This window comes from Gigantopelta aegis, chromosome 4 (assembly GCF_016097555.1).
Source record: "Gigantopelta aegis isolate Gae_Host chromosome 4, Gae_host_genome, whole genome shotgun sequence".
Taxonomy (NCBI): Eukaryota; Metazoa; Mollusca; class Gastropoda; order Neomphalida; family Peltospiridae; genus Gigantopelta; species Gigantopelta aegis.
The window spans coordinates 97,242,325-97,356,011 of NC_054702.1; the positions used below are offsets into that span (position 1 = coordinate 97,242,325).

Consider the following 113,687-nt stretch of genomic DNA (forward strand, 5'->3'; position numbering starts at 1 on the left):
AGAGAGAGAGAGAGAGAGAGAGAGAGAGGAGAGAGAGAGAGAGAGAGAGAGAGAGAGAGAGAGAGAGAGACGAGACAAACACAGTGACAGGTGACAGAGAGAGGATTGAACAGGAGAGGCGGGACGGAGTGAGAGAAACGGAGAGAGGGACACACTGAGACGGAGACAGTGACAGAGGATTGAAGGAGAGTAAGAGGCTGGGCGGAATGAGAGAAACGGAAACAGGGACACACACACAGGGAGAGAGAGAGACACACACACACACAGAGAGAGAGAGAGAGAGAGAGAGAGAGAGAGAGAGAGAGAGAGACCGAGGGAGCGAGGGAGAGAGCAAGGGGCCACTGCTGCCATATATGCTACTCCTATTGAAAACCAGCTAGCAACGGACATGTGTTCCATGGAGAGATAACTATATACCACGGCCTTTGATTTTAGTCATGGAGCGCTGGTTAGAATGAGTAAAATACAAATTCATTGACGGCTACCGAACCTACGATTCATCTTATTTCAGGCAGGCGCTCTATCACTGAGCTACCCCCTCCCTCTCCTCCTCCTCCAATAGTTCAAGTGGTAGCACATAATAGTAGATAAGTGGTCATTACCCACGAAAGCCCACACATACTCTAGAAAGGCTGCTGGAAGATTTCAGTGGCTAGAGGGAATATTTTTTTTTTTGTAACTACGCCACGAGAGCACATTGATTTATTAATCATCGCCTATTGGATGTCAAAGACTTGGCATATAGTCTTAGAGAGGAAATCTGCTACATTTTTTATTTAGTAGCAAATGATCCTGTATATGCACCATCCCAAAGACAGGATAGCACATACCAGGCATTTGATAAACCAGTCGTGGTGCAACGGCTAGAACGAGAAATAGCACCGACGGTGATTGATACTAGACTGACCGCGAATCAGCCGAGTGCTTTATTACTGGGCTACGTTCCGCCTCCAGTAAAAACCCAACCTCCCATGAAGTGAATTAAGAGCTTAGGATTAATGAGCTGACACGTTTCACTGTCAATCATCAAGTTAGCCTACCCATGTAAAACACACTAGCCACTGAAGAGAAAAGGTTTGTTTTATTTAACGACGCCACTAGAGCACATTGATTTTTTATCTTATCATCGGCTATTGGACGTCAACCATATGGTCATTATGACACTGTTTTTAGAGGAAACCCGCTGTCGCCACATAGGCTACTCTTTTACGACAGGCAGCAAGGGATCTTTTATTTGCGCTTCCCACAGGCGGGATAGCACAAACCATGGCCTTTGTTGAACCAGTTATGGATCTCTGGTCGGTGCAAATGGTTTACACCCACCCACTGAGCCTTGCGGAGCACTCACTCAGGGTTTGGAGTCGGTATCTGGATTAAAAGTCCCATGCCTCGACTGGGATCCGAACCCAGTACCTACCAGCCTGTAGACCGATGGCCTAACCACTGAAGAGAATGCTATACAGTTAAGAACAAACCATTTTTAAAAAAATGTATTTAATCACAGCAATCTAAAAAGTCAACAAATATAAAAAAAACTGACAAGCGTTAACATACAGCGTCATTTTCTAAGAGGTGTAAATTTAACCTATATGAATGAATTTTCCCCCACAAGAAAATTAACTTTAGGACAGTAAAAATAAATATTCGCAACAGAAAACATTCGGCTCCAAAACGTCTGCACTATGAGATTAAATTTCTTGGCGTATGGAATTGTGGGATGTATTTTTCTGGCGATTTGGTTAGAGGTTATTGACGCTGCAGTAATATAACCAATAAGGAAACGGCGCGATTCGTCACGTGCGAGAGAGTAGCGTGAGTTTATTGCACTGATCGAGTTATACGATTCAAAGCACAATATACGAATCAGAAGGAATTTATATTTATTTATGGTCACTCAAAAGGTTAGACAACCATTCAAATGATGTTTACTGGAATAGTTATCAAGAAATGTATATTTAATGGAAAACCCAAACCACACTTTTTAACTCTTGACATCCGTTAGTCAACTATCAGTTGTTTGTTGTTGTTTGTTTATACTTCTTTTCGTGCTTATATCCAATTAAGGTTCAAGCACGCTGTCCTGGACACACACCTCAGCTATCTGGGCCGTCTGTTAGTGAGTTGGTGGTTAGTTAGATGGTGAGAGAGAAGTTGGTGACTGTGAGAGAGTTATCTCTGATTGAGAGAGAGAGAGAGAGAGAGAGAGAGAGAGAGAGAGAGAGAGAGAGAGAGAGAGAGAGAGAGTTATCTCTGATTGTGAGATTGTTATCACTGACTGAGAGAGAGTTATCTCTGACTGTTAAGAGTTATCTCTGACTGTGAGAGAGTTCTCTCTTACCGAGAGAGAGTTATCTCTGACTGTGAGAGATTTATCTCTGACTGTGAGAGTGTTATCTCTGACTGTGAGAGTTATCACTGACTGTGAGAGAGTTATATCTGACTGAGAGAGAGTTATATCTGACTGTGAGATAGTTATCACTGACTGAGAGAGAGTTATCTCTGACTGTGAAGTTACCTCTGACTGTTAAGAGTTATCTGACTGTGAGAGAGTTATCTCTGACTGAGAGAGAGTTATCTCTTACTGAGAGATAGTTATCTCTGACTGAGACAGTTATCTCTGACTGAGAGCGTTATCTCTGAATGAGAGAGAGTTATCTCTGAATGAGAGAGAGTTATCTCTGACTGTTAGAGAGATATCTCTAACTGTGAGAGAGTTATATCTGACTGAGAGAGTTATCTCTGACTGTGAGATAGTTATCACTGACTGAGAGAGAGTTATCTCTGACTGTGAAGTTACCTCTGACTGGTAAGAGTTATCTCTGACTGTGAGAGAGTTATTTCTTACTGAGAGAGAGAGTTATCTCTTACCGAGAGAGCGTTATCTCTGACTGAGAGATAGTTATCTCTGATTGAGAGAGTTATCTCTGAATGAGAGAAAGTTATCTCTGAATGAGAGAGAGTTATCTCTGACTGTTAGAGAGTTATCTCTGACTGTTAGAGAGTTATCTCTGACTGTTAGAGAGTTATTTCTGATTGAGAGAGAGAGAGAGAGAGAGAGAGAGAGAGAGAGAGAGAGAGAGAGAGAGAGAGAGAGAGAGAGAGAGAGAGAGTTATCTCTGACTGTGAGAGAGAAATATAGACTGAGTTATCTCTGACTGTGATATTATATAGTTGGGTTTTTTTTTTTTTTTTTTTTTTTTTTTTTTTTTTAAACGCCACAAACATTTAACACAGAGACAAAGACATTTTTTTGTATTTTTTGGACATTACAAACATGGATGATGATGAGATGAATGGTGAAGCCGCATTCCATTTCGGTATGGGACTACTTGACAGGTCCGTGCTCCACGCTTGCTGTCAGTTGAGCTATCTCGATATCACCCGAGCCCGGGGTACGCGGAACCTGCAGTGCATGGGTAATCATCCCCTATATGGGGTCATACACTCGGGAGACACACCCATAATCATACGCGTGAAGTGGGTGAAACTCGGTGTATGTGGTCTTACACCTACCCATTGAGCCTAGCGGTGCACTCACTCTGGGTTGGAGCCGATACTGGCATGAAAAATCCCCCATTGCGTCAGGTGAGATACGAACCCAGTACCTACCAACCAGAAGTCCGATGGCATAACCACTACACAACCGAGGCCAATGATATTATATAGTTATCTCTGATTGTGAGAGAATTATCTTTGAGAGAGTTATCTCTGGCGGTGAAAGAGTTATCTCTGACTGTGAGAGAGTTATCTCTGACTGTGAGAGAGTTACCTCTGACTGTGAGAGAGTTATCTCTGACTGAGAGAGAGTTACCTCTGACTGTGAGAGAGTTATCTCTGACTGAGAGAGAGTTACCTCTGACTGAGAGAGAGTTACCTCTGACTGTGAGAGAGTTATCTCTGACTGTGAGAGAGTTACCTCTGACTGAGAAAGAGTTATCTCTGACTGTGAGAGAGTTACCTCTGACTGAGAGAGAGTTATCCTTGACTGTGAGAGAGTTACCTCTGACTGAGAGAGAGTTATCTCTGACAGAGAGAGTTATCTTTGACTGTGAGAGAGTTATCTCTGACAGAGAGAGTTACCTCTGACTGAGAGAGAGTTATCTCTGACTGTGAGAGAGTTACCTCTGACTGAGAGATAGTTATCTCTGACAGAGAGAGGGGCGAGACGTATTCCAGTGGTGCGAGGTCGGTTTGGGATCAATCCCCGTCGGTGGACCCATTTAACTATGTTTCGTTCCAGCCAGTGCACCACGACTGATATAAGGCCGTGGTATGTGATATCCTGTCTGTTGGATGGTGCATATAAAAGATCCCTTGCTACTACTGAAAAAAATGTAGCGGGTTTTCTCTATAAGACTATATATATATATATATATATATATATATATATATATATATATATATATATATATATATATATATACATATATATATATATATATATATATATATATATATATATATATACATATATATATATATATATATATATATATATGTCAAAATTACCAAATGTTTCACATCCAATAGCCGATGATTAATAAATCAATGTGCTCTAGTGATGTCATTAAACAAAACAAACTTTAACTGACTGAGAGAGCGATTATTAGGCATTCAAATGTCCGTCTAGCTCTCGAAAGGCAGAATATTCGGGCTAGGGAAGGGTGAGTCCACTACCAAAAATTCCTACTTGTGGTTAAATACTTCAGCGTACTGGATCTCTGTCCCAGAGAATTACGTCACGATAATGCAGCATGTTACTTCCAAGAACACAAAAAAAGTGTATTCACCTCGCACATGAGCAAATCAATACTCATATTGGACTAAACTGATTTGTTTTTCTTGCTATTTTCCAGGTGTCTTTTTCATGTGTGTCCAACAAAGAATTGCCATTTTAAACTTGTGAACCAATTTATGAAATTATTTAAGACCTGTTAGCTTTCCGGGTTTTTTTGTTGTTTCTGTTTTTGTTTTTTAGAGTGTTTTGTTTTTTAACCCATTTATGTGTCCAACAATCTACATAGCTAGCTAGCTATCTCCGCGTGTCTATATCCTTGTAGCAGTTTGCATGCATCTATGTCTCTGTCTCTATTTGTCTTTCTACTGGCTCTCTATATATCTGTCTCTTTGTACCTCTGTTTTCCTATGCCTCTTTTTCTCTGACTGTCTTTATCTCTGCCCTTTTGTCTCTATTTTTATGTGTGTCTCTGTTTGTTTCTTTTCACTCCCGTGCTCTCTCTCTCTCTCTCTCTCTCTCTCTCTCTCTCTCTCTCTCTCTCTCTCTCTGTCTCTCTCTCTCTCTCTCTCTCTCTCCCTCCCTCCCTCCCTCCCTCCCTCTCTCTCTCTCTCTCTCTCTCCTCTCTCTCTCTCTCTCTCTCTCTCTCTCTCTCTCTCTCTCTCTCTCTCTCTCTCTCTCTCTCTCTCTCTCTCTCTGATGGCGTATTTGGACAGAAACACAAAAACAGACTGAAAAATGCACGCCGTGTGTTTTTGAGTATGTTTCAAACATACTTGACATGATTAAGGGAATTTGGAATTACTCTAGGGGAACCCGGTTTTCGTTTCGAATTATATTATTGGCCTTGTTTCATTTTGTAATGACAAGATGACCGTAGTTACAACCGAACGTAGCTAAAGTGAAACCTATAGAGGCCACCATTTTAATACTATATTCCCAAGTAACCTAACATTGTATAAACTCAATAGAACTGCAGAAACCCACGGTTATTTTTCAAACAAAATATCAATATTTACAAGAAATTATTTCGACAAATTAATACATAGAGTTTGTTTTGTTTAACGACACCAATAGAGAATACTGACTCATTTATTATCGGCTATTTGATGTCAAACATTTGGTAATTCTGACATATAGTCTTAGAGAGGAAATCCGCTACATTTTGCCCATTTCTAGCAAGGTTTTACGTGCATCATCCCACAGACAGGACAGCACATACCACAGCCTTTGATATACAAGTTGAGGTGCAGTGGCTAGATCGATAAATAGCCCGACGGGGATCAATGCTAAACCAACGGCACATCCGGCGAGCGCTTAACGACTGAGCTACATATTATACATAGTGTGTGTGTGTGTGTGTGTGTGTGTGTGTGTGTGTGTGTGTGTGTGTGTGTGTGTGTGTGTGTGTGTGTGTGTGAACAAAGCATATTTTAGATATTCGCAAATTGCGAATTTTGCGAATGACAGAGCCCTAATTAAGGAGTCAAATATCAATGCATTATTTCTAAAATGTACATAGATGTCTGATTAAGACAGGTTATACTGTATGTTTCAAACATCGATTCCTGCATCTCTCCACAACACTAGCCCTAAAACGCATTTTATTTCATGTGAACCAAATAAAGGTTTTGATGGCTAGTAGTAATGTGTTCCTCCCCAGAGGAAGATCGCGAATATAAATAAGAGGGTAAAAGAGTTACCAGTTATAAAATTTACTACCAGAGTAATATTTATTTTATTTGTCCTCAGTTTTAGGCCCTGTATAATCAGTCATTTTCTTCCTTTATGATCTGGTATCAGTTACAGTCAACCCTGTTTGTAAATACCATACATAATGGTGACATTTGGATGTCATTTACGTGTCACAAGTTATCTTGACGTAAATCCATGGAATCGACACGGTTTTCTCCTTTAAAATTCCACAATGGCGACTTCCAGACAAAACGTCAGAATTGACCCTTTCGTATACAGGATGTATACCACCAAATCAAATCCCAAAGGTGACAATAGTAACATATGTGTTTAAAACTCCTACTTGCAACGTATCAATCGACAGATACACCACGGATATAAATAAAGAAAGAAAGAAATGTTTTATTTAACGACGCACTCAACACATTTTATTTACGGTTATATGGCATCAGACATATGGTTAAGGACCACACATATTTTGAGAGGAAACCCGCTGTCGCCACTTCATGGGCTACTCTTTCCGATTGGCAGCAAGGGATTTTTTATTTGCGCTTCCCACAGGCAGGATAGCACAAACCATGGCCTTTGTTGAACCAGTTATGGATCACTGGTCGGTGCAAGTGATTTACACCTACCCATTGAGCCTTGCGGAGCACTCACTCAGGGTTTGGAGTCGGTATCTGGATTAAAAATCCCATGCCTCGACTGGGATCCGAACCCAGACCTACCAGCCTGTAGACCGATGGCCTAACCACGACGCCACCGAGGCCGGTCCGGATATAAATACTACCACCCCTTAAATTAAATCAGAACAAAATGAGGGTTAAGCTGATCATTTCAGAGATAACGGGTAGCGTCTGTGACTACCCTAGTTCCGCACAACATTTGAGTACTTTTTTTGAACAGACATCCCATACATGTTTTAAGTACAAGACTACTTGGCACAATGGTACTAGATTAAATAAAATTGCATAAAAAAATTTGACCAGATAAAACTTTCTTTTTTTACAACAAACTCACTCACATTTATCACCAATGACTGGACTTGTGGTTATAACTGCTCTATCAAAAGTTATTTGGTTTAGTACTACCTATATCTGCATATATAGTCCATGAGCTGAGATTCAAAATTTGACCAATTGGTACCATACGAGGGCTTTTTTGATAGTTGTATGTATCTGGACCTCAAAATAACATGACGGACTTTTCTGCAGAGTAGCTTTACATCAGAAAATTACTTTTAGTAGAGAGGTAGTTTTTTATTATTAAGTTGATAGCGTATTCTAATTTAATATAAAGGCCATTTGTTCACAACAGTCACCTACAGCGGGTAGATTCAGTGGTCTGTTTAGCCAGGTTCCATTATCCGTCATTTGACGCCTTGTGGGTGACATACTTGTAATTAGGAGAACAGTATTGACAAATGTCGATCCTCTGAGCGATGCAAGAGCGCGTGTTGTAGGATCCGTGGCGACACCTTCCGGCCAATATTAGCTTTCTTTCAATCTTCACGCCTTCACTCGAATCGAATTATTACTCAATCTAATTTAATTTTCATGGCTTAATTTCAACCATTATTATAACGGGCAGAGACATTCAACACGAGAGTAACAAGGAAGCATTAGACTGCATGACTGTGTGTTAATAGAAATACTTGCAGAAATATAACAGATACATGCAATATCCACTACCAGAACAATATCAATACCAACATTTTCATTTCAGCTTAGTTTCGTGCTTATATCCAATTAGCGTTCAAGCACGCTGCCATGGGCACACACCTCAGCTATCTGGGTGTCTGTCCAGGACAGTGGGTTAGTTGTTAATTGTTAGTGGTTAATGAGAGAAAAGAGGATGTAGTGGACCCATTGAGTCGTTAAAACTCGCTCTAGGTGGGAGCTGGTACTGGGCTGCGAACCCTGTACCTACCAGCCTTATGTCCGATGGAATAACCACGACGTCACCGAGACCGATCAATACCAACAAAATATATTTGAATGAATGAATGAATGTTTAACGACACCTCAGCACGACAAATACATCGGCTATTGGGTGTCAAACTATGGTAAATGCAAAAATAATGTAATGATAACCATCAATATAAAAATTCAACAGTGAAATTAAAACATAGTGTAAAGAACTGTGCAAAAAATACAAATATCAGAGATAGGTAATATTAAATATATATGAATGTTTCTTTCGCCATATATGCAAGAATATCCACTCACAAAGCCATCACACGGGCGTGATCCTTTATGCATAAAATATTAATACACCCATATATCAGAAACATATGTCCTGAATATAAACTAAATTTTAGACAACTGTTATATATATATAAAAAACCCGGTGTAGTGGTGTAGTGGTGGTGTTGTGGTTAAGCCACCGGACTTAAGGCTGGTAGGTACTGGGTTCGCATATCAGTACCGGCTCCCACCCAGAGCAAGTTTAACAATTTTGTTGGTAGGTGTAAGGGCATTACACCGACTGACCTCTCACTAACCACAGACAGAGTGTGTGTGTGTGTGTGTGTGTGTGTGTGTGTGTGTGTGTGTGTGTGTGTTTGAACCTTAATTGGATATAAGCACAAACATAAGTATAAATGAATTACTGAATATGTTATACTTTTATGAACAAATCTAATTTACATGAAATACTTATAAATAAGAAAGGTTTTAGAATTGCTTTGGTGGGTAATATTCGATCAGAGTTGCTGAAAGATGATAGCAGAAACAGACACTGAAGTCAGTATACGATGATTGTGGCTTTTTGAGACCACATACGAACACGGTAAGCACTTACAGTATACGCATATACACATAATATATGCATGTAAATACATCAAAGGCCTTTCCCAGGATGTTTTTAAGGCGCAAGAGGTAGTCGACTGCCACGCTCGTACTTGTGATAATTGTTTTTCTAAAGTACTTCAAATCAAGGCATAGCGGCAATTGATTTAAGGCGCTTCCACGCCGTCAAAGCGCTTACTTTACGGACTAAGGCGTGTCGGGCCGCTACGCCTAACGGCCCTGGGGAAACCCCTGCATCACACACACAATCACATACACGTTAAAGGTCACTTGAAGGGTTATTTGCCATTGGTCAGATGTTGCCGACTAACAGATACATTTTAATGACTATAATTGCATATTAAATATATTTTTCTTATACACCTTTTGGTGAGAACATCATTTGATATTTTTAATAACATATACTAGTAACATACATGCGTGTGATAACAATTTAATGACATACGACTGGTTTCTGCTAGGTTATAACTAAGTCACCACTGCCATACCATCTAATGAAAAAAAATCACAATCGAAATCGATGTTCTGTGCCGTGTAAGTTAATCTGAAACTGATTTCTTTGTGACGCATAAGTTAACTACAAGTACTAAGGCAGCAAATATGTTTTAGTGTGTAATTTTAGTTGTTATACGTTTTTCATTAGTCGAAAACAACTTATAAAAGACAGCAAACTCAGGACAGTCTATGTAAGGGCATTTGTCATATTTTAAGAGTATCTGAGATCATTCTACTGTACCAAACCGCATGTTGTATAATAGACTAAAAGTGTATCTAGAAACGAATGATATATTATCTGAAGTTCAAGCAGGATTCAGGAAAGATTATTCAACAAATGATCATGTCTTTACACTATATAGATTAATAGAACTGATGAAAGTACGAAAGAAAACACTTTTTTTGTACTTAGCTTTTGATTCAGTTTGGAGAATTGGACTTTGGGATAAATTACTACAAAATGGTATAAATGGTAAATGTTTTCAAGTAATTTATAATATGTACCAGAATATCAAATCTTGTGTCAGCGCACATAATTCTATGACAGATTATTTTCCCTGCTGTGTGGGTGTAAGACAAGGTGAAAATTAATCCCCTTTGTTATTTTCTTTGTTTCTTAATGATATTGAAGATACATTTAAAATTAATGACTGCCATGGTATAGGCATAGGCGAATTATTCAGTGATTCTTTAATCCATACGTCAATTGTTCTTTTTGTTTTACTCTATGCTGATGACACTGTACTCCTTGCAGATAATTACCAAGATATGCAAAACTCTCTGAATATATTTGATTCGTATTGCACGAAATGAAAACTAACAGTAAATTGTAACAAGACAAAGGTCTTAATCTTTAGTGGGAACAAGAAAGATTACAAAAAGGTGTTTTACCTTGGAAAATCAAAGCTTTATAACGTAGAAAGTTATAAATATCTTGTTATTATATTTCACAAATCGAATAGATTTACTAAGGCAAGAAACATGTTATATACACAAGCACAAAGGGCTATGTTTTTTTATTCTACGACAAGGCAGATGTCATAATATTTCTATCCAGTGCCAACTAAAATTATTTGACTGCATGGTTTTACCAGTCCTATTATATGGCAGCGAAATATGGGGTTTTGAAAATTTGTCATTAACTGAAAAATTATGTAACCAGTTTATAAAATTGTTATTACCTGTAAGAAAATCTACACCATTGTATATATTATATGGAGAACTTGGACGTTACCCGGTATATATTACCGTAAAAATAAGAATGATCATTTTCTGGTATCGACTAATTACTGGAAAACAGTCTAAGTTGTCATTATTGGTGTACTCATTATTACTGAATGATGTATAATAATAACTTTTATAATCACAAATGGATTATGTATGTTAAATCTGTTTTAGATATTGGTTGTACATATATATGGTTATCACAATGCAATGCTATTACTAGTGCTTCCATGTTGAAAACGTATATTATTACGGATCATTATTTACAATCATGGTATACTTATATTGATAACTCATCCAAAGATTCAAATTATAAATTATTTTAAAATACTGTTGAATTTGAGACATACATCACAATTATAGAGAGAAAACATTGGTGTCCATTATTACGCTTCAGATTATCAAACCATAATCTTCCAATTGAAACGGGCAGATGGAAAAATGTACCACTACAAAATAGAATATGTCCATTGTGTAATAATTACGATATCGGAGATGAATTTCATTATATATTTACATGTTTGTTTTTTAAGAATGAAAGAAAGCGTTACTTACCATCTTTCTGTCAGTCTAAACCAAATATATATAAATTTTATAAATTATTCAATTCTAAGAAAGCTGGTGTCCTTAGAAAACTTTCTATATTTTGTAATCTAATTATGAATACTTTCAAATCCTCTGGCTGATATTCTGTGTATTTTTTGTATTTATTAATATGTATTTATTGTATTTATGTACATTTATGTACACCCACCATCTTGTTACAATTATATTGACTGCTGTATGTATATATTCTCATATGCCGTAGACTACGGCCTGAGTGTAAATAAAGTTTAGTTCAGTTCAGTAATGAGCTTGTCGTATTTTAAGAGTATCAGAGAGAATTATAATGTCCAAAAACGCATGTTGTCATCAGCGTGTTGTATTTTAAGAGTATCTGAGATAATTATATTGTTCGAAAAACCCGATGTTGTCATCAGCTTGTCGTATTTTAAGAGTATCAGAGAGAATTATATTGTCCAAAACCGCATGTTGTCATCAGCTTGTTGTATTTTAAGAGTATCTGAGAGTTCTATTGTCCAAAGCCGCATTTTGTCATTAGCTTGTCGTATTTTAAGAGTATCTGAGAGCATTCTATTGTTCCAAACCGTATGTTGTCATCAGCTTGTCGTATTTTAAGAGTACCCGAGAGTTGTATTGTCCCTAACCGCATGTTGTCATCAGCTTGTCGTATTTTAAGAGTATCTAAGAGAATTCTATTGTCCCTAACCGCATGTTGTCATCAGCTTGTCGTATTTTAAGAGTATCTAAGAGAATTCTATTGTCCCTAATCGCATGTTGTCATCAGCGTGTCGTATTTTAAGAGTATCTAAGAGAATTCTATTGTCCCTAACCGCATGTTGTCATCAGCTTGTCGTATTTTAAGAGTATCTAAGAGAATTCTATTGTCCCTAACCGTATGTTGTCATCAGCTTGTCGTATTTTAAGAGTATCCGAGAGTTCTATTGTCCCTAACCGCATGTTGTCATCAGCTTGTCGTATTTTAAGAGTATCTAAGAGAATTCTATTGTCCCTAACCGCATGTTGTCATCAGCTTGTCGTATTTTAAGAGTATCTAAGAGAATTCTATTGTCCCTAATCGCATGTTGTCATCAGTTTGTCGTATTTTAAGAGTATCTGAGAGTTCTATTGTCCCTAACCGCATGTTGTCATCAGCTTGTCGTATTTTAAGAGTATCTAAGAGAATTCTATTGTCCCTAACCGCATGTTGTCATCAGCTTGTCGTATTTTAAGAGTATCTGAGAGTTCTATTGTCCCTAACCGCATGTTGTCATCAGCTTGTCGTATTTTAAGAGTATCTAAGAGAATTCTATTGTCCCTAACCGCATGTTGTCATCAGCTTGTCGTACTTTAAGAGTATCTAAGAGAATTCTATTGTCCCTAATCGCATGTTGTCATCAGCTTGTCCTTCTTGGACTATTTATTCTTTTGTACTCCCTAACCCACTCCTCCGGTGCCAGTAACCTCTCGTATCTCACTTCCGGGACTTCTGCAATTAATTGCACAATCAACATTTATTTTGTTAACTTTGTTTTTCAATTAAATATTTCATTGCGCTGTATGTATCGTGTTACTTCTAAGCGTAGTTTCATTTCGTCTATGTGTGGTTGATTAATGCCCGCAGGGCGTGTGGCTGTAAACAGTTCTGTTTACTTGGTAATATAACGGAAATAGTCCCGTCGTCATCGGAATGAATGTGATTTCCGCATGAGAAAATGAGCCTTTTGCGCATGCTTAAAAACAAGTAGCAGTAGACCCGATATTCAGTTAATACAAATTATTTAAATACGACGTAATTACATGTTCGGGTCTCCTTTCAAAAGCAATTTATTGAAAATTGTACCATAGCGTTTTCCCACTTGATTAACAACTACATAACTTAATATGTTTTGAAACATCCGCAAAACAGAATAGTGATTTATATACTAAATCAGATTACAGTTTATTAAAGAAAATCTATCAACGCACACCCATAGATAAGAGACTAACACGTGTATGCATGCACACATGCACGGATGACAGTGTAACAGTGTAACAAATAATATTAAAATTTGATGCAATTACTAAATCCAGTACATAGGAAAACGTTGATTTTAAAAAATAATTGCAATCGGTATCAATGGATTAATTGGTAAGCCATCAGCCTTAATAGTAATAGGTGTTGGGCTTTCATCCTGGTGGGTGAGCTTTAATGGCTCGATGGGTAGGTGTAAAGCCACTGCACCGACTTCTCTCTCACTGACCACTTTGAACTAGCCCCTCTACTTGTCTGACAACTCATACAACTGAGCTGTGTGTCCAGGGCAGCGTGCTTGAACCTAACTGTCTGGGTCGTCTAGCAGACAGTATTTCAGAGATTATTTTGTATTTATTTGTCTATCTTGTCAAATTAAATCATCCTGTTCATCCTGTCTCTGCTGAGGAATATTCTATTTCCTATGGCGATTATAAACGATTTGCCCGTGCCAATTCATCTGTCGGGGTGGGGTTTTTGTGAATTATTTGTATTCGTTCACATTCACGTAGAATTATACAATAGTACCTGATTTCTTTGACATTCTTTTTTATTTTCTTTCTTATTTATTTTTTTCTTTCTTTTTGTTTGTTTCTTTATTTTGTTTCGTTTTGGGAAACTAAAATTACTATTTAGATACCTTCCTCATTTCAAAATAAAAAAAAGGAACCCCCAAGGAGATATATGTGACACATACACTTAAAATAATAATAGTCTCTACGTAATAGGGGGTAATTTGGTTACTAGAATCTCAGTAAGGGAGAGACAGACAGACACACACACACACACACACACACACACACACACACACAGAGAGAGAGAGAGAGAGAGAGAGAGAGAGAGAGAGAGAGAGAGAGAGGGTAGACTGACAGACACGGAGACGGCGGACGGACGGACGGATGGACAGGTGAAAGGAAGAAATGATGAAGATAGGGAGGTGGCGGGATGGAGAGAAACTTAGAGAAAGAGAAAGAATAGAGAGAAAGAAGGAAAGTAATTTTGATATCAAGTGTTGTCTATACGTTTATAGTTGCACAGTCCTATTGAAAAATACCCAAACAAATTTTAAATATGAAATCCTGAAACAGTTCTATAGAAAGCTAACAAAAACCTCTAAAATCAATGAATAAAATACTAAACTGGATCAGAGGTTTCAAACTGCAATTATGTTTTGGGCACACAAAAAAGAACTGGATAAATTTTCGCAAGTATCCAAGAAGTGAAAAAACAGTTCAGTTATATGAGTATTGATCTGCTCCTGTGCGAGGTGAAGAGACATTTTTTGTGTTCTTGGAAGTAACATCCTGCATTATTGTTACGTAATTCTCTTGCACGGAAATCCAATAAGCTGGAATCATTAAGCCGCACGTAAGAACTGGGTTTCTGTCTGTCTTTTTCCTTTCCCCAACCCATTGCATATCACGGCGAATAAATGAATTTACTATATAACCATCTACTTTGATAAACGCGTTACGTTCGTTACGATATATTGCATTTCGATGGATTTCTATACGCGTTCTCGTAATTTAATCATGTGTGGGGAAACTGTCTGATGTTCTTGTTTGGAATTTGTCATGATATAATCATTTTACGGCAACTGGTAAGTGAACAATGGCAGCCACTTCTTCGTACCGAAGGATTCTAATTCCACAAAAAAAAATCCTGAGGAATTTTGTTGTAATAAAAGCACGTAAATCACATATGAAAAAAAAAACAAGAAAGAAAGAAATGGATTATTTAACGACGCACTCACTCAGTAGATTTTACCTACGGTAATATGCCGTAAAACATATGGTTGAGGACCACACAGATAAGAGGGAGGAAAGCCGTTGTCGCCATCCCATGGATTACTGTTTTAAATTAGTAGTAAGGGATCATCCCACAAACAATGGTAAAGCGCTCGTTTGATGCGCGATCGGGGCCCATTGGGATATTTCTCGTTCCAGTCAGTGCACCACGACTGGTATATAAAAGGCCGTGGTATGTGCTATCCTGTCTGTGGGATGGTGCATATAAAAGAACCCTTGCTGCTAATCGAAAAGAGTAGCCCATGAAGTGGCGACAGCGGGTTTCCTCTCTCAATATCTGTGTAGTCCTTAATCATATGTCCGATGCCATATAACCGTAAATAAAATAAAACATTTCCTTCCCGCAGACAGGATTGTACATATCAGAGCCTTTGTTTCACCAGCTGTGGTGTACTGGCTGGAACAAGAAATAGCCCAGTTATATAAGCCCACCAACGGGAATCACACATGTCACGCGGTCAGTGTCCACCACGGAGGATCGATCATGTGAACCTCCGTACACATGCGAAAACCCGCCCAACGTAGTTATTGAAGACGTATGTTAAAATTGATACTTAATTTGTAACCAAGATGTACGAACTCGAACTTTTTATGCAAACATTTTAAAGAAAAACGTCATTATAGCTCTAAGTGATGATCAAAGAAAAACCTCATTATAGCTCTAAGTGATTATCAAAGAAACTGAATACCAGAAGCATATCTAACGACAAATGTATTGAAGTAAAACTTTTTATTGGGGGAGGGGAAAAGAACTGATATGTTCGAAACAAATACTGTTAACTTTATAATAAATAAAGAAAATGTGTATAGAAAACTAACAACAATCAAACCACAACAAAAACATGCAGATAAGAGAACACTAAAAATAAATAAATTAGAACACCAAAATACATGTAAAACTGCATACAACTATGAATAATATACATATACAATATATACAATACTATATACAATATAGACGATTAATGCAAACGCGCAAGACAGTTGATTTGTGTCTCCTTGAACGTAGTTTGACATGAACACTTGGATGATCACATTGCAGTAGCTTTGTTCTGACGAATTAAAGGTTGTACTTGAAGATGATACTTTCCTTTCTGGCAGCAGTAACTATAGAAATTGTTGAGACTAATTAGGTTCCGGGCACACGGCCAGTCGTCAACCGAATGCCCAGAGGTGGCGCAAGTACCTAGTGGCACTACTAGTGGGGCAGTAATTAACTGACTACAGAATGGCATTTTGTGCTTGCTATTATATTGTTCCTTAAGAATGCCACTTTTATTTGTGCCTTTTATCTTTTTCTTCCCGGTTTTAGGCCCGCAGCTGAATTTAGGTTTGCGTTCTGACATACATTTAACGTTAAGCGAAAACAAAAATCTGGCGAGCGTTTTGTAACGTCAAAGAACGTGCGCGTATGTTGAATGCAGGATTACTTCCATACCCAGTATTAGTAAAGTAAAGTTTGTTTTATTTAACGACGCCACTAGAGCACATTGATTTTTTTATCTTATCATCGGCTATTGTACGTCAAACATATGGTCATTCTGACACAGTTTTTTTAGAGGAAACCCGCTGTCGCCACATAGGCTACTCTTTTACGACAGGCAGCAAGGGATCTTTTATTTGCGCTTCCCACAGGCAGGATAGCACAAACCATGGCCTTTGTTGAACCAGTTATGGATCACTGGTCGGTGCAAGTGGTTTACACCTACCCATTGAACCTTGCGGAGCACTCACTCAGGGTTTGGAGTCGGTATCTGGATTAAAAATCCAATGCCTCGACTGGGATTCGAACTCAGTACCTACCAGCCTGTAGACCGATGGCCTAACCACGACGCCACCGAGGCAGGTACCCAGTATAAGGTGCTTATGTTAATTAATACCATACAACATCTGTTTTTATTTCAATTTTAACAGCTAATATATAAAATTTGATGTTAAATGTTTTGATACAGAAAAGGATCATCGAGAGAGAGAGAGAGAGAGAGAGAGAGAGAGAGAGAGAGAGAGAGAGAGAGGGGGGGGGGGGAGGGAGGGAAACCCACTGCAGTCATTAGTCGTGGCGTACTGGTCGACACAGTAAACATCCAACGCATCCACTGACAGCGATCAATCCTATAAGCAAGTACATCAGCCGAGCGCTCTACCACCGGGCTACACCCAGTCCCTTGATTTTCTTTAGTCCATAGCCATTTGTGATTTTTTTTTTTTTTTTTTTTTAAAGGTTAGCTTGAAGAAAAGCCAAACAGCAATCGATTTAATTTCTCCATACACGATGTCGATTTACAACAGGTTATTACAGCTGCCATGTCATGTTTAGGGTTGCATGCGTTATGTCAGTCAGTTACAGAAAAAAAAAGAGAACCTGTAATTTCATTTGATGTTTTGTTAAAGTCACGTGTCTCAAGCCATGGTTTGTGTTAAATAAAGTAAGTTTGTCTTTCTGTTTAATTTCACCAACTGATAGGGGTTCTTGTCAAAAGCGACTAATCGTAGTTGAGAAGCGACTTTAATACCATACACCCCGCGCGTGCTGTAACCTCACCGTGGTGCAGGGGTGTAACATTCTCTTTGAGAATGGCCAATACAGCACAAATCCCTTTGTTTTCTTCGAGATACAATTAAAATGTTGAGTAAAAGTCAGTATCTATCTGTGATATTTGTACTTTTGAACAGTTCTTACACTGTTTTTATTTAAATCTTGAATTTTTATATTGATGTTCATCATTACTTTATTTGTTTGCATTACCATAGTTTGACACCCAATAGCCGATGTATTTTTCGTGCTGGGGTGTTGTTAAACATTCATTCATTAATACCATACCATTATTATATGTACGTGTATACCATTATTATATGTACGTGTATACCATTATTATATGACGTTATATTAATTATTTGCTAACTAGTGTCACATTATAGCATGTTTTGATACAGATAAGTCACTTCTAAACATCATTGCGCACGGTGGGTTTTTTTTTGCTGGGGGGGGGGGGGGGGTGGTTATGAAAATTGTCGAAATGTGTATTCGGTACACGGTGGTTCATAACGAAACATAACAGAATACATCCAGTTAAACAAAACCAGTCTAATGTGTCAACTACAAATCGGACAGGTGCGTTCTCAGTAGAGCTCCGTACATGTTTAAAATCGTATCCGTGTACAAGACAGTACTGTTATTGTTACTGTTATTTTATTAACGTGCCTATATCCAAAAGAGGTTCAGATACGTACAAGACAGTAAAAAAAAAGTCTATGTCATCATGATTCTTGCGATTAACGTTTCTGGTTTGACTCATGTTAAAAGGAAACCGGCCTCGGTGGCGCAGTGGTTAAGCCATCGGATACAGACTGGTAGGTATAGGGTTCGCAGCCCGGTACCGGCTCCAACCCAGAGCGAGTTCTTAAGGGCTCAATTGGTAGGTATAAGGCCACTACACCCTCTCTCACTAACCACTAACCAACTAACAACTAACCAACTAACAACTAACCCACTGTCCTGGTCAGACAGCCCAGATGCTGCCGTGTGTATGTGCCCAGGACAACGTGATTGAACCTTAATTGGATATAAGCACAAAAATAAACTGAAATGAAATGAAATGTTAAAAGGGGACATGATTTAGCTCAGCTTGCAGAAAGCTCGCTTAAGGTGCTTGAGTCGCAATGTACAACCCATTGGCAGACCCCGTGTATATCCAACAGCCGACGATTAATTAATTAATCAAAGTCCTTAAGTCTTGTTTATAAAACATAACAAACTTATTTATTAATAATAAAACAAATAATAATACCAAACTTGTTTCCTTTAAAATTCCACACAGATCTTTAATACGTGAAACCATGAAAAATTTAACGTCTACGGTGTGTTGGATATTCGACGAATATCAGAAAGAAAGAAAGAAGTGTTTTATTTAACGACGCACTCAACACATTTTATTTACGGTTATATGGCGTCAGACATATGGTTAAGGACCACACAGATTTTTAGAGGAAACCCGCTGTCGCCACATAGGCTACTCTTTTACGACAGGCAACAAGGGATCTTTTATTTGCGCTTCCCACAGGCAGGATAGCACAAACCATAGCCTTTGTTGAACCAGTTATGAATCACTGGTCGGTGCAAGTGGTTTACACCTACCCACTGAGCCTTGCGGAGCACTCACTCAGGGTTTGGAGTCGGTATCTGGATTAAAAATCCCATGCCTCGACTGGGATCCGAACCCAGTACCTACCAGCCTGTAGACCGATGGCCTAACCACGACGCCACCGAGGCAGGTACCCAGTATAAGGTGCTTATGTTAATTAATACCATACAACATCTGTTTTTATTTCAATTTTAACAGCTAATATATAAAATTTGATGTTAAATGTTTTGATACAGAAAAGGATCATCGAGAGAGAGAGAGAGAGAGAGAGAGAGAGAGAGAGAGAGAGAGAGAGAGAGGGGGGGGGAGGGAGGGAAACCCACTGCAGTCATTAGTCGTGGCGTACTGGTCGACACAGTAAACATCCAACGCATCCACTGACAGCGATCAATCCTATAAGCAAGTACATCAGCCGAGCGCTCTACCACCGGGCTACACCCAGTCCCTTGATTTTTTTAGTCCATAGCCATTTGTGATTTTTTTTTTTTTTTTTTTTTTAAAGGTTAGCTTGAAGAAAAGCCAAACAGCAATCGATTTAATTTCTCCATACACGATGTCGATTTACAACAGGTTATTACAGCTGCCATGTCATGTTTAGGGTTGCATGCGTTATGTCAGTCAGTTACAGAAAAAAAAGAGAACCTGTAATTTCATTTGATGTTTTGTTAAAGTCACGTGTCTCAAGCCATGGTTTGTGTTAAATAAAGTAAGTTTGTCTTTCTGTTTAATTTCACCAACTGATAGGGGTTCTTGTCAAAAGCGACTAATCGTAGTTGAGAAGCGACTTTAATACCATACACCCCGCGCGTGCTGTAACCTCACCGTGGTGCAGGGGTGTAACATTCTCTTTGAGAATGGCCAATACAGCACAAATCCCTTTGTTTTCTTCGAGATACAATTAAAATGTTGAGTAAAAGTCAGTATCTATCTGTGATATTTGTACTTTTGAACAGTTCTTTACACTGTTTTTATTTAAATCTTGAATTTTTATATTGATGTTCATCATTACTTTATTTGTTTGCATTACCATAGTTTGACACCCAATAGCCGATGTATTTTTCGTGCTGGGGTGTTGTTAAACATTCATTCATTAATACCATACCATTATTATATGTACGTGTATACCATTATTATATGTACGTGTATACCATTATTATATGACGTTATATTAATTATTTGCTAACTAGTGTCACATTATAGCATGTTTTGATACAGATAAGTCACTTCTAAACATCATTGCGCACGGTGGGTTTTTTTTTGGGGGGGGGGGGGGTGGTTATGAAAATTGTCGAAATGTGTATTCGGTACACGGTGGTTCATAACGAAACATAACAGAATACATCCAGTTAAACAAAACCAGTCTAATGTGTCAACTACAAATCGGACAGGTGCGTTCTCAGTAGAGCTCCGTACATGTTTAAAATCGTATCCGTGTACAAGACAGTACTGTTATTGTTACTGTTATTTTATTAACGTGCCTATATCCAAAAGAGGTTCAGATACGTACAAGACAGTAAAAAAAAAGTCTATGTCATCATGATTCTTGCGATTAACGTTTCTGGTTTGACTCATGTTAAAAGGAAACCGGCCTCGGTGGCGCAGTGGTTAAGCCATCGGATACAGACTGGTAGGTATAGGGTTCGCAGCCCGGTACCGGCTCCAACCCAGAGCGAGTTCTTAAGGGCTCAATTGGTAGGTATAAGGCCACTACACCCTCTCTCACTAACCACTAACCAACTAACAACTAACCAACTAACAACTAACCCACTGTCCTGGTCAGACAGCCCAGATGCTGCCGTGTGTATGTGCCCAGGACAACGTGATTGAACCTTAATTGGATATAAGCACAAAAATAAACTGAAATGAAATGAAATGTTAAAAGGGGACATGATTTAGCTCAGCTTGCAGAAAGCTCGCTTAAGGTGCTTGAGTCGCAATGTACAACCCATTGGCAGACCCCGTGTATATCCAACAGCCGACGATTAATTAATTAATCAAAGTCCTTAAGTCTTGTTTATAAAACATAACAAACTTATTTATTAATAATAAAACAAATAATAATACCAAACTTGTTTCCTTTAAAATTCCACACAGATCTTTAATACGTGAAACCATGAAAAATTTAACGTCTACGGTGTGTTGGATATTCGACGAATATCAGAAAGAAAGAAAGAAGTGTTTTATTTAACGACGCACTCAACACATTTTATTTACGGTTATATGGCGTCAGACATATGGTTAAGGACCACACAGATTTTTAGAGGAAACCCGCTGTCGCCACATAGGCTACTCTTTTACGACAGGCAACAAGGGATCTTTTATTTGCGCTTCCCACAGGCAGGATAGCACAAACCATAGCCTTTGTTGAACCAGTTATGAATCACTGGTCGGTGCAAGTGGTTTACACCTACCCACTGAGCCTTGCGGAGCACTCACTCAGGGTTTGGAGTCGGTATCTGGATTAAAAATCCCATGCCTCGACTGGGATCCGAACCCAGTACCTACCAGCCTGTAGACCGATGGCCTAACCACTACGCCACCGAGGCCGGTACGAATATCAGAGGCAATCATTGCCGTAATCAGATTAGCCAGAACGTGGTCGGTCTAACACTGCTCGTCCATTTTACGTCTGGTAAGGCAAACCGGAAGAAATAACTAATAGTCGACTGAGGTTTCTCCTCAACATGGCGCTGATTAAAAAACATGTAATTGGTTATGGTCGTCTGCCTCTTGTACTTCTGCTATCGCCCACTCTAGACTTCCACATGTTGCCACTCATCCCAATATTGAATCTTTGGGCGTGTCTATACATGGCCTTAATTATAATTTTAATATATTTAATTTTTATGAACATCCGAGAGCCAGTAATGCTAAAATAAATGTTAATGATTATTCAAAAATTATTGGTAACAGTAATTTGGATGTAATAATTACAGGTGATTTTAATAGTCATAATTCTGTTTGGGGCTCGAAAGTTACCAATGCTTCAGGCCAAATACTTGAAAATTTAATGGATAGTAATGATTTGGTCTGTTTAAATGATGGCACCCCGACTTTTCTCTCAGATGCTTATCACACTTGGTCATGTCTAGACGTCACCCTTATTTCAAGGGGCATGGCAGCTAAGTGTGAGTGGGAGGTGCTCAATGAATTTGGTAGTGACCACCTCCCTGTTAAAACCGTTTTTAATAAAAACTGTCTTTGGGAAGAACCCAATAAACAAAAACATAATTGGAATTTTAGTAAAGCTGATTGGCCACGTTTTGAGAGCATGTGTGCCGATATTAATCCTGAGCAGATTATAAATACTAATATTGATATTTTTAATGATAAATTAATTAAAACTATAATTAATATTGCTTTAAAAACTATACCGGTAAGAGGGAAAAAAGGTAGAATAAACTCGGTCCCTTGGTGGACCGATGAGTTGAATTTACTTAAAAAAGATATAAATAAATTAAGAAATAAACTTAAAAAAGATAAAAATGAGGAAAATATAAATAAATTTAAGAATGCTAAATATAAATTTGTCCATACAATAGCTAAGGAAAAAAAGGCCTCATGGGAGAAATTTGTCAGCTCTATTGGCGAAGGCACGACTGGTGGGGAGGTCTGGTCTAGGATCAAAATAATTATGGGGAAACTGGGCAGTTTTTCTAATATTTTAAAAAATAGTAAAATATATACAACAAATCAGGATAAAGTAAATATTCTGGGAGCAATTTTTCTAAAAAATTCTGCAACTGCTAATTTTTCTAAAATATTTAAAAAACGTAAAATATTTATGGAACAATATAATAAAATTCCCCTGAATTCCAAGTTCCGTGAAAGCGGGAACGATTATGACACTCCATTTACACTCCAAGAATTGCTCAAAGCTTTTCAGCATCGTAAAGGCTCAGCCCCAGGGCCAGATAAATTTATTTATTTATTTTTTAAACATATGCCCACCAATATACTTGAACTTTTCTTGGAGTTGTTTAATTTAATTTGGAAACAAGGGTACCTCCCCCTCAATTGGAAGCACGCAGAAGTGTTTGCTCTCCCAAAGAGGGGAAAGGACCATACGGATCCAAAAAATTACCGTCCGATTTCATTGACATCCAGTGTCTGCAAGACCATGGAGTATATGGTTAATATTCGCCTTACCCACTTCCTGGAGCTCAATAAATTATTTACTGAGTTTCAAAGTGGGTTTAGAAAAAAAACACTCTACCACTGACCATCTTGTTCGTTTACAGACCGAGGTAAAAACCGCCTTTAGGAGGAAACACAAGGTGGCCGGTGTCTTCGTGGACATTGAAAAGGCATACGACATGGTCTGGAGGCACGGATTGTTACAAAAAATATATAAAATGGGTGTAAGAGGATCTATGTTTAATTTTATTGATCGATTTATAAATAATAGAAGTTTTACGGTAATATTTAAAGGTTACTCTTCACCCTGTTTGGAACTGGAAAATGGCATCCCCCAGGGGTCAGTGATAGCTCCAACGTTATTCGGCATCTTTATTAATGATTTGGCAAAATCACTCACTGACAATGTATCTAAAAATTCTCAATTAAGTATCGGTCTGTTCGCGGACGATACAGCCTTCTGGTGGGTAGGGAATACTTTTGAATTGGTTAAAACAGACCTCCAGTCGGATTTAAATGTTTTACAAAATTGGTCTGAGGACTGGGGGGTTACCATTTCCCAATCTAAAACTTGTTCTATTTCTTTTCTGGGCAGAATCGGTCAGCCCATGCCAAAACTAGATTTAATGTATGATAGTAAAGAAATTACTCAAGTCAAATCGGTCCGCTTTTTGGGAGTGACCTTTGACCAGCGTCTCTCTTTTGTCGAGCATATAGCCAATGTAGTTGGCATTTGTAAATATTATATAAATTTATTAAAAGTATTATCAGCTGTCCCATGGGGCAATGATAGGAAAACTCTGCTCATGATTTTTGAGGCATTCATAGTCTCAAGACTTCAATATGGTGCGCAGGGTGTGCCAGTGACACCCAGCTTAAGAGGCTTGAGAGCGTGTATAACAGGGCACTATGTACTATTACTAGAGCTTCTGTTTGCACGCCCCATGATAGTGTCCTAGCTGAACTTGGAGTGCTACCACTTACCCTTAGAAGAATAAAGCAGGGACTAAAACATTTATATAAAACTAAAAACTTGGTTAGAGATAACCCAATAAATAAACTTACTTCCCTATATACTCAGTCAGTCAGGGACTCCAATATATCCATTTATTCTTATCTATTACGTTTTGCTAATGATTTTGGGGTGGCGAATCTACCTATAAGTGATTGTAGTGCTAGATTCAAAGCCCCATGGGTTCTTATACCCCCTAAGGTAAATCTTTTTATTAAAAATGAATTAGCACAAATAGACCTACCAGTTTTAAAAAATACTCTTTTTATAATTATTATGGGGGAAAGATACAAAAATTATTTACAAATTTATACAGACGGCTCCAAGAACCCCATAAATGGAAGAACTGGTATGGCCTTTGCCGTCAAGAAATTAAATGGATATAGTTATTATAGAGCCAGACTGACTGATAATGTTTCGGTCTACACCACGGAGCTGTTGGCTATACAATATCCCCCTGGTGTAGGGTATGCGTTTTTAAATAACCATAATAAACTGGACGAATTAAAAAATAAATTGATATTAAAATTATCTGACAGCTTGAGTGCCCTTAATGCCATAGATGGTTTCTACACAGTGTCAGGCCCGAAATTGTTAAAAATATTATCAGCTTTTACAATAAATTGTTCAGGCAGGGGTGGAGGTCGTCTTTGAGTGGGTACCCGCTCATGTGGGTATCCATGGCAATGTAAATGGCTGATCAGTGTGCTAAAAGAGCAAATTTTTTGGATGAGGCAAGACTTGGTTTAAATTCTTTTATAATTATAGTGAAATGTTTCAAATAATTGTGCCATGCGTTGACCGTCTATGGCAAACAGAGTGGAACCATAGGACGAGAGCATGTAACGCTAATATTGAACACCTGTTGTCTCCTCACAGGGTACTATATCACGAACTATTAAATCTACTAAAATAATTACTAGATTACGTATGGGTGATTTCTGTCGCTTTAAACCAAACTAAATTTAAAATGATAAAAAAAGTGGTATACCAACGTCTGCACCCATTGTAATGTGGCAGAAGATGATTAAATCATGTTGCTCAACGTTTCTTCTGCAAAAATATACAAATAACAGAACTAAGAAAAAAAATTTTTTATTACAAAAACGAGGATTGTTTTTAATCCAAAAAACATTTCAGGTCCATGGAAACAGTATAAATTAACTATAGATAGGTTAGTAAATGGCCTATGTGATTTGGAGACAAAGGTTTAATATCTAAATATTTGATGTACCATGTATCATTTATTTGTAATAGGGTTTGTCCCTTTAATTTTGTTTCTATTAAATTACATCTGGGCGCCGGAATCATAATAATGGTAAACAGCACCGAGCGGCGGTACTGGAATCGCATTTGGAAAGTTCCCGGGGGTCGGGGGCAATACTTGGTTGTTGCTTTTCCGGCCCCGACTGGGATTCCCCTTATTATATGCTCGTAATGTCTTTTAGGGTATGCGTATTGGGAGTGCTATCTCGCTTAGTCCGGTATCTGGAGTGTTAAAACTATTGTGCACTAAAATAAAATCAAAGGTAATATTTATTTTTCCTTTCTACCCCCCAGTCGCTCTCCCCGGAATTTAATCGATGATTGCGGCGCTCTGTTAATTTCGCTGCTTTGTTTATATGCTATTTTTAAACTCTTAAGCTAGGGGTAATTCTCACCTTGTTATTGTACAATTCTAGGCTTATACTTGGGATAACACTGGGTATCTATAGGCTAATCTTTTTGGCTACTTGTTTATTGTAGTTTTTAATATATAATAAATTTTAACTGTATATATTACTTTGTTTGATTTGCATGCCCGTTGCCCCCCCCCCCCCCCCACACACACACATTTTAGTGGTGGGGTGGGGTGGGGTGGGGGGGTGCAGTTAAAAAATTTTTTTTTTTTAAATAAATTATATTTAGATTGGTTGGGGTTTCTCCGCCTTGCCCCCCGTTTTATTTGGGGGGCCGGGCGGGGTTTTATCTTTAGCCGATTACTTTTAATTTTTGTTGTCTTGTTTTGTTGTGTAATGTATATATACTCTTCAAAAGAAGAAACGCAAAACCACATTGTCGTAACATTTGGAGAATTGATTTAATTATTGAATGGTGAGTCCGATAATTACCAAATGTTGCAGGATTGTTCACAATTCACTCTAGTCCATTGTGAGTAAGTGATAGGACACACCACCAAGGTCAAGGTCATCTGGAGTCAATACCGGGTGTGGCCTCCGCGTGTGTTGACAACTGCCTGGCACCGCCTGCCCATTGAAGCAACCAGAGTACGGATGACGTCCCGGGGGATGATGGCCCACTCGGCCTGCAAGGCTGCTGCCAGCTCGGGCAGGGTCTGGGGCTGTGGTTGTCGCTGTCGGAGGCGTCGGTCCAACTCGTCCCATAGATGCTCAATTGGGTTCAAATCCGGTGATATCGATAGCCAAGGAAGGACATTAATGTTGTGGTTCTGTAGGAAAGCCGTTGATGAACACGTGCTGTGTGAGGCCTGGCGTTGTCATGTTGGAACACTGCGTTGGCGTTGGCCATAACTGGAACGATGTGTGGCCGGAGGATCTGGTCAATGTAGCCCTGTGCATTCAGGTTGCCCTGCACGTGGACCAGGTCAGTTCTGCCAGTGTGTGAGATGGCTGCCCACACCATGACACTACCCCCGCCGAATCTGTCCACTTCCTGCACGCAGTTTGCCGCATAACGTTCACCACGACGCCTATACACGCGACATCTTCCATCATGACGTCGCAGCAGAAATCGGGACTCGTCACTGAACCACACCTGTCTCCATCGCAGTTGAGGCCATTGTCGATGAATCTGGCACCACTGCAGTCGGCGGGTCGACGGTGTTGTGGTGTTAAGATGACACCTCGAACTGGACGTCTGACACGAATTCCTACCTCACGTAGGCGGTTCCGTACGGTCTGTTCGGATATCCTGCGCAAACCTGGTATTGCTGCGGCTGTGGAGGTGGCAGTAGTCAATCGTTCCCGAAGGTGGCGTACCCGGATGTAGCGGTCCTGCCCGGGGGTAGTGACCCGTGGTCGACCGGATCTAGGGAGGTCACGTGTTGATCCATGTTGCTGGTAACGGTCCCACAGTCTGGAGATGGTGCTTGGGGACACATGGAATGCCCTGGCAACGGTCGTTCTGGATTCGCCTGCGTCTAGTCGGCCGATGGCATTGTTTCTCTGCGGTTCACTGAGACGTGGCATGTCCTCCATTGTCAACTGTCGGCCAGATACAGAGGCCTAGGCAAGCGAACACACTGCACTTTTATACTGTCGGTGTTCATGTTGCACGTGCAGACAACGCACGTGCAGTGGTGACATGGTTTGCACGTGGCTGCGTTTTTGCGAATATTCACATTTTGGAACTGATTTATTGCTCGGAGTATGGGGGGCGCTTATCTGGCAGAATGTCCCCGTCCGGAAAATGTGTTTGGGACATGCATATGACCTTTTATAATTTCACAATAGCTATGAAAATAAAGGAAACATAAAATCGTAGGTTATAACCCATTTGTAATCTTTTGCGTTTCTTTTTTTGAAGAGTATATGTTGTATGATTGAATGTGTGATTGTTGCTCGGATTATGGAAAAATTAAACAATTATATAATTCAACAGGGCAGGTAACTGGGTTGGGGCACTCTACTAGTGACCTTCTACAAATGATTGCCATGACTGGATCGAGCTGCGGTTGGACACGGTGGGGTGGGGGGGGGGGGGGGGGGGGGGTGGTTGTGGTGCCGGTGGTTAGGTTTTTTGGGGCCATAGGGCGTAGGCGGTTTGGCCGTAGGTTTCTGTGAAAGTTCCGCTCCTCCTTCTCGCCCCCTCCCCCCCCCCCCTTCCTCCTGGTCACACCAAGGCCCGAAATACGACTGGTAATCTTTTAAAATAAATATTAAATTTAATATAACTTTTCTGTGGGCCGGGCTTACCCCCCTACCCTTTCCCTTGCCTCTGGGGACTAAATAAAATGTTTTTAAAAATAAATTATAATTTTTGTATTTTTATTTTTAGACTTCCCCATCTAAATTTGCGTTAATTTTAAATAATTATATAGGTGTAGAGTAGGGATTTCTGTATTTCTTTTGGGAACGCATTCAAAATTATTAATAATATATTTACTCTTTTTGGCCTCCAGTTTAAAATTTCAAAAGTTTATTATAGTTAGGTTTTTCCTGCCCCGAGTCAGACCACCGATTATATCGGAGGCCGGACTGGGGATAGGCGTGCTCGAAACCATAGAGGTATGTGAGCACGTTTAAAACATATCTAATCTGAGCTGCCTATATGTTCCCAGTCAACTTTTGACAATATGAATTGATTGTTGATGCAGTCATTATTTCGTGTTGCTATCTGTGTACTCTTTTATTTCTTTCCATCAGTACACATACCCGTGAAGCCTTTCTGTATTGAATTATGAGAGACAGCATAGTAAAACAATACAAATAACTAACAACTGATTAAAAGCATACAAAGTACATGTTCGACAATGTACTTATATTTGCGCTGATTGGTGCAGGTATATTAAAACTCGTAAAGAGACATAGAGACAAAGCTTCTTTTTATTGTAACATCACAAAACATGATATAGTAGTCCCATGCTGTTGCTTCGCCAATACTTTACTGAAAGAAATATTCTAAACGAGGATAGCCGTAACGAGCATAACGTCTACAAGAATGGTCCTTCGAAGAACCGTGCGTTCTGAGTCAGTGATACACATACACACACGCACGCACACACACTCACACATGTATGGATATATATACACATAAATGTGCACATGCACACAGGTACATACATATATACTCTCCAATATACACATACGTACCAACACACAGACTCACGCACGCCCGCACGTACATATACACACACACGCATGCACACACATAACACCTACTACGTCCGCGGCCTCCTTAAAAGGACCACTTACATCTCAAATATTCATTTCTGTAAGATACTATCATATGGAGTATTTAGAAGACAGATATATTTTCTTGGAAAATACACCAGCGAACTCATTTGCAATAATAATAAGAAAATAATAATAATAAAGGTTCTTTTATTTCGATAACTCTTCCCCATATGATCATACATAGTTTTAGAACAAAGTTACACGCGTTAAAGGGACATTCCCGAGTTTGCTACATTGTAAGATGTTTTCGACTAATAAAATATTTCTACAATTAAACTTACATATTAAATATATATTTCTTGTTTAGAATATCAGTGTCTGTATATTCAATGTGTTTCTGGTCATCTTAATATTTGTAAGAATCCCAAACTGGATTTTGTCTTCAAATAATTTCATACGTACGAAACACATATTTTAGGAAATAAAATAAAATTTAACCTAATACAAATATTAGAACGATCAGAAACACGTTTAATATACAGCCGCTAATATTTTATGCAGAAATATATATTTGATATGTAATTACAGTCGTTAAAAAGTTTCTGTTAGTCGACAACATCTTAAACATTGCAGCAAATTCAGGAATGTCCCTTTAAGTGTTTAGTCATACAGCAAAATATTTCTGGTCAAACATAATCAACATACAAATAAAATAATAAAATAGAAATAATAAAAAAGGTTGTTTTTTATTTTGATCACCCTTCCCCATATGATCATACATAGTTCTAGAACAAAGTTACATGCGTTAAGTGGTTAGTCATAAAGACATGTTTTATTTCTGGTCAACGATAAGGAACATATCACAGAAAACCGTATCGCACAGTGGGAGCAGACAAATCATTTGATGAATTAAAGGCGCACACAATTTATGTATTTGAAATCAATATCAAAATGAGCATGCGCACCCGGGGGAGCCGCAGGGTTAATGCAAGTATTGGTGGGGAAGACTATTTCTAAGCAAAGCTGCTCCAGGGACGAGTGGTGCGAACCTCGGAACAATCAAATACATCAATATTTCTGTCGCATATCGTAAAAGTCGTTTCGTTTCTTGGCGTTACACAATTAATTCTTTGATATGAATGTTCCAGTTTGATGGCCGTGTTACAGGCATCCTCGCCCTATTCAACAAATGATATAATTAAAGTGCCACAGTCATATTTTCGGCAGATCAATAATCGATCGGAACCGCAGGCAAGAAAAGCCATACATGTGTGTGTATGCGGTGTTCGTTTTGAGCGTTCGTTCGTCTTGGTGTGACAGTGATATGCACTTGGGCTATTTCATGCGACATTTTGACCTTCATTAGCAGTATTATTTATAAACTCTCGTCTTTTCTTAAAGTAATACTTTAATCTCCAGTAATCGTATGTCTGGAGCATCCATTAATATTTTCTCTCTTGCTGTCAAATGGTATGTACTAGTGTTACAAAAACTTCTTTTTATTTCAACTGAAAAGTAATTTTTTATTCTTTAAATTTAAAATTAAACTTGTTTACTGTGCATTTAAAAAAATAATATAAATTCACGTTTTGTTTTCGTTTTTGTTTTGGCTTTCTTTTTCTTGATTATTCCCTTCTCTTCTTTATTTTTTTTCTTCTTTATTCCCAGATGTGGCAGACTTTACTTAGAAGGTTATGCAAATAGCTGACTTAAAACAGGAAAGGCGTCCCAAGGTGGAGCACATCAAAGATCTAGATTAATTTAATTCCAGTAAGTCATTTTCATCGCCTCGGAAAGCACAGTGTAAGAGACATTTCTGACACAATGTCAGTTTAGGATGTTAGGAAAATAATTACACAGAGAATCCTGCGCCACCGTAACATCCCTCATGGGTGTTAGCGTACGTGACACTAGTACTAGGGCAGACACACCAAACTGCTCTATTTTCAGTTTAATAGAGTCACGATTCAAAACACAATATAGTAGCTTTTGAACATCATTGCAATTGAAATATAAAGTTCTATCACTGCCAGAGTACCGCTAACTAAATTCGCAGCTGAAAGATGCCAAGAGAGAAAAAAAACCTTGTAAACTAAATAACTAGTACTAGGACAGACACACCAAAATACTCCATTTTTAGGTTAACATAGTAACACTTGTAAAAACACAATAAAACATCATTGTAATTGAAATATAAAGTTATTTCAGTTCATAATTTCCCTTATATTATAAAGACTTCCAAAGTATTGGTAACCAAATTCGCCGCTGAAAGATGCCAAATGCATGTTTTTAAAACATAAAATCATAAAATATATAACATAATAACTATTTTTATCAATCTTCAGACTCGGTAATTTTATTAATTGAGACGGGTTAAACTTAAATGTATAACGTCGTAGTTTTGTCCGTGCAGATTGTGTGCAAAATGCAAACCCATAATTCATAGTAGTCCGTTAAACAAAAATGGAAGTCAAAGTATCTAGGAGTGGAATGTTGAAAACCACAACGGATTCAGGAAAAATGAGCGACATGTTTTTTCTATGTACTTCTGTTTTTAATCAGAGAAGCCACTGTTTGCACTCAGTTCAATTTTGATAGTTATAATCTAGAGTCAATTATGCATAGATTAATTCATAGGTATTACGAATTTATATACACTGTACATGTATATATGTGTGTGTATATATATATATATATATATATATATATATATATATATATATATATATATATATATATATATATATATATATTATTACCGCTACCGTCAGGTAATATTTGTGTTTAAAGAGAGACTACACTATACACCGTATCTGTAACATCTGGAATATGTTAAAAATAGGAAGTGCAATTCACACGGTCAATTCCTGTGTTTATGTATTCACCAAACTGAAAATAAAACCGCAAACACTCTGCCAATACCAATCTAAATGTGAGAGAAAGAAATCGTGTCTAATTTGCCAGTTTCATTCCAAACCAGTGACCAGATCGGTGGAACCTTGCAAAACCCCCATTCATCAATTAATTGCAGATTCCCATCAAATTATTTCTAAAGACAGTGTAAACTCATTAACTTAACTTGCGGTTATTTGGTCAACACAGTAATACTGTTGTCCACATGGCATGAGCTGGTGCTTGTAGACGCCAGAAAACTCTTGGTTCCAAGGTCGGAGATTTGGTCGCGCGAAGTCTCTCTTTGTGCAAACACAGACATTTGAATGGCTTATCAGATTTTCAGAGCCTCACAGAAAATAATGTATAAATCGTGACATTAGACCAGAGCTAGGTTCTGAATACACACAAGACTTGATAAGCTCAATGAATTGTGGACTCCGTTTCTTTGTCAGTCCGCATGGTTAAGGAGAAAAGGAAAGAAACGGAATGTTTGTTTAACGACATACCAACAAATTGCTGTTATTGGGTGCCAAATATATTACTTGTGGCACATTGTCTAGATGCCGCAGAGTCTTAGCAAAAAATGGGTTTCCATCATGGGCTTCGTTGCTTAAGCCAACCGTTTTAAAGAAGAAGAAGATACATTATTTTATTATAGTGTCACATGTTGTACATAAATCAAGGAATATAAATATATGTGTATACATGTATATACAAAGGAAGAAAGTATAGCATCCGGCCAAACGGCTTACGAGACACTTCTAAAATGTTTAAAAGCACATAGTAGTCATTTCTAAGTAAAACATAATTTATTATTGCATTTATTATAAAATGCAATATTGATGATACATTTTATTTGGGTTAATCAGTGAAAGCAATCATAAAATTGTTATACAAAAAGCAAAGTTAAAGGTTGTTTTATTTAACGACTCCACTAGAGCACATTGCTTTATATATTATTCATCGGCCATTGGATGTCAAACATTTGGTAATTTGTAGTTAGTTTTATATATCAGTCATGGCCAATGGTATTTAAAACTGGCGGGTTCTGGGTTCGCATAGTGCCTTCATCCCAGCGTGACGTTCAGTGGTTCAATGGGGACCGCATACTACCACCACCATCGTTAAAACCATATGTTATTCTATACTTTTTGCTCATCAGTGTGCTTGATAAATCACGATAACATTTTAATCCTGAAAATATTTTTTTGTACTCCCAAAACTAGTCTTCGAATCAAGCAATTTGATTTTGTTTTTGTTTAATCGACACCACTAGAGCACGTTGGTTTATTAAGCGATCTACCGACTGAGCTAGAACTCTCTCTCTCTCCCTCTCTCTCTCTCTCTCTCTCTCTCTCTCTCTCTCTCTCTCTCTCTCTCTCTCTCTCCATATTTTTCTCTCTTGTATCGCTCTCTTTGTTTGTCTGTCTGTCTCTCTCCCTCCCTCTTATTTTCTCTCCATCCATCCATATTTCTCTGTTGTACTCCTGTCTGTTAGTATGTCTGTCTGTCTGTCTGTCTGTCTGTCTCTGTCTCTCTGTCTCTGTCTCTCTCTCTCTCTCTCTCTCTCTCTCTCTCTCTCTCTCTCTCTCTCTCTCTCTCTCTCTCTCTCTCTCTAGCCCTTTCAAAATGTGATCTAGTGCTTTCATGAAACAATATTTTTAACCATCTCGATTAGCAGCAAAGGGCATTTTACACGTATGTGCATTTCCCACTGGACATCAGATATGTTATAGCTCATGGAATACTGGACAAGACGCACTGGCTGAATTATTCGATTCACAAGACGCATTTGTTAAGAAATTATATTGGTGTTGCTACGGTTGTAACTACATTAAGCGTATCCATGGTAATTTCGAAATTTGGACACTTAAGGGACAGAACTGCTAAATGCAGTCACTGTGTGCTAGGTAATCTGATTTGAAACTATGGTGAATTATGAGGTCAATAATGTTCTGTCTCTGCTCATAGTTTAGAACTTCAATGCATGAACACACCTATCTTGGAACAGTGAATTCGCCGAGTAGAGGAGTCGATCCTGGGACCTATCGACCTTATTAAACACATTCCGCTCCGCACTGAAGACGATGCTTATAATTTAGTCAATGCTCCAAAAAGCACAACGATTGATCATCATTATTTACATAATATTTACAGACTATACGCAAGAATTATCCCATCAAACGTCTGGTGCTTCAGCTATACAGATTTAACTCGTATGTACCAGCGTATGAACTTATTCGCAGACGACATAAACGAAATGTATCCAGTCGAATGATTGGTGCTTCAGCTGTGTTAAGTCAAGTATCACAGCGTATTAATCACAGCTTCATTTGGTTTCTCATCTTTTCAAATTCGACTATATATTATATTTTTATGCTTTGGTGGGTCTTCGATCGATACTGATGTTTTTTGTAGTAATAACAATTAAATAAAGCTTATTCTATATATATATATATATATATTCAATATTCAATATCAACATCAAGAGTATGGGGCAGGGGGTGGGGTGGTGTCAGAAATATACGATAAAAGTGGCCTTTGTCGGTTAAACGCTAGAGACGACCCTGTATTATTATTTCCTAATTCTTATTGTACTGTCACACCACTTATTTTGTGCTTGGTACTGCCTTGGTTTATATCACCTTATTAGTGTTGATTAAAAGCGTCTACGTATTCAACTATTTTGTTTTACTAATGCTACAAGACTGCACTTTATGTCCCCGCGATAAGTTCTTTGCCCTGGCTATCGTCGTCCAAAATAACTGTCGGCATTTTGAAATAGTACCGTATTTATGCCTCCAAATATTTATGTCAATTATGTTGATACACACACACACACACACACACACACACACACACACACACCATGGGCGTACATAGGATTTTGAAAAGGGGGGTTCCAATACATAGGATTTTTAAAAGGTGGTTCCAAAATAGATTGCAGAGATATTGGGCATATATTTCTATGTTGAGTAAATATAATAATGTCAGATATCAATGTCAGATATATTAAATTATAAAAAAAGCGATTTCAGGGGGGGGGGGGGTCGGTCGAACCCATCGAAAACCCCCCCCCCCCCCCCCATGTACGCCCATGCACACACACGAACTCACACACACTTAAAGAGGTGAATCTCACCACAATTAACACATTAATGGTTTGTTGTTAGTGAAAGAGATGTCGTTGTAGTGATTTTACACATTGCCAATAAGTCGTTAAAACTCACTCTGAGTTGGAGCCGGTACAGGGATGGGAACCACTACGCCACTCACTCTGGGATGGAGCCGGTACAGGGGTGGGAACAACAACGCCACTCACTCTGGGTTGGAGCCGGTACAGGGATGGGAACCACTACGGTACAGGGATGGGAACCACTACGCCACTCACTCTGGGTTGGAGCCAGTACAGAAGTGGGAACCACTACGCCACTCACTCTGGGTTGGAGCCGGTACAGGGATGGGAACCACTACGCCACTCACTCTGGGTTGGAGCCGGTACAGAAGTGGGAACCACTACGCCACTCACTCTGGGTTGGAGCCGGTACAGGGATGGGAACCACTACGCTACTCACTCCGGGTTGGAACCGGCACAGAGATGGGAACCACTACGCTACTCACTCTGAGTTGGAGCGGGTGCAGGGGTGGGAACCACTACGCCACCGAATATGATCCATTTACGTATGATCTACATGTTGTAGATATGAGTTCCCCGTAGGATTACAAGGATTTCAATATTTGTTTAATGTATTCTCGACATAGCAGCTTTAAATGTTAGAGACGCCTTGCGGGTGAAAAGGAAAAAGGAAACACTGACTAGCCATGTTTAATCAGGAAGAAAAGGGGCAGACGTAAAATTTTACACTTGACCACAATTCTGCCCTTACATGAATCAAAGATTTTCACTGTTGATTAAGATTTAAATATATTAAAGCGGTTTCCAGATGAATGTAACCCTTATATTTGGTCTAGACAGTGATGGTTAGTTAGATTTGCTTACATATATGTCTTGCTTTTTTCTGCTTGAAAACATTATTTTTTCAGCGTCTGTAAACTTAGCCTTATTCTTGTGCTTATTCATAGGGGGAAAACTTCAGAGTATGATTAAAAAGATAATTCAGGGATTGTAGTTTGTTTTTTCTTCTTGTTCTTGAAGCTATATTTTTGTGTTATTTACAATAATTGACGTTCGTCTGGAGTTCGCTGTGCATTCAACTGTTAGGCTGGTTTTAGTAACACTTGCAGTCTTTAATTTTCATTGGCTGGTGGGTTGCTAGCTGAAGGCGTGAAGAGTGACCCTTGAGACTCGTCAATTACAAACAAGTATTTTTCTCAATAATTTCAATTCTCCCGCCACCCCTCTTTAGCAGTAATATAGGACTGACAAAATGGGCTTAGTTTGTAAAGTCATACATTTTCCGCACATCCACTCAAAACAAGTAGTAATAAATAATGTATAAAAACGTTAAGTTTCCACAAGCATTTTAAGTATCTAATTTTTGAAATTCTGTCGCATAAATAAAACTGGTAACCTTGCCAAGGAGAGCCATTTCCACCAATATCTGCATTGTCTGTTTTTAGTTCGCTACATTTTTACTATATTAAAGACTACTGAGCATATGTTTCATGTTAAATGTAATTGCGCATATGTTGAGCAGGCCCGTACGAACCGGGGTGCGGGGTGCGGGGTGGCACGTGGACGAAGAAAATGTACGGTTTTTTCATCCTACTCTCAATAAATAAAGATAAAACATGTAATGACTTGTTCTCCCTTACTAGAGGCTCCAACTCCCTCCCCCCCCCCCCCCTCACTAGATATTGTGCCTCTCCCCCACCACAACACCCACCAACCCATTCCAGATGTCGTTCCTATGGACCTGTTGAGTACTGCAGGATGTTATCCCGAATACTGGAAGAAAAAATAATGATTTATTTTTCGTTTTAAATTTTATAAGATTTGAAAACAAGTGAATATGTTGAAACTCGTTTAACATGATATGGCACCACACCAGCTTTCCTGCATAGTTAGTAATCTTAACACTACAGTAATATGTACTAGTATAGTAGGTCTACATTAAAACATTAAATAGACAACGACATTTCCAAGTCTGTCGTTGACCTTTCTGATATTTAAATAACCGACTGTCTTTTGAAGTTATTTTTCTCATTGAATATCAGTAATATATGGTGAATAAGGTATGTGATCATAACATTATGTAATAGCAATTTAAATGAGTATGAGACGGTGTTCTGGGTTAAATTTCTTTCCAGTTTATTTAATCTATGCATGCAAACTACGACTCAGTCGTGTATTATATTAAAGGCTAACACATACACGCATGCTTAAAATCGAAAACTCTTAAAGGGACACACCCTAGTTACGTTTATTTGTTAACCATTACGGCGTTGTTTTTCGCTATTAAACCCCATTTTTCACAAATAAAATTGCACTTTACTTACATTTTATTATTTAGAATACACATTTCCATTCACCTGAAGTGCTTTTTGGTAATCCTGATGTTTGTAAAACCACGAAATGCATTTTTTGCATTTTTTTCACAAAACGTGTTGTCGAGAAAAAACCGTTAAGCAAGCGAGGTCCAATCTATTTTTAATGTCACAGACGTTGGTATACCACGTGACCGTTATCATTTTGGTTCGGTTTGTTTTCTCGTGCACGGTTCGCGCAATCAACATCCGATTTGTTGTTGTTCATTTGCGAGATTTTTCTTCACAGTTCGTGAACATTTTCAGTAACAATAAAGTTCAGACAAGTAAGTATCTCAATACAAAACGTTACAAACCCTTAAAACCAATAATTTTGCTAAATCTTACGATATCTGGAGAGGGGATACAACCAGGACAGAACAGTTGGAACATGTCCAGGAGAGGTGAAACGAACGCACCCCAAGTCTGTGAAATTTGTCGTGACGTAGGCATTGTTGTGCTTCTACCGGTGACATCAGAATACTAACTTTCAAAATTATTTCAAGCAATTGGGACATGGGGATTCCCATGGTATTTATCGATATAAAACCTGCTTTTTCACTCCATTTGATAAAAACGTGATCTAAGTGTGTTACAGGTTTGTAGATTAACCAAATTATAATTTATTTTCGCTGGATGGAACTAGGGTGTGCGGCTTTAAAGGGACATTCCTGAGTTTACTGCAATGTTTAAGACGTTATCGACTAACAGAGACTTTTTAACGATTGTAATTACATATCAAATATATTTTTCTGCATAAAATATTAGTGGCTGTATATTAAACGTGTTTCTCATCGTTCTAATATTAGTACTAGATTAAATTTCATTTTATTTCCTAAAATGTTTTTTTTTTGTTTTTTTTTGTACGTACGAAATTATTGGAAGACAAAATCCAGTTTGGACTTCTTACAAATATTAAGACGACCAGAAACACATCGAATATACAGACACTGATATTCTAAACAAGAAAATATATTTAATATGTAAGTTTAATCGTAGAAATATTTTATTAGTCGGATACATATTACAATGCAGCAAACTCAGGAATGTCCCATTAAGATGACCAGAAACACATCGAATATACAGACACTGATATTCTAAACAAGAAAATATATTTAATATGTAAGTTTAATCGTAGAAATATTTTATTAGTCGGATACATATTACAATGCAGCAAACTTTATAAAATCTTACTTCCAACAACAACAAAAAAAAATATTGTAATTTAATCGCTTTGTTTGTTAATAAAGCAAAACAGGTGGTTTCTGATTGCGTGGCATATCGAGTTAATTAAGCATTTTTACAAGGGATAATTCCATTCGTGTTTTGTAATAATGATTCGCGTCATTTTCGTTTCATCAATGTGTTTTTTTTCTTCGTTTCAATGTTGTATTAATTCAAAGGTTTCTTTTAAAAGTGTATTAAATAAGAATACAAATCATTATTTCTTTATAAAATACCATCATGATCATAAGAAACAGATGTGAGACTGTATTAAAGAAATCCTTTTATGGAAACATCAACGCCATATTGACTAAAACGAGAAAAAATGTCGACTCTGCACTTAACATTTAATTTACTGCCATCTTTGACGTCAAAACTAAATATTGTTTTTCCATCCATAAACTGTAACATCAAAGGCCCTTGAACAAGGCAGCGAGGTTTGGTTTTCATTATCTGTCAGATCAGCGGGTAAGTGTTGACCTTTAGGAGTCACTGAGATTGCGAGCAAATACATATGTGATTACCATCATGCAATGCCAGTCGCCATATTATATCTGGTTTGACGATGAAATCAAAGAAAACAGTTTTACTATTGACCAACCTATCTGCATGATGAAAAGTAAATATCTTCAGAATTAAAAGTGATTAAACAGAAAGGAAGAGTCGTCAAGAAAATTAATTGCACGAAATGAAGACACGGCTTTGAAAAATATACTGGCGTAGAAACACAAATCAAGTAACTGTTATTATAAAACATCATTTTTTTTAAATTAGCTATCATACCTTTAAAATGATTCTCAGAGTTTGTTTTTTAATTGTACAAGAACAATATTTCATTCGTTGGTAAAAAAACAAATTTCTTTGCATGGACACGAAACAAATATGAAAGAACTAGAACCATGGTTGCCTCGATAATTTTGCATATAAGAGACATCCTTAAAGGGACTATTCTGAGTTTGCTGCATTGTAAAATGTTTGCTACTAATAAAGCCTTTTAACATATTCCATATATTGTCCTGTTTAGAACACGAGGGCCCAATTTACGAAGCATGTTTTGTTTGAACACGGGTATGTAACACGCCTGTAAGTCATAAACAGGCTTTGTAAATTCGGCCTCAAGTGTTTTTATATTCGGTGTGTTTCAGATCGTCTTAATATTTGTAAGTAGCCAAAACTGGATTTGGTCTCAAAATAATTTCGAACGTAGTAAAATATATATATGACGTCATATATGCATATATATATATATATATATATATATATATATATATATATATATATATATATATATATATATATATATATATATATATGATGTTAATAACGTCACACAATTTGTATGGCGTTGTCATGATATTAGTATCAAACTCTATTAGAGTCTTGAGTCTAGACTTAACTCTAAAGGTTTTATAACTACCAGGCCAGAAACACATTTAATATATATTGCTACAAACATTTTATGCGAAAAATAAATTTAATATATATTATAAACAAATGCAGCAAACTCAGGATAGTGCCTTTAATCAATAACGTTCGCGAACGATTCGACTGTTTCCTGAAGTGATCGTACGATTTAACGTGAAGCTCAAAACCCCGTTCAGCGAACGTTTTTTTTTGTTCTGTTTAACTGAACACAACTCTGATGTTACCTTTTTGTATTTATTCATGGATGCAAAACACGATCCTGCTGAAAGAAAATCTGTTGAAGTGTCTAACTTTAAAATGCTAGATGTAATTTTAGCCCTATCATTTTGGTTCAGCAACGCGTAAACGCATCTTAATCACTTCGCGTATCGCACAGACTCCCACGTTCTGTTGCAAATTATGGTAGGCCTATTTGTATCAATGAGATGGCAAGGCACGCGTTCACTGGCATGATTCAACAGCTCCATACGTGCATTTAACAATCATGACTGTGCCAGTGATATCGCCTGCTTCCTGGGCTCGTCTGCCGGAGATGTGTACCTAACGCCGCCCGTCAAGAGCAGTTCTCCTTTTATACGTGTGCTTCACATTAGCTATTGATCCTTTGATCCATTAGCAACATTTAATCAATGACCGAGAAAAGATTACCGAAACACTAGCCTCTTCTGGTACTCCTCCAATTAGTCCCCGTGGTCCCATACTGTAGATTATTCACTGCGCCATTCTCGGAAGAATGGTCCCCCTGTCTATTGTACCTCTCCAAATGGCTCTATATTGTAATACATTCGAAATATCACGCCTGGGAATCGTGTAAAATTATGTTTTGGACGCTTCCCACCATAAAATGTGCAGAAATGGACACGACATGCAAAAACAATAGCTTTTTCAGTGTTATAAACACTATTGAGACCAGAATTGATTAAACCTAAAATCGTTTTTTCTTATGAGAACCATATAGATTTAGATCGATTGCAGTGTTTGAGCCAAAAATATATCATTATACTGCTGGTCTCTGATCAGGGCGCGCGTCGATTTTGATCTCGAGCGTCAACATTTGTTTTTTTTATATTTCCCGCGGTGTCTACAACAGTGCCATCTATACCATAAATAATGTTGAGACGCGTCAAATAATAATTTTGTGACGTACCATGACATTGTGGGTGCATATGAGGTCATTTGGGGGAAAAGTCAAAGTCATAAATTAAAAAGTTTGTTTGTTTTATTTAACGACGCCACTAGAACACATTGATTTTTAATCTTATCATCGGCTATTGGACGTCAAACATATGGTCATTCTGACACTGTTTTTTTAGAGGAAACCCGCTGTCGCCACATAGGCTACTCTTCTTTACGACAGGCAGCAAGGGATCTTTTATTTGCGCTTCCCACAGGCAGGATAGCACAAACCATGGCCTTTGTTGAACCAGTTATGGATCACTGGTCGGTGCAAGTGGTTTACACCTACCCATTGAGCCTTGCGGAGCACTCACTCAGGGTTTGGAGTCGGTATCTGGATTAAAAATCCCATGCCTCGACTGGGATCCGAACCCAGTACCTACCAGCCTGTAGACCGATGGCCTGCCACGACGCCACCGAGGCCGGTCATAAATTAAAAGTAGCCTGGCTATATGGAAAATGTGAAGGAAAGCATTCAGGGTACCAATGTAAATGTGGAGGCACCATGGCCAATGAGGAGAGACCAAGGCAGATGAGGAGGACATAAAAAGAAAATATACCCACCTTATCGAAGTGATAGTTACGGTTTTGTTATCGTTAGTTAAACTATTGACGCATTCATTATAATTTATTGCTAACAGTTGTGGTGGCTTTGTTATCATTGTGGTAGCCACTATAATTAGCTGGTAGCAATTGTTATAACCATGATAGCAGTATATGTAGCCACAAGTTTACCGATTAGTTTTAGTAGTTACAGTCGGTTGACAATAGTAGATGTACTGTAACCATCATCGCTGATCATTTGCTAGCAGTAGATGTATCCACGAGTTTACCAATTGCTTTCGGTGGTTGCAGTCAGTTGACAAGACAATAGTAGTTGTAACCATAATGGTTGATCACTTGGTAGCAATAGATGTAGTCACGAGTTTACCGATTGATATCAGCAGTTACAGTATGTTGACATTAGTAGTTGTAACCATGATAGCTGATCATTTAATCGTAGTAGGTGTAGCCACGAGTTTACCGACTGGTTTCAGTGGCTGCAGTCAGTTGCCAATAGTAGTTGTAACCATGATGGTTAATCAGTAGATATAGTCAGGAGTTTACCGATTTGTTTCAGTGGCTGCAGTCAGTTGCCAATAGTAGTTGTAACCATGATGGTTAATCAGTAGATATAGTCAGGAGTTTACCGATTTGTTTCAGTGGCTGCAGTCAGTTGCCAATAGTAGTTGTAACCATGATGGTTAATCAGTAGATATAGTCAGGAGTTTACCGATTTGTTTCAGTGGCTGCAGTCAGTTGCCAATAGTAGTTGTAACTATGATGGCTGATCAGTTGCTAGCAGTAGCTGTAACCACAACAGAATTGATAAATGTATAGTGGCGATAGTTTTATCAGTCGTACCCACGACAGTTCATTATTTGTATATAGTGGCGATAATTTCACCAGTAGTTGTAGTCGCGATAGTTTATTATTTGTATGTAGTAGCGATAGCTTTTATCTTATCGTTCTCATCATTAGTGTATTCAAATGAAGACGCCTCATATGTTATGGTGACCCTATTTGAAACTGTTCTGCTAATTAGTTCAGCGGAGGTGAACACACAATACTGTTAACAGTCTGGCCATGAACAATGTCTCTTTAATTTGCGTACAAATCATGGCGGATGTAACGTGCACGTGCCACTGGATGTTATTTTAAACCTCATTTCAGTCCCATTTCATTAAAACATAGCTGACATAGTCTCATATTCGGGAGAGAAAATTGTCCTTTTGACCCTGGCTGCGTTGATTACCTTAAGCGATCTCCTTTCAGATATTGGCAATGGCTTGGCCACAATCACCATTAGGCACTTTATTACAACAGGAGTCTCCAATAACTACTCTTCATCACCGCACTGATGAAAACTAAATTCCGTTTATCATGTCCTCCACAATGACCAGTTACTATACTTCGGGGTATTATTCTTAGATTGGTAGATCATCATTTCAAATGTGTGCATGGGGAAACTGCTAGGTTCATATGGCATAGCATTTTAATAGCTCACGGTTGTGAAAGTAAACATGTTGGTCAAAGACGACAGAGATAGCAGAGGATAAAAAGTTAACCATATAATGGGATATGCATTCAATAACATGCGTTGTTGTAAATATTGTTAATACGATGCCACTACATTCACATGGATGCATTAGTCGCAGTAGAAATATCATAAAACTAATGGCAGATTAGTTATGAAAGAGCACCTCTTAAGAGAAGTGTAGACAAAATACGATAAAACGTCAATTTAATTAAATGCCTTATTTGCCACAGAACATGAATGATAAAAGAATAAACGTTCACATCCGTGTATGTGTACAACATATACTTCAGCTTGACAAAGATCCAATATTCATATCTTAGTACGTGTACAAGACATCCAGGCGCGGACACAAGGTGGTGCATTGATGCGTACTCCTTCAACCGAACTTTAAAGTAGACCGAAACTCCGCTTTTTCGAAACTGAGGTTTAAAATCGTATCTCTATATAAGACTGCTCAAGAGAAAGACTGTACCTATAGGGGACATATGGGTCGGTTGCATTCCCAGAAAAATATGAAAAAGTGCCGATTTTAGTTTTAAAATTACCTTGTTGTGCTCCTGGAGAAGATCTACTATTAATGTGTCCGCTGAGGTGTGTGCCCAGGACAATGTGCTTGAACCTTAATTAGATATAAGCACGAAAATAAGTTGAAATGAAATGAATAAAGCTGTGAGGAAAATGTGCTTACTTGGCCAGTTCAGACGTAAACAACATACACGTTAGTGTCCCTGAGAAAGATGAAATCTAGCCACGCATACTATTGTCGTATAATTTTCATTAATTACTCTCATTTACCCAGATCCTATGAAATAAATGATTAAACTCCACTTCATGGCAAAGATTAGTGTATAAGACGAAGTCTAAATTAATAAGTATCAGATTCCAAAACGATGAACCTAAATCTGTAGTAAAGATTAATATATTAGACAGTTCAAATTTTATGATTTAAAATATATATATATATATATATATATATATATGTGTAAAATTGGCATTGGAAACTGGTATCGTCATTTGATGTGGGATTTTTTTAATCCGCAAGGTAGGCTATATAGGATCTGGTCCACAGGATATGTTTAACAGTATATATATATATATATATATATATATATATATATATATATATATATATATGTTTGTGTAAAGACTGCCAAAGGATTATAATATATTAATGATGCTATCATTTCATAATACTCGTGCATTGGTGGTACAATATTGAGCAAAATGAACAAAATTGTTGTGTTTATGGGTGTCGGTAGTATACGTACGCGGGCACTTTTACGATAATATAGTCGTACATATAAATATATCGAGTGATTAAAAACACAAGTCCCACTTTTTAAAGTTGAATATCGGGAAAAGTATGAATGCAGAACACTGACATTTAGTACGTGGCCAGGTTATTGTGTTGTGTGTGGATGATAACATTATCATGTTGATATAAAAAGTAATGTCAAAAAAAGAAGAAAAAAGAAACGCTATACCACTGACAACCTACTAGTATTTAAAATTACTATACATACTAACACCAATGGTCGGTTGTTCTTTTACTACAGCCCATATTCATTTTTGCTTGTATAATATAACTCTTTATGTTTTTTCGAGTGTAAGTTTTGTCCCCGACATTTCGAGATTTTCTTCTTCCTACAAAACTGTACGCGCGACCGCTGTCGATTTTCTATGAGACAATTCCATGTTGAATAGGCCATACGGGTGCAGTCATAAACAAATGATATCTCGAAATGTTGGGGAAAAAACTCACCCCAGAAGAAATAAAGAAGTTAATTTTATCCCAGAAAAACTAATAAAATAGTGGTTTTAGTACTCACAGTAAATGTTAGGAAGTTCTCAAGGATTAAGCTTCTCTTTTTCTCTTTTTTTTTTACATTACGGTTTGTATTGAGAGAGAGAGTGGGGGGGGGGGGGGGGTAGAATCGCCTCGATGGACCCATTCTTTGATTAGACTTTGTCCCGTCCCAACGACGAATGTTCTATCGTGTCTGTGGAAAAGTGCATGGGAAAATGTAGCAGGTTACATCCTAAGACTACCTGTCATAATTGCCAAATGTTTGACATCAAATAACCGAATAAACCAACGTGCTCTAATGCTTGATTCGAGGACTAATTTGGGGAGTACAGAAAAGAAAATCCTTTCATGATTAAATTGTTATTGTGATTTATCATGCACATTGATGAGCAAAAAGTATAGAATAACACATGGTTTTAACGATGGGATTTCCCTTAAATACTAACATTCCCATAAAAGGCAATGGTAATAAAAGCCGTATCTGCTGTAAAGGACGACATTACTTTTTCGATTGACTTTAATGTTTGGTGGTTGAGTAGTAAAGCCTCTTTGATGGACTGAAAACATTCAAGATTGATGTTTATTTTTTTAATTCGTTTTACTTCTTTTTTTTCAACTTTTTTTTCAACTTTCTTCTTCTTCCTCTTCTTCTTCTTCTTCTTCTTCTTCCGTTTTTCTTCTTCTTTTTTTCCTGCAAGTGTTTTGCTTCGACTTTTAACCACTTCTAGGATATTACTGGATTTACACATATACAAAACAAAAGATTAACATATCGAGAAAGGGCTCACACTATCTCAGATCATAGAAATTGTGAAGTTTGTTGCAGTTGTATATAGTATAGTTGGTATAAAGAGCTCCTACTGGCAGTAGCAAGTGGGGAATTCCCTATTAGTTCAGCTGGTAGAGCGCTGGTTTCAATCCTCTTAAAGACGGTCGATTAATTCGTTGCCTAACAATATAACAACGACTGAACGACTAAACTATTACAATAATTAAGAGTTAAAAACAAACATTATACCACAATGGTATAATTATGTAACTAAGGTCCATTCTAACCTAAGTAGTGAACACTTTTCTTGAAAGTAAACAAGCGTGAGTGAACGCCGAGTTTCTTTACATCCATTGGTGTACTAGTATCCATCATTTTACCACAATTCTTGGTTCTAACCATATAAGTATTCTAACATTTGCTGTACACACAAAACAAAGTCTATAATCAAACAGCTATCATCCCAAAACCAAGACTCTACTTGGTACTAACTTCACGTACTCAGGGGAGCTAACTGTATACTGCTACGTGGACGAATGATCTGGAGTTCAACAATGACAATTTTCTGGTGGACGAATTGTCCATGGACATAATGCACAGTGTACGAATCATCGGCAATCTGTAAACGAATGCCATTTAGGGATCATTCCACCATTGTAACCAATCAGTGGTGTGAAGAAAATCCGTCCAAAAGTAATTTATTCGTTGTGGACGAATTGTCTCGAGTTCATCAGTGAACGAATTTTTGGTTCACGAATTGACGTAACCCGTAAGGAATATAACACTGAGGGGTCACACCACTATTGCAGCCAGTCAGAGGAGTGGGAAAATCTACTGGACGAATTGTCCAAAAGTAATTTTCGGCTGTCGTAGAACTGTCTCTCAAGAGATCATCAATGGACGAATTTTTGGCGAACGAAATATACAGTGGAGGAATCAATCGCGACCCGTACTGTTTAGAGACTAGGCCAAACAAAATAAATTCCTGGTCTCTGGTCAGCGCGCTCGATTTTTTTATTTTTTTGCGGTATGATGTCGATTTTTGCCGGGCTTTTCTTGCTATGACATAAAACTGCATTTGGAGCCAAAATGCTATCGCGCATGAATTGGGACATGCATCCTAATTTCAGTTTAAACATGCCTCTTATTTCGGTATCAAATATACCCAGCTTTTCTGTGCAATCCATGCTTTAAAAAAAAATTGCTCTGATCAGACACCGACTTTTTTCTTTTTCTTTCTTTTCTTTTCTTTTTTCTTTACTTTTTTTTTTTTGGGGGGGGGGGGCGGGAGGACTTAAGCTAGTGCAGGCAATCAGTGGTGTGGGGAAAATCTAGTGAACGAATTGTCCAAAGGTAATTTATGGTTGTGGTAAAAGACTACAGTTTCTTTTGAAGTGTTATTACTTTTTGTGCCAAAGGAGCCTGTGCATTGGGAATTAAACACAGCCTGGGAGCTGGATACTGCAACCTCAAAGTGACGTTTTGGTTAATGTCGTGATATGTGTTACTGTTCCCACCGAATAAATATTGTTCCTTGTACCAGTCATCATTTTTCAGGGCTATAGACCATGTGCTAAAAAAAACCCCCACAAAATAGCGTTAATCACGAAACTGACGATCCTTGGGAATTATTACATTCCTCATTAAACCTTTCAATCATTTCGCTTTTATTGCATACGTCACCTTCAAGTTTCCGATGATAAAATTGATCTATTTATTGGATTTTCCTGTCATATTTTTAAAAAAGCAAAAACAAGATTCACCTATTTATTTGCCATGTCACAGTCGACACCAATTTTGTTCATAATTGCGTCTTCGATATTTTGTTCAACAGAATTTCGCGTTAAAGGGGCTATCCTGACTGCTACATTGTAAGATGTGTTGGACTAATACAAGTTTTTAACGACTAGCATTACATATTAAATGTATTTTCTTGTTTAGAATAAGGACATCATCTTAACAATCAATAAACAATATAATGTTTAATGTATTGATGTAGTACTTAGTGTTGTTATAAAGTGATCCTGTTGGTAGTAGCTAGCGCGAATTTCCTTATTAGCTTAGCTGGTAGAACGCTAGACTCCCGCTCGGAGGGTCTTGGGTTCGAATCCCCTCAGACGATGTTGATTTAGTTACTACATTTGGATCTCACGTAGGGACTGGATGTGTTCTTAATATAAATAATACAAGTAGGGCCTATAACACAGTCAGAAATGAAACAGCTCCTAGAGAACGTAACTTTACTTAATGGAGGAATATGTAGTAGTGTTCATATAAAGTGTACCGGCCTCGGTGGCGTCGTGGCAGGCCATCAGTCTACAGGCTGGTACGTACTGGGTTCGGATCCCAGTCGAGGCATGGGATTTTTAATCCAGATACCGACTCCAAACCCTGAGTGAGTGCTCCGCAAGGCCCAATGGGTTGGTGTAAACCACTTGCACCGACCAGTGATCCATAACTGGTTTAACAAAGGCCATGGTTTGTGCTATCCTGCCTGTGGGAAGCGCAAATAAAAGATCCCTTGCTGCCAATCGGAAGAGTAGCCCATGTAGTGGCGACAGCGGGTTTCCTTTCAAAATCTGTGTGGTCCTTAACCATATGTCTGACGCCATATAACCGTAAATAAAATGTGTTGAGTGCGTCGTTAAATAAAACACTTCTTTCTTTCTTTCATATAAAGTACTCCTACTGGCAGTAACTAGTTGGAATTTCCCTACTGGCTCAGTTGGTAGAGCGCTGGACTCTCATACTGAGGGTCCGTGGTTCAAAATTCGAATGCCATCGCTGGATGTTGATTTATCTGTTATGTTGAGAATGCTTCACGAAATTCAGCGGACAACATTATATCACTATCATTTTTTTTTTTAAATTATAAAATGTTTAAATAGAAAACAAATGCACAGATTTTAGACAGAAAATACCATTTCTTTAACAACTATTTGACACATTTGATTCTGTATCCGGCATGAAACTATATCATTGCATAGCTGTAATGAGACATTTGGGTTGATATTACTAATTACAAATTTGTTTACAGGTGAATAATAAAATACGATTACGTATCAGCTCACAAAATTGGATAGAATCTCTTTGTCATATGTCGGTGACCTCTCATCGTTCTGTTGATTAGCCTTTTATAATAATAAATATTTATGATGGCGTGATGCTATGGTTAAGCCAATATTTCCGTATCGTTTGTCATATAGGCAAACTGATTTCAGAATGTAGTTGGAAAACATTATTTTTGTCATGCTAGAGTGAAATATCTATCAAAGATCTCACGGTAGTAATGTTCCTATTTATAGAGTCAAATTGACTCAGTGGACTTATTTGACCAATTAACCGAGTTCAAGTTTTACAATCATTTCCTTTCAGTTCAACTTATTTTCGTGCTTATCTCCAATTAAGGTTCAAGCACGCTGTCCTGGGCACAAACCTCAGCTATCTGGGCTGTCAGTCCAGGACAGTGGGTTAGTTGTCGGTGGTTAGTGAGAAAGAGAGGAGTGTGTAGTGGTCTTACACCTATCCACTGAGTCGTTAAAACTCGGTCTGGGTGGGAGCCGGTACCGGGCTGTCAACCCTGTACCTACCAGTCTTATGCCCGATAGCTTAACGACGACACTACCGAGGCCAAATTCACAATCAAAAGGAAGGAAATGTTTTATTAAACGACGCACTCAACACATTTTATTTACGCTGTCTGGCGTCAGACATATAGTCAAGGACCACACAGATATTGAGAGAGAAAACCCGCTGTCACCACTTCATGGGCTACTCTTTTCGATTAGCAGCAAGGGATCTTTTACATGCACCATCACAAAAACAGGATAGCACATACCACGGCATACCACGGCTGGAACGAGAAATAGCCCAATGGGCCCACCGACGGGGATCGATCCCAGACCGATCGCGCATCAAGCGAGCGCTTTACCACTGGGCTACTTCCCGCCTCCATTTCACAATCAAGTGCAGCCCAGTAGAATCTAGGGATATTCATATATCCCTTCTAGTTGCGTGGAATTTGGTGCAAAAGTTAATAACCGATATATTCAGTTTACGTTTGCAATTTATTCAAAAGCTGTCAATGAAATATTGAATATTTTATTAGTATTGATATACTAATGGAAAGTGGGGATCAAACCAACACTAACAGGAAATAGTAACTGCACTCCAAATCCTCATCCACAATCTCAGGGAGTTAACCGTGTACTGACATTCAATTTCAAACTACTGACATAAAGTCCCATATTACATTATTGTACTTTATTTAGATATTACGAATGTCATGGTAATTGGAATTTGGTCTACAATACCAAGTGTTCTTTTATTTCTTTTTCTCATTATATTTATGTAAGGATATGAAATGTTGTAAAAACGTGTATTAAAGACCCACGCACACGAGACCTATCGGCTGAGCAAAAAGTCTCAAGTAACTTTTTGCTCAGCTGGTAGCTCTTGTCTGCGGTAGGCTTTACTTTATGCCAAAAACGAAATAATAGAAATTGCAAAAATTGCATGTAATGTATCTGTTATATCTTTATTAATAATGTTTCTTATCTAGAATTACCCCCCCCCCCCCCCCCCCCCTAATAATCTTTACTCTCCAGCATGATCTAAATTAAATAAACACATAACCTTTCAAATGAACCGAAAACTAATATAATAAACACAAGAGTAATCGCGTTTTATCGACAAAATTGGCTTTATTGCATTGATGTATTACGGCGCTTCTTGAAGCTGATAAGTATCGAAATAAAAGGATTCCTAAAGAAAATTCTCAACGATTCCTCGAGGACCCGTTTATCTTCTGACTGTATATTCGTTCTTCGTCTCTCGGAGCAGACGGCACAGACTGCCGCTTCCGTCAGTGTCACGGGAATTAGCGATGTGGATCCACATCAAAAATCTAGCGTCTTGTGTCCTGACACAAATAGCCATCATCCCGTTAGTCGGTGACAGTACTTCACTTTGCGTGACTACTAATTTCATAGACCACATCCTTTGATTTGATTGGTAATCGCTTGTTAGAAATGGACCAGGACATTCAATCTTAATTTAGTGAAAGGTGGGTCATCAATTTACGATCGAAGAAGGATAGTTCGTGGAATTGATTTCAAATTTTTGATAGCTAAAAGCGGTGGTCGACAAGGCAGGAAACGACAGGAAACGTTTTTGCGGTTTAATAGAACCGATGTAAAATCGATGGGAGGGAGAAACAAGAGACTAATACAAATATGTCGGTCGGAAGTCACTTCCAGAATAAATAGCTGTATGCTTGAGACAAGGTTTTTTTTAAACTGCTCTTCTGGTCGTCTCGTCTGCGGAGAACATTGCAGGATATATTGCTTTAGGCGACATTATCGAGAAGGCTGTATATTTAGACTAGATTATCAAGTTTATTTTTGACGCGCAGATGTCTCGTCTATGTATACTTTAGATAGATTTAGTCAAATCACGATAAATATGTGAACATAACAAGAACAAAACATAGGGCTTCTACATACAATACGGTAGCCCGATGCCCGCGGCTAGTGCTTGTTTTCACTGTTTGGCAAGTACATACTTTCTAAACCCAAGCCTGACGGCAAGTAAAAGAAAGCAACCCCATGTTAAACGTTTTAAAATGACTTGCCAGCAAGTGTTTCATAAACACTTTGGTGTTGTTGATATCAATGGTGGTATCTTTCAACAAAAAATATATCCAAGTCAAGTCTTAGGCCAATCACAAAGAGTTTCCTCATCTGCGGATTCACCATTCATACTATTAGCTCTAGGTACTTTTTTTTTGACTGCTGAACGTGTCAGTTTTTCGTCATTTTAGTCACCCTGTACTCCAATGCATTTAATGCAGTGCTAATCAAATGTCATTATCCTGTCGTGCTTATTAAATGTCATTATCCTGTCGTGATAGAATAACATTTAATCTTGGGGCCTCAAACAAATCTTCACCAGCAGCTATGATACAATTTTCTTCTCTGTAACTAAGCTACCATTTTAATAAATAAGTATTAGGGTCACTGGTGTACTTAGCCGGTGTAGGAGGGAAGCTCCCCAACAGACACCACACACCATCTTTTAAATTTGCCTGCTGTCCTAAAATTAATGTGTAAAGCAGGAATTAACAGACTCATAAAAAATGTGGGTTCCCTCACCTCCAGTGCGGGTGCACCTCTACTTTAAAAGTCTGGTTACGCAAATGACCAGAATGCAAAGACCGGTAAATAAAGGAGGGGGGGGGGGGGGGGGGGGGGCTTTTAAACCCTATTCAACACAACAGAAACAGAAACTGGCGAGTTGGGTGAGCTAGTGATTTATGCAGTTTACTGTTAATAGCATAATATGCAACATTTTCAGATCTTCTGCATACCAAGTACTCCTGTTATCGTGGTGCCGCTGGAGGTATTCGACCATTAAAACATAACATTTCAGCAGAAATCCTTTTGAATTTTGCTCAAGTGGGTGATCCAGGGTGCTTCCATTAGATGGCATCTTTGGGGAATTCTTGACCAAAATGCACGACGATTTGACTAATAAATCGTGTTGTGTTTTCCCGAGAGCATAAAAAGATAAATTAGAATATTTCAATATTAAATATGGCCCTCTTATGATTAATGGTCAAAATTCGAGGTAATCATGACACAGAAATTACTGCAGGACTATTTTCATAAATAAAAATAGTGGAAATAGTTTTAATGCATTGTACCCACATTCAATAGTATAACATAGAGGATATTAAATGTGTTTCATATAATTTATTTAAAACAAGTTCGTTACTACATTTTTAAGTAACTAGTTGTAAGATAAATGGTTTCAAATGGTCACGAATATAAAGTATTCCATTTCAACCTATGACGTTTTCATTTGATGTTATTTTCTAACGTCGTAATACTCGTTCTACATCGTTTAAACTTTTCAGTTAACTTTTATTTCACAGTATTTACATACAAAAGTTCTTCACTCTTTAGTTCATGTTTTAATGGATTAGTCTGAAAAAGGAATTATTGTTTATGATACCTTAGTACATTGAAAATACGGCTATTTGATGAAGAAGTTATTTTCTGTGACACAATATAACACTGCAGTCTGGGCGTGGTGGTGACTGGTGTGTTTATTAATGTGGTAGACGAGTTGAGCATGTTAACAGTGTACGTTAAGTAGTGGATGTGATGATGTAGTAGTGAGTTTTCTTGTAAATAAATTAGCGGAAGAATTTAGCTCAGTGGATAGAGTGATCACCCAATTTGCTTGAGTGACGAAGGGTGGGACGTAGCCCAGTGGTAAAGCGCTCGCTTAATGTGCGGTCGGTTTGGGATCGATCCCCATCAGTGGGCCCATTGGGCTATTTCTCATTCCAGCCAGTGCACCACGACTGGTATATCAAATGTTGTGGTATGTGCTATCATGTCTGTAGGATGGTGCATATAAAAGATCCCTTGCTACTGATAAAGAAAAATGTAGCAGGTTTCTTGTATAAGACTATATGTCAAAATTACCAAACGTTTGACATCCAATAGCCAATGATTAATATACCAATGTGCTCTAATGGCGTCATTAAACAAAACAAACTTAACTCTTTTTTTTGTGAGTGACAAATTCCCTTGTCAGACCCATTGGGTTTAGCTTCAACACAACCAGTGCCTCATGACTGGTATAAGAAGGAATGTGCTATTTGCTGTTCTGTCTCTAGGATAGTGCATATAAAAGATCCCTTGCTACTAATACAAAAAAAAGTGTAGCAGGTTTCCACTGAGACTGTTTCAGCATTATCAAATGTTCGACATCCAACTTTCCAATAGTAAATTGATTAATTAATCAATGTGCTTTGATGGGGTCTTAAAACAAAATGAAACAAAACATGCTTTAAAATTGCTCTCTGCCGTTTTCAGTCTTCTAATGTTCTTCTAAGTTATTTGTCAGTTTTGTTACAGGCTTATAATAATTATATACATGTAGCGAGATGGGCAGGAGGGTATAAGCAGTCCTGTGTAAAGCGCTTGCTTGATGCGCAGTCGGCCTAGGATCAATCCCCATTGGTGGGACCATTGGGCTATTTCAGCCAGCCTGTGCACCACCGACTGGTATATCAACGGTCGTGGTATGTGCTATCCTGTCTGTGGGATAGTGCATATAAAAGATCCCTTGCTACTAATGGAAAAATGTAGCAGGTTTCCTCTCTAAGACTTTATGACATCCAATAGCCGATGATTAATAAATCAATGTGCTCTAATGGTGTCCTTAAACAAAACAAACTTTAAGATTTAGAGGCAAGGGGTAGACAACTGATTATATGGTCTTCCTGAGGTCTGTTGGTGACCATTAAATAAATAACAACCAAATCAATTATGTTATATTTATGGAAGTTTGATGCTGATACTTGTATTTTGTGACACATAATTTCAATGCACATAATAGTTAATTACTAAAAGAATAGACAAACACAGTATATAAAACTAAACTTACAGTACTACAACTCATAAAAATAAAACGGTATATGGGTCGTGAATATAACCAGCAATATATCTATGAAAAGTAGAAGAACAATACATAATATAAAGAATACTATTTACAACTCATAAGTCGATTTTATGTTTAAAAATTTCATCTTCAGTTGTTGTTTTATTTTATAAATATTTTTTTTATTAAAGACAAATAGTCTATTGCTGAAAACACAGCTTTGTTATCTAAAACCAACATATTTTACATTAATATAGAATTAAATATTGAAGTATGATATTTATGTCTAATATTATTTTAGGACCGACATATAAATATATTTAATTTTCAGAATGCGATGTAGATTGTCTTTATATTAATCTGACATTTACAGTAAATTGGTTCTGCATTACATGGGCTTAACCTCCATGGCAATAGCAGTAATAAAAACTTTTGTCACATTATAAGTGACATATCTGATTTTCAGAACATACTTTATTCCATAGCATCTTATTAGTATCAAAATTACATGTATATTATATATGCTTATACACAAACACATGAAGAAACATCAACAGTAATTTCACAGTCAGTTTCACAAGATTACCCCATTCCATGAAGTGATTTTAGCGCTAAGATCACCATAAGTGCATAAGGTAGCTAGTCACTTCAGGTCAGGGCTAAGATCGCTTTGTGGAATGGGGCCTGGTTTCAAACACAGATTAAGCTCTAGTCACTGGGTGCTTGTATCGGTGAGCTGCCTGGGGCTCAGCCACTTTCTTCTGTGGTGGCTTGGTGGCCTCCAGTTCCCGAATGATGGCTTCACGCTCCTGCTCCTGGTTGCGGTGTAAGATCTGGTTGATGCAGTATTCCGACTCCTGGCCACAGTCGGTCAACCGTAGGTCCATGTTGGTAATTGTTGTGTTTTCATCCATACCTTCCTGCAGCTGCTTACCTCCATCCTAAAAGTTGGTAAGGAAACAAAAATTTACATTTACACGGCTTTCTATTTCTTAATCCATGTATAACGTATAAATTTTGGAAACAGCAAAATGCTGTATGTGCCTATAGATTATATGTAGTCTAGACAGCAAGATAAAAGTCAGCTGTCTTATAACACAAGAAAAATGATGTCTCATTAAGTTGTTATCAGGTTCACTCAGCAACTTTAGTGTGTTTAACAACTTTAGTGTGTGTGTGTGTGTGTGTGTGTGTGTGTGTGTATGCCTGCATGTCATGTATACATTGATTTGCATGTACATTAGAATGCATGAGAATATCGAAAAAGAAAAATATTCATTGGCAAGCATGTTAAAAACAGTAAATATTAATGTAAGGGGCATAACTCTAAATAACCTGAAGCCCAATAAACTGTTATAATTAAGCTCAGTACTGGAAGCCAGGGCTCGAACTTAACGGCGGCACCAACGGCAACTGCCGTCATTGAGATATAAATTGCCGTAGGTAGAGACCATCACCGATGGCACTTTTCTGCCATCAGTAAAGTTCCTCAACAATGGCAAAATATATACACCTGGTGAATATTGTTTGCCAATATTTAACATTTGCACATTTGAAATATGTCTACATAGAGCAAAATAGCCTTTCAGTCATGTTTATTTGCCACTTTTTTAAAAATTGCCATAGGCAAGCTCACAATGGCCGTCGGTGGGATATTTCACCCATGGCAATATTTTAAAAATTGTCGTGAGAAAGAAAGAATGAAATGTTTTATTTAATGACGCACTCAACATATTTTAGTTACGGTTATATGGCGTCAGACATATGGTTAAGGACCACACAGATTTTGAGAGGAAACCCGCTGTTGCCACTACATGGGCTACTCTTTCCGATTAGCAGCAAGGGATCTTTTATTTGCGCTTCCCACAGACAGGATAGCACAAACCATGGCCTTTGTTGAACCAGTTATGGATCACTGGTCGGTGCAAGTGGTTTACACCTACCCATTGAGCCTTACGGAGCACTCACTCAGGGTTTGGAGTCGGTATCTGGATTAAAAATCCCATGCCTCGACTGGGATCCGAACCCAGTACCTACCAGCATGTAGACCGATGGCCTAACCACGACGCCACCGAGGCCGGTAAATTGTTGTGAGAAACAACTTCTTAAGTTCAAACCCAGGGAAACTCGAACAACTTTACTTGTACATTAATTACAGTAACAAATATATAAAAGGAATGTTTAACAATACACAGTACACGGATTAATCAATGGTTATTTAATATCAGACCAATAGGGATTTTTAAGGTATGTACATTTTGTAAATACCTTGTAGTTGGTGATATGCAAAAATTAAAAGCACATTTATCAGTAAGTATGTGACATAATGAAAATTAAAACAGAATTATGGAACTCAAAAAAAAGTGGAAGAAACCCTGCCAACTGTGATATAGTACTAATGAGATGAGAAGAAAGTCTGTTGCATTATATGCTCATTCTTTCATTTAGTAGTGATGCACATTTCCAAAGACAGAACAACACATTCCATAACCGTATAGATAATTATACCCTTCATACACCATATTGGATTGAACAGGCAAAGAAACTATATATCCTATTAAGTAGTGATGTTCCAGTGTTTGATTATAATTGAAAACTGATAGGTAATTGCAAACTAATTACAACTGAATACCAGTGATGACATCCCAACTGATTCCCAACACTACTATTAAGGAACTCAGTCAAATGATTTTGAAATAGAAACAGGGAGTACAAAATTAAGACATAAAAAACCCATCTAATCTGGACCTGAACAAACCGGAATCCAGTCAAAACTGGCCAAGATTCATGATCCTGGATTTTCTAAATTCTAAAATGTGACCCTCTAAATACTGGATCCTGTCTAAATCGGATAAATATTAGGTCCCCAGCATTATCCAATTTAGACAGGCTTCACTGTATATGCTATTTTAATTTCTAAATACTGAGTGGAAAAGTACTTACTGGACCAAGTTTGTTGCAAGACAAATCAATGGATTTTACAGTATTGTTCATCATAACCACTTGCGACAAAATAGCCGCAGTCGGCTCGCCCAAGTCATTGGTTGCAATGTTGACCTCTTTTAGTGTAGAGTTCTTTAACAACGAGCGACATATGGCTTGTCCACCTTCATCTCCAAGTTTGTTTAATCTCAGGTTCAGGAACTGTAGTGTCGTGTTTTTCGTCAGAGCATGAGCAATGGCCTGGGCACCAGCTGCTCTGATCTGATTGTCACAAAGACTGAGTCGAACCAGCTGACTGTGATTGTTGATGAATTTCCCAACAGCCCGTGCCCCGCGATCACTGATCAAATTGTGTGACAGGTCGAGTTGTACAAGTCCAGGATGGTCGAGTATATGACTTATTAAAACCCTAACTTTGTCGTCATCCACCTTGCTTCTGTGCAGTCTCAAGACCTTAAGGGTTTTGCACTTTGCAATGCTTTCTGCAAGCTGTAAACAGTCTCTGGCTGTGAACTGGAATAGATTCCACTCAAAGTTCATGCCGCAGTCACGTACTCCATACGTCAAGTGGAGTTCTTCTATGTTTGGCAGAGCCTTCAGTGCTGTACCAAAGTTAAAATGGTCACATTCTGGTTCATCCCCAGCATCACTGCCACCATCTGAGGCGTCGTCGAAATCAGGTCCCTTTGGTGCTTCTCGTACTGGTGGAAGGAGCTGTTTGATGTCCAACTTCTTCACATAGTTTGCAGACAGTGGGAGTGTTTCATTCAGTTGTAATGGGTCGGTGGTTTCAGGCACAAAATGTTCGATGATTTGTTCAAGGTTCTTCTCAAAGTACATCCTCTTCCAGCTGTCTCCATACCGTGATATATCGCAGATCTCCCAGCGGTGTTTGCAGCACCGCTTCCAGTAGTCCTCTTCCTCCACTAAGTTAGCAGTCACTTTCAGTGGCAGCTCAACAGAAATCTTTTCCAAAACTTTGTTCCTGTGCTTTGGTAACAAGTCATTCAAAATTTTGGAGTTGTCTGCAATAAAATTAAATATTACTTGTTATTTCACCCTTTTTAAAGCCAGTAATAATAATAATAATAATAATAATAATAATATAATAACTTTATTTAATGAAGGTGACTGGCACAAGCTAATCTTCCACCGGGCCCTCAGCAACACAATGAAACATTGCTAAAACATTTGTCTTTAAATACATATACAATTAGTGCTATACTACTGCAATAAATGCATGCAAACAAATTGACTAAAGATACACATAAAACAATCCTAACCTCGAAAGTTTACAAAATACTACTAATAATAATAAATGTTAAATCTCTTATTTGACAGACACCTGTTAGTTGTGCAAAATTTACATTAGACAAACTGAATATATAGAAATTAAAAAACAATAATAATTAAAAAAACCCACAAAAAACCCACAACTAAGTAAACTTTCATAACATATTGTTTCATGGTTGTGTTTGAAACTTGTAACTGATGTTTGGTGTCTAATATCAAGGGGAATTTTATTCCATATCTGTACACCTGAGTAACTGAAGGACTATTTATATAGTTCAGTGAAATATAATATGTTGATAATATCATATACAAGGTTATATGGTAAGTTGTTATGATCCTGATAGGAAATTAGATCAATTATATCAAGTACAGACTACTGCAATACTGTAATTATAATTAATATACCCAATAACTCAAACTGATGGTTGTCATGTGACCATGTAAAAATTGAGTGAGTGAATATGGATGGTTGGATGGATGGATGGATGGATGGTGGGTTGGTGGGTGGGTGGATGGATGGATGGTGGATGGGTGGGTGGGTGTTTGAGCCTGGATGGTATTGGATGGATGGATACATGGATGGCTGGACAGATGGACGGTCAGACGGATGGATGGTGGGTGAATGGGTGTGTGTTTGAGTCTGGATGGTATTGGATGGATGGATGGATGCATTGATGGATGGATAGATGGATGGATGGATTGATAAATTTTATAACAAATGTTATTCAGTTGTCAAAAGCATGGCTTCTGTTGCTGCTTTAAATTATACAAAACTACACCAAAGACAATAAATATGTAAACTATGTATATGGCCTAATTTTAAGTATCTACACCTGTTTTAAATTAATCACATGCATACTGAATTAAGTTCACATACAAGTATCTGTACCAGCTGGCTCTACCTATAAGACCATTATTTAACTTTTTTCTGGAAATATAAAATATAAAACAAAATTATGAAATATAAGCACAGTTGTGTGGATTGTTGGTGTGAATATGAGCACCTGCATGTATAAGTGTGCGAACTTACTTTCAAAATTCTCCACAATGTGATTAACACACATGTCTACAAGTGTGGGCACTGTTGCTAACGACCATTCTGGATCTTCTGCAATAATTCTTCTCATGTTGCGCAAGTCAGCTGCTGGGTTGTCCTTGTTGGAGCCTGTAGGTGACATGATGGATTCCCGACTCTTCTTTTCTTGTTCACTCTTTGTGCTTTTGGCCGACGTAACTGAGCCTGTCTGTGATACAGCCCTTGAACTCGCCTGACTCTTCAGTCCACTCTTGACATCGTCATCTACGCCTAAGGTAGCCTGCACCTCACCAGCCTCACTTTGAGCTGCACCTTCTGCCAGTGGTGGTTCTGCCATTTTCAGTTAAATCCTATATCAAATTGTAAATATCATGGTTCATTAAAAATATTAATCAATGACAATTTAGCAATTTCAGTATCGCAATTTTCTGCCATCTGCCATTGTGCTTTTTTGTGGAATACTCTTCAAGAGGGGTGGAAACCTCCTAAGTAATAAACTATATGATGTAACAATAACCTGATATTATGGTGAGTGCGTAATAAAGCTTAGCACATATCATGACGATGTTAGATTATGTCATATAGATCCACCTATTTTGAAGAGTATTCCATAAACAAGCAAAATGGCAGAATACAGCATGTATTTTGTCCTATGCGATCTCAGAGAAGTTAAAATCAGTGACATCATTACAGTCTTGTATGTGGAATCTGTGACACAGTAATGTTTTTTCACAAATTGTGTCTGGATAAAATTTTGGGGAAATCTAATGGTAATTAAACTTAAATGTAGGAGAGTTATTTAGCATAGTTGTTAACAATTTGGTTCAGACTTTAAGGCAATAATTGCAGTGCCCACCCTAAGGTCGACAACAATCACTTTTTGCAGCCTTGTTTTGGCTTCACACACAATAAATAAAACATATCCAACAGTAATTTTTTGATATGATATATTTGACAAAAGGTACTTTTTATTTCTTTCATCTTTTAAAACTTAAACTTAATATTTTGTGCAGAATTATGAACAATAAAAACATACCGACCTATAAACAGTGTGGTCTGCTTGTTATAGAATTTTGACAGGGGCCAAGGTTAGTAGACCAGTTTTTATTTTAATGTGGCGAAGCATTATAATAATATAGCTAATAGTGAATTTGAATGACGTCAGTATTCCAATGATGTCACTTTGCATCTCCTTACAATAGCCATAAATCAAGTACATGACATTTCCGTTTTCCTAATGAAATTCTTTGTTTGAACATTACTAATGCACCCATGTTTGAAACAAATCTTGTGATTAAAAAATTGTACCTTTATGAAATATGGATTTCAAGTAAAAGTATGGTAAGATGTCTTATATTTATTGAGTACCAAGACAAAACAAGGGTGCAAAGAGTGACTGTCGTGGATCTTGACAGCGTAGGCCTATTTCAAACCCTGTAAGTGTAACATTCTTCACGATCACTATGAATAAGTATTGCCGTGCAAAGAGTGACTGTCGTGGATCTTGACAGCGTAGGCCTATTTCAAACCCTGTAAGTGTAACATTCTTCACGATCACTATGGATAAGTATTGCCGTTATATTTAAATCATGACTTATGTTTGTGATAAACCTTTTTTTTTTTTTTTAAATGCGCATAAAATAAAGGGCGGTGGATGCTTGGATGGGGTTTAGTGGATTTCAGTCAAAGAATCAGGCGGTAAGGTGGAGGATATTAAAGTTATTGAAAAGATAGCAGGAAATTTCATTAAAGTTCTGTAACTCAGTTAGGTTTATTCGAAATTATGTCTGTCCATATCTTACCTGACCAACTGTTCCTTTTTAGAAAATAAAACTATGTGTGTTCTAGTTTTATAGCAAATTAAAACATGGATCTGTCAGAAGCAAGTCTGTTATAACCGTTGCTATGGATGCAGGAAGTTGCAAGTGCACATGCGCTTTGTTTAACGGTCCAAGGAATCACCAAAACAGGTCATAAATAGTCCAAATGGCGAACGAAAAAAACAAAAACGTTTAGTTTTTTGTTTTTTAACCTGATGTTGTAAATTTACAACACCTATCCTCCTTTTTTCTCTTATTGAGATGGGGGTGGAGAAACTTTAATTTTAACTTTTTAACAAATCTGTCAATATTATTTCATTGGCTCACCAAAGTCTAGACTCTCCACCCCAGCCCCACCTCCACCATCGCCACCACCCCGCATATTTTTCTGCACACATGTCTGCGTTAGTGAATGGACTTACTAAGGATGATCGATCTACTGGATTTTTTAAACGTACTATCTAAACTCCTTTCAGTTCGTTTCGGTGATTCAATCGGACCCATTTAATCCGGGAATTTTAAAGATGGATGCGCCCATGATAAAGTAACAAATTTCAGTGGTATTTTTTTTTTTTATTGATTTGCATGTAACGTTTTGTAGTGTACTTTAAATTAGTGATAGATTACAAAACGCCCACTAATATCATAATCTTAAAATGTTATGCTGATTTATGATTATTGGATATTGAAATTTCATTAGCTGTGCTTGTACAAGTTGGTATCAGGTCGTTTCGTAACCATACCGTTTCGAACCATACTGGTTCGTAACCAAAAGCATAACAGTTCGTACCCAAAAGCATACCAGTTCGTACCCAAAGGCATACTAGTTCGTAACCAGAGGAACATCGGCATACCAGTTCGTACCCACATTTGTACATGTTATTTAATGAAAAACAAAACAACAAAAATCCAAGCCAACTGCATGTTAATAATTAGCGATTAGAAATTGTCACGAAGAATCATGTCAAGCGAAGTCAGCTTATTAAGTTATTTGTTGATATATTTCAAACACAACATTTTTCTTTTTACATGACAAAAAACATTTTATGTACAAACATAATAATATTTACAAACATAGTAATATTAACATAAAATTATAATTATATATAGAGATTTTTATTCTAATACCAATTCAGTAGAATGACAATAATGCCAAAAATGTCATAGATTGTATCATAATAAGGAAAAAAACAACACGTCAGTTTGAAAACATGGCCAGAAAGACACTGCTATAACCAAAGAAAGACATGATCATTCTGCCCTGCTTGATTCAAGTCAGGTCATATCATTCTCGGAACCGGCGTGACGTCACACGGCCTGGTTACCGATCATCCGGGTCTTTGGAGGTGAAGCAAAGCCTTAGTGATTACTGTTTTACATAGAATAAAGTTATCATATTAACTTTTTGCATGCCTTGCATATTGTCATTTATTTTCTGTACCTAACACATAGTTGCAGCATGTCTTATGAGTATTATAGCAGCTTGGGTTGTTATATAAGAGAAACGAACAACGGGAATATGAATTAGTACAGTTTATATTTATTACCGACATGTTTCCGTATAGCTTATATTGTCGAGGGAACTGACTAGAGGCAGGTTGGGCAGAACAATTTTTGTTGATGCAATTTTCAGGTAATATTAATTATAAATTTTAACAACTTTGAAATGATAAGATAATTATTAATATTATAATAATTATGATGTGGGCTACAAAATATATAATTTGTATACATGTATAATAATAAAATTTATATGCATGATTCAAGATAATTATTCTTATGATTTAACATAATTATTTTATTTCCAAATAGAATGTAATAATTAAACAATTGCAAAGTTGTTACTTTACAACTTTAAATTACAGTATTATTATTGTCATTCTTATTATATAGATGTATTGTCAACAGTGAAAATGTTCCACTGAATACATTATTTTATTCTTTAAAAAACCCACCCAGTTTCTTGAAATAATGAAATGATTTTGTTTTCACAGATTGTGAAATTATCTCATGATGTTGGCCTTCCTTACCGGTCGAATGCAGGCGAAAAGAAAATAGCAATAATAAAATATAGCCAACCTTGTCATCTAAGGGGAGTTATATCTCTCTCTAGCTACCCATCACTCCCCTGAGATTAGTTCAAGGAGAATAATATATAGCTCCCTTTGGCATGTGAATATTACTATTTCAAATTGCCCCCCATAATCTAAGTTAGGGTAGCAATTAATAACTCCCATATTATTTTCATGTCACGGTCTACAACCTACTAAAACATAGAGTTACCTCATCGAATAAACATATAACTGTTTTAATAATAGGGTTTAACATGGTATATTTATTAATAAAACACAGAAACTTACCTGAGTAAATAATGGTTAACACAACACATACACACACACACACACACACACACACACACACACAGACAGACAGACAGACAGACAGACAGACATATATATATATTAGATTTGTTTTATACCTAGTCAGTGGATATTGCAGATTTTGTCTTGGGCTGTGTTGGAATCGTTTTTGCAATTAAAATTTAAGTAATATGTACAAACTAATTTTTCATAAGATACAGGTGGAGAAAGGAGATGGGGCAATTATCATGACTGTTAGTAAACTGATCTGTATCAATATGCCTTCTGCTAGACTACACATATTTAACCTAAGTTGCTTTTACCTGTATAGATGCACTTATATAGCATATTCAAGGAAAATGTACATGAATGAGATGGTTAAATGCCATATTATTCTCCATGTGAAACAGTGTTTTTAGAAAGGAAAACAAATATCAAATATGGCGATGACCATTCATTTTATCGCAGATAATTGCTGAAGCAGATTGTGTGCACACATGCACACACACACACACACGCACACACATAATCCAAAGAACTGCAGAATACCATAAAACAACATGTAGATGCAAAAAGGTAAGTCCTTTAACTTGAACAGAAGCAAAATCTACAAATGTGCCACAACCACCAAATTACATTGATTCATAACAGAGTAAATTAAAAAAAACCCCAGAAACATCTATACATGTGTGTGTGTGTGTATATATATATATATATATATATATATATATATATATATATATATATATATTATACACATATATGCGTATGTATGTATGTATCCGAGATACAAGTATACCTTTATTGTTTAATACATTATATATTTGGGCTATTACACGTCCGCAGGTACAATATATGGAGTGGGGTAGGGGGCAAAATATTGAGTAGTAGGGACAATCTTGGTAGGGGGAGAAGCCATATTTATATATAAAGTAGTAGAAAACCTATATTTTCGTACTGCAGGCCTTCTACAGACACCTTTGCACACAAAAAAATAAATAAAAATAAAGTTTAAAAAAGAACTTGTATAATCAATTATTATTATTATATATGTGTGTGTGTGTGTGTATGTAATTTAACTGCATATACATTTTATTTTAAAAATAAAAATAAATAAATAAATGTAGTAGCCGAAGATGGCAAAATAAATACAAGTATAGAGAATGTCTTGATTGAACTCTAAAATTAGATTAAATGAAAAATGAAGACCACACAAATTTGATGATAAAAAGAGTATACTCTTTATTCAAGAACTGGATGCATCCGGGGTTTTTTGTTGTTGTTTTTTCATGAAAGTAGATGGAATTGTGTATTTTATTTACAGTATAATGTGGAAATGTTATCAATGCACATGCTTTAACCATTTTGGTTGCTATTAACGTCGGTTATTGTTGACAAGCAACAACATTAAACTCAACGTAGTCGCATTCTGTGTGGGAAGCCATGGCGTTGCATCAGGTTTGTCACGTTTTAGTGCCTCTACCCAGAAGCGGCGTCTGGTCTCTTCTTTTTGAAATTTGTAAAACGATATTTTTTTTAACATCAAGTTATGGTTTATGCAGCCAACTGCACAACATGTTTTAGGCATCTTGGCCGTTAATTGATGTAAATGATCGACTGAATTTGACTAAATTCACTATCAAACCATACATAACTAAGGAGAAGCTTCACCGTGTCACGTGATAAACAATGGCGGATAGGGCCGAAGTACCCGTATGTTCGGTTCCGAGAATAGAGTTCAACATGCACATTTAGAGCAAGCTGTTTAGTGCACCTCTGTTGTGGGTGCAAGTTCTTGTGTGAGCAAGCCCTTGCATTCAACACAGGAAAGGGTGAGGTAGGGAGGCGGGGTTCTTGTTTAAGACTTGCACACTTGAGATGCACAAATGAACTGTTCAGCAGTTGTTGTCCGAGGTAAATGAGGCAGAGATGGAGGGTTTTTGAAAGTTTCTCAGTGGGAGATTAAAGCCAAACATTTGAAGTAATTTGTTTGCGTTATGTCCAAAAAGATTTAAGTGATCGAACCCTAATTTTTAGCTGTTTGGCTGAAAGTTTAAAAGTTGTCAGATTTCTTTAAGTTAGGCCTAAATTGGATCCGACATTATACAAACCTAGGATAGGTGTTATAGCCCTGAAAAGGTCTGTCAGGATGGTGATGTGGCATCAAAATTCTTGAGTAACTTAGCTGTCTGTGGTAATCCTGGATGATGTTCATGTAGCTAAACGGGGAAAACCCTGCATAGCATTTTGTGGATAGCATCATTGGTGGTGTCATCTCTCACGTAGGCCTGTTTGTACTGGCCTTTGTGTTTCATGGTTAGCATCACGTGCCCTCCAACATCACTGCTCATCTTGTTGATGATGAAGCCATCCCGCTGGTGCAGGAATTCCTCTCTGGATGGCTTCATAATCAACTGGCAGAACACTGGGCTGGCAACGACAAGGTATTGCCCCTTTTTGGGTCCTATCTGGTTTAGCCAGAACTGGATGGATTCTTTCGCCTTATCACGAGTTGTAAAAATTCTGGTTGCTTCATCTCTGATGACAGCCTTTAGTTCAGTGCCTCAAGTCACTGTAATGGCCCTTAAAAGGAGTGGTTGTAAAGGGGGTTGAACCATGGGCTGACGTGGATCCAGGCTGGCCAGCATATCAACCTCAATAAAATGAGGTGATGCCGGTCTGCATGTCGGGCTCTGCAGCTTCGGAGGAACCGCCGCCAGTGGAGTAGCCATCAGTTTCAGTCCCACCGTGTGTCACTCCTGGTGCTCTCTTCCTCCATCTCATCCTCTTCCTGCTGACCGCCTGTTGTGGGTGAGCGACGTACACCAAGGTGATGTATGCTTGGTCTCCAGTGTAGAATACTCGGAGTTCACCAAGTGTCTGGTTCATAGCCCCCGGGGGTGGTGGGGAGATCTACAGCACAAGCAGAGACATGCATCTTCATTGCTGGAGAGAATTGGGAATGGTGACCACTGCTGGTTGATTCATTCATTACAACAATTTCCGTGCTTATATCCTATTTAGGTTCAAGCATGCTATCCTGGATACACACCTTAGCTATTAGCTCAAGTGTTCTCTAGCGTTATTCTATATGTGAGAATAATGCTGGAGGTGACTGTTTTTATCATCGATGACCAAATGGTAGCCAGCTACTGTGTCTGAAATAAGCATTTTTTCCTATATCTGATGCCACAGAGGTCACAGACCTTTAGTTCCATTATTGCCAAGTCGAATCATGACATTAAACTTAATGTTTATAACCGGTATCGACACTAGACAAAGAAACCTGACACCTTTATGTGAAACTCCATTATTGTTGTGCTGACATAGGACAAAGTGTGTGGAGATATGATTTGGCTGTGGCGCTAATGTTTAGTGGATGTATCATGCATGCTGAACTCAGGAATAATCAAACTAAACGTTTGTGGCTTCAGATTTAGAAAAAAATTGATATTTCAGACACAGTAGCTGGCTACCATTTGGTTTTTAATAGTCATCTCTAGTGTTGTTCTTACATGCAATAGAATAATGCTACAGGAAACTTGAGTTACTCAGCTATCTGAGCTGTCTGTCCAGGACGGTGGGTTAGTGAGAGAGAAGTTGGTGTAGTGGTCTTACACCTACTCACTGAGTCATTAAAACTTGCACTGGGTGTGAGCCGGTACCGGATTGTGACTCCAGTACCTACTAGCTTTATATCTGATGACTTAACCATGACACCACCGAGTTCGGTACTGATTGATATTGAGAGAGGTGTTTATATGCAAGTTTCCTGAACCATATGTGGTCTTAAGCACCCCATATATGTCATCAAAAAAAACCCATGGGAAGCAAAGTGCATGTGCAGTGTGAGGTTAACAATAACAATTGCAATTGCAGAATGGTGAAGTGGTAATGCTGGCTATCTTTGCGGTCACATAAAATCTACTGAATTTTCTCAAGCCAGAAATACATTGGACCTTCACAAAATATAGCTTTGCGCCATGGTTTCTGATCTTTATTTTTATCACTCGGTTCATATGGGCTTCCTTTTGTGGGTTTAAAGTTGGGGGCTTTTATATAATTTGTTTTACAGTTGATTGTATTGGTTTTACATTTTGGGAATGGAAGACAATGGAGAGCGGTGTGCAGTGGTGGTCCATATCAGACAATGACAGTGCACTAAATTATATCTCTGACAAAACACATACATCCATGCATATAATAGCATCACATCTATATTATCAGGTGTGGGACGTAGGTTAGTGGTAAAGCGCTCACTTGATGCACAGTCAGTTTGGGATTGATCCCCGTTGGTGGGCCCATTGGGCTATTTCTTGTTTCAGCCAACTGGTATATCAAAGGCCGTGGTATGTACTACCCTGTTTGTGAGATGGTGCATATAAAAGATCCCTTGCTACTAATGAAAAATATAGCAGGTTTCCTCTCTCCGACTATAATATGTTTAATAAAACAATATGCTCTATTGATGTTGTTAAACAAAACCACCTTAACTTTAACTTTAAATCCAATAGCCAATGATTAATAAATCCATGTGCTCTAGTGGTGTCGTTAAACAAAACAAATGTTTCTATATTATCAACTGGAATGGTTCCAAAACATATTAAGTAGCACCTTCATGCAACCATTTAAAAACACCATATACCGGTACATGGTTTTCTTCACTAGTTAGTAGTACACCGATTTGTAGATACATGTAATGTATGTAAGTAGGTTGTTAATTATGTTAAAAGGGCTGTCCCGAGTTTGCTGCTATTGTACTTAAGATGTTTCTGACTAAAACAGCCTTTTCAATGACAGGGCTTCTGGAATTTTAATAAAATCCACTAGCCATGGGATCAGTGATTTTAAAAATGTACTAGCCACAATTAAAAATTCACTAGCCCTACTTTACTTTAAGTTAATACAATTTTACTAAAACACATTAGGTATATGGCAGTGATATTCCAAATAAGAAAATGTATTTAATATGTAGTTGTATAAATGTTGATTAAAAATTAGGCTCTGTTAGTCAAAAACATCTTACAGTGGTAGCAAATTCAGGACAGTTCCTTTAACTCTTTGTTGTTCTTTTTTTGCAGTATGAGGCTTTTGAAATGAGAGCATGTGTATGTATTGTACACACAACCACTATATACTTTTGAAGTAAGAAGATTGTTAAAAGTGAGGAAGGTGAAAGTATGATGAAGTATTGTTTGAAAACATTTGTTTAACTTCACAAATATGATTCGAAGACCAAAAAAGGGCGAAACTGAAGAAGATTTGCTGAAATTCCAGCAGGAGTTTTTGAGTTCAGGGAAGGACTCTGCTGCCAATGTTGTCAAGAGAACAGACAAGAGGAAGCCTGATTCCAGTGGTGATGCCCGGGATCAGGTTCAAATGGAAGGTGTGTGGGTAAACATTGTGAATAGAAATACTCGACCTTGCTCAGATGACAACCTCTCCAAGCAGCCAGCTGTCCTAAGAAGCTCTATTACTATTTTCTCTAGTCTTTCTGGCCCAGTTTTATACTGAATGTGATCTTAGTGTTAAGAACTATTAGTAAAATGGGTACCTGATTGTACATAATATTTCAGTTCATGATTAGAACAGATTAATTTTGATTGTAACATATTAATAAAAAAAATCGGATATACTCATAATTTCTTGGCTGCTCATCTGTCTGCACTTCTAACTGTGAGATTGGGAATGAAAACAAATGTTAGGTGGCACATTAGTTTGAAAGAGGGGGAAATCTCAAATGGTGCAGTGATGTAGTGAGGTGCGGGTATAACCAGTTATCTTTGTTAGCTCTCATTATATTTAATTAATACACATACGTCTAGGAGATGAGGTGAGGTAAACCAAGGAGTTTTACAATCTGACAGAACTCCAGTCTAAATAACTAAACAGGATTTCTGCCAGAAAATAATTTGAAGGTAAGTAGTAAAAAGCAAACAGATCATAAGTGCCACTGCTAAGCGGTTATGGGTTTGAAATCTTTTAAAATTGAACATTGTATTTAATGTGCTTTGACAAATGTTAAAAAGTAGTTCTCTGAAAAATTATAAAAATGTATCCATTGATTTCCAAGAACTTAGGGTATGTAGAAACCATGCAAAGTTGGTGCTACTTCATGTGCAAATAACCTTTCATTCTATCGGTTAAAAAAAACCCACTGGTATAAAACTGATAACAGCTAAAGTTTTTATGCTCTTGAAATTACTCTTTACAACCAAATATCAACTGACTTGAATTTGAGGTGCCTATCATTTGCTATATACTATATATCTTGGAAATCAATTGATACATTTTTATAATTTTTCAGAGAACTGATATATATATATATATATATATATCGTTAAAAAGTGTATGTTTATCTCTACATGACAGGCTTGTTTCGTGAGAGAGTTGAATTGCTCTCACTCATCAGATGTAGATTTAATTACACCGTCAACGGAAAGCTGATGACGTAATGGACTCTGTGACGTCGAGGTTACGTCACTATGCAGGTCTATAGGTGATGTGTGGTATGCGCACAGAAGGTATTTGCCTCTGTGTCGACATGCTGATACGAGTTCATTCTTGGAGTTTAGTGTGCTGGTTTCAGGTTTATACATTATGAACAGTTTTTCCTTCAGGCAGAGGTTACATCTTTTGCTCGCTGGAGAGTATGATTTTGCTTTGGATAAAATTTTCCACTTAATGGTGTATGGGGTGAATCTATCCTTCGGTGTCCAAATGTACTGACTTAGCGCTGTTGCATTCTGTGTTGCGTTTTGAAAACTGCTCGTGTGCGCGGTATATCTCGTCTTAAATGTGTTCTCGGTCAAACCAACGTATGTTTCTTGCTTGTCATCGAGTGTATTAACGGTAGCTTGATATATTACTCCTTTCTGCAAGCATTTACCCTCAAGTGGACATTCAGCTCTTCGTCTACAGTTGCATTCTCTGGGGGGAACGGCGTCTTTGTCTCTGTGTTGTTGAAGTAGAGTTTTGTTATGCGCTGAAATTATTTTCCCAACATTAGGCATGCAGCTATAGCTAATTTTAACGGTGTTTCGATTTATAATTTTGTGGAGAGGGTTGCTTTTGGGAAAGCGCTCATCGAGTAATCTGAGGAACTGGTGACCTACGTTGGTTTTCACGTTGGAGCTATATGGTGGGTGGTACCAGGTGATGTTTCTATTGCGGTTGTTTCTGCGGCTGTTGTTTTCTGCTGTAGGGGTGTATTTGAGGTTATAGTTATATCCGCTCCTGAGTAAGGCTTCCTTATATGGGCGTTTCGCTTCTTCAAAGATGCACTCATTCGAAGATATATCAGAAAGCCTTTTATTTATTGTTTTTGGTATACTGCAGATGATATTTGGAGGGTGGTTGCTCTTGTTGTGGATGTATAAAGGTGTGTTGTTTGGTTTCATATAGGGTTTGACTGAGCTCTTTTCAAGATCTAGAGTTACGTCTAAGTAATCTACAGATTTTTTGTTGGCGACTATGGTGATCTTGAGTTTATGGTTTGCAAATATTCTGCAAATATCTTTTTTGATTATCTCTATGGTTCTCGGTGACTCATTGAATGCAGCTAGGCCATCGTCGCGATATAGTCCTATATTGTTGCCGTATTTGGCTTGTAGTTCTGAAAGAAGAAAGAGCCCGACTATTTTGCAAATTTCTGCTCCATCATAACTACCCATAGTTACATCAAACCGTGATTGTTTGCCTCTTTTGCACCACGCCTTGCTGTTGTTAAATAGCAGTGAATTTCTTGCTTGTAATATTATTTCCATCTCATCACTAGAAATATCGTCGAATTTGGATGCGAACTGTAGGGCTTGTTTCACGAGATTTTCTGTTATGGACGGATAAAAATCACATATGTCGAAAAATATGAAAGAATAGTTGGATTTATTGGATATTGCTTTAAACCACTTAATCACGTCTGGCGTGTTCCTCCACTGGTTTGTTCTGGTTGTGTTCAGAATCTTTCTGTTGATTCTCTCTAAGATTTTTTTGCTTATTATGCCAATTTCCGGTTTAGATGGGTTTATTAGTCTACAGGTGGGTTTATTGGAGAAGTTTGGTTTGTGGTCTTTTAACGTAATAAATGCTTCACTTTTTGCTGTTGTATCTATGCGGTCTGCTAGATTTAGTTTTTCTGCAATGTGTTTGTCTTTAGTGGTTATCTCTTGTTCTGAGTTCTGTGGCGCTGTTTTATATGCTTTGGTTGTGTTGCTATCTAATAGTCAGTTGTAAGTGGTGGTGTCTAGCTTGTAAAAGTTTGTGGTTTTATCGGCAGGTACAAGTAGTTTCTTGTCATGTTTTATAGTGTTTATGTCCTTAGCGAGTTTTCGCTGTAGTTGGTTGCTTGATGTGTTGTTAAATTGTAGATTTTTAGCTAGTCTTACCATTTTTTCTTCGAAGTTCTTGAGTTCTGGTATAGAAGGAGGGGATTTGGTGGTGTTAAATCCGTATGTTTCTTTCTGTTGTGTTGCAACTTCGGGATTGAGGAAGAAGAAAGATCTCCATCTTAATCTCCTTAGGAATGACTCGGTCTTTTCTAAAAAGCATTTTCTATAGTCATCAGGTTTCGCGATCGGTATATTTTTGGTAGAGTATCCAAAGTTTACACATTCCATGGCGGCTTTCAGAGTGCTCAACAATATAAGGAGCTTTGTAATAGTAGTCGTTTTCGTGTTGAAAGACGCTATTTTATAGAGTGCTCAACCGTGTGGGAGCCAGATATATCGTTAAAAAGTGTATGTTTATCTCTACCAAAAACAATAAATAAAAGGCTTTCTGATATATCTTCGAATGAGTGCATCTTTGAAGAAGCGAAACGCCCATATAAGGAAGCCTTACTCAAGAGCGGATATAACTATAACCTCAAATACACCCCAACAGTAGAAAACAACAGACGCAGAAACAACCGCAATAGAAACATCACCTGGTACAACCCACCATATAGCTCCAACGTGAAAACCAACGTAGGTCACCAGTTCCTCAGATTACTCGATGAGTGCTTTCCCAAAAGCAACCCTCTCCACAAAATTATAAATCGAAACACCGTTAAAATTAGCTATAGCTGCATGCCTAATGTTGGGAAAATAATTTCAGCGCATAACAAAACTCTACTTCAACAACACAGAGACAAAGACGCCGTTCCCCCCAGAGAATGCAACTGTAAACGAAGAGCTGAATGTCCACTTGAGGGTAAATGCTTGCAGAAAGGAGTAATATATCAAGCTACCGTTAATACACTCGATGACAACAAGCAAGAAACATACGTTGGTTTGGCCGAGAACACATTTAAGACGAGATCTACCGCGCACACGAGCAGTTTTCAAAACGCAACACAGAATAACGCAACAGCGCTAAGTCAGTACATTTGGACACTGAAGGATAGATTCACCCCATACACCATTAAGTGGAAAATTTTATCCAAAGCAAAATCATACTCTCCAGCGAGCAAAAGATGTAACCTCTGCCTGAAGGAAAAACTGTTCATAATGTATAAACCTGAAACCAGCACACTAAACTCCAAGAATGAACTCGTATCAGCATGTCGACACAGACGCAAATACCTTCTGTGCGCATACCACACATCACCTATAGACCTGCATAGTGACGTAACCTCGACGTCACAGAGTCCATTACGTCATCAGCTTTCCGTTGATGAGTGAGAGCAATTCAACTCTCTCACGAAACAAGCCTGTCATGTAGAGATAAACATACATTTTTTAACAATATATCTGGCTCCCACGCGGTTGAGCACTCTATAAAATAGCGTCTTTCAACTCGAAAATGACTACTATATATATACACACACACACACACACACACACACACACACACACACACACACACACACACACACACACACACACACACACACACACACACCCCACACACACACACACACTCACACCAGAACCAGCTGAGATCTAGAAAGCACTCTGGTGTACAGTCAGATTGCTTGACAACCATTTTAGCTTCCAGAGCTGAATGTTGTAACTGAAAAATGGGATCTTGATCCATACGGTGTCATTCTTTTCTGAGACATAATTCACATTTTATGTCACTTAATTTTAGCATATATTATAAACATTTGTTTCTAGTACAAGTTGTTAAAAGCTGACATACTTTGACATTAAAATGACCTCAATTAAAACTTCAATCTTTACAGACATCAATTATACATTGAATTGATATTTCCATTATAAGAAGATATAATTTTAACTTCTTTTTTTTATTATTATTATTATTATTTCCATGAATTACATCTTCTAGATTTGTCTTCAGTTTCTCATATATATGCATAATAACTTACTTGTCTTGTTTAACTATTGTCGTCTGTCTGTAGCTTTCCCGTCCAGTGTCCCAACACTGGAACCAGCTCCATCCAAGAAGTCAAAGTTTCAAGCGGCACAAGAAAAGGCATCTACTGACATTGAGGACGATCCTTACAAACGACTTGATAGTAATTATTTCTTTCTAATTTGCTATTTTTATCGTTGTAATTTTTTTTTTTTTAAATTAGTACCTTTTTTCTAATTTGTTAGTTACTAAAACAATACGGTCTGATTATTATAAGTCTGAATCAACTATTTAAAAATAGTGTCAAATGATTGTCTGTATGTTCTCATCTGTATTACAATTTACATACATGAATTTGAGGTACCTATCATTTGCTCATGATAATATTTAAATCTAAATATTTTTTAATGATGCATTTTTTAACTTATGATCTAATTTGTTATTTGTTAATGCCTTACTTTTACATTAATTAATACATTTTATAATTGTTTAAATCATTTGGTTTTAATAATTACATATTAGTATGCTCTTTTTTAAAATAAATATTTGCAGAAGATGACAAACATATGGCAGCCATCCTTTCTCATATCATGGTAAGTTAATATTTTTGACTGATGAACTAACACTTTTTTTAAAAGATGGTCACTCTTGTTTCTGTTTCAAATTAATTTATTTATTCATTCAGTCATTAATTTGTCTTTGCATATAAATTCATTTATTAAGTCATCTTATTAGATCATATAGCATGTTTATACTAATGTAATGAGTACATAAAAATATGTTTTAAACTTGAAATATATACAGTTTGCTAGCTGTAAGCGTATATTGCTAGTACTGTACTTATATAACAGCAAAATGAGGCAGTGCTCTGGCATTAAGGTGGATAACCAATGTTGATTTGTTTTTGGCATGGTAGTTTTTTAAGTTAATCTTTTGACAAAATTAATTACTCTTATCATTACTGTATGATTTTCTTAACCCTAACCCTAACCTTAACCCATTTTCTTTCTGTGGGAAGCTCCCCATACCCCCTGTTGACTGTTGGTTGCATTCAATTCCATAGCGTCATACCCCAAAACTTCTTTCTGGCAGAAACACTGAGACATAATGTTATATATATATATATATATATATATATATATATATATGGTGCAAAACGCGATATAGCCATTTTTTTTTTTTTTCAGTAAAAGTGATTTTTTTTTAATTGGCATATACACATGTACCGCATTTTGATTTAAAAAAAAAAAAAAACCTGGGATTTACCCAATACAATTTCATCTGGATCAATCGCGTTTTGCAGCAAAACAGTGGGCCTATGATTAGCCCTTACTGACATACAATGGCTTTAACTAAAAAAAGAAAGAAAATGGTTTATATCGCGTTTTGCGCCTGAACTCTTCATATATTATGACATAGTTGAAATTATTTTTAAATGACCATAACTTTAGCACACGCGCTGGTAGGCTTCACGGCCTGTCAAGGGCATACCCTAAAATAAACCTGTGATCATAATTGTTTAAAATCACTTATAAATCACAGTATTCTCAGGACTTTCATGTCTCTTGGTATATCTGTTTTTACAGGAACGTGATACACGGAATGCTGCTGTCCTGTTACCAAGACAGTCAACACAGCCATTCCCATCGGTGCTTCACAGGACAGTAGATAAACCTGTGAGTACGAAATATCAAGATGTTAATTTACCAGTTTTTGTTTAGGTCCAGTCTGGGTTACTTTTTATTCAATAGAGCAATGTTTGGAATGTTTTAAGACATCACAATGTGTAATTATGACCCCATTGACCCGAAATGATCGTATATTCAGATGGATCTAGTTTGGTGACTCCCAGTCAGAGATAGTTTTGTGTATATTAATTATTTGTTTATTGAAATTGGTGTCCTGTTATAATCCAGTGTCTGTATTATTTATTCAACATATTTTTATACATGTTAAAATTATTGAAATTCAGTTGGAAAATTGTAGGTGTATTATAGTTTTCAATTCCATGTCAAGCTTGGTATTATTAAAATTCTAATATATAGTTTTGATACATTAGTTGACATGTGGCTTTCTAAAAATTATTATAATATGTCCATTTGATAATTGTTTGTAATGTGTTAAGAGTTTTGTAATCCCCACCCTTAATGCCATTTTTCAAAACCCTTTTTAACCCTGTCCAGTGAATCTGTTAGAAAATTAAAAAAATACCTCTAATTTGGTTTCTTTATTTCCATAGACTAGTGGAAAGCAAGGCAAAAAAATGAGTTTATTTGCCCAGCAAATGGCACAGTCTGGTCCAGTACAGTTTGGAGTGGCTCTTCAGCAGGAGGTACAAAAGCATGGAGAAATGCTGGATAAGAAGTCATATTTTGAACAAGGTAGGCACTGTGTGGCAAAATCCATGAACATCTAACATTAGCCCAAATGAACTGAGGAACAAATATGTTAACTGAGGTACCAAATTGAATAATGTCAATATTTTAAAACAATTTTATTTACTACATTATTCAAGGTAACAGTAGTTATTGAATTTTTTTATATATTTTTTTGCAATTGTTATTTATTTTGTAGATAGTGGCAGAACATCTAAAATAATTCATGGAACAGGCCTGAGTGCTTCATTAGCAGATGAGGAAGCACAGAAGATTCACAGTGAAAACCTTAAACAAATGGCATCCATGACTGAACAGGAAATACTTGAAGAACAGAAAAAACTGCTGGAGATGTTAGGTTTGTGAATGCTTAGTAGATCAACGTGATTTACCATCAGTTCGGTGGGTGTTTTAATACATGAAAACTATGAAAGAAAATTAATATTTAGGTAATGACACCATGGCACATTTTAAACTATAGATATTTGGTGGTTATTTTGATGAGCACTTCATCAAGGAGAGAATGCGTGGAAACCTGCTGTTGCTATAACGGCTACTTATGTAACCATCCTCCCCCCAAAAAACCCCCAACAATAAACAAACAAACTAGCAAGGATTCTTTTATATGAACTTTCCTATACACAGGACAGTGTATACCATATCCTTCGATGTACCAGTCATGAAGAACTGGTTGGAATAAAAAACAAAGTCTGTCAAGAGCAATCTGTCCTGCAACCCATTACACCTCAGGCGAATACTCTACCACTGAGTTACACCCTGTTCCTTGGACATTATGAAGTCATTGCATTAGGAGGGGAATTACCTACATTGGAGCATTTCATTTCATTTTTACTTATATTCGTGCTTATATCCAATTAAGGTTCAAGCACACTGTCCTGGGCACACACCTCAGCTATCTGGGTTGTTTGTCCAGAATAGTGGGTTAGTTGTTACTGGTTAGTGAGAGATATGAGGGTGTAATGGTTTTACACCTACCCATTGAGTCATTAAAACTCGCTCTGGTAGGGAACCCTGTACCTACCAGTCTTATGTCTGATGGCTTAACCATGACACTACCAAGGCCGGTTATTGGAGCAAACTAATTTTATGTTTATGCTCTGCTTCTGTTATTTGCCTGCATTTTATAATTTGCCACAGTTACAAGTTACTATCATTCTTTACGTTTATGTTTATATTTATAGTTATTGTATTATATATTTATTGTATTGTCCTAGCTGCTAATCTGGTGGAAGCATTTCTATCCATCATTTTCTAGTCTTGCAATTACATGATAGTTGTTTTCTTTTATAGTCTTTGGAATGATGTTCACACATTTTTGCACTAAATGTTATTTTATCTATCTGTTATCAATTTCAGATCCCAAGTTAGTGGAATATCTTAGAAACTTAAAAAAAGATTCAAAGTCATCGGCAGAAGCCATGGAGACAAGTGATGATAGTGCAGATACTTCTTCCTCTAAGAAAGGGGCAAAGAAGATGCAAAAAGGTTAAACATTTATGAGTTATACCCAATGTTGTTATGATAGTTTGAGTTTATTTACTGTTATTAGTATGCTGTTAAAATAAACTTCAGTACATTAATATAACCTTTATAATTAAAATTAGAACATTGAATTAAGTTGACCTCTTGCATGTTTATGAAGGTCAGTGTTTTCCAACCTTTCTGATACCATTTTCAGATTTTCTCTTGAACAATAAATACATAGAGCCCATTAAAAATGTGAAATTTGATAATACTTTACAAAATTAAGACAGTAAAACACAATGATAATAAACAAATATTTAATTTTAACAAAATGATTGACTGTAATTTTTTTAATCGGAGCATCCTGTAAATTAAAAACAAAAACCAACACTGATCTACCATCGACATTTCAAACTGCGTTCAAGTAATGACAAAAACACTAATACGATATTTACGGAACTACTATTCTACATTTTTCAGCTACGATATGTGAAACAAAATAGACTGCAATCAATTAACTTTAAAAAATCAATAATGTGGACGTAAAATAAATCCATTCTGGTTAATAAAAGTGAAACACCCTCCGGTAAACAGGAAAGAGTGTGACGTTTCTAACTCTGTTCAGGCGCATGCATTTGCAAAAAGTATCATACCGCGCAGGTACGGTTCATCATTTTCCATTTTTAAGGACACTACATGAAAAACTATGTTTCTTAACTATGCACAGTTGACAAACACTTTGTTTAAGTTTTTTTTTAAAGGAAAAATTTAATTTGTCGAGCGTTCTAGTCTGGTTCAAATTTTACCAACACCCATCGCTAACGCTTGATGTCAATACTAATAGGCATTACGTTCATACCAGTGAATAGTTTGTAAACTGTACTTTTTTTTAATGAATTGATTCACAATTTATACACTCAAAATTATGTACAATAGTTATGAATTGATTATGAATACTATTCACTACAGTAGAGGCACAAAATGTAGCATACCTTTTGCAGATCGAATATAATAATTGAAAACAAATTCTAACAACAGGGGTCTTAAAAATCATAAAAATTAAATGCTTTGGCCTTGTTGATCTGACACGTGTGAGGTCATGTGACACGCATCGAATGTTAATTCGTATTCCTCCATTTTAAGTCAATTTCTACGAGTCATGTGGACCCGATATCGGTAATTTTAATGAATAAACAAAAACAACTTAGTAAAATTAATGGTTTTAGAGGTTTGTAAAGTTTTGTATTTAGATACTTACTTGTTTGAACTTTATTGTTAAAAAAAATGTTCTAGAACTGTGAAGAAAGACCTCACAAATGAACGACAAGCAAACAATAAGATATCTGATGTTAATTGCACGAACCGTGCACGAAAAAGCAAACTGAACGGAGTTGGAAGCATAACGCAGTTAGAAACTTTGACTATACATAATGCATTATTTGTTGTAACAGGAATGTATTAAAAATTATGTATATATTTTTGTATTTTGCAGAAACCCCTGATCTGCCACTGGTTCCTGAGAAAGATTGGCTTCATATGGACAAGATTGAATATGACAAACTGGAATGGATGAAAGAGTTACCACCCCCAGTCACGGGAAATTCAAAAGTATCTTTTAGATTCATTCATTTACATTAAATTTACCAAATTTGAAAATGTCTTCAATATACTAATTTTATCTAACCAGGTATATGAAGTGTGAACACAAGTAATTATAAATATTTAATTTTATTATGCATTTTATTGTAACAGAATCATAAAACGTCTCATTTTATTTATAGTTTTTTTGTGCAATATAAATTGATAGTCTCAAAGAAGTATAGAGAAGAATAAACATCATACACATTTTTGTTTATGTTTAGGGATATACAGTCACAGGTATCTAGATACAAATAGTGATTCAAGGGCATGTAAAAAAAATTATATATATATATTATTTTTTTATTTTTTCAGACTGGGAAACCTGCTCGTTTTGATTTCCAAGGCAACCTTCTACAAGCTGATGCAGATATTCCAGTAACAAAGGGACTTCATCACCATGGAGATGAACCAGAGGTTGAGATTAGTTACTTTAATAATTTTGAAACAAAACTTTATTTTCTTTTTAATTTCTTTGAAAAAACAAGCGTTTCAGTTGAGTATTCTTGAAATTGTTTAGTTTCTGTGTATGATACAAAAGCTGGTTAATGGAATGGCACCTTATGTACAGTTTATTTGTTTACTAACCATTGGTTAAGCCCCGGTCACACTGTCAAGGATCATCTGGCTAGATCCAGGACGGATGAAAACGTCACAGATGACTCCGGATAGTGGTCTATCCCCGGTCCCCTACGGATGCACCACAGTTTAAATACGTTTTTTGACGGATAAACCAAGGATTATTAAGGATATGGGTTAGTTGACAACGGGGAGCGCTACGGGTCGCTACGGATCGTTAAGGATCGGTACAGTTTTGTACGGACCACGACGGATTGTCACGAATGATGCCAGATTGTATCCATGGCTAACCCAGCATCCTGATCCTTGACAGTGTGACTGGGGCTTGAGGCCGGGGATTACTACAATTAAATATGGATAAGTACGGTTTATTATGGATTAGAACGGATTATTACATTCTTCTGGAATTTTTGGACATGTTAAAAATGTTCACGGACATACAAGTACTGCTATGATTGATCATGGATTTAATACGGACAGCTACGGACCACAACGGATTGTCACGAATAGGGTTGTAAAATTCTCGGGAATTTTCAGAGTGGAAAATTTCCAGTAGAAATATTGGGAATTTACGGGAATTTATGGGAACTTTAGGGAACTTTCGGGAAGATTGAAAATTTAAAACTATTTTAAATTTTGGCAATGAATATAAAGATTAGGGTACTGTGTACATGTAAAACAATTCAGAAACAGAGAATCAAAAGTACTTTTAATATTGCAACTGAGAAATTGTTCTGTGATCCAAATCTTTTCCACCATACAATACTTGTTTTCCAGGTTGATTTTACTAGTATAAAAAATGATGTATAAATGATTTAAATGACCATTAGGCTACCGTGACAAATAACTGCATAATAAAATTTAAATTCACTTTTTAAACTTCTTTAAATAAAAAATGTCAACAATTACTTCCAATATTGATCCGTAAAATCAGTAATTTCTCATTATCTAAGTCAAATGTAAGAATGCTGTAAGTAGAAACAGTCCCATTATCCACATCTTTCCTGGGAAATAGTTGGCTCCTAAGTTGAGTAGGAGTAGATGATTGGTCTGTGGGTGACTTAACATAATATACATGCAACTATAAACATAAGAACATAAAGTTTTTTTCCTCTATTAAACTGAATTAAGCTTTAAAACACCTTTCTTTTAACCAATTGTTTCTTATTTCAAGTGTTCTTTGTTACATACATGTATAGCCTGTGCCTCTAGTACTATTAAGTCTTGTGATTATTCAGTTTGCATATCATCCAGATCATCAGATTCAGATGAACTAGCTGCAACTTCATCATTCTCAAAGTCAACTTCAAGTTGCGTTGATGTATCCTCAGTGGACTCGAAAAGTATCAGGTTTGACCTGATTGATACTAGTTTTTCCACCTTTGCATTGGTCAGCCTATTGCGCACCTTGGTGTGAATGCTGCCAAATAACGACCAGTTTCGTTCACAACTTGCCGACGTTGGTGGTATTTGAAGAATGATTGAAGCAATGGGAGATAGAATTTCTGTGCCACATAAACCCTTCCACCATGTAGCTGCTGAAATATGCTGAGCTGAAGCCCATACCCCTTCCCCTTTCCACAAGCCATCCTTTGCAAGGTACTTTGCTAAACATGCTAGCACTCTTCCTTCATCAAGTTCAAGATGGTGTGCCATAGCCGATATAACTTCATATGCACTGCTTATTTGCTGGTTATCAAGATCATCTCCATGGCACTTGGGGTCTAACATATTTGCTGCAGCATGAATTGGTTTCAAGCAAAATTCTTCTCGATTCTCAATGAATGTTAAGGTATCATTCTCTTCTTGTTTCTGAAGTGGTGATTGTGGCAGAGCAATGGTTAGTTTTTTTTTCAAATTTTTGAAGTGTCGTGGAACATCAGACAGTAGAGATGAATCGCCTTCAATCTGGGTTATAGCCGAAGCAACTGGGTTAAGGACTTTGAGGCTGCTCACTATATAAGCCCAGAACACATTGTCAAGTAGAATGTTTCTGATAGTAGCATCTATCTCAACTAATTCCATTATAGCCAGCTCTTGCAAAGATTCTTTGCCATCAAGAAGACTTATACATTATGACAACTGCACCCCATCTTGTTTTGCTGGGAAGCTTAAAACTGGTGCTCTTCTTTCTGGCCATTTGCTTCTGACTAAATGTGGCTGATATAATCTGCTGCACTCTGACATACTTCACCACCTTTTTGGCTTTCTTGAATAACATTTGCATTGTTTGTAACTTCATCACATCTCCAAGAAGTAGGCTGAGGCCATGAGCTGCACACACAATTGGTGTAATGTGAGGGTATTCTTCATTAATAAGTTTCCATGCAGCTTTCATATTTGCAGCATTATCTGTAATGACCGCAAAGACTTTGTTACATCCAATGTCTGTGATGACATGTTTTACCTCATTTGCAATGTATTCACAGCTGATGGCATGCGTGGTGTGGATGGACCAGGTGTAACAGTCAAATCAGTGGTTGGAGGTGCTGGTGTAGCAATACTGGATTTCACTTGTACTTGCTTGGGAACAGTTTTCATCATATTCTTAGGAAATTTGGTGCATTTTGCAAGGTGTTTCCGTTGTTTAGTAGCATTTTTCACGTAACACTGTGAACAGTATTTGCACAGATACACTTCTTTTCCATCTTTTTTGGCAGTAGAAAAATGTTTCCATACATCGGAAAGTCTACGAGGCATTAGAAACAGCTGGTAAAATTTGATGGCGTTCTATACTATCAACTATTGTGGTAGTATTGGCAATTTGCAAGACGTTAAAGGGTATATTAAACATTTTAGAAGGTAAAAAATAAAATCCACCAATGTAATGTTTCATAAACATATAATTACAATCATGAAAATTTCGATATTAAAAATAAAACCATTGTTATTCAATATTAAAGGGACATACCATAGTTTTTAAACACTAAGGCGTATTTTTTACTATTACAGCCGGTTTTGATAACTGAAATCATACTTTACTTAGATTTTATTGTTTAGATTATTCATTTCCGTACTTTTGAAGTGTTTTTGGTCAACCTGGTGTTGTTAATATCACAAAATGCATTTCTCATATTTTTAAAAACGCATGTGTATCTGAGAAGTAACAGTTATGGAGTCGAGTTTTAGTCTATTTTCACTCAATTGCAACTTTATCCAAATGTGTTACAGGTTGGTAGATTAACTAAACTTAGTGTTAATTTTCACGGGTTGAAACTAGAGTATGTCACTTTAAAACTAAGATTTTTATATTCATATAATTATGAGAAGTATATTTCCATGCTTAAACCAATAATTTTAAAATAATACACTTACTAGAGTCCTTTGGAATATCATTTATGAATCGTAGGCTTTAGACTGGTGCCAGTTAAGCTACTGGGTTTGAAAAAACCGTTTAATGTTAATAACAAAATCGTTACCTTGTAAAATTGAAAATTTCCCAAAATTCCCAAAATTCCCGCCCCATTGAAAATTCCTGAAAGTTTCCATGGAAAGTTTCCAAAATTCCCGGAAAGTTTCCACTCCTTTATAACCCTAGTCACGAATGATGCCGGATCGTATCCGTGGCTAACCCTGCGTCCTGATCCTTGACAGTGTGACCGGGGCTTTAATTTCTAGTGAACACTTATTTATTGCAGTAACTAATCTAGCTCAATTGTTTTTGTTTTTGCTTTAGTGACAGTGACAGTGTGCATTATGAATCATGAAATTGTTCGAACTAGTTGTTATTAAGACTTGATTTATTTATGTCTGATGTTTAATGGTTAATATTATATTTGTTATGAAGAGAGCTGGTTACTCCCTGGAGGAGCTATTTGGTTTAGCCCGGAGCACAAATATTCAACAGAGAACATTGGCACTTCATACTTTGGCAAGAGTGGTCACTAAGGTGGGTTGGTTTTGTTCTATTATACAACAACATGGAAGGTGATCTTATAACATATAAAGGAATATGATGACAAATATATTGAAGTTCAGGATGAATGTATTCATATATTATTATCTTAAATTAAGCTATTAATTTGTCATAAAATAAAAGAATTACCAGATATGAGCTTTACAACATACAGTTGTCTCTCCCTTGCATATCTTTTTATATCATTATTTCATGGTAATAAAGGAAGGAATTGTTTTTATTTAATGACATACTCAACACATTTTAACATAATGAGAGAAGAAACCTGCTGCTGCCATGCAGTGGGTTACTGTTTCCGATTAGCAGCAAGGCATCTTTTATATGCAGCATCCCAGAGACAGAATTGAACACACCACATCCTTTCTTACACTTTACCATTGAGCTACATCCCACCCCTTTTTTGGTAGTATACAGTTATTTATTTACTGGAATAGTAACAGCTAATTAAATACATATTTGTAGTTCCTATTTATTTATATTGTTTACAGGCTAAATCAGGAGGTTTCATAGGGCTGATACAGACTCCGGTGTTGCCGTCCATCATTGATGCTGGGGTCATCTTCCTCCTGCGCTGGTCTCTTGATGATAGTGTTGATGCCGTGGTCTTTGCAGCTGTCAGTGCCATGCATGCTTTGCTCTGCAATATGGCTGATGAGGTTAGAATTTTATGAATTTACATAAATATGTGGTATCTGTATTTATGGGGATTTTGTCTTACCTTTACAAAATGAAAAGGCAAGATATAGATATTACTTTTCTAACTTTTATGACAGTATCAACGTTTTTGTTTAGCTCAACATTAAAGTTTTGTGTTTTGTTCTAATTCTCACAAAGTTAAAGTTCTACATCAATAAACATTTAGTTTATAGTTACATTTGTGAATGTTCATTTCAGTGCATGTTTAAATGTTTTTATATTTATTATTTCTATAGACATTACCTGTCCTCAAACAAGTGCACCTCCCCCCCACGCAAGTGGTCTGGTCCGAACATCCCAACAGCCAATGGGATGGCCTAAATTCTTCTACTGCATACTGCTCTCTAGTTCCGGTCACATGACTGTAACTTCCTTCTTTTTCTCTTCGCTAAAGGGTCTGGACGTCCTTTTGCTTGGCTCTGTTTGGAGTCAACTTTTATAAGACCTTTGGTTTTGTATTAGTGTTTGGGTGAAATGTTTTTCACCTTCGTTTTCATTAGCTTTCGTATGTTCTTTTCGCGTATTTCACTTGACTTCCAAGCGTTTAATTACATGAAATGTTGTTTATATTGCCGGTTGTCGTGTCGGACGCCATTTGCAAAATGGCGTCTGTGTTGACTGGCTTTGTGTTTGGGTGAAATGTTTTTCACCTTAATTTTCGTTAGCTTTCGTTAGCTTTCATATGTCTTTCGCGTATTTCGCTTGACTTGCCAAGTGTTAATTACATGAAATGTTGTTATATCGCCGTTGTCGTGTCGGACGCCATTTGCAAAATGGCGTCTTTATTTACCGGCTTTGTATTTGTGTTATGGTTGGTTTTTCTTTCTTTTCACAGATTGAAAAATTACTATTATCATATCTGATAATGTTCAGGCGACTAGTTCGAGCGTGTTACGCTGGAAGAAGTTAGCCGGCGGCGACCCAGGTTGTCGTGTTCGTGTGGCCTCACTTCTAGATGCGACCTTTGTGCGGGCTTGTCTGATGTCGAGTTCGCGGCTTACCTGAAGGTGGTGTCAGCGAGGACCAAGAAGGTGGAATCTTCGAGGACCAAGAAGGTGGAATCTTCGCCTTCGATTGCTGACTCCGTGGCGGAAGAGTTACGTTCAATTCTACCGACCATGCTGGAAGAAACAATGGCGTCAATGGCGACCTTACCTAAATCGGCGAGTTCGGGGTCAGGTCCGGTTCCAGTCCCCTCTTCAGGGGGTGCGGCTTCTTCAGCTCCACCGTTACTTAAGACTTCGGATGACAGGCCTGCGGTCTCTACGCAGCCCTCTAAGAAGCCGGCTCATTCAGATAGACGCTCCACGGATTCCAAGGCTCACCGATCTTCGGCGGGGAAGTCCCCTTCGGCGCATCGGAGCCGGGACCGTAGCCGTTCCACATGACCTGTATGGCTCCCTACGGGTTCCATAGATCGTCAGCGCCAACCTTCAGTTGATGTGGCTTCCAAGGCCTCCGAGGGCTAGACGGGACCATCCACGGTCCGGTTTAACCAGCGGCTTCCATTACGGTACATCGATTGGCCTGTGCTCGAGTTCTACGAGACTTTGGTGATGAAGCGCCTGCGGCATCTGTCATTGAAGAGCCTGACTCTACGGACCATATGACTATGAGGGATTGCTTGGCGGCTGTCTACGACATGTTGCCGTCCTTGCCACATCCAACGACGATGTGGTCATCCGTTCCTTGGTATCCACACGGGACCGCCCACGGTCCGGTTCTCCGGTATCTCCATCGGGCCATGACCAGAGCGACTGGCCTGTTCACGGGTGCTACGTGACTTTCTGATGATGTATCGGTTCATGCGGTGCTGGAAGATCTGGATGCGGCGGACCACTTGTCACTGAGGGATTGTCTGGCTGTCATATCTGATATGCTACCGCCGCTGGCCCATCCACCGGTTTCAGCCAAGAAGGGTCCGGGTTCGATGATCGCCACGGAGGTTCCACCGGCAGATATCGGCATTCGTTGGTGGCTGTGGTTTCCAGATGAAGCCGATCTACACATCAACCTGTTGGAGATGTTGTCAGTTACGTCATCTTTCATTGGCGAGAGATGCTGTCAGGCGCCTCTCTCATGGTAGCCACAGACAGTACTACCGCGGTGGCTTATATCAACCGTCAGGGCGGAACCCACTCCAGCAGTCTGCTGCAGTTGACTTATCGTCTCTACAAGCTGGTTGACGAGATTCCGTTGCAACTTCGGGCTCGCCATATTCCAGGGGTTTCCAATGTACTAGTCGACACACTGTCTCGGCCGTCGTCTCCACAGCCGACGGAATGGATGCTCCATCCCGAAGCGTTTCGATGGGTGTGCGACAGACTTTGGACACCAAACATCGATCTCTTCGCCACACGATTCAACCATCAGCTGAGGGTTTACGTGTCTCCGGTGCCGGATCCCGAAGCTCTGGATCTCGACGCCTTGGCCATCAGCTGGGAACAGATGGACGCGTACGCTTTTCCTCCACGAATCCTCCTTCCAAGGGTGCTTCAGAGGTTTCAGCTGTACCATTGTCGCCTGTTACTCATTGCTCCAATGTGGCCATCCAGGATGTGGTATCCAGATCTAATACGTCTTGCCGATCCACATCCTTTACCGCTGCCAGACTGGGATCATCTGTTGCTGCATCCCACGTCAAGACTATACCATCCACGTCCGCAGTTGTTCCAACTGCACGCGTGGACTTTATCGCCAAGAGTTTGAGAAAGAAAGGTTTTTCTTCACAGTCTACGGCGGCCATTTTGAAAGCGCACAGATCATCTACTACTAACGTCAGATGGCTTTGCTTTCACCGAGGGTGTTTCCGGCAAAACCTCAAACCTCAGACGATCCAGATACTTCGTCTTGCTGGGTTTTTTGGCTGTATCTGCGGACCACTTTACGATTAAAGGGGTCTACCATCGCTGGGTACGTTTCGGTCATCGCTACTGTTCGTGATGTCGCTACTGGAACGAAGTTATCGGGTATTCCTGAGATCCATAAGATGATCAAAGGGTTTCGCCTTGATGATCAAGTACACCGGTTTCGGCCACCAAGATGGGACCTGAATCTGGTGTTACGAGCGTTATCGACCGCACCTTATGAGCCGATCGAATCCTCTTCCCTGCAAGACTTGATGCGGAAGACGGTGTTTTTACTCGGTTTTGCCACGGCTGCCCGTGTCTCAGAACTCCATGCTCTTGATGTAGACTTGGTACGTTTTCACCAAGATCGGCGTGCAGTCAACTTGGGGTTACTCATGAACTTTGTTGCAAAGAATCAGTTACCAGACCAAGCGCCTCGTTCGTATGTTGTGCAGGCCCTCTCCTCTATCGTTGGTCCGGCGGACGTTGAGGACTTGGCGTTGTGCCCTGTCAGAGCCCTGCACCAGTACATCGAGAGGACCAGATCTTTTCGACAACATCGCAAAAGACTTTTCCTTTCCTGTAACCAGAGTCGGTTGAGGGACCTTACCAAGAACACGGTGGCCACCTGGATCCGGTCTTCTATCCTGACCGCCTATCAGAAGGAGGGTTTACCTGCTCCGTCTGCTTCTAATCCGCATGAACTCCGTGCCTTGGCTGCCACGATGTCCCTGCACTGCAACACACCCATTCAGCACATTATCACTGGTTGGTTCTGGGCTACGGACTCCATCTTCGCCAACTATTATCTGAGGGATGTCACCACAGAAGACGTTGAGGGGTTCCATCATCTGGGTCCGGTTGTTGCTGCACAGACTCTGTTGAATACAAGCCGTCCTCGTCGCCGTTGATGTCTGTCTGATTCTGGGCTGCATACCGAGATGTCCATCGAATCGACAGATGAGGATTTCTTAGACTTTTTGTTCTTTTGCACAGTTCACGTACTGGTGCCGGAACTTTTGTCTCGATAACCTTTACCCTGCACTGCATGTGGTTATTGGTTGTCGTTATTGAACTAACAGATCTTTGGTGTACTAGACAGAAAACACTCGGGGGTCTTGTTTTGTTCAATGTTCTGACGGATGCACCTCATTAGGTTGTCGCTTGTTATTGAAAAACTATAACACTTCAATACGTGAGGGTTACCTAACACCTGCATCCCTGGTGGCTACGTCTTCCCACCCTGTCAGAACCAGCATGAGATGTGGCTTCCGCCTCCTGGTCCATGTGTTCTAGGAGCCGTACCTGCCACTGCTGACGGATGCCACCATTCTGGTTGTTGTTACTAACATCACCTGCATTGGTCTGTGACGGGCATCCCTAGGATGAGGGCTTACCAAGGTTGGCCTTATTCTTCCACTAGTCAGCCTCTTTCCGGTTGGGGAGTTATCACAAGCATCTACGGATCTCGGCACCCACCACCATCTGTTGAATGCTGCACTTGTTTGAGGACAGGTAATGTCTATAGAAATGGAGAAAACTTGAGTGTTTTCTCTTTTATAGATACATTACCTGTCCTCAAACAAGTGCACCTCCCCCCCACGCAAGTGGTCTGGTCCGAACATCCCAACAGCCAATGGGATGGCCTAAATTCTTCTACTGCATACTGCTCTCTAGTTCCGGTCACATGACTGTAACTTCCTTCTTTTTCCCTGAGCGCATCGCACGGAGAACAGGAAGCGGGGAGGCCCGGGCGGGAGGTGAATTGCTTGAGGACAGGTAATGTATCTATAAAAGAGAAAACACTCAAGTTTTCTCCAAATTAAAATTAAATTTATTTCAATTTTTTTTTTTTTTTTAAAGTTCGATTAAAAATGTTTTTCAACATGCATTGAAATGAATGTTTATTGATTCAACTATCTGTGATGCTGAATAATTCCACAAAATTCTTGTGTTCTATTACTGTTTGTAGCATTTTGCATATCATTTTTATCTGCCACTGTAGTTACAATTAATCAACCCATTATAACATGCTATTTCTTACACACCTTTTGGTGAGAAAATCATTTGTTATTTTTGATAACACATACTTGTTAACAATTTCAAGACATATGACTGGCTGCTCCTAGGTGATGACCAGGTCACCAATGCCATACATCCAATGAAAAAACAGCACAATCGAAATCAATACACTGTGACGTATAGTTAACCTGACAATCATTTGTCTATGATGCATAAGTTACCTACAAGAGCAAGGGTTGTAAATAACTTTTAGTTGAAAAAGATGTTAAAATTTGCTTGGTTTCTGAGGATAAGTAAGAAATAGAATACTACATCTGTGTCCATTAGATACCATTTATCTTACAACTCGTTGTTTAAAAATGTATCCAACTTATTGGTATCTAACCACCACTCATGTAGTATTCTCTCTCTATATATATGTATATATATACTGAAAGGAAAAAGAAATGTCGGGTCAACGTTAAAGCCAGCAGATTAAATTGTATGACACGATATGTACAATCGTACTATATATCTATGAAGGACGGACACTAATGATAATACTGTCAATTTTTTATTGCAATGTGAAAGAAAATGGCAACATAATCAGATTGGAAATGAGGGTACCCCCCTATAATTGAAATCAAACACTCATGGAAACAATTCATTAATATCTGTCACATGTCATTTAATTCTCGTTAGTCTGTGTATGAGTCCACTAGTCTCAATGGTCTCACTAGTACCGTGTGTGACCACCCCGTGTCTGTGTAGCTGCCCTGACCCTCCTGGTCATGGAATTCATCAAGGCATTCACACTCCTCATTCGAATGTTATTCCATTCGTTTACCAAGGCATCTCTGAGCTGGGCAAGGGTGATGGGTGGGTTTGGACGATTCCTCACACTCCTGTCCAACTGATCCCACAAGTGCTCGATTTGGGACACATCGGGGCTGTAAGCGGGCCAGTCGAGGGGGACGATGTTGTTCGCTGCAAGGAAGTCTCTACACACTCTTGCAACATGCGGCCTCACATTGTCTTGTTGTAATGTCAGGTTGTTTTGCTGGACAAAGGGCACGGCGTGAGGCTGCAGGATCTCATCCCTGTATCGGACAGCTGTCAGGTTCCCAGCGATGACCACCAAAGGCATTTTCAACCCATGGAAAATTCCACCCCAGACCATGACTGAGCCACCCCCAAATCTGTCCCTCTCATCAACGCAAGTGTCGGCAAATCTCTCCCCACGACGTCGATACACGTGACGTCACCCGTCCGACTGGAAATGTGTGAACCTTGATTCATCTGTGAACAGTCCATGCCTCCATTGCATCATGCGGAACCTTCTCGGTGCATGTGCACGCAGCCAGTTCATCCGACGTTGTCGACTTAATGGCGTCAGAGGGAGACCAACGTAGGGACAACGCGCAACGAGATTGGCCTCTCTCAGCCGATTCCTTACAGTTTTGGGGTGGATGGGACGATTGTGAGTGCTTATGGTGTTGCAAGCAGTTTCGGTGGCAGTAAGGTGATGATCGCGCAAATGCGCAAGCCTGATTGCTCGGTCCTCTCGGCGTGACGTTACGCGTGGGCACCCGGACCGGGGATGTCGGCAACCCTTCCTGTAACCCATAAACGTATCACAAGACGTTGTATGGTTCGAACATTCATACCAAATTGCACGGCAACTTGTCTTTGCGTATGACCTTTGCGTATGAGCTGTGAAATTGCTTGACCCCTCTCAACTTCGGTCAAGCGGGGCATAATGACAATTAAAGTTTTACCAAATAACGCATCGGATTGTGTTCTGTAACAGGTAACACTACAGTGTTGTATGAGTTGTACCCCCGACTTCATCCGAATCATGCTTTTGCACGTACTTTTGGTGATTTTCATTGTCTTGCCATAAGCCGCTCTCTATCACACTTCATTGAGTGTGGATTCAGGGTATAATGCACAATAACCCAATAAGTTATATGTACAACTTCCATACAAATCTGCCCACTTATTTAGGAATTTTTCACAATTTATGACCTGACATTTCTTTTTCCTTTCAGTATATATATATATACTCTTCAAAAGAAGAAACGCAAAACCACATTGTCGTAACATTTGGAGAATTGATTTAATTATTGAATGGTGAGTCCGATAATTACCAAATGTTGCAGGATTGTTCACAATTCACTCTAGTCCATTGTGAGTAAGTGATAGGACACACCACCAAGGTCAAGGTCATCTGGAGTCAATACCGGGTGTGGCCTTCGCGTGTGTTGACAACTGCCTGGCACCGCCTGCCCATTGAAGCATCCAGAGTACGGATGACGTCCCGGGGGATGGTGGCCCACTCGGCCTGCAAGGCTGCTGCCAGCTCGGGCAGGGTCTGGGGCTGTGGTTGTCGCTGTCGGAGGCGTCGGTCCAACTCGTCCCATAGATGCTCAATTGGGTTCAAATCCGGTGATATCGATGGCCAAGGAAGGACATTAATGTTGTTGTTCTGTAGGAAAGCCGTTGTGAGACGTGCTGTGTGAGGCCTGGCGTTGTCATGTTGGAACACTGCGTTGGCGTTAGCCATAACTGGAACGATGTGTGGCCGAAGGATCTGGTCAATGTAGCCCTGTGCATTCAGGTTGCCCTGCACGTGGACCAGGTCAGTTCTGCCAGTGTGTGAGATGGCTGCCCACACCATGACACTACCCCCGCCGAATCTGTCCACTTCCTGCACGCAGTTTGCCGCATAACGTTCACCACGACGCCTATACACGCGACATCTTCCATCATGACGTCGGAGCAGAAATCGGGACTCGTCACTGAACCACACCTGTCTCCATCGCAGTTGAGGCCATTGTCGATGAATCTGGCACCACTGCAGTCGGAGTCGACGGTGTTGTGGTGTTAAGATGACACCTCGAACTGGACGTCTGGCACGAATTCCTACCTTACGTAGGCGGTTCCGTACGGTCTGGTCAGATATCCTGCGCAAACCTGGTATTGCTGCGACTGTGGAGGTGGCAGTAGTCAATCGTTCCCGAAGGTGGCGTACCCGGATGTAGCGGTCCTGCCCGAAAATAGTGACCCGTGGTCGACCGGATCTAGTGAGGTCACGTGTTGATCCATGTTGCTGGTAACGGTCCCACAGTCTGGAGATGGTGCTTGGGGACACATGGAATGCCCTGGCAACGGCCGTTCTGGATTCGCCTGCGTCTAGTCGGCCGATGGCATTGTTTCTCTGCGGTTCACTGAGACGTGGCATGTCCTGGATTGTCAACTGTCGGCCAGATACAGAGGCCAGGCAAGCGAACACCCTGCACTTTTATACTGTCGGTGTTCATGTTGCACGTGCAGACAACGCACGTGCAGTGGTGACATGGTTTGCACGTGGCTGCGTTTTTGCGAATATTCACATTTTGGAACTTTATTGTACAGTAGCTGCGTTTTATCGAATGTAACCGTGGGAATGTGTTTGGGACATGCAATGACCTTATATTCACAAAGCCTGAACCGGTAGGAAACATAAAATCGGAGTTATAACCCATTTGTACCCTTTTGCGTTTCTTTTTTTGAAGAGTATATATATGTATATGTATATGTATATGTATATGTATATGTATATGTATGTATGTATGTATGTATGTATATATATATATATATATATATATATATATATATTTTTTTTTTTTTTTTTTTTATTCTTTTTTTTTTTTTTATATAAACACCACAAACATTTAACATAGAGACAGAGACATTTTGTTTTGTATATTTGGACATTACAAACATGGATGATGATGAGATGAATGGTGAAGCCACAGTATTTCCATTTTGGTATGGGACTACTTGACAGGTCCGTGCTCCACACTTGCTGTCAGTTGAGCTAGAAGTCTGATGGCATAACCACTATACCACCGAGGCCGGTTTTCTCTATATATTTTTTATTTATTGCTTTGTGATACTAAGTAGGTCTGAAATGCGATAAAAGTTTTATTCATAATTTATGTGATCATAATACCACACACAGTAATTTCATGGGCATTGTTACTTGAAATATCTCACAAGAAATTGATTACACAATTGTATCTGTTGCACACTGTTGAGTGTACCATGGTTGTTGCATCAAAAGTGACGTAATTCCATAATGGAGGGTGTTTTGTATTTCAGGCTTGTCAGGACAGAGTGACTAGCTGGTTCCAAGGTCAGACAGTGGCAAGCCTGCGACCTTCAAGTGCTGAATCTTCTGAAGACGGCATTGAGGAGAAACCAGATGAAAATGATGCAGACGTGGCCAAGAAGGATCTCATTCTGGTAAACTTATAATATGAGATCATACATCATTTCTTTCTGGGGGTGAAGGGGGAGACGTAGTCTAGTGGTAAAGTACTCACCTGAAGTGCGATCAGTCTTAGGATCGATCCCTGTTGGTGGGCAAATTAGGCTATTGCTTGTTCCAGCCAGTGCCCCACAACTCATGTAACAAAGGCTGTGGTATGTACAATCCTATCTGTGGGATGCTGCATACAAAAGATTTCTTGTTACTAATCTAAAAGAGTAGTCCATTGTGTGGCGTCCTTAACCAAATATCCAACGCCATATACCAGTAATTAAAATGTGTTAAGTGTGTCGTTAAATTAAACATTCCTTCCTTCCTTCCTTCCTTTCCTTCCATCATTTCTTGAAGTCATTTGTTTAGTGTTCAATTTTTAGCTGATACTCACTAGTTATTAGCAACTCAGTTAGTTCTAACTGGTTGGTGTATGGCAACCATGGATGAAATCTTCCTCCAGCAGATATCAGACAGGATTGTTTTTTGTATGCTCTGTAGGTTGGAGAGTCTTGAGTCCTTGCACTCTGATATTCCTTATACTGTCTCTTGTTGCAGGCTCTTGTGACACGAATGAGGTTTCTTCAGCGACTGTTTTATATCCTCAAAACACGTAGACCGCAGGCGGTGACCGTTGTTCAGCTTCTCGATATTTTCACTAGGATAGCCAGCCATTCTGCAGCAATGGCTTATGAGGTAAAGTTTTCTTTCAAATACCACAAAATCATAGTTTTTGTTTCGGTCGTTCTAATAATAGAGGAACATCTTTCCATTCATTATGTTTTAATCAGGAGAATAAATCAGAATTTATTAGAAGAATAACTTAGGAATTGGTTTTCATGAGCGTTTTCCTCTTTTTTTTCTAGGTATTTTTGTCTTTTAGTACTGCAATGTTTTGTTTTCCATTGATAACACACTTTCTCATATAGTAATTAGAAATTATTATACACTATTGCCTAAATCATTGTTTTGTTTTTGTTTTCAGATTGTTCATTTTCCAGGATTGATAGATTTAATTGTACAAGAGTTCCTCCCTACTGCATGGCATTCACTTGGTATGTCTAATATTTGTTGGTGAACAAAGCTTCATAAAAATATAACTAGCCTTTGAGAAGTATTTTGATAAAATATATGTTAGCATATTCTTATGTTCTTTAAAAAGTTGTCAACAGATTTTATTATTTAAAGTAAAACCATCACTGTTACACAGTTTGGGGTGGGTGGGGTGGAATCAGTACTGATAAATCTTTTCCAGATTTGTACAGGAAAATTACCTTTTCATGTAATTAACTAAATCCAGCTTGATTCACTGATTTAGTTATTACAGCCTTGTGTTATGATTATAATATAGTCAAACCCATGGGACCAAGTAGAAAGTCCTGTTTCAATGGGTATCCAGTTTAGAGGAAGGAAATGTTTTATTTAACGACACACTCAACACATTTTATTTCCATTATATGGTGTCAGACATATGGTTACGGACCATACAGATATTGAGAGAGAAAACCCACTGTCGCCACTTCATGGGCTACTCTTTTTTGATTAGCAGCAAGGGATCATTTATATGCACTATCCCACAGACAGGATAGTACATACCACAGCCTTTGTTACACAAGTGGTGGAGCACTGGCTGGAATGAGAAATAGCCCAATGGGTTCACCGACAGGATCGATCCTAGACCGACTGCACATCAAGCGAATGCTTTACCACTCCGCTACATCCCGCCCCAAAAATATTTCAGTTTATAGAGATTATGTTCTGTACTGATTTACATAGAGACTGTAACAAATGTCTTGGGGTTTTTCACTGTATATCACAAACAGTGTCTGATCTTTGTTTTTAGTTTGAACACATTATTGGCAAAAAATTTAAAATAAACTGCTCTGTAGAAATATTGTTCTGGTGACACGGAATGTTGTTTGGGAAATACTGTAATTGTTTCAAGAGGTTTGGTTGTAGCTCCATAGTAAAACACTTACCTGATTTGCAGTAGGTAAAAGGACTGATTCCCTTGTTTGACTCCAGTTATGAGAATAAAGATTGTTTGCTGCTTATTGGTAGTTGTTAGTTTCTTTTCAATCTGTCTGTTTTCCTCCCTCCCTATCTGTCTGTTTCTCTGCACCCTCATTTGTCAAAATAGCCATGTTCGACAAATAGCTGTGCTAAGATGTCATGAGACAAACATACCTTTCCTTTCCTTGTTTTTAGATACCACTAAACCTGTATCGGAGGTGTATGGTGTTCCTCTGCCTGCAGCTCTCAGAATGGTCAGGAAGATTTGTCAAGCTGGCAAAAACATGGCTGCTATCATGGTAAGCACCAATTTTGATTCTTTGGTTCATACGCAAAGCTAACCGTGGCTATAATTTTAAACAGTTTAAAGTTTAAACAATACTCCAAACTTCATATCAGACATCTTTTTTGACAACTAATAGCAAATCTGTATTTTTTTGGTGCTGGGGTGTCATTAAATATCCATTCATTATTATTACAGAAAAGGCTACCTTTTGTGGGTATAAGAGTCAGAGGTCAAATGTTATAGGAAAATATTAGAGAAGAGGGAGAGTTGAACTAACATTATAATTTTACTGCATAATGCATAATAGATCTAATAAACATAGTCATGTATCCCTTATTCATCACTTGACATGAATTGTTTACAATGTGTATATAAAATGGTACATGTCAGACTAATAGACTCCATCATATGTGGTCATGTGGAATAGAAAAAGTACACCCTCAGTGGTGGAAATTTCAATCCAGGACGAGGCTTGCCCAGTCCCAGGGTCGAAATTTCCACCACTAAGGGTGTACTTTTTCTATCCCACATGACCTCATATGATGGGGTCTTTTTCTCCCATCCATTTGATAAATAAACCACTATTTTACACGAAGAAACAAAGATGGCTGAAAAAGTAACTTCTTTATTTGACCGTTTTATCATAAATAAAAAACACTGTCATATTTTCCGTGTCTGTTTTATGTGTTAAATAAAATTCAACACTACAAATTAACAAGATAGCTTTTATAATGAAGGTTTTAATAACAAAATATCAATCAAAATCTAACCAACTCGCATTAATATGATGACATATATTACCAGCGACATACTCCCATGTTAAAGGTAATGACATCATAGCCTATGCAAGACAGATTTATTCCGCATAGGCTGACGTCATGTTTTATATTCTTGTATGTTTTTTTCCAGATTGCTAATCATAATTTACGAGCTATATTGTTGAGATATATTGCAGTCACTCCAAGGTGAGTTTACACGTACTTATTTTACAGTTTTTTTCATTCATTATTTATGTAGAAAGTGATGAAGAATTGACCAAATATTTCTGAAGTACTTTATGATGTAAACAATTCCCATTTGGGGACGGGTTTGTAACAGAGAATTTTATTTAAAATACAAATTTTGAGGAGTCAATCATTTAGCACTTTAATATCTTCAAGAACCATAATTTCACAATTGCTAAGTAATTTTGGTTATAAGTCACAGTTAAAAACAAATATCAAACTCCCAGCAGGAATTTTAGGCTAACTAAATGAGCATTCCTGGGATCAAAATATTCTGGAGGGATGAGGGTTGCAAAAGGTATATTTGTGTGCATATAAAATATTGATACTAGTGAATGGCCCTTTTTATTTTAATAGTACTATGTGTAACAAGTATTCTTTCATTACTGTTTGTAAAATCATGTAATACTTAGTTTTTTTAATATTATAGGGATATGCAGCTGCCATTTAAGGAAGCATCTAGTTTGCAAACTGAGAGTTTTAGAGTTTGGAGAATTTGTCTCTCGTATGGTCTGTCAGCAGAAATATATGTGTACGTAATTATATTTTTGATATAAGTTGACTTTTTAAAGATTACTATTAAATGTAAAAAGTGATTGGTTATATGTGAAAATGCTTTTACCGTTTCTATATTCCATAGAATAAGTGTATTTTACAGCATAACTATTATATTTGATTTTCAGTGTTTTTCTGAAACTGTTGTTCACATTGATTTTAACTTGGTTTGCATATATACAGTGAAACCCCTCTAAACCGGACACCCTCTGGACCAAGTAAATTGACCAGTTTTAAGAGGTATTCAGTTTAGAGAGGTTAATTCCTGTACTGATTTTTTAATAAGGACTGTGAAAAATGTCCGGTTTGGGGGGAATTCCAGTTTACAGAGGATCCGGTTTTAGGAAGTTTCACTGCAGTTACTACAGATGATTTTAAATTGTAACCTAGCATACAAAATTGTTACCACGTCTCCATTTTGTCATGTAAGTAACACTTTCAAAGTAATATGTGCACATTGTTAATTATTACTGTCTTATTTTAAATGACACAATAAATAAAAAATAAACAGGCTGGATAATAAATTAATACTTCGCTTTTTGTTTTACAAATTTGGAAGTGAGTGGAGATATGTGCTCCTTTTCAGTGTTTCTGCTAAAAAGAAATTTTTGGGTATGGAGTTATGGAATTGAATGTTACCACAGTTGACTGGGGGTATGGGGAGCCACCCCCAGAAAGAAAATGGGTTACATTTAGGGTTAGGGTTAATAGGGTTATAGTAATGATAAGAGTAATTAATTTTGTCAAAAAGTTAACTTTAAAAAATAAAATCTGCCAAACATTTTGGGTATGGAGTCATACCCATTTTACTCTCTGGCAGAAACCCTGCCTTTTACTCTGACCTCCATGCATAGATGTCGTTTATCTTTTCTCATAGTGACTTATATTCCACTTTGGTGAAGTACCTGCAAACCACTCAGCAGAGACTCACTGGTGACTTAGCTCTCCCAGACGACGACCTCAATAAGGATGCAGACATGCTGTCCTGTTTGGAAAGTGTTATACTGGTTGCAGCAACACCTCAAAATGTTCCGGGATTTACTAGAAGGTAAATACAAAACTGAGAAATGAACAGTAGAAGAAAACACCAGAATTATTTTTACATGATAGGTTGTATTATTGTCTTAGTTCCAATTTTTCTAATGATTTGTAGGTTGCAATTTGATTGATTCAAATGGAGCTTACATTGTTTGTGGGAAAACCTTAACCCTTACATAGCATGACAGTGCAGCTTAATTTAATTACACTGTGGACATGATGAAGTGCTGCAGGCCACTTTTAGTTTGACATCACGAAAATGTTAACTTTGTTTTGGATGATGAGTTGGCATGTGTCTATATCTTCTTGACTATTGCTTTTCAGATATTAAAAAAAACACCTTGCATTGTACTTTATTCTTTTATCTTGCCTTGACAAAGTGAAAAGGCAAGATATAGGTATTAGTTTTTCGCCGGCGGTTGCGGCATCAACTTTATATATAAAGTTTCATGTTTAGATCCATTTCTTATAAACCATAAGTCCTAGATTAATAAAACTTGGTTGATAGTCACACCTATGGATGTTCATCACAGTGCACTGAAAATGTCTATGGTAGGCAAGACATTTAATTCCACAAAATTATGGTTATTTAATTGTTTTGTGGTTTACAGTCAAGATGGCATGGACATGGAATCCGAGAGTTCTGACTGTGTCACCTCACCTGCTGTCATCTGGAGTCACGTGACTGACCTACTGCAGCCAGTCACGTCTTGTTTGAAATTTGTGTTTAACAGAATCAAAGACACTTATCAGTTCAAGGTACATGTATATGATATGATGGTCTTGCTTTATTTTGTGTGGATATTATGTTGGACTCAGAGATGTACATTTTCTGTGGGATGTTCACCATTATAAAATCACACAATATGGAATCATAGTGACCTATGATAATAGTCAGCTGAACATTAATTAAAGACTGGATCAAAAGAATATTCTTGGATATGTATAATGGGAAATATTGTTACTGAAAATTTATTTTTAATAGTCATCTATATTGTTTGTTTGTCAGTTAATCCATTGAATCTCCAGAATTCAGTTTGTTAATCCATTATTTATTTATCTGTCTATTACTAAGTTCATTTTATTTTATTTTACATTGATATTTCACTTACATTTCTCTTTGTTTATATATATTTTTATACATGTACATATGTAATCTTTTCCTTTTTCTTTCAGAAATTTGACCTGCAGTTTGCTACCTCATGTGTTAACATGGTCGCAACCTTTTATGCAAAGCTTGAAAATCAGGTATTAACCTTTTGTATTCCGTTTGGGTAGATTTTAGTACAACACTATAATGTAAATGTATCACTTTATTCTATTTCTTTGGAGTTGTGGATCTTATGCTTAGCACATACTTAGCAATTAATGCCAACTCAGCCATCAAGTTGGCAGTAGTCTGAAATATGCAACAGCACACACCAGCCAACTTGAAGGTTTTGTTGGCATCATGCAAGTTTTTATGGAAGATGACATCACATAACTGCAGATTAGATCTGACTGTTATGTCTTTGCCCAGCACCTACCTACTGACTGACTGGTCAGGAGTAAGGTGTGTGCTCAGCATTATTTTAAATATACCATTCTTAGGCAGTGTCCGAGATTAAATTTTTTGGCCAGTATCCCAGTTGGATACTAACATTTCAAAATCTGGTATCCCACCTGAGAATTTAGTATTATATGGCATCACGGTGGGATACTGGGTTCTTGAAGTCTGGTATCCAAAATTAAATTCTGGTATCCCCGGGATATCGGGATACCGTTAATCTCAAACACTGTTAGATGGTTTTGTCATTGACAAAAGTGTGCAATAAATCTGTATAACTGCACACTGTTTTTAAACCCTACCTTTCAAGTACATAGAAGGTTGTGATGGATCAACATTTGTTCACATTTATTTTATAATTCCAGGAGGAAAAAACCTCAATCTCAAAGGTCAAATAAATAATCCCTTAATTTTACCACTTGGTTAATAATAAATAAAATCAGGTTTGAACAAACTACAAATCATTTAACACACTGTTAATAGCTGTAACAGTAAATTGTAAAATAACAGTATTCAATAAACTTGCACTGCTGTTATTTTCAAGATTTTTCACTCAACATTACTTTACTTTTTTCGCTAGGACCAAATGCAAGGATCTGGCATGGTACATGTTGCTCCGAGGACAAATGTTCTTATTGTATTGTGCAACATCATTTTGGTGCATGATAAATTTACTTTTGATGTAAATTTTTATTGCACCCTTCCAATAGTTTGATTGACAGCAAATAGGTCCTTGTGTTGTCGCACTTGTGACTGTCAGCTGCCAATCAAAACATGGAAAGGGTGCAATAACTATGTATACAATGCATAAGTTTATGTGGTAATTATAACTTATTCAAAGAGTTGATCTGCAGTATTAATGCACCAACTAATTGTGAAGTTAACATGTGATAGTTTGTTAAATAAACATACTATATATTTGTTTTTTTATTTTAAATGTTTTGCTTCTAGCCAGGATACAATCCAGTTGACTGTTTACAACAAATAGAGACATTTTTGTATGATGTGTTCCTGCCATGTTGGAAGTCTTTGGGTTTTCAAGTGGTTCGGGAAAGTTTGAGGTAAATACTTTGACCTGAAAAAACAATTGTGTTTTAATTTAGATGTAGGATGGGTGTAGTTGAGTCATGAAAGAGAAAAAGTAAAGATATGATTGTGATTATAATAATCAGCAGTGTAACTTATTTTGAATGTCAACTCAAAATACAGTGAAACCCCTCTAAACTGGACACCCACAAGACCAAGAAACCCATCCAGTTGTAAGTAGTATCTGGTTTAGAGAGGTTCTGTTTTGTACTGATATCTAAAAAGGGTTTTCAGGGAATTCCAATTTAATAAGGATCCAGTTTAAAGGGGTTGCACTTTACATGGCTTATTTTGGAATCAATTCTACATGTAGTTGTATAATATTTCTAAAATTCTGATTTTAATATAACAATTGACTTTTTTTAATGGGTTTTTTTTTCAGTAAGCATTCAAACCTGATCTCTGGACTTGACCACAGTACTGAAGAAACAATGACCAGTCTACCTGAACTACAAACTTCATTCCCAGAGAGAGATCTCACGCTGCCAGTCCTGTCCCCACACAGTCCGTTCCCCTTCCTCACGGCCTGTCTCAGATTAGCTTACATAATCTGTAAGCTGCACAAGGGACTTATAGATGAGGTATTCTTGGTATTATAGTCTTTTTCTAGCTTCACAAATGATCAAATAAAACATAGTTATCCCTTGAATTAAATATTTCAACACACTGTGTTGAGAGTTTTCGCATGCATTCTTAGGAAGACTTGAAGGATAACAAGATTTCTTCAAATAAAATAGAGTAAAAGCTAGTGTTGGGAAGCAGAAATTTCAAGATCGATCTTTGGTTTAAATCAGTGCGCCAACTGATCAACTTTTGATAATACAAACAGAATTATATGAACTCAAGAAGGATTTGAATTCTAGAATCGTGCATCCATTGTCGTGACACCAGGATAGATTTAACAAGTCACTCATTTTACTTTTAATATGCATTCAGTATCTGTTTTCTTTGAGAATAAACATCACATGAACTAATCAACTTTAGATTACAATTGATCATTGGAACATTACAAGTAAAAACATTTCCATTTAATGTCTTCTTTTATTAGGTGCACCAAGAAGTATCCATGGCTGAAGATCTTGTAAGCTATATGAAGAAAATATCTCTAGACAAGCCTAGTCCGCTGAGGAACAACTATTTCACTAGATTTGAGAACATCTTCCAGTTTTATGTCATCAAGTTACAGGCGCTCAAGGTAAGTCTTTTCACAAATGATTATGAAAATATTTTAGGAAATATTTTAATAATGAAAATCTTTAACTAAATGTGATTTAATGTGATGAATACTATAGTCATCAACACTCATTGCTTATTGTGATTTCTACGACAAGAATATGTTTCCAAGGTATTTTAAAATGTATTTTTGATATTTTAGGTAAAATGTAGAGATGTCGTGTTCATTTTAGTTTTTAAATATTTTTTCATTGAATTCCATTTCTTTATTGATGTAATTTGAATTATTGTCTGTGTTAAATCAGTCGCATGATATGTTTATTCCATACCAATTCCTGCATATCTCAACATTATAGACATCTTGGTTTTAAATTAGGTATCCCATCATGCATCCCTCTTTCATCAGTGTGGTCTTCAACTGTTAACAAGACTTCACCATGGCGATGAACATCTAGCACATGATATTCTGTCTACAGTCATATTTAATCCTCACTTCATAAGGTGAGTAATAAGTTCACTTCGTTAAACTGCTAGATTATCAAATAGTGCAAGACTTTTTTTCTTCTTTTTTTAATGTCTCTGCCTTAGTAATTTTAATTGTTTAAAATTGAGTGATACTACCAGTGAGGTCAAGGTTCATTGATCTGTATTCAAAGGTTTAGTCATGATAGAAGTTGAACATTTTGATAAATATGTATCAAATGTTCTTGAAATCTGAGAGTACATCATAAAAGTGGATGTTTTGACATAATATGCCTCTCTTTTGGGGGGTGGGGGACGTAGCCCAGTGGTACAGTGCTGGCTCGATGCGTGGTCGGTGTGAGATTGATCCCCATAAGTGGCCCCATTGCGCTATTTCTCGTTTCAGCCAGTGCACCACGACTGGTATATCAATGGCTGTGGTATGTACTACCCTGTCTGTGGGATGATGCATATAAAAGATCCCTTGCTGTTAATCGAAAAGAATAGCCCATGAAGTGGCGACAGTGGGTTTCCTCTCTCAATATCTGTATGGTCCTTATCCATATGTCTGACGCCATATAACCATAAATAAAATGTGTTGAGTGCATTGTTAAATAAAACATTTCTTTCTTTTTCTTTTTTTAAAATGCCTTTTATAGAATTTTTTAAATATAAATATAATTTGTTGTATTTTGTTGAATACATTATTTTCCATGTTTTGTGATTATTTTGAAATGACATGTATGTTTTTTGTTTTTAGTGAGGGTAAAGATGAAGAACTTGCCTGTCGGTCAATGGCAGAAATGAAATTAGGGGAGACAACCCATCTTAGAAGTGCTACTCAGGAGGAGATAACTGTAACGAGGAGTCAGCTAATGCAAGATGCCTACTCCTGTTTACCCAGTATTAGAACAACGTATCTCACTGCCTTTTCTATGTGGGAGAAATCTGTTAGACAATCCAGGTCTTGTTTGTTAATTAATATTAAAATTATATTTGTACAGATGTTTTGAGGAGCCTACATATTTGTAAATGCGGTATCTTAGACGTAGTTTAATGGATGGATATTTATTACTCCTTGGCTCTTTTTAGTAACTATTTGGTTACAAATTTGAAAGTCAAAGTGATATGCATCAGTTATTTTATATTAGTAGTTAAATTTGTTATTATCAGCATTTTTTTCCAACTGTATAATTATGATAACTTTCAACAGTGACATAACTGAAACACAGTTTTTGTTACAATATATAATATATCATCAAAAGATCTTTGACCAATGAAAGACAAGGCCACATTAAGTATTTTGGTTGAAAAATCTTCTTAAATGTAAAATAAACTCCTTAATTACTACTGGATATTTAATTCTAAAGTTCTTTGGAATTTTATTTCGTCACTTTTGTGTATTTCAGATCAAGACATCGTCAGGTTCCCCAGGACATAGACATGTTTTTAACTTCCCAGATTGGAGAGTTCCTTCTTCCTTGTGATTGGATGTACTTGCCTCTAGTTGACCTTTTTAACAAATTTTCAACAGTGTGAGGAATTGTTGTTGGTTTTTGTTTAGTTCTTAAATTGAGTAAATATCTTTTTCATAGTATGAAACAGTTAGTCATTACTTGTTTTGTTTTGGGTTTTTCCTTGATTTTTTTCAGAATTTTTGTTTTGGTATTAATACACAATATGATCAATACAGTGAAAATATTTACCTTTAATACTTTGAAATTACTTTATCTGAAGAAAATATGTTAAGCTAAATTGTCTTGAATTTACTATGCAGAAAATTAAAGATTTGTTTCATGCATTATAATAGGAATAAGATAATTGATTTGATAATGATTGATGGATGAAACTGTTTATTATCAGGGGTTCATCTGGAAGCTTACCTCCAAATCTTGTAACAATGGCATCAGATGTTCTTCGTTGGGTGTTTCTTCTGGAGTGCTGGAGACCAAACATTCTGGCATCTGTATCTGTGACACTGAAGATCTCGCGAGTTATGTGTGCATTTATGGCAGGTAGGGTTTTGGGTTTTCAGTTCGGTACAATTTTCTTCTGTTGATTACATGACAGGACATATTTAGCTATCACATATTTCATAAATAGGTTTTCCCTCATCCCAAACAGTGTCCCCTGACTGGCACATCAAAGGATGTGGAATATGCTATCAGGGTTTCTGCCAGCAGAGTAAAATTAAGTACCCTAAAATATTAATTTTAGATAGATCATAATAAGAAAACTGTTGTTTATTACAGTATCCAATTTCAAAACAGTCAAACCCATAACCACCTATTAGGGGCACAAGTTTATAATCTGTTTTGTTTTTATTAAGTACCCTCAAATTATATTCTGACAGAAAGCCTGGCTATTACTGTGTATGGTGAAATGCATATATAAAAGAGCCCTTGCTGCTATTCTGTAAGAATAGCCAATGTGGCAACAAATGATTTTTGTCTCTCATTCTCTAGATCATCTGTCAAGATAATAATATGTTGACATCAAATAGCTGTAGTTTAAAATGTGCTGAGGTGTCGGTAAACAAATATTCCTATACCTTGTGGCTTGAAAAACCATTAAAAAAAAAATTCAGTAGTATATAAAATATAACGTCCATCAAAGGCAATCAGTATTATGACCAAAATAACCTCAGGCAAGCTTTCTACCACTGAGCTTCATCCAGCTCATAAAAAAAAACCCAGGGATTCAGCAGATAATTTGGTCAACAAATAAGGGTTCAGAACATTTCAGAGGTATTAGCACTTTGGACAGACAATTAGCAATAATAATCCATCAACATTTTATCTCACCTCATTGAATTTGGAAGGCAAAAAAGGTGACAAGTCTTCTTTTTCTGTTTTTATAACAATATTTTCTACTTTTGACATAACCAAAAATGATGTAGTGTTAACACATTTGTTTGTTTTGATAATGGCTTATGGCCAAAACATTAAAGAGAGAATGGGCATTGTTTTATATACTTTTGAAGATAAGAAAAGTGTTACTTGTGATGAACAGCAACCTTTGTGTGTAGCTGTATGTTACATTTTAAAATGTGACGTGTGTCTGTGTATTTTAGGTAATGACTTGTTTCTGGAGAGATCTGTCCACTGCTATTTGGCTGCTCTGTTGAGGGAATATACTAAACCTGTTCTGCTCGACAAGATGAAATTTGATGAACCCATACCAGGCCTCTCATCATTCTATGAGCTGTAAGTATTCATTAATCATATGGCACACTAATATAATTGATAATATTTTTTATGATTTTTTTTTTTTTAGAGAGATGTTAATGTGACAGGAATATTTCTCTCACAGTCTTGTAAATGTCTTTGGGGGGGGGGGGGGGGTGATGCACTTGAATTCATTAAGTATTATAATGTCTGGACATCAGATCTGATTTAGTCTATAATTAAAATACATTTAATTGCCAGAGTGTTAGAGTTAGGTCTTAGATAATAATCTTTTGTTATCCTTTTGGTTGTGATTTGAAATCAGCCTATTTTAATGGATATTGAATAAAACAAAGCAAAGGGATTAAGTCAGTCATACTTTGCTCTGTATTTATTTGGATTTTTCGGATGCAAATTTGAAAAATAACATGATTGTTGTAGCAAGAAATAAAATTATGTTTGTTTAGTGAGAAATAGCAGAAAATAAAACTATGCTTTGTATAAATATAATTATCCAATGTTGATGTATAAATATAATTATCCAGTGTTAATGTATAAATATAATTATCCAGTCTTAATATTGCTGAACTGTTTACTTCAGGTACCTGTCTCTCTTGGAACAGTATGAGGCTGTCTCATTTGGTGACTCGCTGTTTGGAAGTTACATCCTTTTGCCAATGCAACAGAAACATGAAAGTGACCTTCGCACGGTCATATGGGGAGAAAAGCCTGGAATTCTCCGAAGCCTCTTTCTACCTGTCAAAGAGGTAACTGTATCATAAATTAAACTATTTTTAAAAGATAGTTGATGCTATACAGTGAATAGTAAATAATTATAAATAATAAATACATGAGCCAACATGCCTTGCTTATTTTATGCAGAAAACAAATACTATAAATTGAGAAGCAGTTATAGATATTGGTCTCGAAATTAGACTTATGAGACTTGCAGTGTAACCTTTATCAACAACATGTTTGTTTTGATGTTTTTAATGCTATGTAACACAATTAAATATGGTATGAGATAGCGCCCCACTTCAGAATTTTAAAATGGAAAATATTTTTTTTGCATGTAATACAGATTGATGACTATAGCTTATCAAAGAATTATAAGAACATAAATGTAGATGATACAGTGAAACCCCTCAACACCGGACCCCCTCTAAACCGGAATCCCCTCAAAACCGGACGTTTTCCGCGGTCTCGTGATTTACACATCTTTTAACACTATATTTTACCCCTCTAAACTGGAAACCCCTCTAAACTGAACACCGGACAAACAATTCGGTCCCAATGTGTCAACTTAGTGTAAATCCTACCCCTGAAAACCGGACGATCAAACCAATACCAATCAATATGGCGCCCACCTGTCTGTGAACACCAATGGCTAGTGCAATATGCGCATGCTCGAGATCGCTGTTATCAATGTAATCACCGCTGCATACAGTACAGGTACCGCTCAGCAGGCAAGATTAGCAACTTGACAATAAACAATTAAAAGGACTGATCGCAAGCTTTGGTATGGAGTTAACTACTGTAAACACATTGATTGTGTTGTAATTATGGTTAACATTAGCGGAGTTCGGGTTTGGGTTAGATGTCTTTATTAAGTTACGAGTGTGTTTTAAGGTCTTAAATGTGATCCTTCACAAACATGTCTCATGATTTGCTTCAAAGATTGACACAAATAACAGGGAATTTAATTTGCTGTCTTCCTATTGTGTGAATGTGTTGGGTTTTTTTTAAAACGTTTGTTTAGTGAAATAAAGAGTAAGCAAAAGTATATGTTGGCTTTGCGTAGTCGAATAGATGTTAGTAGGGTTTCATTTTCATGTCGATTTTCAACATGACGGAACGTCCAGCTAAACGTCGCCGTGTTGAACTCTCGCTCGATGATAAACTCAAAATAATTAAAAGTTTCAAAAGTGTACCTAAACCAACGTTAAGATCTTTGAGTGAAAGGTTTAGTATTGGCAAATCAACAGTTGGAGATATCATCAAAAAACGAGAGGTTTATAAGGCAGAGTTTGAAAAGAATATTAGCGGGAATAAACGGCGGTTTAATAACGCATGTAAATTTGATAAGCTCAATGAACTGGTATGGCAGTGGTTCTGTCAAGCTCGTGCAAAAAACATCCCGAATTCAATATTACTCCCATGGATGTTTTTATTTTTCTAAATGCTCATAAATGCACAATTTTTCCACATATTCTTCTTGTTCTTGTTTTAAAACACTTTAACACTTTCCCTATTTTATGGAGAACGGAAGGTATTTCCGTCCAGGCAGACCCCTGAAAACCGGACACCTCTAAAAACCGGACATTTTAATTGGTCCCATGGATGTCCGGTATTGAGGGGTTTCACTGTATATTCTAAATGAAACAATAATAAAATAGTTTGATTGCAGCTTTTCTCTATTGTTCTTTTAGTTGCTGATTCCCATTGAAAGGTTCCTGAGCCCCGATGAGTCGGACGTAGATCTGTTAAAGATGTACTTTGGTCACCTGATGTCTCAGACGGTGCGAGCACAGTGGTCTCCCCTCATGTACCTCATCGCTGTGCACCACGTCAACAGGTTCCTCTTCTACACTCACGACAGCACCAACACCGATTTGAGAAACAAAATGTGGAACAGAATTCTTGTGTGTAAACTGGAGGTGTGGGAATAAGAATAATTATTATTATTATTATTGTTTTTGTTTTTGTTTTTATTATTATTATTTTTAATATACTCTTCAAAAGAAGAAACGCAAAACCACATTGTCGTAACATTTGGAGAATTGATTTCATTATTGAATGGTGAGTCCGATAATTACCAAATGTTGCAGGATTGTTCACAATTCACTCTAGTCCATTGTGAGTAAGTGATAGGACACACCACCAAGGTCAAGGTCATCTGGAGTCAATACCGGGTGTGGCCTCCGCGTGTATTGACAACTGCCTGGCACCGCCTGCCCATTGAAGCAACCAGAGTACGGATGACGTCCCGGGGGATGGTGGCCCATTCGGCCTGCAAGGCTGCTGCCAGCTCGGGCAGGGTCTGGGGCTGTGGTTGTCGCTGTCGGAGGCGTCGGTCCAACTCGTCCCATAGATGCTCAATTGGGTTCAAATCCGGTGATATCGATGACCAAGGAAGGACATTAATGTTGTTGTTCTGTAGGAAAGCCGTTGTGAGACGTGCTGTGTGAGGCCTGGCGTTGTCATGTTGGAACACTGCGTTGGCGTTGGCCATAACTGGAACGATGTGTGGCCGGAGGATCTGGTCAATGTAGCCCTGTGCATTCAGGTTGCCCTGCACATGGACCAGGTCAGTTCTGCCAGTGTGTGAGATGGCTGCCCACACCATGACACTACCCCCGCCGAATCTGTCCACTTCCTGCACGCAGTTTGCCGCATAACGTTCACCACGACGCCTATACACGCGACATCTTCCATCATGACGTCGGAGCAGAAATCGGGACTCGTCACTGAACCACACCTGTCTCCATCGCAGTTGAGGCCATTGTCGATGAATCTGGCACCACTGCAGTCGGAGTCGACGGTGTTGTGGTGTTAAGATGACACCTCGAACTGGACGTCTGGCACGATATCCTACCTCACGTAGGCGGTTCCGTACGGTCTGGTCGGATATCCTGCGCAAACCTGGTATTGCTGCGGCTGTGGAGGTGGTAGTAGTCAATCGTTCCCGAAGGTGGCGTACCCGGATGTAGCGGTCCTGCCCGGGGGTAGTGACCCGTGGTCGACCGGATCTAGGGAGGTCACGTGTTGATCCATGTTGCTGGTAACGGTCCCACAGTCTGGAGATGGTGCTTGGGGACACATGGAATGCCCTGGCAACGGCCGTTCTGGATTCGCCTGCGTCTAGTCGGCCGATGGCATTGTTTCTCTGCGGTTCACTGAGACGTGGCATGTCCTGGATTGTCAACTGTCGGCCAGATACCGAGGCCAGGCAAGCGAACACCCTGCACTTTTATACTGTCGGTGTTCATGTTGCACGTGCAGACAACGCACGTGCAGTGGTGACATGGTTTGCACGTGGCTGCGTTTTTGCGAATATTCACATTTTGGAACTTTATTGTACAGTAGCTGCGTTTTATCGAATGTAACCGTGGGAATGTGTTTGGGACATGCAATGACCTTATATTCACAAAGCATGAACCGGTAGGAAACATAAAATCGGAGTTATAACCCATTTGTACCCTTTTGCGTTTCTTTTTTTGAAGAGTATATTATTATTATTAAGATGGCTATTATTTTTTTTATCGTTCTGCCGCATTTTCCTTTTTGAATTTCACCTCATTTTCTGATCTGGCAGCTCCTATCTTTATACGCCTGTCTTTGATGGGTCGGTTTATGGTATGGCATTGTCCGTAAACTTTTAATTTTTGGAGCATATCTTTCTTATCAATTCATATAGGATCACCAAACCGTGCATGCATGTACAACTTACGATGGTGATGTGTTGCATACCATAACTAGGTCACTGTGACCTAATTATAATGGGCATATCATGTACCTCACCCAGACCTTTGTTGATGTTCTTTTGCTGTCCACAGCCTTCAGAGATTTGTTATTCTACAAATAACTATATGATATCCATGGTTCAGATTATTGAATCACCATTCAAGTATTCTTTTCAGTACAGAACATGTTTGACATACACTGGTAAATAACAAAACCCATTTGTGTAATTTCAGGAAGTGAAAAAGCATTTGATCTACTACAAGACAGTTGATACCGATGCCGATTTCAGTATGGCCCTGTATACAGACCTTCCACCAAACAGAAACAAACTTTTCAAGATGAGGAAAGAATTAATGACAAATAATCCGCTGGGACTACATTCCAAGTGAACAAATGTATACTGAATTGTCAACCATGGAGCATGATAAATTTAAAATATTAAAAATAAATTGTGTTTCAGATGGATGTTGTCAACATTGTTGTACCTAGACATTATGCATGACCCAAATGCGACTGGAACTAAATTTCAAGAGGTTGATACCCTTGAGTGTGGCTTAAGCTCAGATTCTGACACAGTGAGAATAAATAATTTTACATCACCAAGGTCTCCAGAGGAAGTGGGGAAGAAAAAACTGAAGTTGGAGTTGTCAAACTTTGACTCGATTCATTCATATTCCATACAAACTAATATTTAACACATATCAGTATTAACACTTTCTGGCCAACACATAAAGCATGCATTTGGACAGGATTTTAATCTCTCGGAAACATCAATCTCTCAAACTAATGCACTGGTACCAGCCAATTTCCTGTACAAACTAGTAATATATATAATAAACTCCAAAACCTGAAAACATCAACCTCTCAAAAGTAACTTCTTTTCCCAGTATACAGATTTAATAGATATTAAGCTTCCACAACTGGAAGGAGGTGAAATTATTGAACTATTGTTGATGGCAGTAAAATGTATTGTCAGCGATGTGAAATGTGTGTATCTCGGAAAGACAGTGCTGGCAGTCAATGTCTTTGGTAGTAATGACCCTGATTCTTCATCGACAAAGCAGAATAAAATATGCCTGTATATTGGGTTATCATCTGTTCACAGTAATGGGCCTCGTTACATAATACCATATTACAGAATGATGTCGGCCAAACTCTGAATATTCTAATTAAATGCTACCAAGTGTTAGTAATATTAATGACACGGTTATGACATTTTGTTATTCTGAACATTTCTATTATGCATTCATGTTTTATTTTCTTACTTACCACTTGTGTATGTATGTGCCTTCTCCTTTTTGTTTCATCTGTAAATAAATACATTTACCTATAATCCCACACATGTTCGTATGTCAGTTTCATTTCAGCAGAGCTCGAACTTAATGACGGCAATTGCCATAGTTTCAATATAAATTACTGTAGGTCAGAGGCTTTACCGATAGCAGGGTTTTTTTGCCATTGGATAAACATTATTTCTGTCTGTTGAAAAGATTATTTTCAGGGCTTATATTTGTTGCGAAAGTTACTGGTTTCAAACTGTCATAGGCTGGCTCAAAATTGTGACAGATAAGCATCTTGCCTACAGAAAAAGCATTTTAAATTTGTCATAGGTAACAAATTATTGTGTTCGATCTCTTGTTACAGTTGTGTCTTATTTTATTTTACACTACCAGCATTTATGATCATCTATTTTAGTATTAAGGAGATGAGACAAATTAACGTACTGCAAACAGCATTTTATACAACACATACGAAAGGAACATGAATTGCTTAAATGTGAAATGAATTCGAAAACCACACCTCCCTGAAACTCAAATTATTTCTCTGTCGCCTTTAATTTCGAGTTCTCGAAGTTTCACTGTATATATATTTCTCATTCCTCCGGAGTTATTGATGATGTGTGTATATAAACTGCTGACTTCACAAACTAGACCTGACAGTAGACATTTCTATTTCTTATATGTCAATGTACATTCACGGGAATAACTTGTGATGTCCAAACATATAGTCTGTTATATACGGTTCATGTATGTTGAGCCTTACGGTCACAGTGACACACTAAATTAAAACTCTGTAAAACAAAATGGGTAAATTGCCATGAAAGTTAAACTTTATCTGTAACAGTACATGATACAGCTAATACAAAATGTCATCTCAATATCTTCAGCATTGGCAAAAAAATAATAATAATAAAAAAATTCATATCTCCTAAGTTCAAAGGTCATATTTGTGTGAAAAATGGGTAAGTTGCCATGAAAAATCAAACTTTATCTGTAACAGAACATGGTAAAGCTATACACAAAATTTCAACTCAATATCTGAAATATTTCACACAAAAAAAAAGTCCGGAAAACAATTTTCCATATCTCCTAAGTTTAAGGGCCATAACTCTGTCAAAAAAAAGTAAATCGCTATGAAAGCTATACACAAAATTTCAACTCTATATCTTATATCTCAAAGCATTGTGGGGAAAAAATCCATCCAGAAAACTATGTGG

General features: G+C 37.7%; 2 protein-coding genes across 4 annotated transcripts; one reads left to right on the forward strand and one right to left on the reverse strand.

The window, feature by feature from the left end:
* Positions 1-54,688: 54,688 nt before the first annotated feature.
* LOC121371515 (dynein regulatory complex subunit 5-like) lies at positions 54,689-62,012 on the reverse strand. Its single transcript, XM_041497456.1, has 4 exons — positions 61,881-62,012; positions 60,073-60,428; positions 57,750-58,774; positions 54,689-55,747 (listed from the first exon to the last, which is right to left on the reverse strand). Exons 2-4 carry the CDS (start codon positions 60,413-60,415, stop codon positions 55,508-55,510), a joined length of 1,608 nt encoding a protein of 535 aa, XP_041353390.1. The 5' UTR covers positions 60,416-60,428; positions 61,881-62,012; the 3' UTR covers positions 54,689-55,507.
* Positions 62,013-62,141: 129 nt separating this feature from the next.
* LOC121371514 (RNA polymerase II-associated protein 1-like) lies at positions 62,142-112,528 on the forward strand. 3 transcript variants are annotated; one of them, XM_041497453.1, is made up of 32 exons: positions 62,142-62,458; positions 69,340-69,644; positions 74,598-74,714; positions 75,104-75,144; positions 76,138-76,227; positions 76,791-76,932; positions 77,126-77,284; positions 78,304-78,432; positions 79,904-80,019; positions 80,365-80,466; positions 84,416-84,517; positions 85,033-85,200; positions 94,237-94,380; positions 94,955-95,092; positions 95,382-95,451; positions 96,605-96,708; positions 97,605-97,660; positions 98,130-98,231; positions 99,132-99,302; positions 99,904-100,051; positions 100,469-100,540; positions 101,790-101,899; positions 102,307-102,505; positions 102,973-103,119; positions 103,474-103,598; positions 104,320-104,523; positions 104,969-105,094; positions 105,423-105,574; positions 106,633-106,765; positions 107,328-107,493; positions 109,156-109,383; positions 111,424-112,528. In XM_041497453.1, exons 2-32 carry the CDS (start codon positions 69,482-69,484, stop codon positions 111,577-111,579), a joined length of 4,080 nt encoding a protein of 1,359 aa, XP_041353387.1. In that variant the 5' UTR covers positions 62,142-62,458; positions 69,340-69,481; the 3' UTR covers positions 111,580-112,528. The 3 variants fall into 3 exon arrangements, with proteins under 3 accessions (XP_041353387.1, XP_041353388.1, XP_041353389.1); XM_041497454.1 differs by having other exon boundaries at positions 62,142-62,442; XM_041497455.1 differs by having other exon boundaries at positions 109,156-109,397; positions 111,424-111,539.
* Positions 112,529-113,687: the final 1,159 nt, after the last annotated feature.

What these genes read in the sequence shown, in the direction of transcription:
- LOC121371515 (XM_041497456.1), bottom strand. Translation starts at nt 60,415, where the DNA reads ATGGCAGAACCACCACTGGCAGAAGGTGCAGCTCAAAGTGAGGCTGGT. An exon ending in CATTGTGGAGAATTTTGAAA is followed by an intron (nt 58,775 to 60,072) that starts GTAAGTTCGCAC and finishes ATTTTATTGCAG; the next exon opens with ACAACTCCAAAATTTTGAAT. An exon ending in CTTGCAACAAACTTGGTCCA is followed by an intron (nt 55,748 to 57,749) that starts GTAAGTACTTTT and finishes ACCAACTTTTAG; the next exon opens with GATGGAGGTAAGCAGCTGCA.
- LOC121371514 (XM_041497453.1), top strand. Translation starts at nt 69,482, where the DNA reads ATGATTCGAAGACCAAAAAAGGGCGAAACTGAAGAAGATTTGCTGAAA. An exon ending in CTGCAGCAATGGCTTATGAG is followed by an intron (nt 95,093 to 95,381) that starts GTAAAGTTTTCT and finishes TTTTGTTTTCAG; the next exon opens with ATTGTTCATTTTCCAGGATT. An exon ending in GTTCCGGGATTTACTAGAAG is followed by an intron (nt 99,303 to 99,903) that starts GTAAATACAAAA and finishes TGTGGTTTACAG; the next exon opens with TCAAGATGGCATGGACATGG.